Here is a 144179-nt window from a genome sequence, read left to right on the forward strand (position 1 = left end):
CTTCCTGTTTCACTTGCTATCCCCTTCATTCAGATCTGTATTTCCTACCTAGATTATAACAACCAGGCTCTTAATTTCTCCCTGGGATTTCAGTCCCTTCATTTTTCAGTCTCCTTTTCACATTGCTGGCAGAACATTCTCCAACATCTTATTACATAACTGCCCTATTGAAAAACCTTCTGTGCCTTCCACATTGCCCACAGGGTCCCTCTCAAAGTCTCAAAGGGTGGTCCCAAGACCAGCAGCATTGGTTATCTCCAGGCGACTTGTTAGATATGCAAATCCTTGGGCAAGCTAAGGGATAGGCAGAAAAGATTCTCCAGGCAGCCTTGCTAAGTATATCGATCAGACATTCAAGAAATATTGATTACATACCTGGTGTGTGCAAGACATTCAACTAGGGTATGGGCACTTTCTCAAATATGGATTTGCAAGACTCTGTATCTGTAGGTCTGGAGGTAAGACTCAGCATCCATATTTGTAAAAATCTCTCTCATGATTCCAATGTGTATTGGGTTATCCTGAGTGTCCTAATGCCTGCTATACAAAAATGAGAGACATCTCTTGCCTCCCTTGACCTGTATTGCTGGAGATATGTAAACAAATGCTAACGCTGCCATGGTAACAGGAGAAATAACACGGGCTTGCTTCTCCTCTTGTGGGTTTCCTCTGACTTTTGACTTCACTTTACAGTTTCCTTTAACTTGAAAGTATTTGCACAATAACCAAACAGCAGTCATTACTGATAAAAGGCAAAATTTTGTTTCATTTTATTTATTCACCTGATCTCTGGAGTCCAAAGTTTAATATATTGTTCACGGTCTCAGATATCCAGCAGTAACCACAAATTAGGGTTACCTGTCAAACAGTCCCTAAATCTTTCAGGATTCTCATTCCCTTGTGGCCACTTGCTCACGAGGTGTCGGTGGCTGATGACGGTTCTCTTTACTGTGTGCTCTGAGGTGGTCCTGGGACCTTACACCTGAGAGCCTCCCAGCCAGGGGCACTCCCCTCCCGGCGAGGGTGGCGCCTCGGGAGCTGTGCCCTGCGGTAAGGTCTGAGGGCGCCCGATAGAGCTTCAGTGGGGAAGTCCCTAGGGGCGGGCGCAGCTGCAGCTGGTAGCGGGAAATCGAAACTTAAGCTGTTAAAACCGCTGCCTTGCCCTTCGGAATCGCATCTCGAGACTCCCTAAGCGTCCCTTCCGCTGTGGGCGCCCGGGACCCGCGGACCCAGAGCTATGTTCACCCGCACTCGGGTGGTGGGCTCTGGGCTCGGCGCCTCTCCCGCCCCCGGCCTGACCCGGGACTTCCCTGGGCTGACCCCGGAGCCAGGCCGGCTGCAAGGTCCCAGACCCGGTTTGGAGGTGGCGCCCCAGAGCCCTGCGCGGGAAAGCCGGGGGCTCCAGAGCCAGCGGGTGTAAGTACTTAACAACCGGTTTGGGGGGCGGGAGCCCAGACCTCAAACATACAAGCACTTTCTGAATCACTGGAGTTTGAAACCACAGGGGCCCAGTAGCAGGGTTTTTGGGCGAAGGCAGCCTTATTTGCCTACACAAAAAGCACTCAGAAATTGCCTTATAAATTGAGTGTGCCAGTCTGCTGGTCTTTACTAAATATCTGAGCTCCGATTCCTTTCAAGAACTCTGCTTTTCTGATTTTTGTGGCTGGCTTACAGGATTGAAATGACGCGTGTAGAAATCGCCTGCACTTCCTACTAACTTTCCAGGTATCTCCAGAACTCAGACTCTTTAGTATGAGAATTTTTACCCCTCCTGGTTTAAAAAATCAGGGCTCTAAATGATGCCAGGGTAGGAGCAGAGAGGGAATGTGTTAGGGGATAGAGGTCCAAATGCTGCCTCTGGGAGCACTTTTGTATCTCTACAAAGTTCCCAGATAAACCACTTGGTAGGAGTGAGACTTGGTGAGGTCCAGAGTGACTGCAGGGTTTGGAGTCCTGTCCTGGGTTAGGTGCTGTATGCAAGAACCCTTAGTGTAATTACAGTGTGGAGCGGGTTGTGGGGCTTGATCCCAGGACCCTGAGACCATGACCTGAGCCGAACGCAGAGTTAACCCACTGAGCCACCCAGGCACCCCAAATCTTTTTCTTTTATTTTTTATTTTTATTTTTATTTTTTAAAGATTTATTTGAGAGAGAGAGACAGTGAGAGAGAGCATGAGCAAGGAGAAGGTCAGAGAGCGAAGCAGACTCCCCATGGAGCTGGGAGCCTGATGTGGGACTCGATCCCGGGACTCCAGGATCACGCCCTGAGCCGGAGGCAGTCGTCCAACCAACTGCGCCACCCAGGCGTCCCGAAATCTTTTTCTTTTAAAGGGAGTTTAATTTATTCATTTTTTAAAGATTTATTTATTTATTTGTCAGAGAGAGAGAGCATGAGCACAAGCAGGCAGAGTGGCAGAGGCAGAGAGCGAAGCAGGCTTCCTGCTGAGCAAGGAGCCTGATGTGGGACTCCATCCCAGAATCCTGGGATGATGACCTGAGCTGAAGGCAGGGGCTTAACCACCTGAGCCACCCAGTCTCTCGATTTATTCATTTTTTTAATTTTTGGAGAGGAATTACAGCATTTTTCTGATGGGAAGTGAAAAAGGAAGTAAAAAGTGCTTAATCTTCATTTACTCACTTTCAATATGAGTTTATTTACATGCTAAAGGATTGAGATTTAATCTTCTATTGTATGCATCCCTCCATTCATTCATTAGGAAGCACTAGTGTAGGTGTGGGAGCACCAGCTTCAGCTTCGGCTTTAAGGACCAAGGCACTTGGGTCCACATTCTTTTATTTATTTATTTATTTTTTAAAAATAAACATATAATGTATTATTAGCCCCAGGGGTACAGGTCTGTGAATTGCCAGGTTTACACACTTCACAGCACTCACCATAGCACACACCCTCACCAATGTCCATAACCCCCCCCTACCTCTCCCCCTCCTCCCACCACCCTCAGTTTGTTTTGTGACATTAAGAGTCTCTTTTGGTTTGTCTCCCTCCCGATCCCATCTTGTTTCATTTATTCTTTTCCTACCCCTCAAACCCCCCAAGTTGCATCTCCACTTCCTCATATCAGGGAGATCATATGATAGTTGTCTGTCTCTGACTGACTTATTTTGCTAAGCATAATATTGGGTCCACATTCTGATTCTGCCATTATTTTTCTTTGAACATCAACAGGGTGCTTAACTACTTTATGCCTCAGTTTCCTCATTATTTAAAATGAGATAATACCAACCTCTGAGTGTTTCTTTGTATTTTTGTGTGTGTATGAATAAAAAGTAAGGTTATGCCTGGTGGAAAGGAAATGTCCTTGGATGCTGATAGCCTTGAATTCATTTAACAAATGTTTATTGATCAACTACCATGCTGTCATCCTGAAGTGGAGTGTTTGTACCTTGAAAAAATACACTGATTTAAAACACCTACTTACATATAAATATAAATAGAGATTTTTAAGGCAATCTTTTAAAATTTTAAATGATTTATGAGAATCTCTACTAGACTCTAAGGCAAAGGCTGTGTTCTTGACTATATTTGGATTTAAGTAATTATAAGTGCTAATTCATATCGGCTCTCCTAGTTATTTTTAGTGGGTGATTTTCTCTTGGCCCTCAATATCATAAGCCATCTACACAGATTTAAAGAGAAAGAAGCTCATTTATACTTCAAATCCAAAGTAACACTTTCCCTTTCAATATTTTGCTTTTTTGGGTAAGTATCTCACAACTGACTTCTATGATATCCAGATAAATAAAAGATTAAAGCGTGGGTTTTTCTGGAAGGGGGATTTCACCTGACTTTACTCAATTCTGGGCAATAGGCTCTTGTTTGTGAGAACAACACAGGGTTCACTTCATTCAGAGGCCAGTCTATAATAATGCCTGGAAGTGGCCCTTTCGCTTGATGCTGTTTATAGGCAATAAAAAGATACTCTGAAAATGAGCCTATAATGTGGAATTCTGCTATACAGTTAAATTCACATCAGATGAACTGAATTCATATATAAATGAACATATTTGTAGCCTACTTTATACTAAGAACTGAAGAGACTTAAAGATGAGCAACAAGAATAACAAACACATGTAATGCTTAGTATTTGGAAGTGTGTTATATATATTCTCTTTCAGACCTCACAACAACCCTGTAAGAGGATCTCCAGCCCTGGATATTTAATTAAAAATTGAGGAACAAGTAACTACTCAACAGAAGATAAGCCCTAATGTAGCTTAGAGTCTAAATCGATGGGGCAGACAGTGATTAGGTAATTACGGGAGTGACTCTTCATCTGCCCTACAAGGAGAAGCCAGGGTTGGAGCTAGCCCTGGGAGCAGAAGTCTTGCCAAGAAGTGATGCTCGAGCTGCAGTCTACAGGATAGTTAGGAGCTGGGTGGGGTTTTTGCTGACGGTTACATTATTCCAACACCAACCGACTTCAGTGCAGTTCTGACACTACTCAGAGTTAGCACAGACCCTGTGGGTTAGGGCCCAGTCTCACAAGACTGCCCGTTTCAGACACCAGCCACAAATGGGGGTCCCCAGACTACCTGCGCTTCTGCCCGGCTGACTGCAGATGTGGGTGTTTCCATGACCTCTCTTCCCCTAGTTTGATAATTCACTAGAATGAATCACAGAAATCATGGAAACCGCTCTACTTATGATTACAGCTTTATTATAAAGAGTACAGCTTAGGAACAGCCAAGTGGAAGAGATGCACAGGGCAAGATACTGGGGTGGGGTGTTGCACAGAACCGCCATACCCTATCTGGGTGGGTCATCCTCTCAGCCCTTTGAGGTGCTCACCAATACTCAGTCCTTATTGAAGAATATTTATTCTAGCCCAATTATACAGGCATAATTGATTAAAGCACTGGCCACTGAGTTCTTCACTGAACTAGGTCTCTAGCTCCTGTCCCCCCTCCCCAGAGATGTTAGAAGGGCAGACCTGAAAGTTCTAACCCTTTAATCATAGGGTTGATATATGGCAAATAGCTTGGATCCTGAAACATTCTGGGGTTATCTCATTAACATATAATCAACACTCTTATCACTTGGAATCCCAAGGGTTTTTGGATTTCTGTGCCAGGAACCAGGGACAAAGACTAAGTTTTTATATTTTATTATACCACAGAAGTTTATATAGCCTCTGTGGTGCCCAGGGAAACTTGCTATCCCAGATCTCCTTCAAAAGAACTTACTGTGGAAAGCCCAGTCCTCTGACAGCCCCAGCAGTAAGCCGTTTGTCCGTTATACCCTTTGTTCTGAGAGCACACTGATTCTGCATTCTTCCAGCCAGTGTCTGAACATTCCAGGGTACTAGAGTCAGCCCATTCCTGGCCCGGGTGAAACTTCTCTATTGGGCAACTTTCACCAGAAGGCTCCACATTGAACTATCTTAGGATTTTCTCAGACCTGTACCGTGGTCTGAGGCTTTTCCCACTCAACCCCTTCCCCTCTCTGCTTTCATAGGTATCAAATCTGCTCTTGTTCTTAAGGCTTTCACAGCCTACCCCCCGCTCATTCCCCTTTGGTCCTTCACAAGCATTCTTCCCAAAAAACCTCTTACATATCTAATCCTGTCTTGATGTCTTCGTTTCGGAGGACCTAAACAACACAGCCTCTTAGATACACCATATCCCTGATTACAATAGCTTAGATACTACATCTGTTGAAGTGCGGTATAATTGTACTGGGGAAACCCACTCCTTCTTCTTATTTCCTCCTTTTGGGGCTCCAGTTTCCTCATTTCCTTACTCAAACCTCGAAACTTTTCCCAGTTTGCTGTACTCCAAGGAAGGGAATAACCCGGGTAACTGATACTTTTCTTTCCCTTCATCCTTGAAGTCTCACAGGACAGTGAAGGGAGAATAAAGGATGGCTTGGTATGACCCGTTCTTAATGGCCAATTCCTGGTTTCTCTCTTCCTCTTTAAGAGCACATGTTACATTAGTATTAAGTAGTTTGTAAATAGAAGGTGGGATATAAAGTGGAATATATGATAATACAACCATTAAGTTATAGGGATCAGTTTTCATGAACATCACTATCTAATAATTGTTGAGTATATTCTGAATCCTGAAGTAAAAATGTCTTCTGTCCAAGACAGATCATCAAAACTTCTTACGTCATTCTTGAGTCACCTCATTTCAATCTGAACTAGCCACATAAAAATAGTCTTAAATTAAGTGCAAGTTTTTACAAACTTATGAGAGCCTATAAGAACTGCTTTCACTACTTCTTCTTCACTGCAGTGCCCCAGATTTCTCTGCTGAATCCTCACATGAGTGTGAGAAAATAAGTTTTTGCCTATAGATGTTAAATGGCATGAAAGCATTAAGGTATTACGCCTCCCTGGGGATGGAGAACTAAATAATGATGAAATTCCTTTTGGTACTATGAAATAATAGTACACAGGAAGAGAAAATCTATGATTGATTCTGATGGATAATCTTGACAGCTTAATATACATGGCTATTTGTTAGATGACTATAACTCAATCTTCAGACAAGGTTCACAAGTATTCAGAAAGTTTGTTAAAACAACAGATAGTGTTTAACTCTTTAATGATAATTATATGACTTGAAAAGCTTGTCAGGTGTCTCAATGATTACTGTATTCTCCTAGCAACCTGATTGGTAGAACTCTACCTATTTGACTTATTTTTGAAATGAAAAATGTGGCAGAGCACGTGAATACTATAGTTATCTTAAAGTAAATTACGTGTGACCTACAATAGTCAAACTGCATACCCACTCCTTCTTCTTATTTCCTCCTTTTGGGGCTCCAGTTTCCTCATTTCCTTACTCAAACCTCGAAACTTTTCCCAGTTTGGGAAAAGAGAGAATAAAACCAAAGTAACAATCAATAGCTTGAACTCCTACATCTTGGACTCAACCATGCACTAGACCTCATACTACACATGTCATGTAATTCCTTTTTCTCGTCACAATAAACACTTTGCCACTTTACAGATGAAGAAACTGAGTCTTGATAGATTAAATGATTTCCTAAGGTCTCATGGCTTTCTTTTTTTTTTTTTTTTTAAATGATAGAACCAGCACTCCAACTTGAGTCTATCCAGCAAAGTCTAGATTCTGAACATGAGATGGAGTTGGAGGAGGAAGTGGTGTACGTCTGGCTAAATTCCCACCAATCATCATATTTTCACATCAAGAAAATAGAAATTCCATAGGCTAAAGGGAGTGGTACTATAGAAACAGTAATGTGACATTTACAGCTTTAAAAGTCTTTGGATAGAGAAGTCATTTATAAGAGTCCAGTTTCTGTGGGGACTCTTGTCTCTGCTGCTTTTCTTTTCTTTTTTTTTTTTTAAAAAAGATTTTATTTATTTATTTGACAGAGAGAGACACAGCAAGACAGGGAACACAAGCAGGGGGAGTGGGAGAGGGAGAAGGGGGCTTCCCGCTGAGCAAGAATCCCAATGCAGGACTCAATCCCAGGATCCTGGGATCAGGACCTGAGCCAAAGGCAGTTGCTTAATGACTGAGCCACCCAGGTGTCCCTCTGCTGCTTTTCTTAAAGGACAGTTTGGCGGGCTTGCATTCAGACAGTTCTCTCATCCCTGGTTATGAGCAACCTAAACAAATCCTGCCTTCTGGTGGTCTTTCAGACTTCTGAACGTAGGTCAGAGTAAGCAATTCATTTGATATTCATGATCTAGGACATGTGTGGGTCTATATGAGCTTATATACAGGTGAAAAAAAAATTCACAACTCTCACCCTTACTGTATGTGATGCATGCTGACATTTTCCACTCTCGTTCATTAAAAATAAACCCAAGATATTGGTTTCATGACCCATTAGTGGGTTTCCTGTGTGGAGTGAAAACATAGTTCTGTGCATGGCAGAAGAGATTGCTGAAGTGGATGGAAAGAAAAGACATTTTGGTTTGCTTAGATCCAATTTACCTTCCTGTTTATACAGGAGGATAGAAATTATGGTTCTGTTTAGAACAAATTTCCAACTTTTCTGCAGTAGAGTTCACTCCTCCATATGGAATGCATTTGCAGTCTGCCAAATCTTAGGGAGCAATCATTTTTGCTCAAATACAATATCAAAAACGAGTGGGCATTTCTCAAAAAGTCTTTGACAGCTGAAACAGTGAAACAATAAAATCAACAGGATGATGAAAGCACGAAAACTCATACCTATAATAATCAGTAGAAGCATAGCAGAAATGAGAAAAAAGAGACTTAGTTCAATTACACAGTAAGGTTATTTAATTCAAAGTCAGTAGAGTGCTATAAGGTTATACATATTGTTAAGGTTAATTGCATCTATTCAGAGTCTATTTGAATCTGAAACAAAAGCTTAACAGGAAAAAAATCATCAAAGGGAGAAGACTGCATTTGAAGGGTGTTCTGTTTCAGAGAATCAGCTAATGATGATCTTCCTTTGTTCTGTAATGTTTGCAATTCCCCCCCCAAATATGAACACTTAAAAGGCAATCCATTAAAGGCATTTAATATAGAAAAATTAAAGGCATTTATCATCATTAAAACTCAAGGGCTAGTTTGGCCCAGTGTTTGTTTTGGGGTCCCTTCCTGGCTCAGTGGGTTAAGCCTCTGCTTTCCTCTCAGGCTCAGGTCATGATCCCAGGGTCCTGGGATCAAGCCCCGCATTGGACTCTCTGGTTGGCAGGGAGCCTGCTTCCTCCTCTCTCTCTGCCTGCCTCTCTGCCTACTTGTGATCTCTCTCTGTCAAATAAATAAATAAAATCTTAAAACAAAAACAAAAAGCCTCAAGAGCTAGTATGGCCCCGTGTTTGTTTTACCGTGGCATCAGAGAATGGAAATCCGGAGCTACCTAATCTCTTCTAAGAAAATCTGAGCCCCTGCTTGAAGTCTTTATATTAAATATTTCCTCATTAAAAGAAATCTTTGGAATATTTACCCCTGATTGTAAAAGTAAAGTTATATCTGCTTGTTATAAAAACTGAAACATTACAAAAATAATATAGACAGTAAAAGTCCCCTGTGATTATAATCCTTAGAAATGACCACTTCAAATAGTTTGATATGAAGACATCTTTATATTTAAAGTGTTAAGTTGTGATCTTTGATTCTTTATGCCAAGTAGAAAGTCTTAGGGCCATTATGCTTTTTGATTTCTATTGCCAATAGAAGGTGACAAGCAGGAGAAGATATGTTCATATTATAAAGAGATTATTATAATAAACATATATAATTTATAATATATGTTATAAAACATTTAAGAATTATATAAATATATAATATATATTGTACATATTTTTATATATAAGATTACTTCATATATGTATATAAAGAAATTTATTATAAGGCTCTAAGGTATTGGGTCCCATTATTATGAAGGCTGAGAAGTCCCATCATCTCTCATCTGCAAGCTGGAGACTTAGGAAAGCCAGTGTGTAGCTCCAAATCCTAAAAGCAGGAGAGTCTATGGTGTACATTCCCTTCTAAGTGTGAAGGCCCAAGGACCACGAGTACCAAGGGCAGAAGATCGATGTTTCAGCTCAGCCAATCAGGTCAAGACTGGTTTTAACCTTCCTCTGCCTTCCTTGTTCTATTGAGGCCCTCAGTGGATTGCATGATGCCCAACCACAACAGGAAGGGCCACTTGCTTTACTCAGACCATGGATTCCAATGCTTCCCTTTTTCTGAAACATTCCCACAGATGCACCCAGAAATCACCTTTAGCTAGATACCAGGGTATCCTGTTGGAGGACTAGCTGACACAGAAAATCAACCACCATACCTGGATTCTTTAGAAATGTTAGTCACGATAGGCAGGAAAAAGTCAAGGAGATGATCCTGGATCCACTGAAGAGACGTGTCAAACAATAGGCATTGTGATCTGTGATTGGATGCAGTGGGAGGGTAGGGAAAAATATTCTGAACATTGGAACAACTTAGAAATTTGAATATAGAAATTTGAATATGTAAATAATACATTAATTGGGTGTGATAGTTTTTTTTTTTTTTCAACCTGTAAGTAGGGGAATGTTTTTGTTCTTAGGATATACATGCTGAGGTATTCAGGGTTATGTTACTGACTCTGCAGCTTACTTTCATATGATTCAGAAAAAAATAAAGACAAGGAAAGTGAAAGAAATGTGGCCAACCATGAGCAATTGGTAAATATAGGTAAATAGTATATGAGTTTTCATTTTATTAATATTTGAATTTTACTTATAGGCTTAAAATTTAAGATAAAAAATTGGGGAAAAAGTAATTTCAGATTATATTCTAAAGTTATGCCCCTCTCTTTTTTTCCTTTATTCTTTTGTAATCTGGAGAAATTAAAAGGAAGTTTGTCATGGAGCTGTGTGCTTAAGATATGTACAGTTTGTCCTAAGTATATTATAGCTCAATAAATAATTTAGGGAAAAAACCTGGGCTCAGAACCATGCTATCTTTTACAGAAGACTATTTGCTAATCTTTAATGAGCTATTTATCAACAACACTTTGTTTCGTGCAGTGGTTCTTATTACTCCTAAGACACAGATCAAAGAAAAGGATCAGGAACTAGGATACAGATGTTAGAGACAAATGTGAGAAACAGGGTTGTAAAAAGACAATTAGAAAAACTAAATCGCATACATTGTGGAAGATGGAACAAAGAAGAAATTCAGTCACAGCATGAAAAATTAGATGTACTGTGATTTAGGGTTAGGTTATATTACATATGGTGAAAGAGGGATCATATATATGTTATACATAATTCTTATATTACAATTACATATAATAGATATGTTAAGCATAGATGGCTTTGTTTCTCACCTATGAAATAGGTGTGAGGGTAGTTAGTCTAGGGTTTATAAAAATAGCAGGCAACCATAATAGAACATTTATCACCTAGCATTCTTCTAAGGACTTTATGTCTGTACTCTAAGACATACATAGCTGTCATCCCCATTTCACAGGTGAAAAAATAGAAAAACTTAGTAAGTTGCTCAAAATTGTAGTTAGAAAGTAATAGAATTAAGGTTTAAAACCAGGCAACTTGGTGGGGTGCCTCTGCCTTTGGCTCCAGTCATGATCTTGGCATCCTGAGATTGAACCTTGCATCAGGCTCTCTGCTCAGCAGGGGGCCTGCTTCCCACTCTCTCTCTGCTTGCCTCTCTGCCTACTTGTGATCTCATTCTCTGTCAAATAAATAAATAAAATCTTAAAAAAAAAAAAAAAGGCAGCGTGGTAACAGATTACCACTAATACAGTGGTTTTATAGTCACAGAGCACCAGATAGCTTTTGTCCTTCTGTTCTGCCATTTCTGATGCATGTCTTCTGCATTCAATGCCTCATTGACCAAGATAGCTGCTTCAGCACCAGCTACCACTTCAGTCTTCCAGGAAGTGGAATGCAACAGAAAAGCCCTTTCCTGTTTGTCTCCTTTTGAGGGAGATTTCCTAGAAATCCTTCTCAATAGCTTCCACTTACATTTCAATTTCCCAAACTTAATAACAGGGTCATACCTAGCTATAAAAAAGGTTGTGGATGATAGTCTTTTGATTGGGTGCATTGTCAATCTGAACAGTATAAAGGTGCCATTAGGAGGAGAAGGTGAAAATGAATGGTTGGATAGAACCAGCATCTTTCCTAATTTGAGAATTGAGGAGAGTCAAAAATAAGAGCAGACATTAATCATTCATCAAACTGTTTCTGGGATTTCAGAAATGCAAATGGGATATGGAAGGAAGAAAAATTTAAATATAGTCCACATTACTGTTCAGAGTATTGATTTAATAGGACTATTAGAGTTATCTTCTGGATAATATTGTGTGCAAACTTTACTTTTATGCTTTGTATATCCTACAGGATTATTTGTAATAGTGAACAACTGAAAACAACTGAAGTAGTTAAGTGAGAGGTTGAATTATGCTGCATCCATATTGTGAAGTATTACGTAGCCATTTAAAATTAAGCTTGTTACATGAATAGTTGGGAAAACCATTTATAACTGAAGACATAAAACTGGACTTAAGATATGATTGCAGCTGTGTAGTAATAGGTACAGAATAAGGACTGGACTGAAATTCACTCAAATAAAAGTAATTGGGGGTGGCTTAGTTGGTTAAGTATCTGCCTTCAGCTCAGGTCATGATCCCAGGGTCCTGGGATCAAGTCTGCGTCAGGACCCTGCTCTGCAGGGAGCCTGCTTCTCCCTCTCCCTCTGCCTGCTGCTCCCCCTGCTTGGCTTTTTCTCTGTCAAATAAATAAATAAAATGTTAAAACACACACACACACACCCCAAAAACAGCAATTGTGATTTCTGAGGGGTAGGATTATGAGTGACTTTTCAATATTTAAAAATATTTTTTTGTACATTTTCATCTATAAGCATGTTTCTTTCAGGATCAAATAAAATGAATTTTTTAAAATGTGCTATGCAGAAATTTAGATATAAATCCCTCATGTCTTGCATTTCTGGTTTTGTCTTTTAAGTTATAGATAATCTTGAGGAGCAATGCTTAAGACATGGGGACATAACCAGATCTTAGTCTATTAATAATAATAATAATAGAAAATGTACAACCATTTGGTAAATATGCAAACGAAAATTTCCTTATCACAAAGCCATTCTTAAAAGAGCATTTATCCTGAATATTCTCTTGTTGGAAAAGACAGCCCTGCTAGGGCCTCTTAACACCCTTATATGTCTTCAGGGGTGTGCCAAGGCACCACACCAGACCATTTTTTCATGTGGACTATTCCTCAAGGTTGCTATGTAGCTGGGAATGTTGAGAGGTGAGGTAAGCTTTCCCCAGAACGGAATCCAGTCTTGCTTACCGTCTGTTGTAAAAACGGTGGATTGCTCTGCTGTGTTCCTCACCTGCCATGCAAACACGCTGCATGTGCAGCATCTGTCATGTTGCCCCCAAAAGACTTGGAGCCACAGAGAACAGACATAAATATGCTGATGCTCAGGCTCTGTGCTGTGGCATGAGTAATAAAATCTTACTAGTCTCTGGCCCAGGAATCTCATGTCTTTTGCCAGCATCTGTGAATAGTAATACTAATAGTAATATAGTGATATATACTAATAGTAATACTAGTGAGTAATAGCTCACTAGTAGGCTAAGGTTAGCTTGTTAGGGTAAGGTTAGTTTGAAAGTAGGCTCAAAAGAAATCCCAGATGTGATATCTCTATGTTCTGAAAATAGGTATTCCTTGTGGTTATTTTTACTAAGGAAGCAACTTAATGCATTTTTGCTTGTATACCTAACAATTGGTCCCCACCCATCTCTACTACCATCATTGGTTTTTGGCCTTTTAAAGATGGTCTCCATAATACTATGTTTCATACATATTCTTTGTATCCTTAGAGTGAATCCTTCCTGCTATCCTCACAGCTTTTATCATTTATGTGTATAGATAGTGTTTTACGTGATGAAGTGTGACATCTTTAAGGTCTACCCTGTATGGTTGTGCAGGTTGGTAACCATACAAACTTGCCTGGCTAAGGGAATAATTTGGAGCTGAAATATATACCAAACTGTGTGGCCTAGTGTATGGTTACCTCCACCTGAAAGAAGGGACACATTTTTCTAATTTGCATAAGTTTACCACATCTCATTAAGTCATAAGCCTACATATGAGTGCTGGGATGGATAGATGTGTGCATGTATATATCTCTTTTGACTTTCCATGAAGTTATCCTATGAACAAAGGTGCTGATGACCTGTAATCTCTTGTTTATCTTTTCCACTGGGTGTCTGTTCAGCCGTCTGGGGATCTACTGAACTGTCCAACAGAAGCTGTGAATTAAAAACTGACCTGCTTCACATCAGCCTCTTGGATGTGTACACAATGTTTTGGGCTCTGCAGGTTCTGAGACCAAAGAATTCATGAGCCCTTCTACACCGGAATTGTGGAGTGCTGGATCAGGGTTGGTGGAACAGGTTTAGTGGTTAAGGATGATTTGCTCAGCCTGATCTTGCCTGTTTTTGTTTTTCTAGGAAATGTCGTCTATTTAAAAAAAGAACTTTTGGCAACCTGAATGACTCAAAAGTTTTGACTCATTTTCGCTAAAAACAGTAAACTTCAGATGCTCATATTAAGGTCATAAGACAAAAAAACCAGTGTGGAAAGACATAGCTAGAAAATAATTCTCTATCCAGTGCTTTTGATTAACCAAAAAAATCCTTGTTTTTTCAAGTTCACGCAAGGTTAAGATTTTCTTGAACTATGAAAATCTGAAACTAATTTTTTTTTGTAGGATGGTAGACTACATGTCTATAATTCTGCCTGGAAAGATGTGTTTGTTACTCAATCTCCTACCTCTTTCTGAATTTTTGCTCTTGACTATGTTTCTTTTTCAGTCAAACCAGTGTTGTTCCTAATTAGAAATTTAAATTACGTCTGCTGTAGTTTGTACACACCAGGGGATATATTTATGTAATACTTTTAGCCAGCCAAGATATTTTTCATAACTTCAGCATAACATTTTTTCATAGAGTGCTTATTGATGAGACATTATAAAAATTGTGCAAGAATGGACACGAGAGAAGCAGTTGTGTAGCTCAGGAGAGATCTCACAGGAAAAACATTCCTTAAATGTATTTTTCATATAAATAAATATATAAATATATATATGTATATATATAGTTTTTATATATATATATATAATGGTGCAGGAACACATTTTCCTCTTTGTCTTGTGCTATTCTTTATATGTTCTCTCTCAGTATTTCTCCTGGATGTGTGCTGTTGGGAAATGAAAATAATCTTACAAATTGTGATATTTCATTAAATTTCAATGAGGTAATTAAGGAAACTAATTTTCAAAGATATACATTTATTTCAGTGACTTGAATGTTGCTTTATCAGAAAATGCCGAGAATACTAAATATAGATAGGTTGGGCTTGTCTAGATCAGCATCTTTGAGAGTCAGATTGTTGAAAGGGAAGACATGCAGGTTAAAACAGCAGAGGGCCTTGCTGTGGGTGGAAACTAATTGGTTGAAAACATGAATAAATTATACTTGTTATTCATGTCAAGAAAAAGCAAGGAGAGAAGGGACGAATATTTGGATCTACCAGCGCGTTACATTCTGACACATGGTTAAAGAAAAAAAAAAAAAGTAGATCCTCAGATGTAGGCTCCTCCTTCTATAGCAAGTAAGAGGAATAGAATCTCCATTACTTGCCATGCTTTCTTCTGACTATTGTTTCAGATTTGGCAGGTTCAGCCAAGAAAGTGTTGCTGAGGTGGTTGCTAAGGAATTCTCTAACATGAAACACTTATTAATGGAACCTCTGTCACTGAGCCTGGGGTTATGTTAAAATGCTTTCAATTAAAAGGCTCTGAATTTAGGGTTGGGTAATTCTGTCCCTCTTCATGGTCTTGCCCTGCGTCTGGGTACTTACAGACTATGTATATTGCAATAGATTGACTGCAGTTCTCATCCTAAAACGAAAGATTCTAGTATGTTGTTATCAGACTTAAACTTATCCAGATTAGATATTGTAGAGTAAGGTCTTTTACAAATGGATTGATTTTTCTTCCCAAATCTTTCACAAAATTTGCAGGAGGCCTATGGAATTTGGAAAATTCTCTTTGAAGCAGCTGTTAGTAAAGTGCCTCTGAAGAAACACTTCTTTTGCTATTTTGGATCCTTTCTTTTAAACTTCAGCTTGCTATCCTTCTCTGAAAATTTCTACCCCTTTGGGGCCTCTGTGACTCTCCCTGACCCTGGATCTCTACTTAACATCATCCTACTTTGACACTTCTTTGGGCATGCTTGTGCTGTGCTCCTGTGGCTTCATAAATTGTTCCAAATTAAGGTCTAAGCTCTGTTAAAGTGGTTGCTGTCTGTTTTTTTGTATTTCCCCTCATTCTTCGAAAGCCCCTTAACACAAGTCCATAAATAGGTGCTCAGTTATATAGATTACTTTGGAAGTCTATCAAGAGGGTGGAGTTAAATGACAATCATTACTGTATGCTTTCTGTGTTGAGCTGAAGAGTTAGCTGCAGATGCCCAACACGTCTAAGACAAAAGTCCGGGGTTTGAGTCTAAGCATCATCACTTAATTGATCCCATGACCTTTGGTAGATGATTTAATGTCTATGTCTTTAACAGGGATTTAATCCCTAAGTTCCCTTAAATCCAAATGTTCAAGGATAACTTGATCTAGATAAATGGTTCTCATAGTGTGGTCCCTAGATCAAGAAGAACATGGACATGGACATCACCTGGGAACTGTTAATGCAAGTTCTCAAACCCCACCCCAGACCTCCTGAATCAGGAACTCTGCCCTTCAGCAAGAACTCCCAGGTGATTCTGAGGGATGCTAAAGTTTGAGAACGACTGATCTTTGTAGAGTTGAATCCCTGGAATGGCGAGAAGCTCTATACCATAATGTTAGTAGACACTGAGGACTGTGTAGTCATGTCATGGCTGACATTTAAATCCAGTATCTTGTGCTTCATCTTTAAGACTCTGTACAACGGTTCACCCCTGCATCATATTCAAGTGTGCAGCTATTACCCACAGAATTGCAGCTCCCAAGATCCTATGAAGTGCTGGCAACTGAGGAGTGAAAAATCTTTCTTAGGGTGAACAAAGAATTTGCAGTGGACAAGGGATTCATTTCCAGTAGCAGCCTCCTAATTTTGTATTCATAACGTCGTATGCATGTGAGGTTACAAATGCAATGTCTGCTGATATACATTAAATAATTGGACATCTTGCAGCCCCATTTGCATGCAAAGGTGGTTTTACACGTCCCCATTTACAAGTCTAAAATTAAAGCCCAGTTTGAAGCAGGCTAAAGTCTTGCAGCTAGGAAAATAATGAGATAAGGAAGAAATGACTTCTGTTAATCAGCACTTAGGCCTCTGCTGTTCAATCTTTGCTAATTTGTCCTTTGAAATGGTACATTCTGTGTTGAAGAGAGAGAATTCTAAGTGTCCATTTTAAAAAAACAAACAAACAAAACCCTACATTTATAAGCTGATTGTGTTTATCTGTAGCATTTCCCCTAAAACTGGATTCACACGTATGCTGCAGTCTGTTGCCACGCTGGATTTCTGCTCTGTGAAGTATTTGTGTTCTTGTGGGACCCCAGGCATCATCTCAAAGAAGAGCTCCCCCCGCCCTAACCTCCACAGAGGTACAGACTGAGTCTGTGACATCATTTCATTTTAGTTCAGCCCACATTCATCAAGCAGCTACTTTGTGCCAGGCATTGTGCCAGAGGCTGGGTGTGTACAGATCAGTCAAGTTTCTGTCCTCAAAAGCTCACAATATTTTAACAGCTTCCTGGTATCTCAGTGTTGCATATTTTTCCTTAAGTGAAGTCTTCCCCGATCCCCATCCCATGAATTAAAATGCTTCAGGGATCCTTCTCTGATTATGTTCTACCTGTGACCCCAGGAAAAGCAGGGACCTAGTGGACCCATGCCTGGAAGAGTCAAAGCTCCAAAGCACAAGACTGTGGCCAGAGAGCCAATCAGAAGGGTCATGAAGAGAAGGTGGCTGCATTACAAACGGCCTGTGTTTCCAGTTGGTCAAAAGATGTGGGAATGTTTTCTGTACCCCCAGTGTGGGTCACAGTGGCAGAGAATGCCCATCTCAACCCCTTTCAAAGGGACTTGCCCACAAGTGCCACCCTGAAGAAAACGGATCCCTACATTGACAGTTTACCAAGAGCCAGCTGTGAGGCAGTCACTTGCCTGACTTCACGGGCTGCTTTGTATTTCCGTATTTGGTAGTATGCGTTCGTTTTACTTTGACAACTAGATCCTAAGCTTCCACAGAACAGAGCTGGGCCTTAAGAAGATTATCTTCCACGGTACCTATTTGGTGGTGAGGATCATAAAAAATATATGAGCAGGAAGAATGTCTAGAGGTTTATATGCTTTAGTATTTTCTCATGGTAATCAATGTTTTTTCTCTTCGTTCCAGCCCAGGTGCATATACCATGATAGTACCAAATGAAAACCGAAGAAATCAGATAAAAAGGAGTACGTATATTTATTCAGTCAACATTCAGAATGCTTCCCGTCTTCTGAATAGAGTAGGATTGGTTTACTTAGGTTTGTAGTATTTTTATTTTCTCATTTGTATAGACACAGACTCACTAGATCTTATCAAGTTTTTTTTTCTTTTTTAACTTAACTGCTTTAATGACACCTTTTAAAATTATTCTATTATTAGTGTTTCTAAATTTGTTTCTCTATGTTAATAGCAGAACTTATAGTGCAATCATAAACCTCAGATTTCCATGGGGCTCAAACTTTCCCACATCTTTTGCCAATAAATCTATCTAGTTCCCAGGAAATTGGGCTGACTACAGATACTCTTACAGGACTATGAACACTGTGGAGCAGAGGAATTATATATAAAATGGACCATGACCTAATTTGTCCCTGTCTTTATCTGTCTTGTCCCATCCCTTCTTAATGGAATTTTTCTTTAACCACTGTGTACCCTCAGCTGTTTTTATTGGTGAACCTTAGTTTCCTTGTCTAGATTACAATCTCTTTGAGCGAAGGGGTTACACTGTACTCATTTTTGTGCTCCTTGTACCTACTGGGTGTGTAACATATTTGACTGAAGTTTTATGGTAAAATAAATGCTGTAATTAAAAGGTACAACATTATGTCTTAGAGGTAAATGGAGAGCTAAAGTTCCGCTAGTTCACAAAGAAGTTAGGAGGCTTGTTCAAGTCAAGCTGTGGGGCTAGCCTTGATGCTCTGTGTTCTCTTTCATTAGATGTTGGTAAGAAATTTAATATTGTGGCTGGGAATGGGTCTACAGGCAAAACAAGAAAGCAGGTCTCTAAATTAGAGACTTGGGTCTCCGCCAGACAGGTAGCACCCTAGGTCGTACACCTGCATCAGCGCCAAATACAATAATCACAACTATGCAGAGTAATTGTGGGTACTGCCAGCAGGTGACCAATGGATTCCTTAAAGGTTTTGGCATTTTACAAGCTTTTGATTTCAATACTTTCCAGGAATTTAAGCCTTAGTGTAGTCTGGAATTTGGGGATGTTTCAGAAGTTTTTTGTTTTTTTTTTTTTTCCTCTAATGTTTAAAAATTACTATATATAGACATTTGAGACAATCAGGTCTAAGGGGTAGAGTCAGATGTGCACTGAAGAACGGAATTAGTATCTCTGGTGCCCCCTGCTGTCACACAGCGGGTATATTTGGGGAAATAGCACCGCTCCATCAAGCGAGGCGGCTTTCTGCCTGGTGGTATCCAGCCCAAGGAACCCATAAACCCTCACTCCTCCTAGTTGTAGTAAGCATGGGGGACATTTAAAATAAAGGTAGTATGGGCATCAGATTCTCTGGAGATATGTTTACTAGGTGTGAAGAGTTCTTATCGACATAAGGAGGTTCTCATTTTGCACACATTCTCTAGAGGAAATTTAATTTGATATAGGGTTTTAAAATTGCCAGAATGGGAGGAAAAACTAAACTTTTATTTTAGTAGGAGTTCAGGGTTTTTTTTCTTTTTCAAATTTGAACCTTCAGTTTATTTTCTTGGAGAGAAAGTGCCAGCAGGGGGGTGTGAGGGGGTGTGGGGGCAGGGTGACTCCAAGGGGTGGCTTCCTTTTCTGGATATTTTGTCCTCTTGTGCTTACATGTAGTTAATTGCCCTCTGCTGTTTGTTCCCGGGGCTTTCAAGAGACCTGTTTCCTTTTCATATTCTAATAATTGATGATTTGATATTTCTCACCTGGCTTAGTTGCTGAGCAAGAGCTGGAGAGTCTTGAGAAGTGGAAGGAGCAACACAGAGCGAAGCCCGTTAACCTGGCACCACGGCGGTTGGGTAAGCCAGCAAACCAGGTGCCTGAGTTGGGTAGGAGGGGGCCACCCACGGATCCTGTTAGTGCCTTGCCTACACCTGTCTTTGGATGCACGTTACAGGTTTTGGGGTCACTATGCTGCTTGGAATGGAAATGCATTTAAAACTGAAACTCTTAGGTATACTGGTATGTTATTGTTTCTGATTTTCTGCAAGAAGCAAACGTATGATGCCACAGTTACGTGGGAATAAAGTGATGGCTTAATTGCTGAATAATTTAGAGCCTCTTAGATGATCAGCTCTGAAGAAAGCTTACCTGGGGCGCTGCATATGCCTTGTCATAGCACTAGTCAGGATGGGAGTAAAAGCTAGCACACGCATATTAATCCTGGCAGCATTGAATGCTAATGGGAAAAAAAAAAAATGAATGGCGATTCAATTCTAAAAGGAAGATGAGAATGAACTGGGGACCCGGTGGTGAGTATAAAGAGACCAGCTGTTTTTTCATTGTACAGGTAGAGAGACCTTTAGGACTCTGGAGTGTATGCCAGTGTGATGAAGTGTGTGGGCTGCCTTTGCCTGGTGTTTGAATCATTTGACAGGGATGCCACCTAAAGGGAATCGCTCATGTACTTTCTTCTCTTTTCTCTTCTGGCAGCATCTGAGAACTGAAAGGGGCTGGATACACCGCTCCCAGAGAATTAGTGAACACAAATGTCTTAAAGTCAGGGGCTACTTGTTGCAAGAGTTTTAGAAAAGAAGTTTTTCCAGGATGTAGGTTAAAATAAGCCAATTTGGAAATTGTTTAATGGGTGAATATAGTGGTATTATTACCATCATTCCACTGTATTTCATGAAATGGTTAATCTCAAGTGTCACCTTTATGCTGAGTAAGCCACATTTGAGGGGCACCACAAGAAACAACTTTATCCTTCCTAATGGGCTCCCTCAACCTGGCATGGGACTAGTTTTTCCCATGTTGTTTGGAAGAAATTAGATCTTATTGGTCTTTCTCAAATGAAAGCTGTCCAGCTAATTCTAGGCATTAAACAGTGTCATTTAGTAATTAAGGTTCAGACTTCGGTAGTAGTAAAAATTGTTACTAATGGAGATTAAAGCTTCTTCCCTGCTCCAGTTTAGAACTATTCTGGGTGGAAAACTAGCAAAGGAAACAGGACATGGCTGAATTTTCCTCTATTGACTCCTGTGCTCCCAGATTCTGACCCCTGCTGGGTCAAAGGAGGAGAGAGAGAGAGAGAGATGAGAGGTAGGATGTGTACTGTACAGATCCTGGTTTCTGAATGTCTTGGTGAATCCTTACTGGGATCCTCACCCCTGGGGTTCTTGGGGTTCTTCAGAGCCCCTTTGCCTGCCATCTATCTCTTACCTGGATTTCCCTGATAGACATGGCATACTTTCCTACTGGTGTGCTTGGCTTCACCATTGGCTCATAGTAGGGAGACTGTCTTTGTAGGGCTCCATTATTCCTCCAAGTGGCCCACGTGGGCAAGTCCTTTAAGAAGGTTTTAGATTGGTGGTCTCTTTCGTGACATCCCAGATTGGGAGCATAGGAAACACTTGGGCATCCTTTCTTCCCCCAAACTCTGGGACTGCAGATCATTTGCGATGTAGCCACCTCTTCTTGATGACCTAAGGAGCCACCTAACAGCAGCCAGGTGCATGTAGGCTTTGACTTTTCTAGGTATAGGGCCACTAGGCACTTCAATCTCTTGGAGACGCAGATTGAGTTCCCCAAGTAATTGCCATTAAACCTTTCTTGCTTGTCTTGGTGTGAATATTCCTTCTTCCCCAAATACACACACAGACAAAGTGGAACTCAGAAAAACCTCTTTCCTCTGATTTCTATCTCCCTTTGACCTATCCAACCTCTTTTATAGGCTGAAGGCTGTTGCTAGTTAAGTTTCTCCAAACGGTTTTTCAGTTACCCCCTGCAGAGAGCCAGGTCCCTCACTTTAGAATTTATAGCAGTTGGTGTCTATCATCTTGGGGCCTTAGGCAATGTGTGTCTCACTGCAGCTTTCTTTTAATGATATATCTAGGAATGATCAAGACTATATGCGTGGAAGGAGGCTGGGTTTTTAAAAAAAAGTCTAGAATGTATCAAACTTTGAGACGAGTTTTGAACAAAACCTTCAAATTCTTAGGCATCTGACTTAGGCATCAACTCCTCCCCTATTCCTTTACCGTTTAGAATATTGGAATAGTTCTGGGAGAGGCTGATGGTGGTTGTAACGTTAGATAAAAGCTTCAATAGCCCTTGCTGTTTCTTTCCCATTCCCCAGTCCCCCACAACAGAGACTGAAGGGCCCAAACCAAATAGATCTTATATATCTTTTGGGACTCAGAAGAAATGACTCTATGGTGTTTTTATCAGTTCAATTACAAAAACTACAGTGAATGCAAATTGTTTTAATGCTTCTTCTGTGTGAATGAATCTTGCAGAGAACTGACACTTTTAGTGACCAAAGCACCAGAGAATTATTTCAAAGGAATCTTTATAATACACATGCCAAGCTTGCATAAACACTAAGAAATCCCTTAGCAGCAATTCTTAGATGATTGTCAAGCTGCAAGGATTTCTGTCCCCAAATTATTTGAGGTTTAGGAGAAAACAGGCAGATAATCTAATATCTATATTTTTCTCTTGAATACCTAAAGAAACAATACTAAATAGCATGGATTGATAATCAATTACTAACTAAAATATTCCCATTATACTTTTAAAAACTGGATTATAAAGACAATGTATTTGCCTAGTGGCAAGACCCCTGAGGATTTCCTGTACTTTGCTACTAGAATATGGGGCAGTAGAGTCAGAAAAAGAAAAACAAAGCATCACTGATCATCATCCTTAGTAGGTTAAGGAATGGTCGTACTCAAGCAGGACGAATGTTCTAGAATTTCTAAGGTAGGCACTATTTCTTATTATTTAGCATGGGCCTTCAGGTGTAAGTTCAGTGTAAGTGAAGACTTGAATACATATATGACTTAAAACCTTGGTGGGAATGTCCTCTTCTTTCAGGAATTTGGCACCATAGGCTGAGCAACTCTGTTTCTCTTTTAAGAAATTACCATTCTCTAATGTCTTAGGAAGAAAACTGGTTATGTCCTTATTTCCAGGGACATGGAAATGTTAAAGAAATTCACGCTGTAGACTTATCATGTATTAATTAGTCTTTGAAGGCTGACATTTTAGCTTAATATTCGTGTTTCACCTTTGTGACTTTTTTCCCCATAGGTGGAAGCCAATCAGAGGCTGAAGTCAGACAGAAACAACAACTCCAACTGATGCAATCTAAATACCAGCAAAAGGTCAGATTCCATCTCTTTTAGTTTAATTTTGGCAAGGAATTTGAGTACCAGCACTTTTGATAACCATGGAATACAGTACCTTTATCAAAAACAAAACCTTAAAGTCGATTGCAGAAGGAAACTCTCACAATCAAAGAAATCAAGAAGTGAGAAGTGAAGAGAAAAATATCTAGAATTCTTATCCAAGCCATAGGTATCAGCCAGCAGGACACTTGATAAAGGGATTTATTGTTTATAGCTTAACTCTACCATGTTTTGAATATATTTTTTATAAGATTTTAAGATTATTTATTTATTTATTTATTTATAAAGATTTAAAGATTTATTTGAGAGACAGAGAGAGTGAGAGAGAGAGAGCATGAGAGGGAAGAGGGTCAGAGGGAGAAGCAGATTCCCTGCTGAGCAGGGAGCCCAATGCAGGACTTGATCCCAAGACTCCAGGATCATGATCTGAGCCGAAGGCAGTTGCTTAACAAACTGAGCTACCCAGGCATCCCTGTTTTTTTATGTTTTATTCCAAGGACATGGATTTGTTTACCCAATACCAGTCATGAAAGTAGCGTAGAAAGATTTAAGAGGCCAGTGACTTTTTTTTTTTAAATAATGAACTCTATGAGTTTTATAATGAGGAAATATTATCTGATCTTTCCTCCCCCCAACTTGTGTGGGGGGTCGGATGACAGACAGAGACCAAGCAAGAAACACAAGAGATTAATTTCACGGGCAGGGGATGCAGCCTGACCATTCTCTGTGATCTAAGTAGCTGGAAGCACCAGCCTATAATCATGGCGAGGTATAGTCCAAACAATACTGTAATTTGCCTTTCATCATAATTTTGTGTTCCAGAGGTTCAGACTGAAAATTAGTAACTGTTTTTTGTCTTCTGTAATTTCAATACAATTTAGCTAAAAAGAGAAGAATCTGTAAGAATCAAGAAGGAAGCAGAAGAAGCCGAAATGCAAAAGATGAAGGCAATTCAGAGAGAGAAGGTAAGATGGTAGAAAGGATGATCAGCTGCCATTTATGGAAGGCTTAATGCTTGCCAGGTTCTCTTCTCCACACTGCCCATATACAAATTCATTTAATTCTCACAATAACTTTATGACTATATGTTATTCTTATTACCTAAGTTTACAAATGAGGAAACTGGCAGAGAGGATATATAACTTGCCCAAGGGCTCATGGCCAATAAACAGAAGAAGTAGGATTCAAATCCGGCAGACTGGCCTCAGGGCTAGAGTTCTAGTATATGTGCTGCCGAAGCGAGCACAGGGCTAGAGTTCTTAGTGACCACATGCTCTCACCTTCCAAGCAAGCAATCCAGGTAGGGGCTGTGTATTTGACCAGAAGACAAAGCAGTTAATAACAAAGCAGTCAGTGCATTGCCATGTTTATATCTAAATTTGGAATTTTCTGGGGTGAGAATTCAATAGGTGAGTCTACCTCTCTTCCTGTTAAAAGAAAAAGTGTGCATTTGTATATCAGTATTACTAATAGGATCTATGCTAAACCTCAGAGTGAAAGTGATGTTTTTAGTTTTGATACTCCTTCTGGGGTTTGCGAAAAAAATCTCTTAAAAATGCTTTCCTGCTGCAGAAGAACAAGAATGTCATGTTGTTCTACCCCCACCTCTCTTCCTTTTCCCATTCCCTGCAAAGTCCTGAGCTGTAGTAGGTTTTGAGTATGGGAGGCATGGACATTGGTTCATGATACTTCCCACTGAGAGTGGCATCTGCTACAAGTTTAAGTCATGGAAACACCATTCCTATTCTTGCTGTCTGTCTGCCTGCCTGTCTGTCTGCCTATCTCTTTCTCTTTCCCTCCTTTCCTTTCTTTTTCTCTTTTAAAGATTGAGTGTTGGGGGCATCTGGGTGGCTCAGTCGTTAAGCATCTGCCTTCGGCTCAGGTCATGATCCCAGGGTCCTGGGGTCCAGTCCCATGTTGGGCTCCCTGCTCAGCAGGGAATCTGCTTCTTCCTCTTCCTCTGCCTCCTGCTCCCCCTGCCCCCTTGTTCACTCTCTCGCCCTCTCTCTGTCAAATAAATAGGTAAAATCTTTTTTAAAAAATTTAAAGACCGAGTTTTGGTCAAAATTTAAGCCTGGTTACCAAGCAATAGATGTTTTTACCAGTTGGAGTTAATGAAGCCAGAAGGTAATGGCTTATAAAACACATGCGAGTATATGAGTCTTTTCTGCTGGCCACCTTGCTGATAAGCAGACCACCTTCTTATAAGGTATTCAGTTATGTTGTATGATCTTGGGCAGCTCCCTGCCATGCCCCTAAACTAAGCCCTACCTCATCCCATTCTCTCATGGCTGGGAGCATTTGTAGAGGGAGATGTGTGCGCTGGTGCGAAGATTAGACTGGACTTCTATGGGAGGAACTCTAATGTAATGCTGGAAGTGTAAGACAAAAGAGTGTAAGAACTTCTGCTTACAAAATCTGATTTGGCAATCTGTTTCCAATTGATCAGCTACTATACCTTCCCTGAAAAGATTTTTATTACAATAATTTGTTTTTATCCTTTAATGCATTTTTATTGGTCTTTCTACTTCCCTATTCACCATCCGTTTTCATCCAATTCCCCCCTCTCGTTTCTTTTTATTCAAAGGAAGCCTCACACTTTGATCTTGTGATTATAGAAGAGGCATCCTATTTTAGGTAGTCTGTCTGCATTTTAGATGGAACTAAGAAAGTCATCCAGTCATCACCAGGAATTGAATTAAGAGGCTTGCTGATCCTGAAGAATTATTGTGTTGCAACTTCTTCTTCTAAGAGCCATGTATTATTGGTTATTTAATACCATAATTGGCTGGCTTGTGGGTTATTAATAGTTCATTTCTTCCCAGGGTCAAATAATGTACACTATTCAGAAATGTTCATGGCCGACATGGCTTTCTTTCACATTGAGTAAAAGCAACATTGTCCTCTTTCCAAGTTGTATCATAACACTAGATGTATTGTAATCATTAACTACAGAATCTTAATTGGGTTGGCTTTTCTAATGTGATAACTGTAATGATTATTGGCATAATTTTATCCAAAAGTGAAAGATGGGGAGAGAACATGGATATGTTGGTCCTTCCTGTTCAAAATGTGTTCCTTAAGCCAGCAGCATTGGCATCACTTGTCAGAAATGCAGAATTTTGAGACCCCACCTGAGACCTTTTAAACCAGAACCTGCATTTTAATAAGCTCCCCAGTTGATTCTTGTGCACAGAAAAGTTGAGGAGCATTAATATAAGCTTCCTAACAAGATAAGGAGCAGCCTACCCTGGTCCTTCCACAGACTTTATTTCTCTGGTTAATTGCCCTGTGCTGCCACCAGGACATAGTTCTTCCTGTTGAATATAAATCTGTGGCTTTTCCTACTGAGTGTGAGCCTATCTAGTAGCTTGTGTCAGATAAAAGAAAAATAGACATTAGCCATCTAGAAATGGCATCCTTCACATTGCCAGTGTGGAAATGGCCAAGGGAAGCAATAATAGCAGTACTTATGGAGCACTGATTCCTTAAAGTGCACAGCAGACACACATGTGGACAGCAGCCTGCAAAGTACCACCCTCCTCCCCAGGCAAATGGCCAAATGGCTACTGTCCAGGAACTCTGGGTCAAGTAGAAACCAAGCAGCCTACTGCCACCCGAGAGTCCCTAGCTTGGTCTGTGGTCTTAACCCCCCTTGCCCTTCAGTTTTCCTTCTCCCAGGGGGAGTCACCACGGAACACAGGTCTTTAATTAGTCACAACATGTATGTGAGTGAGGGGAGAGTAAACTGTATTCCCTGCTAGCACATGTGAGTGGTCTTTGATTTTTAATAAGAACAAGGGTGTGAAAGGCAGCAAGCTCTTTAGCATCTGGTCTCGTTGATGGGTTCAGGACAAGTCAGTCCTATAGGTCAAGGGGAAATTTGGAAAGGGCGCTTGGATACTCCATCAAACTTTTATTTCCTGTACTAGGATATGTTGACATTATTTATATGTGCTCCTGGATTTCATCTTGGTAACTTCAAACCGACCATTGTGGGAGTATTTTCACCACAGAAATCAGTAAATGCTACAAACCAACCTCCCCCCCTCTAAGTTTATCAGCACATCGCTGCTTCAATCCTAAGTGAAAGAGGGCCTCCCTCACCTTCCCCTACAACACACATTCCAAAGCCAAGCCTCTGAGGGCTAAGAGAGGCAAAGATTTCATGAAGTATCTGGTATATACTATGTCTGATGCTTATTGATTTAAATCTAGATTATAATCCATGTAGTAGGCAGAGTCATGACCCTTCCTGCCCCTCCATATTCTAATCTCTGGAAACGAGGAATATATTATGTTACCTGGCAAAGGTCGGGGAATTACACTTGCAGGTGGAATTAAGGTTGCCAATCAACTTACCTTCAACTACAGAACCCCTCGTTATCCAGGGGGCTCTACTGTAATCACAATGAAAGAGGGAGGCGAGAGATGGAGCACTGAAGAGATGGCAGCAGGAGAAAGATCCGGCCCGCCAGTGCTGACTTTAAGATGGAGGAAGGGACCACGAGCCAAGGAATGTAGGTGGCCTCTAGAAGCTAGAAAAGGCAAAAAAAGGGTTTCCCCTGGAGCCTCCAGAAGAAAAGTCATCCTCCTGACACCTTGATTTTAACCCAGAGAAACTGTCTTGCACTTCTGACTTCCAGAGCTGTAAGATGACTAGAGTAAACTTATATCATTTGAAGCCACTAAGTTGTGGTTATTTGTTACAGCAACTATAGGAAACTAATACAACTCATGCAGTTTTGTGATCACGTATTAGTTTCTCTTTCTGGAAATCTATAAAACAGAGAAAATATCTCTAAAATATTAGAACTTCAGAGTGAAAGAAAGTAGTTAAACAAAGGCAGCATACCAGGTACAAGCACTTTCTTTGCTGGCTGGATCTTGCAGGATAAGTACACAGGTTTTCACAAATCCTCACAACAAGCTTTTTATCTGGATTTTGTGCTGTGGGAGTAAACCTCCACCATGATTTCCCTCATAATCACATTGGTGGATTAGGTAATAATTCGATCTCCCTCCCTAGGCTTTCATAATACCCACACACTTGAAACCTGAAAATCTTCCGATTCCATGTTAAAGACCCTCCCTACCTCCTGGATTCCTCTTATTCTGTTTTTGATCTACTTATGCTCAAAATAATATTATACAGTGGTATATAGTTTATAAATACTTTCATTTAATACTCGGAACCTTTTGACCTCAGAAAGGGCAGGAAACCAGCCAGGGATCTTTCCTTCTTTTTTCTAGTAAACTATAAAGTCATAAAGATGATAGTTATTTGGAACACTGGAGGTCACAGTATTTTATGCAGACATTGAGAAGCACTGTTAAAGTCCTTTTTTTTTTTTTAAGATTTTATTTATTTGAGAGAGAATAGAGGGCAGAAGTAGGGGGAGTGGCAGGTAGAGGGAGAAACAGGCTCCCTGCTGAGCAAGAAGCTCCACATGGGGCTCAATCTCAGAGCCTTGGAATCATGACTTGAGCTGAAGGCAGACGCTTAACCAACTGAGCCACACAGGCGGCCCTGTTAGTTTTTATGCAATGTAGTGAAGTAGGAACTAACCAGTAGAAAAGAATGTACGCATATGCAGAGATGCATACATATACATATTTTTTAAGGAATCACATTTGTTGTGTCTAGGAAGCAAGTAGCACCCAGGGCTAACAGTTTAAGAAAGATTACAGGGTAGAACCACATTTATTGCATTATTTATTGCATTATTATTATTATTTATTGCAATATTGTTTTTATAAACTAGGAAAAATGTCCATTTCCTTATCTGTAAAAAGGGTGTAATAATAATAATATAATGGAACAGAAAGCTTACGGGATACAATATGTGCAAAGGCCTTCCTACAATGCCCAGCACGTAGTAATCACTGACTTGGGGTGTCCTAACCTAATTAATTATAGACATAGAGAAGTGCTTTAACACTATCTCATTTGACTTTATTGTATCAAGCTGGTGCGTAGAAGGCAAAGAATTATTTTACACACGAATTAGTTCAATTTCATTTTTACTACACCCTTCTGAATGAGATTGCTGGAGAAAGCAAACACATGTGCTTTTATGGGTTTTCTTTTTTTGCCCTAGCAGACTGGGGGCTTCCCTCTCAGCTGGGTCTCTAACAAACAAAGCCCTCAGTGTAGTGCTTCACTTTGTAGGCCTGGCCCACCTCTAATTACCGAGATCTTCCTCCCCTCACCTCTTACCCTCTTCTTTCATTTTTCAGGTCATGATCTCTTCTCTTACCTTCTGGGAAAAAAAGTCTGTCAGGCCACAAGAACCTTTATTTTTCTGTTTCTGTACTGTTCCTTTGCTCTTTCTACCCCCCACCCCATCTCAGGAGGAATAAGAAAGTGCTTGTGTCCATTGCTACGATGGATTCTTCTACTTGTGTTTATTATCTCTTCTTCCCTTCCATCTCCTCAGCAACCTTCTTGCTCCAACCGTTGAGCTCCCTTTTTTCTTGTTACTTTCCTGCCCCCAACCGTTCTGTCTCTTGGAATATAATCCTACTCAGTTCTCTTAAAAACAAAATGTCTCCCTCTGTTCTGGTTTGCTTTCAACCCCTCCCTGCCAAGTATCCTGGCTTAACTGCTCAAAAACCTCTCCTACCACATTTGGTTCCCAAATGTCGGTCTATGGACCAGCTGGTAGAAGTCACCTGAACCAAAGAATCTCTTGTATTTAAAAATGCCCCTTAGGTGATGCTGGGTGCAGCTGGCTTAGAGACCTGCCCAGCCTTTGAGTTCTCACCTCTATTTGTTCCTTGGTGGGCTGAGTTTGATTTCTGTCTCTAGTACTCTACAGGTACTGATTTAATTTAAAAAACCTAATGGGGGGGCACCTGGGTGGCTCAGTGGGTTAAGCCTCTGCCTTCGGCTCAGGTCATGATCTCAGGGTCCTGGGATCGAGCCCCACATCGGGCTCTCTGCTCAGCAGGGAGCCTGCTTCCTCCTCTCTCTCTGCCTGCCTCTCTGCCTACTTGTGATCTCTGTCTGTCAAATAAATAAATAAATAAAACCTTAAAAAAAACAACAACTAATGGAGACTCTAATTTCTAGCTTGCTTAAACTCTTTTGTAATATTGTAGCTGTTAAGTACACTGTTCTTTGAAGTCCACCCCTCTGGAATTCCAGATCCTCTCCCATCCCATATATGTTTCTACTATGGATATTCTATCCCAGTCCTATCTGTTGGTCTTCTCTTATTCCTGTACCTATCCAACCATAGTCTTAGGTGAAAGTCCTCACATTCCCACATTTAAGGGTTAGTTATTGCTTGTGCTGGTGATTTCTGAAATCTGTATCTCTAGCCTATATTCCTGAATCCCAGAACCATGCATTCTACTGTATGCTTGATACTTCTCTCTAGATGTACCACAAGTAGATCCCAAATCCAGTAGGTTCAAAACTAAACTTCTGTTCATTCTGTTGCTCTTAATGGCCATCCTCCTGTCCTAGTCCTCCTTGCCTCCTCACTCATCCTTCATTGATATAGTCTATCTCCTATTATCTTTTTTCCCCTCTCCTATTATTTCTGTTCCCTGCATTTTTTTGAGAGTTGGCTGATCCTTCTCTGTCCCTGTTGCCTTAATCTGGGACTCATAATTTATGGCCTGGATTACTCTGAGAACCACTCCATTGGTTTTTATATTTGTGGTCCTTCCTGCAGTTTATTCTCCACATTGCTTTTGGAGTGAGCTGCTTAGTCTCCTGCTTAGAATAACATAATGGCTCATCATGGCCTTTAATGAAGTCCAAACTCCTTTAGTTGGCATATAAATTCCTCTATAACCACCCCTTCCCATTTTCTCGACCTTATCTTCCATCATGTCACTACAAACACCTTTCAATTTATTCAATAGCTTCTTAGGGTTCCCTAAACAGCTTTATTCTCTCATGCCTTTGTTTACTGAAAATATTGCAAGTTATGGGAACATCCCTTTCCTACCCAGGGGCCCTACTTGCCCATCACTGCCGTGGTGCAAATTAGAAGTGGATTCTTCGTCCAGTCAGTTTTGTGGGTGCTCAGGTTGGTGACTGATAGTACTTTTGTGGTTCATAGAAAAAGGCCCACACTGTGCTGAAGCACCCTGTGCTGGGATTTAGGGCTTGGTGAGCTGAATGCCAGCCCTCTTTTAGCCTCTGCAACTCCTTTGCTGCACCCCCAACCCCACCCCACCGTGTAGTGAGCAACCTGTGTAATGGAGTGGAGTAGCCCTGCTCCCATCAGCTCCTCTTCCTGGAAAACTTGCTAAGATTATTCTGTCTTGAATTTCTACCTCTCATTAGTCCATGGTTCTTATCCTTCAATTTGGTCACCAGCCATTTGGTGAATCTGAAGAAAGCTGTGGATGAACCCACTCTCTGTAAAAATGAGCATACTTTTTTTTTTTTTTTAAGATTTTGTTTATTTATTTGACACAGAGAGAGAGAGAGATCACAAGTAGACAGAGTGAGAGGGGGAAGTAGCCTCCCTGCTGTGCAGAGAGGCTGACATGGGGCTCCATCCCAGGACCCTGAAATTGTGACCAGGACCCTGAGAAAAGGCTGAGGCTTAACCCACTGAGCCACCCAGGTGCCCCCAAATGAGCCTACTTTTAACATAGAGTTCACTCATGAACCCGAAGTTAGAAACCACGTTCTGAATATTAATCAACTTGGCTCCTGTGCCCAGGATGGGGTCTGCCACTTAGTGGACACTAAATTAATGTTTGTGGAAATGTTGAAAACATTTCCTGATGACCTACTTCTGTACTTTTTCTCTGTTCATATTATTTGCAAACCTCTATCCTCCAACATATTTTATATACTGCCATCATTGCTTTCTTGTCTGTGTTCCCAACTAGCCTCTGAAATTTTCCAGAGGAGGCACTGTTCTGTCCATATCTGTATTCTCAGCATTTACCACAGTCCCAAGCAGGCATTTGATAAATGTTTAACAAATGAGATTTAGTAATATTAAATGATTTGATGAAGGTTATTCAAGTGATGGTGGATCTGGAGCTGGTTACATAATTTTTACTTTTAGACCCCATGCTCTTAAATATTTTAATTAGAGCATACGTACACATATGCACCGTGGGGACAGGCAGAAGAGAGAGAGAATCTTCAGCAGGCTCCATGCCCAGCACGGAGCCCCATGTGGGGTTCAGTCTCAAGACCCTGAGATCATGCCTTGAGCCAAAACCAAGAGTTGAACACTTAACCAACTGAGCCACCCAGGTGCCCCTAGATATTTTATATTTTGCGTGTGTGTGTGTGGGGGGGTTGGATGACTCCTTAATTCTCTATTAAATGGAAAGAAAGAAACAGTATGACTAAATGTAAGTATTCAGATTAGTATAATAAATAGCTCCTACATTAATAGGTATTGAATATAATTTTTTAACTATGCTGGTTATTTTGCAAAGTACTTCTCCATCAACTTCTAACTGATAAACAAACCTTTCTGGACAGAATTTAGCTACTGAGTTGAATTCAATGATAATCTATTAGTGAAGAGATCAAAACTGGGTTTCCAATTTTTTTTTTTAAAGATTTTATTTATTCATTTGACAGAGAGAGATCACAAGTAGGCAGAGAGGCAGGCAGAGAGAGAGAGGAGGAAGCAGGCTCCCCGCTGAGCAGAGAGCCCGATTCAGGGCTCGATCCCAGGACCCTGGGATCATGACCTGAGCCGAAAGCAGAGGCTTTAACCCACTGAGCCACCCAGGCACCCCGGGTTTCCAATTTTTGACCTTGCTAAAGGAACGCGGCCCTGGTCTCCAGATGCTTGTGTGGTTTTCTCACCATTTTCAAAGTAGCATTCCTAATAGTGGTTTAATGAATCCTTCCTGCTTGCTTGCTGCATTTTATTGCCCCCTGCTTTTTTCCAGAGATGTAGGGGCTCATCACAATTGATCATTTTGGCCTCATGAATCAGGAATTTTTTTTCTAGGTTGACAGCCAGTTGATTTGGTTTTATAATTCTCTGTTAGTTTGCTTCCTAGAACTTGTTTCATTAAAAATCCAATTGCTTTGTATTATAATTGATTCTTTTTGTAGTAAATTTTCTTTGTTTTTTTTTCTGAAACGGAAACCTCCATTTTACTTTTCAAAATGGGACTAGTAAGTGGTTCTGTGTGAATGGAGAATTTTAAATGAACAACATCAACAGTTTTTCCCCTTCTTTAAAATATGGAGCCAAACTTACGTCAGGTGAAGATTTCCATTATTCCCTTTTCACAGGTCTTCCTGCTAGGCTAATCCAACTCTTTTTATTAAAACAAACCCAGCCGCTTGCTGTCTCCCTCGGAATCATTTAAAACTTCAAGTCTCCCCTGTGTTGTTTCAGCTCCACATTAAACTTGCTTTCTAGGAACTTCACTTGTTTTCCATAGGCAAGTTTTTGTTTTTGTTTTTTTTTTTTTTTTTAAATTACAGTTATGTCATAGTGAACAAAAAGCTCCAGGGTTATTTACGTTGGATTAAAATATGCCAGATCCTTGGTGACAGTAATATCAAATATGAAGTCCTTTGTTTCTAGATTCGCCAAACAATGAATTAAAAAAAATAACTCTTTCCATTCCATTTTTTATGACATTTGCTGTTCAGTCTCTCAATAGGTTTAAATATCTGATTCTAAGTCAGGAGGGAGTTGAGTTGGCTTATTGAAAATTTTTATGAATGCTTTAGTGGAATGTGTTTTTTATGAACTACTTAGCCATTTCTTATAATTTCTTATAATTTTCATTTAACATACTTGCTGTGGAAATTTCATGTTTCCCTTAAACCATCTTGAAAACACTTCTTAAAATATAAACGTTGCCATCATTTGAGCTACAGAATAAAAATGTGAATAATGATTCTGTGATTATCCAGTCAAGTTGGGAGAGGGAGCCATGGCAGGAATCTGGGGCTCCTGGCTTCCAGTAAACAGTGCCCATGGGTTGAGAGGTCACATCTTGGAAGCCCTGGTAGATACCATCTTGGACTGCTGGGGCCACTTGAACCTTAGCATTTTGGACCTTGGGTAACTTTAACACCATGATTCTGCTTAAAGCTTCCCTAACAGGTGGCATTTTGATTTTTGCAATTTCAGAGCAATAAACTAGAGGAGAAAAAAAGGCTTCAAGAAAACCTCAGAAGAGAAGCATTTAGAGAGCACCGGCAATAGTAAGTTTGTGTCTTTCAGAACTTTGTACCTTTATAGGCATAATGGTTATTCTGCTTTTAAATTCTAGCTGATTTTTAGGACCTCTGATATTGGGTTATTGGCTATTATATTATGTAATTAAACTCTGTCATTATGTGAGTGAGGTTCTGAGGTTCACAGAGTATTCTTTAGTAGTCAGTCGATTTGAAATACTACTGCTAAATTTGAGAAATTCCCCACTGTAAATTACTAGGATGGCTTATTCTTTGGTGACCCAAGGTACTTCTGATAATGCTGACTTTCAAAACACTCATATAAGGAAGATGATATTTGAGAAGAAGTACCCAAGCAGAATTGAAATTAACCAGGGGTTTATCTAATGTACTGAGGACTAGTCACACTTGTATTTTTGTAGACAAAAATTGAGGAATAATTTAGCAATTATTGGCAAAATTCCCAATTGGTGGTCATCCACCAAGGTACTTTTTCTAGTAAGACTTGTGAATATCAACAGCTACTATGTATAGGGCAAAATGTGCTATATGATGTAGGTAATCTACTCCGTTATACAGGCTTTAAAGATAAGCTCCTGTCCTAACTCTAAGTAGCTAGATGACCTGTAAGGTGTTTAAAAGAATAGAAAAAACCAAAACCCGTATTTTTTATTATAACTTTAGACTATACACATACACCCCCTAGAAATTAACATAGGTTAATTCCAAATGTGGTAGCATTAAAACCAAGCATATCTGGATTCAAGTCCTAGCTCCATTCCCCAGCTGTGACCTTGGACAGTGTATGGAACCTCATTTTTTTTTTTTAAATAGGGATGACAGTATCTCTCCCATAGACCATTTATAAGGATTAAATAAAATATTTTACATAAATGGCATACAAGTGCCTGAATTTTATGGAGACAGAAATGAAACTTTGTGCAGAAATCCTTGTTGAGTGGATCAGACAATTTCTATTTTGTAGTGACTGTTATGTAGAGACCATTCTGGTCCCACCCAGAACTGGCAGAGGGCCTCCACTTTCGGATGGATTATCTGACTGTCTCCTATTCTCTTTTCCCATTGTTGTACCTCATTTTCAGAATTTAAGATCATCCTAATGTTGCGGTGAGCATATGTGACAACCTAACGTATGTCGCATCCTCTGGTTTTCCACAGTAATTATTCTGTCTCTATCCTAAGCAGCTCTTTCTTGCTTTAAGTTTCCAAGGGAGGAGTGGGAAGAAGTTTCTCAATGCTTTACTTTGTGTCTTAGCACAAAGGTACTTGGGCCTCTGCTACACAAGCCAGAAAATGGGAGACGGAATGGGTTGGGTAGAAATGCCAATGAGTGACATTATCTTTTTTTTTTTTTTGACATTATCTTTTTTAAGTTAAAATATGCATTGCCCTTATTTGAGTCATAAAATCCATAGCTTGTTTTTCCCCACTATTCTTCTAAAACTTGTATGGGGGTGAGGGAACTGGTGGGTATCTACCCACCAGGAGAAATTGTCTTAGAGAGAGATGGCAGGAGGGAGGTAGTAGATCAAGGCTGTTAATATATTATTACCTTTCCATTCATTGGTAGAGGGTGAATGAGAGTATTTCTAGGCCAACCAGAGGAGTTGAAAGAGATAAGGGGAAGCCATGAGGGTGGCTGTAGGCTAGAGAGACAATAAAGACAAATGTATTTATCCTACATCATCCAAGTTTCACTGGAGAAGGGAAGAGCTGCTTACCAATGAGGGGGTCCTAGGTACAGGACCAGGAATTTGAACAAGCCCATTCTCTGGAGAGTTTTAAATATGGTAAGTTGATGGATGAGAGATTGTTATAATTTAAAGGAAATGGGTCATTATGTCACCCAATCACCTTTCTTTCATAGTTTCCACCTTCTTGAGTTGTGTTTTACTAAATACTAGAGATCAATCACTCTTTTTCCGAAGGAAAAAAAAAAGTTTTACCCTCAGTCACCTCCTATACCATCAGTGGAGCTGAATTCAATTACACGCACATTTCATTCATGCTCTTTCTTTTGCTTATCATGAAGCCCCAGTTAACCAGGAAAAAGGAGTTAACTAAAAGTGAGAAGTATCTCAAATTGATTTTTAAAGCCTACTGAGAAACTTAAAAAAAACAATTTGTGATTTTTTTTTAAAAGAGTATTTTGTATTGAACTATTTTTGAAATTAAAAGACTAATAGCTCATGAAATGAATGATCATTACATAGCTAGGAATATGAAAGGAACTTCTTAGAAAACATGGTTACTCTCTGTATCACAAACCTCTATCATACCTTCTTATAATCGGTTAATGGTTCAAAAATTGTCTAGGGGAGCTGTTTGAATTCTAATAACACAAAAATTTCATCAGACCCACCAGGCTATTCCCCATTCCCCAATGCCCCCTTCCACCACCAAAAGAATTAGATTCTCCTGAAGCTGTCAAACCAAGCAACACAAAATAGAAACACAGATAAGAAATTCTTTCAAACTAGTCAATATCTCATGTCCTTGCTAGTTTCAGCATGCTGTGATATGTGGTTCAAATAGCAGACCAGGAACGGTGGGTGTTTTTGTTTTTTGTGGTTTTTTTTTTCTTTTTCTTTCTTTCTTTTTTTTTTTTGTACAGAAGTGCATCCATGGACTTGAGCAGACTGTAAATCCAGGCTGCTGGGGAAAAAGCTCATGATAGAATCCTGGGGCACCACCATGAGAATCTTAATGTGCTCTTTTTTAACACCTTATTTCTGACTTCGTTCATTTGCTTCTGATTATTTTTAGTGTTGTCAATTATTTAGCTAACAGGCAGAAAACTAGGCTTTTATTGACATCCAAAGGGACTCTCCTGAGTGTAATAATGAAGGCAGTTTATTGAATGCCTGTGAGGTTGCTTTCTAATTGTACGCATTAATCTGCCCATGCAAGCTGGCTGGAAATACACAAGCAGATTGCGTGTGCAGATGGAGCACACAGGATGGCTTTTATGAAAAGACCTCTGGAATGTACTTCTGCAGTACTGTCTTTTCCTTAAAAATCGAATGACTGTGACTATTTCAATTGGCAGCTGAGAGCAGACCAGATTAATGGTGCATTAAGTCTGCTACACTGGCTGGGGACAGATTCATTTCACAATTTAGAATTAGTTCTAGGATTCTTGAGCATGAAAGCAGAGGGTAGAAATAGGCGTCTAACCCTGGTGTAGTTTTCACCATTATTTTTACTCTCTCTAATTACTTACTTATAAAAAGTCAAATGTGGCACTTTTCAGGATGGCCTTTTCTATTAATCAATATTACTGGTGGATTTGAGCATTTGAAGTAATAGTTAATAAGCCTTTGGCTGTGCTTTTAAAAAAATATCAAAGGGAGGATGTTAGGATTTAAATGATTTAAAACACTTGAGTAAAATCTCAGCATTTAGAATTTTGAATGGTAGCTTATTTTGAGGGTGGTAATCATCTTTCTAATAATGTCTTTTGGATAGATGTAGAGATAGGTTTGAATTATGAGCCTATTTAATCAGTGATAGGGGCTCACATAGGATGGGAGTAAATGAATATGTTTCTTCCCACCAAGATCTAAAATTTGCCTATAGTAGATGAAAAAAAAAAGCCAAAAAACTGAGGAAGTATGTTAGCTTCCTCTGATTTTTATCGTATATGAATGCCGTCCTCTTCCAGGTCCAACAGTGGGTTTAGTACCACAGTTAAATTTACTATAGGGTCCGTTGGCTTTCATGACCTCTCTGGGCTGTACTCTATTCCTAGATACTATTTCTAATATTTGTAGGGGAGAAGGCACTCAGTTCTTAAAACCCCAGTTGAAAAAGCTCTTGGAACCAAGTTCATTCCAAAACAGGACGTTCCTGTTCCTAAAGTGTCAAGCACCACCCTGAGCTTAGCCTGTCTGTTGCAATGTTGGGAAGTTTACTTCATTTCCACCACTAGAACCATGCATCTCTTTTATTTCCATTTGAATAATAGTATGATTAACTCCTAGGAGGCACATCTTCGTCTATTTTAGTTTCCTAGAGTGGAGGATCCAGGCAGGTCTGCTGAATATGCACACTTAGGCCCCAAGTTTGCCTTCTAATATGCTCACAAAACTTCTAATGCCCTTCATGGGAGCTTCCAAAAGACACTTAAGGGCTAAATCGATCCCGTATCCATATGGTAGGCTTAAATCCAACTTCACATTTTATAATCCAAGTAAGGTGAATCCAAAGTCATCCTATTCATAACTTTCTATCTTATGCTAATGAAGTGAACTTATAGATACAAAAAGCCCCTATCTATTTTGTTCAGAATAAGACTGAATATTTAATGGGAAATCTGATCTGAGAGGATCCCTGCCTAGTGCTGATGGTTAATACCATGTCAAAATCTCTACCCACTACTGATTCTTCCTATAGATGTCCTAGTGCACGTTAATTCATTTTCATTTCCCCTGCTACCACCTTCATATAGGTATTTATCACGTGCCACCTGCATTATGGCTTCTGTCTCCTTGTGGTCCACTGGACTACTGGAATGGCTTCATTACCGTCTTTGCCCACTGTCTTTTTCTTTTGGTTGCCTTACAAGTTTTATCAGATTTCCTTTCCTAAAACACAACTTTAATCCTGTCTCTACCCTATTCTAAAAGCCTCAATTATTTCCCCTTTCTTATTAGATGAATTACAAACTGCCTAGCCACACTGTGGGAAAAACTTTGGGCCCCATTGGTAAGAAGACACCAGACCATGCTAGGATTTGGGTCTGTATCAGGTGACAGGATGAGGCTTTGAAGAAGTAGGGCTCTGTTCTGGGTTCAGTGTTATCAGGAGGCAGGTATCTTAATCTTATCTAAAAGGAGCAAGACCTGAGCAATTAATTGTAATGGTAAGTAATAAAGAAGTGGCAGTCACACAAATTTGCTAGGAATTGGGGGTATCTGGTCACCCTAGTTTAGAGGAGGTTCTTGTGTCTGCTCAGACATATTAAGGAGTGCTCTTCTTTTGGTCAGGATCCATCACAGTTGCAGAATGACCTTTTTAGATGTTGATACTACATGAAGCTGCTTCCAAAAGGAGAATACCAAGGCCTAACTCTGAGTGCCATGCCAGCTCCTGGATGTCAGGGACAGCTTCTAGCCTTCTCAATATGTAATTAATGCTTGGTAAAAGATGAAAGTTGACTATTGTCTTATTTATAAACTAGTTTCACTAAATTATCTTGTCATTGAAAGCTGGTACTCTCAAGGTTTTCTTCTTGTGAGGGCAGATTTGGGGTGAGACTACTTGGGCTCAAACTATAACCCACCTGCTCACTAGCTTGAGCATTATTTAACTCCTTGAGCCTCTATTTCCTCAGGAAGAGCATGGGGTGGGACTAGTAAAAGTTGCTAAATCAAAAGAAGATTAATCAATATAACCATATAAGACATCTAGTATTGTGCTTGAGGGAGAAACTAGACAGAGTCTAGTGGAACTGAAATAAAGACAGCACAGGAAGAAGAGAGGGACCAGCTGATTCTGGCCTTTGTTCCCAGAATAGAGCCTAAGAACTTTTTTTTGACATAAGAGATTTACTAAGGCTGTGGGGCCCAGGAAGTGCTTCTGGAAATTATACTGTACCTGGGGGCATATGTACCCCACTTCAACCTTGGAGACAAGCTAGCTGCAGAGCCAACTTTATCACTTTCCTGTGAGTTCTAAGATCATTCCTGGAAAAAAATTACCACAAAACTAACTCCTGTCAAATAAACAATGAATCCAAGAAAAAGGAAGAGAGAAGATATCAGAATAATTGTGAACAAAGAAGATAGTGACATTTATAGTCAAGAATATGATGGATTATTATCTTTTTTAAATAAGAATCAGCATGATCAAATCAATATCAAGAGGATGTTAGTGCTAGAAAAGGCACAAGGAAGAGAGGGAGACAGGAAGTAACGTAAGTATTTTTTTTCTTTGCATGAGGAAAGGCTTATGAATTCTACATATTGATGGAAGACTAAGTAATACGTGTTTTATGTGTTTAATTAGATGTACAAATAGGATAGGATATAGGATATATAACTGGATTATGAGATATATAACAGGATATATAGGCTATATAACATAAAAACATTAGGAGAAAAAATACAACAGTGAAATACAATGAAAATTTGATCATTATGAAAGAAGGCAGAAAAGAGAGCAGAAGTTTTATAAATAAGTCAGCAATCACAGAAAAGGTATATAGGCCAAATCTCCTTGTTAAAAGAAGTGCTCTTGGATTGCATAAAAAGATGAAACTCTGGCTATATGCTACCACAAGAGATGCTGCAAAACAAGAGTTGAAAATAAAGGAATAGAAGATTTGAATAACAGTGGCTCAGTATGATTATATAGACAGTTATAAAGTGCTGTACATAGTTTATGAAAATATATATTCTTGGGGTGCCTGGGTGGCTCAGTTAGTTAAGTGTCTGACTCTTGATTTCAGCTCAGGTATTGATCTCAGAGTAATGAGTTCAAGCCCCATGTTGGGCTCCACACTGGAGCCTACTTGAAACAAAACCAAACAAAGCAAAACATATTCTTTACAAATACTGACATTTGTAACTACAATTGGCTATGACTAAGGTGTCAAAGTTTCTCAGGCCCCCCAAATACTCCCAAATCCTAGAAAGCACCATTCCTAAGAAAAATCTAATGAAGTTAGAAATTAAGCAATAAGAAGCTTTAACTTTTTTTCTTATCATTTATCTAAATGACCTACAAATTGAAACCCAAACTGAAATTATAAATTACTTAGGGATAAAGGAATACAAATTCTAAAGTATCCTGTGTTAAAACCTATAGAATGTGGCAACAAAATTATTTAGAAAATGTAGTTTTAAAAGCTCTTAGTAAAAATCGAAGTAAAAAAATCCAAAGCATTTTATTAAGATAGTATTATAACCATAAAATAAATAAATACAAAGTGATAGAAGAGATGGAAGGATAATATGGAAAAAGATTTTTAATAAGGTAGAGGAAGAATTTATCATCTGGGTTGGGTTAATTTATTAAATTAACCCAAACACTAAAGTTTTTAAAATTCTGATAAAATTTTATACAAATTTTGAACTTGTCTGATTTTAAAAGAAAAAAAAAAAAGAACTACAAGAACAAGAAAGGAAGTATAACCAAAATTCTGGAAGAGCAAAGTACTATGTCCTACTTCTAATTGTTAAATGAGGAAATCTGGGTGAAAAAAAGTCTTTCCTGGGCAAATATGTACAACTAGGCTTAAAGCCTGAATAGAATAAAAACTATAAATGGAAGGGAAAAGGTAGTTTGACTTTGACCTACAAAAGACCCTAGACCCAGTTGGGTTTTTTCCAGTGAGTTCTACTAAACCTTCAAAGAAGTTGTTAGATTTCGTTTGAAATTCTAGGAAGAAAGCCAGCTTCCCCTAGTGAAGTCTGGAACAGGATGATGAGAGTCCTTGTTTATTACTGACCTGCAACTAGAGACCTTTTCTATTTCTAACAAAGAAATAAAGAGCCTAAATGTTGGCTCTTTAGAAAGGGGTAAGTGTCTCTGATTGTCTAAAACATTCCAGACTAAAAAATTACTAGAACTGGTACAAATAGATCAACTAAAATGAATGGCTCTAAAGCCAATAGGCAAGTATTTGTCTTTTTTAAAAGATTTTATTTATTTATTTGACAGACAGAGATCACAAGTAGGCAGAGAGGCAGGCAGAGGGAGAGAGGGGGAAGCAGGCTCCCCGCTGAGGAGAGAGCCCAATGTGGGGCTCCATCCCAAGACCCCGAGATCACGACCTGAGCTGAAGGCAGCAGTTTAACCCACTGAGCCACCCAGGTGCCCCAGTATTTGTCTTCTTATACACAATCAAAAGCTCATTATAAAATATGATTGAAAGAAAAGCCCCACTTAAAATAATCATCTACACTGTAAAATAGGTAGTTATAAGTCTAATAAATAGACCCTATATAAGTGAAATACCTAAAGGAAGATGAAAATAAATATAGACCATTTATGATAAAAGGAAAAAAATCAATATTATAAAGATAATATTTCTCCTGAACAGGGCTTTTATGGAATTTGATAGACCAAGTTTAAAGAGAAAATACTAAAAAAGTAGATAGGGGCGCCTGGGTGGCTCAGTGGGTTAAGCCGCTGCCTTCGGCTCGGGTCATGATCTCAGGGTCCTGGGATCAAGTCCCGCATCCGGCTCTCTGCTCAGTGGGGAGCCTTCTTCCTCCTCTCTCTCTCTCTCTGCCTGCCTCTCTGCCTACTTGTGATCTCTCTGTGTCAAATAAATAAATAAAATCTTTAAAAAAAAAGTAGATAAACTTAAAAATGAAAAATTGAAGGGACTTGGGAGAGGCTTATTGTACCAGGTATCATATATGTAATAAAAAAGTATGGTAGTAATAAAGTGTTATTGGCATTGTAATAAATAAATCTACTCAATGAAAGAATTTACAAGTAGACCCATGAATATATGGGCATTTAGTATTTAGGACTTCAGCGATTGATAAAAGTATTCTTTCAAATCAGTGTCAAAAAGACAATTTTTGACAAATTGTACTGAACCAACAAAATTAGAATGTAATGAAGAATGTTTTTAGAAATTTTAAGTCAAGCACATAACTCAAAAGCTATAAGGAAAAGTACAGATTTAACTACAGAAAATATTTATGGTAGGAGACACAGTGAAAAACATTACAAGTGAGTCTAGGAGAAAATATTTGCCTCAAAGAGTAATGGACAAAGGATTAACTTAACAAAGAATTCCACAAAGTAATAAGAAAAGGGCAACTCTAGAAAAATTGGCAAAGCCCTATACCAGGTTACTAGGTTACTAGATTCTAGGTATGTATTATGAATAAAACAAATAAAGCCCCATGATCAAACGTGGAAATTCAGATGATAAACAAGCTCGCCAAGAAATATATAGGAAAACAGACTATAATTCCTATGACAGAACATAGTGGTGATCAAGAATTCTGGGACTGGGAGGGGAGAATCTCCTTAGCATGATCAGGAAGGCATGAATCTCTGAGAAAATGACATTTGAACCGAAGATGGAAGCATGAGAAAGAATGAGCTCTGCTGAAAACCAGGGAAGAAGGCCCAAGGCTGAGGGAAAAGCACACAGTGTATACCATAATCTGAAAGGAAGCAGGTATATTGGGGTTGAAATGGGGAACAACAGATCCTGAAGTTGCCAAGATGGCAGGAACCAGACAGATCATGCACATCATGGCATACAGTCTGGGTTTTATTTAAGCTATTGGGGTCAAACCTTCAGAAGCTTTTTTATTCTTTTTAAGAGGTGATTATCATTTGCTGTGTCCAGAATATATGCGAGGAGGCAAGAATAGAGATGGAGAAGCTAGAGACAACATTACTGCTGGAGTCCAGGCAGGAGCTGGTGTGGGCTCAGTTTAGAGTGACGTCAGTGTTTGTGAATTTCAGGTGAAGCCAATCTGTCCCACTGCTCTTCCATCCTCCTCCATGCCTACACCTGATCTGTTATTTTTCCTCAAGTTTGATTCACTTGTTCTGGTACACATGCAGAGAAAGCAGATGGTTGACTTTATTTGAGAAAGAGGAGGGAGAGAATTAAAGGCATTTGTAAAGGAAAGGGTCCTGGGATGGAGCCCCATGTCAGGCTCTCTGCTCAGCGGGGAGCTGCCTGCCTCCTCCTCTCTCTCTCTCTCTGTCAAAGATTTGACAGATCTTTATCTGTCAAGTAAATAAATAAAATCTTTAAAAAGAAATAGTTTTCAGTGAAGAGAAAGTTACAAAAATAATATAGCATTTTGAGTAAGATCTTCTACCTTCCCCTAATGTTAATATCTTATAAAACCATAGTACAATGATCAAACTAGGAAATTAACATTGATATAGCACTACAAACTACAGGCTTTATCAGAATTTCACTCTAGTGTTCTTTTTCTATTTTAGTATCTGATTCAGGATCACATAATATAATTATTGGTCATGACTTTAGTTTCCTCCAATCTGTGGCAGTGCTTCATTTTTGCCTTACATTTCAAGACATTGACACTTTCAGTCAGTATTGGTTAGATACTTTGTAGAATGTATCTCAAATTTGGGTTTATCTAATTTTTTTAATGATCAGATTGAGGTTTTAATTTTCAGAAAACTAAGAAGTGATGTCGTGTCCTTAGAGCATCATACCAGAGGGTACGTGCTGTTGATGTCCTCATTATTGGTGTTATTAACTCTCAATACTTGGTTGTGGTAATCTCCACTGTAAAGTTATTTTTTCCCTTTGTAACTGGGGGAGATTCTTTAGGACTATTCTAATATCCTGTTATCCTCAAAAATTTCCCCACTGATTTAGCTCTGAGTGCTTATATGAATACTTTTTGTTCATACCCACTTACCTGAAACTGACTCAGGCAAAACAGTATCTGTTTAGTTTATCTGATAACCCATATTACTAAGCACAAAGCAGAGACTAAAGAAATATCTGTTGCCTGCACAAATGCAGGCAATGTGAATGTAACAATGATTACTTGCTCACCTAAACCTCATGGTGGGGAAGTTCAGGTTTGTGGAAGTATTGTGAAAGATAGGAAGAATGTATTATTAGATAGTACTCCTATAGAATGGCTTCTAAGACACACTGAGGTTTTGTTTTCAAATGTGTGTTATAGCATGATTTAATCTTAAGTCAGAATCACATGGACCTAACAGAATTATGCATATTAAATATCCATCTGTAAGGCTATAGTAGTTCTCAAGATCACCAGGGGTGCTTTTTTTTTTTTTTTTTAAAGATTTTATGTATTTATTTGACAGAGAGAAATCACAAGTAGATGGAGAGGCAGGCAGAGAGAGAGGGAAGCAGGCTCCCTGCTGAGCAGAGAGCCCGATACGGGACTCGATCCCAGGACCTTGAGATCATGACCTGAGCCGAAGGCAGCGGCTTAACCCACTGAGCCACCCAGGCGCCCCACCAGGGGTGCTTTTGAGAAACAAACTCAGATCCTGCTCCAGGCATGCTGAATTAGAAAGTCCAAGTCTTGCATCCAGTAAGTTCCAAGAAGCAAGACCAGTGATTCTCACGATGCTAGTCTCACCCAGGTCTTCCTATTGGCACTTTGGAAATTATTGTTCTGAGGAACCTAGAATGGCATGTGTAGAGCTTTTCCCCAAAAAGCACCACAATGGTATGTATGCTTTTTCTCTTTTTGAGAAACATTTCAAAATCACAGAGAATAGGTACCAACCACTAAAGTCATACCTAAGATTTTGCTTACATGTGGTTCATTTTTTTCCAATTTATTTATTTTCAGAAAAACAGTATTCATTATTTTTTCACCACACCCAGTGCTCCATGCAAGCCGTGCCCTCTATAATACCCACCACCTGGTACCCCAACCTCCCACCCCCCCGCCACTTCAAACCCCTCAGATTGTTTTTCAGAGTCCATAGTCTCTCATGGTTCACCTCCCCTTCCAATTTACCCAAAAGCACATACCCTCCCCAATGTCCATAACCCTACCCCCCTTCTCCCAACCCCCTCCCCCCAGCAACCCACAGTTTGTTTCGGGAGATTAAGAGTCACTTATGGTTTGTCTCCCTCCCTATCCCGTCTTGTTTCATGGATTCTTCTCCTACCCACTTAAGCCCCCATGTTGCATCACCACTTCCTCATATCAGGGAGATCATATGAGAGTTGTCTTTCTCTGCTTGACTTATTTCGCTAAGCATGATACGCTCTAGTTCCAACCATGTTGTTGCAAATGGCAAGATTTCGTTTCTTTTGATGGCTGCATAGTATTCCATTGTGTATATATACCACATGTGGTTCATTTTTTAAAAAAGATTTTATTTATGTATTTGACAGACAGAGATCACAAGTAGGCAGACAGGCAGGCGGGGATAGGGAGGTGGGGAAGCAGGCTCCCTGCTGAGCAGAGAGCTGATGAGGGGCTCAATCCCAGGACCCTGAGACCATGACCCAAGCCAAAGGCAGAGGCTTAACCCACTGAGCTACCCAGGTGCCCCATGTAGTTCGTTTTTAAAAAGAAATTTAAATGGCATAGACACTGATGAACCCTTTCACTGTTCCCCCCATCCCTCCATCATTCTGGTAGCATTAACAGTTGTTCTGGTATGTAACATTTGTCAGTGCCCTTCAGCCAAAGACCACCAGGGATACACCTGTAGTTGAACATGCTGGGTTTATTACTTGTTGCAGATAAAGAAAAACACACACCATAAGAAATGGTGGGATATCTCAGTAAGGCTGCCAGGAATAACTGATTAGGATTTAGGTTTTGGTTGGGTAATTTTGGGAAGGGTCTAAAGAAGTAGGGGATAGAGGTGCCTGGGTGGCTCAGTCATTAAGATCTGCCTTCGGCTCAGGTCATGATCCCAGGGTCCTGGGATCGAGCCCCATATCGGGCTCCATGCTCAGTGGGAAGCATGCTTCTCCCTCTCCCACTCCTGCTGCTTGTGTTCCCTCTCTTACTGTGTCTCTGTTTGTCAAATAAATAAATCAAATCTTTAAAAAAAAAAAAAGAAGCAGGGGATTGCTCTGGGTTATGTGTTGTCAGCACGTGGGGATGATTCTATGGGTGTCTCGGTAAATCTTACCTATAGGAAGGACAGCCTAGATGAGTATAAAGCTGTAGCTGGTGAGGAAGTTGCCAATCATTTATCAAGATGGGGGATATTTGGTAATTTGTGAGATATACTTGTGTGAAATGGATGCTCTGTGGGACCGTTTTTGTCCATTAGTAGAACAACATAGTTTAGTCAGATTAGTTTGTAATAACATTGAGTGGTAGATGTGTTAGAACAGTTCCCAGATGTTTTGAGCTGCTTTTCTTTTTCTCATCATGTGTATTTTTCCAATTTTATTACATATATATGAAAACACAGAGCCCCCTCCACTCACATATTCAGAATATTGTTTTGCGTCCTTCAGATATTTTGATCACTGTATCATACTTTCACAATTCCTCCTCTCCCCCACTGGATACTGTTTTTTGGAACTGAACCATATTGATTCTTGATGTAGATCAAGTTCATTTCCCTTTTCCTATCCATTCTCATCTCTCCCACCCCATCCCACACCTGGCTCAATCTATCTTCCTTCTCTCTATCTCTGAGACTTTTACAAATGATGCTGTTCAGGTGTCTTTAAATACCTATATAAGAGTTTCTCTAGAGTAGGCATTTAGACATGACACATATACTCAACTCTACTAAGTATTGTCAAATTACTCTCTAAAGTTGGTAACACTGATTTTCCCTTCCGTTAACAATTTATAAAGGGATGAGTTTTGCAAGACACCCTCCCTAGCATCTGGAAGGTTATCATACTTTTATATACTCTGGGCCTAGGTAGTAGCTTCTAGAACTGACAAGACAAAGCTCAAGGATAAATAGATTCTTCCCCTTTCCCACCTTTTCCTCCCCCAACTAAGGTTCTGAAATACCTAAGCTGCCTAGCTGAATCCTTCAAAATCTTTTTTTACCCCTCTTTTTCCTCAGCTCTTATACTTCCAGAGTTGATCACTTGAATTAAGAAATGATTCTCTTGTATATATTTCTTTATGTTGTGTTATAAGGGTATTCTAGGGGATGTAATAGACTTTAAAATATATATAGATTGAGTAATATGGGGTTTTTTTCTTGCTCATTTAAGGCATGGGTGAACAAGTTTGAGTGGAGGTCCTCTTTACTCATATAGTCAGGCACTGAGCCAATATAGGCTTTCCTGCCTTCAACATACAATTTTCAAGTTTGTGCTGGGATTTATCTTTACTCCAGCCAGACAGAAGGAGAGACATGTGTGGAGGGGTTTGTGTAAGAAGTTTATAATTAGTTAATCCTGGAAAGGGTATGCATCACGCCCTTTCATGTTCTATTGGTCAAGACTCAACCTTGTGCCCAAAATTAACTGCAAGGGAGACCAGGAAATGTAGTCAAGTTGTGTGACTAGAAGAGGAGAACATGAGTTTGGACATTTAGCAGTCTCTACTGCTGGGTTATGTTGAAGTGCGGTTATCCTGAAGATACCTTTTAGGATAAGCCAGAGGAATCACCCTAAAAACAAGCAGAAATGACCCTTGAAGATCTTAAGTTGGACATGAGTGGACAAAATCTTCTAAGTCAAGTCTGAGTTATTGGTAATCCTTTCATCAGTTCTGTAGAGAATAAAGGAAAGGAGTGATCTATTTATGCTTGGGTTAGAGTGATAAAGCAAAAGAGGGTCATTCCCCTTGATAGGTGGCAGAGTCACACGAATGACAAAGGGCAAGAAACACCAAGGGAAATGTAACTCAGTGCTGCAGTCTGGGGTTCTTAGTCTTGTTAGACTTCCCACCAGGAGATTCTCCTACTTTTGCCTTCAAGGAGGTTGTATATTTTATTTTTATTAAATATGACCACGATTGCCTACCAGGATCCCAATTTAGTTTTGGCCAATATATAGAAATTAAATTATATATGTAGGCATGGTACTAATAGTAGAGAAATAAGTAGCTTGGAACTTGGCTTGTTTATACAGTTAATCTTTGGGAATAATCTGCATTCTGCGCAGACCCCAACTTGCATTCCTGTGACAGTCCTGTGGCCCTGTCATTATGATTTAATCCTGTGGTATAAGTGGGGCAGTCATAATTGGCAGAGAGGCCATGGCTAGTGATTGGCTCTGCAGTTAAGTACTTGGCACTAGCAGTTAAGATGCAACCATTAGTACACAATGCAGGGCAGCCGGTCAACTTGGCCTGAAGTTCCTTTGTTGTTTATCACAGTGTTTCTTTTTTACTGCTTTTCCTATGTCTGAATTCAGCTAAGGATATTCAGAAGTCTCATCCAAACTTCTGGCAACTCTCTTCTTTTAACACTTTTGACTGATGACTTCATAAAGCCCCGAGACAGTGGGGCAGCTTCCAGATTCTGCGACTTCATTAGTCTCCTTGTCTATTCTGGGCAAGATAAGCAATCCTAGACAAATGGAGAGGCTGTTTGTCTCAACTGCCGAAGCCTTATGTTCCTCAGGGTTATGTACGTCGCTTAACTTTATGCTCTTCCTTTCCTAGCTTAAGCTTCTGACCTTGTTCAAATGCCATGTTCTATCTAAGTAATTATTTGAAGTGAGGTGGGCATTTCTGTTTACTTTTGAATTCCTTGTTTTGATTTTTCCTTCCACTGGATGCCATTTATTTTTACCAGACCAGTTGTGTTTCCTTTGATGACCACATTTTAAGGGCTTGATGAACTGGATCTTAGCAGTAGGACTAAAATATTAGGGGGAAGAAGAGGGATAACTGAGAGAAGGAGGAAGGCAGATGTAATATAAATTAGGCCTCTATGAGGTATCTGGATGTGAATGTGAAATATGGTGGCAAAAATCCCATAAATTACAATAGGAAAGGACAAAGGAATAGAGATCAATGGTAGGCAGCATGGGAAAGTCACTGAAGTAAGGGCTAGGAAATAATTCTAGTGTGCTTTGCTTGACATAGGGGAGTGGAGAGATTGGGGTGATGGGTTTTTTCTTTTTTTAAAAGATTTATTTATTAAAAATATTTGTTTTATTTATTTAAAAGATTTTATTTATTTATTTGACAGACCAAGATCACAAGTAGGCAGAGAGGCAGGCAGAGAGAGAGAGTGGAGGAAGCAGGCTCCCTGCTGAGCAGAGAGCCCGATGCGGGGCTCGATCCCAGGACCCTAGGACCATGACCTGAGCCGAAGGCAGAGGCTTCAACCCACCGAGCCACCCGGCGCCCCAAGATTTATTTATTTTTTAAGAGAGAGAAAAAAAGGAGAGCAGGAGAGGGAAAAAGGGAGAGGGAGAGAGAATCTCAAGCAGACTCCCCGCTGAGTGTAGAGCCTGACCTGGGGCTCCATCTCATGAACTTGAGATCATGACCTGAGCCAAAAGCAAGAGTCAGATGCTTAACTGACTGAGCCACCCAGGTGCCTCCAATGGTTTGGGATTTGGGGGGGAAAATCAAAGAACTTCTTATTAAAACTGATGATAATATTTCTAGGCCAATCTTTGTGAGCTAAAAAGAGATATCAGAAAGGCAGGCTAGACCAGCAGCACTTCTTAAGTTCCACGGGAGGTACAAATCAATGTGAAGGGTGTGTGTGTGTGTGTGTGTGTGTGTGCGCATGCACACGCATGCACGTGTATGTGTGCGTATGGAGAGAGAGCGTTCATCCTTGCTTTCAGAATCCCAAAGGGAGGTAGTCTATGATCCATATATGGTTAAGAGTTACTGAATTGGAGGGGCGCCTGGGTGGTTCTGTGGGTTAAAGCCTCTGCCTTCGGCTCAGATCATGGTCCCAGGGTCCTGGCGTCGAGCCCCGCATTGGGCTCTCTGCTCCACAGGGAGCCTGCCTCCCCCGCTCCCACCTCTCTGCCTACTTGTGATCTCTGTCAAATAGGTAAATAAAATCTTCAAAAAAAAAAAAAGTTACTGAATTGGAGGGACTATGTGTCCTGAGAGTAGTCAAAGCCATGAGGGAAATGAGAGGAGACAGTGAATCAAGGGCCATGTAAAACCAGTGTGGAATGAGAGTCACAGGGGACCCATTGTACCACAGCTCTTTCGTGAAGTCTGAGGGTCAAGCTTTAATGCTCAGAAGGGAAATTAGAACCCCACGCTGTGGAATCTGAGAGAGCATTTATCTCCATGTCAGGGTATTTGAAGTAGAGAATATGAAATCATAGGTTCATATTCCACAAACCTAATTTTATATTTTTTTAGACTAATGTTGTTCAATAATGTGGTCTTGCAACAGCATTTTGTTTTGGTTTTCTATACTACCTTGTACTCAAACTCACCTTTTGTTCTACTCAGGAGATTTTCAGTCATCACCCAATAAAAGTCTACGCTAGTATCCAAAGGCACAATAAATAATATTTCTATTTTCATGAAAGCACTAATACCTATTTGTGTTTCTTCTAGCAAAACTGCTGAGTTCCTGAGCAGACTGGCTGCAGAGTTGCCAGACAGAAGTACCCATCAAATTGCTCTTCATGACCCACAGTCTTCAACTTGGGTAAGTGGGATGCCATGCAGGGTTGCCATCTGGTACTTTGTAAAGAGGCATTTAGTGAATGAGGACTAAGGGCATAGAGTATCCTTATATCATAGATTGTTGGGACTAAAGGCAGATGACCTGATCTGAAACTTTGACTTCAACTGTTGCTTCCTTCAAACTATAAAACAATGCCGTACTTGTTATCTACATTTTGGGCACCTTTCAGCCTCTGAAAAGCCTTTGAGCTCACCTAGTCATCCATCTATTTTTCTGTCCTTCAGATTTTTATGTTTACATAGGGTCTACCAAGTGCATACAGTCTCTGCCTGGAGGGACTTTTGTTAAGTGAAGTGAAAATCATAGTTATAAAGTGGACAGGTGAGTATAGAGCATATAACAGTTAGAAAGTTAGAGCTTAAAGGATGAGTCAGTAACATGAGGAGTCATTCCGGGTGTCAGGAAGTAGAACACAAAAGCAAGAATTAAGGCATAATGGCAAGAAAATGCACAGCTTGTGTTAGGTAATAAGAGTTGTGTAGCTCACTCTTCTAGAGAAGGCTGAAGAAGGATGCAGGAGTCATGAGGGAGTCAGGTGGCAGTTTGGGTGGGGGTAGTTCATTCTGTAGGGTGTCTTGGGTACTGCAGGATGTGTGGCATCCCCACCCCTGAGCACAAAATGCTAGTAGAATCCTCTAGACATCAAGACCATCCAGAAATGCCTCACATGGGAATCCTGTGATGCTCCCAGTGAAACCTTTGTATGATGCTTTGGAAAACTTGGATCTCATTCTTTGAGTGCTAAAGATACTAAAAATTTTCAGGGAAGGTTCAAGGTCAGATTTGTATTTCGGCAGAATCATACTGGTAACCATGTGAAGGATGGCTCTAAAGGAATAGAGAGGCAGAGAGACCTCTAAGAGGCTCTGTATTAGTCCAGGTGAGGGATAATGAAGACATGAAGTAGGTCAGTGGGTGGGAGGATGGAGATAATAGAGCATAGGTCAGAAAACCACTTATAAGGTCAAGTTGGCAGGGCCTTGGTTATTGACTAGCTAACTGGGGACACGAAAGTAAATGTAATTAAGGATGCCTCTGGGAAGAGGTTATAGTTGAAAGAAAAGATGGATTTAAGTTTTCTAGAGTGTTCACTTTTCCAGGGGTTGGATAAGTAAATAAGAGGTTAGAGAAACCTGATCTTCATCTTCTCCATCCTCCTTTAGTGATTATGTTTTAAAATGTCAAGAACACATTATGACACTTGTTGGGAAAAGTCATTATGCTCTTACAAAAGTTGAAATGTTCCTTATTTTTTTGGTCCACTTCTAATATGGTGTTCCAAGTCTAGACTTGCCACAAATCCTGTCATATCTGTCATTCCTTCCCTCACTGCAGGGCCATAGAGGAGAGACTTGAGTAGCTGTAGGTAGTAGAGTTAAATCCTGTGTAGGGGACAGTCCTTGATGTCTATCCAGATACCCTGTGGCTGTTAGGGAGGGAAGGGAAGTCAGGAACTGGATAGCTTTATCAACTAGGTGCTTGGCTGCCAGGATGGTCTTGATTTTGTTTGAGGGCTTCCCGAATCCTATGGTTTGAAACACCTGGCAAAACTGTGTGTGCCTGCTCAATTGCTTTTTGGCTTGTTTCTTCAATTTAACAAGATCATCCTGAATTTTAATATTGTTGTCCAAAACATGACTCATCTCTCCCAGAGCTGTGTTTTCTGTAGATTGATTAGTGCCTTAGTCACACGATCCTCAGAGCTATTAATAGACAATATAGGGCAGCATGGGACCCGGGATGGTTCTTTTTTTTTTTTTCTTTTTTTCAAAGATTTTATTTATCTGTTTGACAGAGAAAGATCTCAGAGAGAGAGAGAGGGAAGCAGGTCCCCGCTGAGCGAAGAGCCCGATGCGGGACTCGATCCCAGGACCCTGAGATCATGACCTGAGCTGAAGGCAGCGGCTTAACCCACTGAGCCACCCAGGTGCTCCCGGGATGGTTCTTTAAGAGGTGCATTCAATAGCTGCTCCCCTTTCAACACCAAACTATTAATAATTTGTTGGTGTTCTATATATATATATATATTTTTTTTTTTTATAGATTTTTATTTTATTTATTTGACACAGAGAGATCACAAGTAGGCAGAGAGGCAGGCAGAGAGAGAGGGGGAAGCAGGCTCCTGGCTGAGCTGAAAGCCCGATGCGGGGCTCGATCCCAGGACCGCGGGATCATGACCTGAGCCGAAAGCAGAGGCTTAACCCACTGAGCCACCCAGGCACCCCAGTGTTCAATATATTTTTAAGTGATTTTTTTTTAATATTTTTTTTTAATTTTTGGATTTTATTTATTTATTTGACAGAGAGAAATCGCAAGTAGACGGAGAGGCAGGCAGAGAGAGAGAGAGAGAGAGAGAGGGAAGCAGGCTCTCTGCTGAGCAGAGAGCCCGATGCGGGACTCGATCCCAGGACCCTGAGATCATGACCCGAGCCAAAGGCAGCGGCTTAACCCACTGAGCCACCCAGGCGCCCCTAAGTGATTTTTTTTTTAACCATATTGTACTCTTCTCATTCTGTCTAATCCATATGCATAGAATGCCTCTGAGAACGCTCTGCAGAAACTTTTCTAACACTTTAGGAAAGCTGCACGTACACAGGGCACTTTTGTGACATGGGGAGAAGACACCAGCAGTTTGCCTCACCTATGGTCAGTGTATGGAATGTGAGCATTGTGTGGTACCCATTCATGTGGGGTGTGATGAGCGGCAAGGTTTCAAGTTAAAAAAAAATTTTTTTTAACACAATGCAACTTTTCTGAGGAAATTATTCTTATCATACTTCCTTAAATGTGGATCTTCCCATGGGCAGGTGGGAATCTAATAAATACTATATAATTCCATCAAGACACAAGAAAATTCCTTTGATACACAAAAGAACTTCAGAAAACAGATGCAGTGTTTACTTACACATGGATTGATACAGTTCTCTGTACTCTGTGTGTGTGTGTGTGTTTGTGTAGTCAGAAGTCCCAGCATCAACATGCCTTCCCTAAACATTAACATTGAATGTTTCCGGTTATACAAGAAATGGTTTCCAGTCTACTTGGTTGTCTCATGCCTCCTCTCCATGGAGAATAATAATGTAAAAAGTCTCATTTTGTTTAGTCACTGCCCAGTGGCTCCCTGTATCATTAAAGATAAAGTCAAAATTCTTTAGCTTAAACACAAAGCCTTTTCTGCCCTCTGCTCCCCTCCCTCCCTGCATGATACATTTCTCTGTACGGAATCTAGGTCTCTGCTACTCCAAGTGTGGGTATGGACCAGGAGCATGGGCATTACCTGGGAGCCTATGGAGGCCTTGATGGATCTCAGGCCCCACTCCAGACCTGAATAGGAAGCTGCATTTTAACAGTCTGTGGTGGCTTGTGTACACATTAACGTTTGGGGGCACTGCTCCATAACTCGTCTTTCCAGCCATTTCCTTTCACTTCCACTCCTTGGAAGTCCTAGTGCAGTTTGGTTCAACTTTTATTCATGTGCCACATGTTTTTAAAAAGCCAACACTTAAAGAACGACATGTGTCCCTTCCACCTTTTCCATCTCATGCCCACTCCCAATATTTTAAACTCCTTGTATGTAATTCTAGTTAACAACATTGGGCTGTGTATTTGAAAGTCACTAAGAGAGTAGATCTTAAAAGTTCATGTCATAAGGAAAACACTTTGTAACTATGTATGGTGACAGATATTAACTAGACTTATTGTGATCATTTTGCAGTATACACAAACATTGAATCATTATGCTATACACCTGAAACTAATATAATGTAATGTCAGTTGTGGCTCAAAAAATTTTTTTCCCATTGCTGCTGTAATAAATGACTGCAAACGTAGTGGCTTAAGGCAGCACAGATTTATTCCATTACAGATCTGGACGTCAGAAGTCAGCAATGAGTATGAAGGGGCTAAATTAGCTTCTCCTGGAAGCTCGAGGCGGGCTCAAGGAATCCGTTCCTTGCTTCTTCTAGCTTCCCTTTGGCTACCGACACTCTGGCTGCTCAACACGTGGCTGCATCTACTCTCTGCTTTCATCTTATGTCAGTTCCCTTTGACTTTCTTGCCTTCCTCCTGTAAGGACCCTTGTGATTACACTGGGCTCACCCGGATCATCCAGGATCCTCTTCTATCTCAGAATCCTCCATTTCTGCAAAGTCCCTTTTGCTATAAGATGACATTCACAGCTTCTAGGCATTGGGATGTGAACATCTTTGGGGCGCCATTATTCATTCTATCACACTCTCCTAGCTGTTTGTTATTTGGATTCATGTATCTCGTAATGTATAGATTACTATTGCTTGACTAATTAAGTTTAGATTTTGTTAATTTATTCCTTCCCCTCCATTCTCCTAAAATTCAGTATTTCATGCTTTCTCTTACTATGGCTACATAATTCTTTTCTCACTGCCAATCCAGTTAGTATACTTTGCATTTTCTTTCTTTTACGACTTCTCAAAAATTGTGTTTTTAACATTTGCTTAGTTTCCTCTGAACATCTGACTGCCCTCCAGATTTTTTGACTGTTCCAACAAGTGTCTCTGATGCAAATTTCCACACAATTTTCCATTTTGTTCCTGTGAGATAACCTGTCAATTTCGGTTTTTTTTCCCTCCTGGAACCCGCCCTTTTGCAGCACTTCTGCCTTAACCTGGACCGGTTGTTCATTTGGCCTCCTACACAGCTGTTGTTCTGGGACTTTCCTTTCACAAAATGGTCCTCAACCTCATCTATACCTGGGAATCACCTGGGGGGCTTTAAAATTCACTGATGCCTGGGTCATAACCTCAGAGATCCTCTTGTATTATGGCCTGGGCTTCAGGGCATTTAAAGCTCTCCAGGTAATTCTAACGTGTAGCCTAGGATAAGGCTCGCTGTTTTAAGGTCATCCAGGGAATTGCTCTTATTTGTTTTCCTATGTTGGGTCCCCTGATTTCTGGGTCTCCTATCTTCTATTTTCCTGTTTTATTTCTTTGTTTTGATGGAGCATATTATTTAGTGGCCTCCCAAGAGAAGAAGCATGCTCAGGTCATTGCATTTCTGAAACTATCTTTATTCAGTCCTCACACTTAGCTTGTAATTTTCTGGTAAGTATTCCAAATTAGAAATAATTTTCCTTCAGAATTCTGAAGGCATTGCTATTTTACATTTGAGTATTGGTTCCTGAGAAATACAAGGCTATTTGAATTTCAATCCTTATATATAAGGGCTCTACCCTGCTTCTCCTGGAAATATTTTATTTTATTTTATTTTTATTTTTTATTTTTTTAAATTTATTTATTTGACAGAGAGAAATCACAAGTAGAATGAGAGGCAGGCAGAGAGAGGGAAGCAGGCTCCCTGCTGAGCAGAGAGCCCGATATGGGACTCGATCCCAGGACCCTGAGATCATGACCTGAGCCAAAGGCAGCGGCTTAACCCACTGCGCCACCCAGGCGCCCTCCTGGAAATATTTTAATATCTCCTTCCCCCCACCCCCAACTGGTACTCTGTAATTTTGTAATGATGTGTCCTAGTATGAGGGTCATTTATATTCATTTTCAGTCTGGAAACTCATTTCTAGTTCTAGGTTTTCCAGATTTTCTTGTGTCATTTCTTTGATTCATTTCCCTTCATTTTCTTCAAGGAATTCTTATTATTGAAATCCTAGGCCTCCTGGGTTTATTTTCTTCTTTGTGGAAAAAAAAAATTTTTCTCCTTTAATTTATCTTTGATTTTTTTTTTTTTTTCTCCTCCTTGGCATATTGGGTTAGACAAATCCCCAGTCCTTTCCCTCCTGAGTGTCTCCTTTCCTGTCCTATGACAGCCACACACACACATCTGACAAGAGATGTGTGGGGGCTTGCTTCATACCAACTAATTCTGTGACAACAGTCGGGGGTCCTATAGTTTAACTCAGTTCGGACACTATCTACCTGGAGGTTCCCACAGGTTAAGGGCTCAGTCCCACAACACTGCCCTCTCCTTCAGATGCCAAACTGCAAGTAGTAGGTCCTAGGTTACCCATAACTTCTGTCCAGCATGGCAACAAATTGCGGGTTCCCATGGCCCCCTTCCTGGGTTCCCTTAATTTTGTAGAATGGCTCACAGAACTAAGGGAAACACTTACATACATTTACCAGTTTATTAAAGGATATGATAAAGGATACAGATGAACAGCCAGATGAAGAGATGCAAAGAGTAAGGTCTGGGAGTGTTCTGAGCTGCAGGTGCTTTTGTCCCTTTGGGTTGGGATATGGTCACCGTCCCAGTGTGGATGTGTTCATCCACCTGGAAATTCCCAGAACCCTCATATTTTTGAGATTTTGTGAAGGCTTTGTCACATAGGCATGATCAATAATTAACCCCATATTCACCCCCTCTTCCCTCTCTGGAGGTTTGGAGGGGACAGGTCTGGAGATTCCAAGTGTCTAATCATGGCTTGGTCTTTCTAGTGATCATTTCCCATCCAGGAGTCCATCCAGCAAGCCTCACTGGAACAAAAGATACTATAATGCTCTTAACACTTAGGAATTTATATGGGTTTAGGAGCCCTGTGTAAGGGATGGAGTCAAAGAAATATGAACCCAAGAGATGCTCCTAATGCTCTTATCACTTAGGAAGTTACAAAGGTTAAAACCTTTGTTGATATCTGTGCCAGGAATGGGGGCAGAGATGTATGTGTGCATGTGTGTGTGTGTGTGTGTACACATTTATGTTTTCTGTTATCTCACACATTTTCTTAACTATCTTCTAAGTATTTTACTGGCCGCCTTTGTGGAGAGGGGAGATATTTTTATTTTCCAGGAGCTTCTCTCTTCTTTGTTACTTTTTAGAAATAGCAACCTTGGGGCGTCTGGGTGGCTCAGTGGGTTAAAGCCTCTGCCTTCGGCTCAAGTCATGATCCCGGGGTCCTTGGATCAAGCCCCACATCAGGCTCCCTGCTCGGTGGGGAGCCTGCTTCCTCTTCTCTCTGCCTGCCTCTCTGCCTACTTGTGATCTCTGTCAAATAAATAAAAATCTTTAAAAAATAATAGCAGCCTGTTCTTGTTTCATGGACAAAATATCACCTTCTGGCTCTCAGAGGACCCAGAGCAGGGAGCAGAGGATAACTTCGAAGAAGGGGGTCTGGAAGCTCACTACTCAGTATCCCGGACTTTATACAGTCCTTTCACTCTGCATCTGGGGTTTGACCACCATGAGCTTCCATGCTAGGTGTGCCTGGTTTAGTTTATCCAGAGAATACCCTTCTGATTTACTGCCAGAATTGGGAGAATTACTGGCTGAATTTCCAGGGTGGGAGCAGACAGAGGCACTTTCCTATCTTTCATCCGTCATCCTCAGCAGCTGTTGCATTCTTCTTGGGGCCTCGTGTTGCTCTGTGGAGAAAAGCGGCTTCTTGTGGGTATCCTCCATCCCAGCCAGCATGTCCTTTGTTTCGCTCTTTTCCTCTTTTTGCTTATTGTTTCTTCATCTTCCTAGATTTTTGTCTGGGAATACAGATGTATCTTGGTTTCTGAATGTAGAGTTTGACTCATCTTTTCCTCTGTTTGGGGTAATTTTTGAGAGAAGGATGGTGCAGAAACATTTTTATTCCACCATCTTGAAATGGAAAACTAATGCTTGTCATGGGTTGAACTGTGGTCTCCCTGCCCACCCCAGAATTCATTTGTTAAAGCCCTGACCCTCTGTACCTCACAATGTGACTATTTGAGATTGAGTCTTTATAGAAATAATCAAAATAAAATGAGGTCATTAGGGTGGGCTATAATCTAACAGGAGAGGTGTCCTTATAAAAGGGGAAATCTGGACACAGAGACAAATGTGTATTCCACGAAGATGATGTGATAAGACAGGGAGAAGATGGCTATCTACAAGCCAAGGAGGGAGGCCTAGATCCTTCTCTCCCAGACTTCAGAAGGAACCAACATTAAAGATACCTTAATTTTTGAACTTCCAGTCTCTAGAACTGTGAGACAATAAATTTCTGTGTATTTAAGCCACCCAAACTGTGTACTTTGTTATGGCAGCCCTAACAAACAAATACCATGCTATTTTTCATTTGTTCACACGGTAAACTTCCCCCTGCTTTGTCTGATTCCTACTCGCTATTTTTCTTTTTTAAGATTTTATTGATTTATTTCAGAGAGAGAAAGAAAGCACAAGCAGGGAGAGGGAGAAGCAGACTCCCATGCTGAGAAGGGAGCCTGAGATGGGGCTCAATCCCAGGACCCTGGGGTCATGACCTGAGCCAAAGGCAGATGCTTAACTGACTGAGCCACCCAGGTGCTCCCCTACTCACTCTTTAAAACACAACTTAATGTCAACCCATTTTGAGAAGGTGTTTGTTGTTTCCTTCTTTCTTTCTTTCTTTCTTTTTTTTTTTTTAAAGATTTTATTTATTGATTTATTTGACAGAGAAAAAGCACCAGCAGGGGGAGCAGGAGGCAGGGAGTGAAGCAGGCTCCCTGCTGAGCAGGAAGCCTTATTTGGAGCTCCATCCCAGAACCCTGGAATCATGACCTGAGCTGAAGGCAGACACTTAAGCTACTGAACCACCTAGATGCCCCAAGAAGGTGTTCTGATCCAGTTTAATTAAATGTCCTTTTAGCTTCTTCTGTCATAATACCCATCATGCTGCACTGTAATATCTTGTCTGACTTCCACACCAGGCTCTGATCACTTAAGGTCTGATATCATGTCTTATGAAGTGATTACACATAGTGGCTTACATATTATTTATTGAACATATGTATTATAAGCATAGCTTTTGGGGCAGGGTGAGTTAAAATGTATATTTTGGTTGAATAACAAAAATTTAGTATTGATATTATATTAATACTTAGTGATAGAAAAATCATGTGAATACAATGACAGAAGTTGCAGGATTTAGAACTAAGAAAAACTGTGATCAAAAGTCCCCCCCCCCCATTATTTTTGAACAGAAACTTCCTGTCCTGCCTGGGAATCACAGCTGGGTAAGCAAGAATTAGGATTCCAAGTAACTTTAAACTCTTCATAGTTGAGGAGCCATGTGATTTCCCAGTTTCTGTGGCCTTTTAAATGACACTTTGTGTCTAATCCCTGTCTTTTTTTTTCTGAGTGAAAAACTAGGACCCCTATTCTGATAAAAGACCAATAAAGTGGTTATGTTAAAAGGAAATTATACAAATAGAATTTAGGTTTCTCACTCAGCCATCATATCTGCTTTAACTAAATATTTTATTACTCCTTTTAATCTCTTGAGTAGAAGATGTGTGTCCCTGGTCCATTTTCCTCTTTCGGGTCTTATATGGAATATCTGTGATAAAGGCTAGCCTTCTCTAAGTAAAAAGAAGAGAACCACTCATTAGAGAACAACTCTCCACCTTCAATGTCTTATCACAGTTCTCTTGTGCTTAGGATTTAGATAAGAGAAAATCCTAGGATATTTTTGCTTGTCTAATGAAGCAGGGTTTGAATGTGTGAGGGCTTCCTGAACACATCTGGGGTTTCACTCCAGATGTAGTAGTACTGCTGTAGAAGGCCTCTCTCCCTTCCTGGCAAGTGCTTATTATTTGATGGAATGTAGGTTTTTATAGTGACAGAAAATGGGGGAATAAATTAAGAAGTGCTTGAAGAAAAATTATAGTAAGGCAGTGGGGGGCAGCCTTCATAAGCTTTATGGGTTATTAGTCCAAAGAACAAGGCCTGAAATACGTAGTGTGCTGCCCTGATGCTGTTGGTAGTTTTATGGGAACAATGGCATTTCCTACATATTAGCTTATCAGGCTGCCCTCTCTACCTTACAGAGGGTGGGCTACAAATCACTGTGAGCCAAGAAAGTATACGACAAATGAACAGACAATATACTTGAAATCTCATAAATTCCAGAAGGCACGGTCACTATGCCAGTGTGTGAAACCCTGTCGTGCTGGGTCAGTGGGACTAGAGGGTATCCTACTGTGTGTGATGCTTCTCCCAACACTGCCCCTTGAGGCTCTAATTCAGCCAGAAGTAATGACCCTTGTGCTTCTGAACAGCCTTTGTTTTCCTTCTCAGAAATAAAAATGAGCTTCAGGTACCGATGAAGGATGCAAAGACTTAGAAAGAAATGCATCTCTGGAATGCTATGGTATCAATCACCAGCTGACAGGCTATTTAATGGGCTACCATTAATGAGCAGTAGGTATGTCAGTGCTTCGAAAGTCACTGTCTTTATTGCTTGTCTCTGAGATTAACTGATCAGCTACTTGGAGTCTATATAATTTACAGAAGAATATAGCTTTATTTGAGAGCAATATTTTTCCTAGGCAGGACCCACTTTCCAGAATTTACATGTGTAAGGCATTAGTTGAGTTCCCTATATGTTGAATACAACAGCATTTTAGGTGAGCAGCAAAGGAGTGGGAAAGGCTGAAGGAGGGACAGTCCAGGCAAGGAGGAGAATGGCAGATTCAGGGCTTCCGAGTCTGACAAGCTGCAACTGAAACTCCACTGTGGCCTTGTGGTCCGGTCAAATTATTTCACATACCCAAGTCCATTTCCTTATTCACAAAATGAGGATAAAATCTACTTCACAGAATTTAAGGGTTAAATAAAGTACTAAAAATAAATGCCTGGTGATTTAATGCATTGGCGCTGTTGTAAATGAGGTAAAAACTATAGATTTTCCTCCTCCTTGATGGGCTTATTCTAAGTCAGTTTCATCGCCATGCTCTCTGCTTACCAGAGTCTAGTTAGAATTGATGTTAGTTGGAATATACTTGAAATAGAGGAAAGTTAAATATGTTTTTCAAATCCTTACAACTAGAAGAATAAACTATGTTGATTATCTCTGAGGGTTATTTTCTAAGCTTAATTAAACAAACATTTAGATCATCCTTTAAAATGTGCTGGATGATTATGCATATACTAGCCTTGTTTTTATATATCCCCCGGGACATCTTCAGACATATGCATAAATCACTCCATAAGCAAGTGTGTATGGAGAGCTTACTGTATGCTTGGTGTAGAGGTTGAGTTATTAGAACCAGTCCTGTGGTAGGCAGACTAGTATATTGTGGCAATGCTTTTCCCTGTGATTTTTTTTTTTTTTCCCTATACATTTACAGGCCAGAAGCCGGGCTTATAAGGATTCTTTAAAGGAAGAAGAAAACAAAAAATTGCAAAAGATGAAGGAGGAACAACATCAGAAGGTATTCATAAGACCTTTTAGTCACTGCTAATTATCTGTTTGTAGTACTAGATAATTTTGAAAGTATTTCTGAACAAAAACATTTACATACATGAAAATTATTTTTAAAAAATCATTAAAAATAAAAAGTGAGATTTGGGCATATTTTAAGAGTATGATGGGGTGTGGTCAACTCTCATGGTACTTAGCTTCCTAAGGGGGCTAGAGTGTATCTGCTACAGGTGGGCCAGTAATTCAGAAGATAACCGAACACTCATGAACTTCTGATCTCCAGAATATATCAATGTTGCTGTCATTTTTCAACCCAAAGACATAGGAAACTATAGTGTTCAGAGAATACTATAATGCATAACAAATAGCCATAAAACGTTATGAAACTAGCTTAAATATTCACCTAAAAATACCCATAAAACAAGGATACTCTATACATGTATACAAATATATGAGGTATTCCAAATGTTTTGAGAATAGAAATGAGTGAAATGAATGCAGAGCCTCCTAAGAACAGTGCTTAAAGGGCAATTCTCATTAGAATATAAAATTTCTGGCGTGAGAACTGAAAACATTCAATGTTGTGGCTTGATGGTCACACCTGCCTTTTATACATTGCTCAGATGGGGCCCGAAGCTCCTCAGCATGGGATGAGAATGAAGACCAGTGCTTAGCTCTACGGTGCCACTTCATTCCATATCTTTTAAAGAACAAAATAAATTATTTAGCTAGTTGGACACCATTATCTTCCCCATCATTCTCATTTTCTAACTTCTCTTGCCATACTGGTAGTTGATAAATCCTGTCATTTCTTCCAGAATATCTCTCAAATTTATTTCTTTATTATATAATTAACTTGAATTCTAACTCTCATTTGATTTTTTTGAGTTGATTTAAAAATTTTCCTTATGTCTTTGCTGTACAACATAACTTATTATAGCAATTATGTGTAAAATCACTTTATGAAATAGACTGTATGTACTAATTGGCACTGCTATAATTTGACCCTTTTGAGTGCTATCCTCCTTCCAGCAATGGTCAAGCCCTTACTCATTGTTCCCATCAGCTTATCTTATAGAGGACTTGTGTCACTCAACTGCTTTGTGCATAGCAGATAATAATTAAATCACTGGAAGAAATAATTTAAGTAGTACATTTAGTTATTGAGCTACTATGTAAACAATGAAGAAACCAAGAAAAATTTTTATTCCTTTATGGTTTTTTTAAAACATTTTTGTTTTGCCAAAGGCCTCATACTGAAATCCACAATTTAATAATTAATATAGTAAGATTCTAAAGTAATTAGCATGTAGAAGCTAAGCCCAATATACACTCATGTTGTATTTTTCAATAAGTCTGTGAAGTGACATGTAAATGTTAGTCTATTTTTGTGACCTTTTAACTTAATATCAAGTCCTGAGGTACTTAGATACTGAGGAGAATCTTGTGAAGTTGGTATAAGATATACTTATATAAAAATAACTTCTAGTGAATTTTAAATAGTACTTTATAAGGTTTGGTGGAATATTTACAACGTGAAAACCATTAAAAGTAGAACATTTCACAAAGAGAATGCTCAACAGATTAGAAAATCAGATCTGGGATTTAATTTTCAGGTTGAGCAGTTATTTTAAACAGTGAAAATCAAGCTTTTTATTTCTTAATCTTGTTTTTCTTCTACAGTTAGACAAATATTGATACATATTTTCTGGTTATTGATTGAGCATATTTTTTTGCATAAATTATTTCCCTTTACTTACTGTAGCTTTCAGTAAAATGAATAATTTTGGCATACACATAATCCCATCATTAGAGTTTTCAATAACAGTAGAATAGAGAAGGGTAGTTACCTTATTTTTATTTCTCTTCCTTTTTGTTCATGTTCAGTCTGTTGTTTACATGACCCTGACGGCATTTCCTGATTGGTAGAGTCTCTCATTCTATATCACTTCTAAGATTTAGCTTAAGAAAACAAGCATCAGGTTTATGCTAAGAAGATACAGAAAAAAACAAACAAACCCAGACATATACCATCACATCTATTCATGTGTTTATTTATTTCATTCATTCAACAAATACTTAGTGAATACCCACGATGAAGTGATTCATAAGCAGATAATCTAGGTGAAGTTGAGGTGATAGCACATTTATTTTGCTTTGTGTATCTCTTTCACATTCTTTCATTACTCTGATCTCTGGACACAGTAAGTTCTTCCTTAAGGTTAGCCTATATATATTTTACATTTAATTCAGTTTTCTCTTCTTACAAAAATTTATTTATAATTCCCCTTTTCTCCTATATACTCAATATGTTCTTCTCATCTGACTACATTTTTGTGGTGGCAAACAAATACACTCACTCTTGCTTTTCTAAAATCACCCCTACCTTGATTGTGCTATCCTTAGAGATACTATCTTTTCTGTTCCTACTGGAAAAAAAAGACAAAGGTAATTTTACTATAATCACATCTCTATTATTAATTTTGCCCTTTCTTCCTTATGTTCTAATTTATATTTAGAAGTGCTCGTACTGAAACCTCTCCAAAGATAAACTCCTTCTGATCATTCAATTCAGTGGTCATTTTGCAATCCCAATCTCCCTGTAACTCTGTAACAGTATTTAATATGACTTTGAAGTTTTCCTTTTCTAGCTTTTTTTTTTTTTCCTGGCGGATCTATCTCAGAGTAATCTGTCCCAGTATCCATCCATCCGTCCTATCAACAAACATGTATTGAACTCCTACTATATTTGGAGCCTTTTGCAAGATGCTAGAGGTTCAATGAAGAACAGGACGTCAGGGATCTTCCCAAAGTTTGCTTCTTAATGGAGGGACAGACAATTAAAAGGAGACAAAGAAATAAACAACTGCATTTTTAATTTATGGCAATCAATCACTTTGTAGTAATTAATGCTGCAAAGAAGGAAATTGCGCATTGTGATAACTTCAGGGTGGCTTATTGAATACTGTTGATTATCTACCTTTCTCCTAAAACACTGATTTTTTTTTTCCCTCATGTATACATTCTACTTAGCATAGCCCATGTTTCAGAGAAGGCAGGCATATCCAAGTCCCAGGGATCTAATCCCAAAGGGTCTAACTACTCATGCGCATTCCATTCTCCTCAACTGTGACTGACTTAGCTATGGACACGGGAAATTGTTCCAACCAATGAGACTTAAGGGAAGTCTGTCGTTCAGTACAGATTTTGCCATTATGAAATATACTAGTCTTCCCATTTAATGATTTTCAGCTCGATTTCTTTTTTTTTTTGCCTTTTCATTTTGTCTGTTTCTAATATTTTCTCTTAGCTTTTTTGTCTGAATTTATACAGCAATTTCCTTTTCCATCACTTAATTTTAACCTCTCTGTGTCATTTGGCTTAAATTATATTTCTAGTGACAAAAGTAGCTGTTTTTCCTTTTACCCAGTTTCACGGTTCCTTTTAATTTAATATATTCTCACTTATTGTGATGACTAGTGCATTTGTACAAATTCCCGCTGCTTAATTTGCTTTTTTTTTTTTTTAAAAAGATTTTATTTATTTGACAGAGAGACAGAGAGATCACAGGTAGGCAGAGAGGCAGGCAGAGAGGTGGGGGAAGAAGGCTCCCTGCTGAGCAGAGAGCCCGATGCCGGGCTCAATCCCAGGACCCTGGGATCATGACCTGAGCTGAAGGCAGAGGCTTTAACCCACTGAGCCACCCAGGCGCCCCCTTAATTTGCTTTTTAGCTGTATTTTCTTTCTTGTTTTCTGTTCTCTGTTTTTTTTTGACTCTCTGAATTTTTTCTGTTCAGTTTTTTTTTCCTTTCCTCCTTTTCTCTCCTGTCTTTCCCTCTCTCCTCCCCTCCCTAATGGTAAGAAATTTCAGTGTTTTGTTTTTGACCTTGTATGACCTTTGGTCTATTTAATCTCAAATGGATTTTGGAGTCTGAGAACTGTTCTTTAAATCTCTTATATTGTTTTCCTTATACTTCTATCTGTTTGGCCTTTTTCATTGCATTCTGGGAGAAATCTTTAATTAGATCACCCTGCTTACTAATTTATTTCATAAGTTTCCATTCTGCTTATTTGGCACTTGTATTGAATTTATTTACCAAGACTGCTGACTTTTTCACAGCAATATTATGCTTTATAAGCACCATATTCTTTCTGATCTCTTCATTGATGGTAATTACACAAACATTAAAGTTTTCTGTTTACCATTTTAACTATTTTTTTTTTCTTTCCATTTTAAGTTTTATCTCCTGTGTTTTTCTTTCTCGACTATATGATTGTTGGTCATCTTGTTTCTTTGGGCATGCTGCCAAATGTGGTATTTAGGAGCTTGTCATCTGGGAGTAGTAGCCTCTTTTTCTCCTCTAGTTAAGTCGGTACCTGGGACACTGTCCTGTTTCTCTGAGCCCAGATAGCCCTCCTCCATTCACTGGTTACCCAGTGGCCCATGTCTATGCTGTCTGCTGTGTAGTGCCAGTGTGGGAGGAAAAAGGGCCCATGGCCAAGCTGCTCTCAATGACTGGAGAGTCATCCTTTTTTTTTTTTTTTTAAAGATTTTATTTATTTGTCAGAGAGAGAGAGGGAGCGAGAGCGAGCACAGGCAGACAGAATGGCAGGCAGAGACAGAGGGAGAAGCAGGCTCCCTGCCGAGCAAGAAGCCCGATGTAGGACTCGATCCCAGGACGCTGGGATCATGACCGAATCCGAAGGCAGCCGCCCAACCAACTGAGCCACCCAGGCGTCCCTCCAACTCATCCTTTTAATGACTACCTCAGTATTACCTCTCAGAGTTCTTTCAGAGGCACAGCTAACTCAGCTCAGCTTATCCTGCACATTTGTTTCCCTGTGTAATTTATCCTGTCTCCTTTCTACCATTCAGAAACTTAAATAGATTTCCAATATGCCAGTTGCACTTTTTGCACATTTATTCACTTTTTATAGTCATTTGGAAAGTAAAAACAAGCCAAAAAATAAGAAAATACTGAAATAATTGGGTGACAAAGAAAATTATTATAGAATACATAAAAAAATTACGAGAGCATTTTATGGGGAATGCATGCAAAACTGTATTCTGAGACATTGTACTCAGAAAAGAAGAATCATAACTTTTAAATCCAATCAGTACTAAAAAAGAAATGAATTAAGCATCCAATCTAAGAACTTAGAACATGAACCTAAAGGATACTGAAGGCAGTAATTAAGATAAGAACAGAAATTAATAATAATTTCAAGAAACAGCTGTTATAAAAATCCAACAGCTTGTTTTTTGATAAGGTCAACAAAATGAACAAATCTATGGCAAGTCTCATCAAGAAGAGATCAGTAAAAATGAAAATACACAACATTAGAAATGAGGAGCCAGAACCATAGATTTGGAAAAGATTAAGCTTATATTATTGTAGATAGTGCTATGCTAATAAATCAAATATGGGGATTAAGTGAATGATTTTACAGGGAAATATAAAACTCTAAAATGATTCAGAGTTAAAACAAATAAAGACAAATGAAAATGCAAGTGATTTCTAAAGTTTTCTGAGAATTATTCTCCTTTAACAAGCTAAACTTGGAAAATTTTACAGAAAATTCATTGGGATTTTCAAGGAACAATATTATTTCCTATGCTTTAGGAACAACTTGCTTTAAGGTTGTTTCAGAGCAAGGAAAAGATGAAGTAACTTAGAATTAATATTGAACTGTACTCTCCAAGATGTCACTGCCTGATAAAGAGAACACACACACATAGAAACTTATAGAGGTTAAATTTGAAAGAAAATTCTAGTTAATGGTATTCTTCCCTCTTAACTAATTTACCAAGGCAAAGTAAGATTTATTCTAGGAATGTGAAGGTGACTGACTATATATTATAACTTTTTATATCTTTTCACTACAGGATAGGTCATGAAAGAAAATCCAATGGACCACTTCTTTAGCTATTAAAAAAAAAGGCATTGATAAATTTTAATCTCTGTTTCTAATTTAAAAATAACAAAAACAAATACGGTGAACTAGACATTTAAAAGGTTGTGTTAAGATACATGCAGTCTTCCAAACCAATAACCGACATTAATTCAATGGTGAAATACTACAGCAGTGAACAATATTAGGACATCTTCAACTCCTACTACCAACCAGTATCCAGACCTGGAAATTCTAACCTAGTTTGTAAAGTTATTTGATGGAAAACTTTTTTTTTTTAAACTTAAAACTCTTAATACAGTATGGAACAAGATTTGGGAATTATCTTAACCAACTCGATAAAACAAAAAAAAGAGCTTTTCTAATTACTGAAAATAAGTAAAATTATTTTTGGGTGAGAACAATTTGCCTGCACAACCTGAGGGAAAATGATTAGAACAAATGGAATTAAATTAAAAAGTTACAAAATACAGCAGGAATCAAGAACTTTCTCAAATATTAGCAAACATCAATTAAAAAATAAAATGGAATAAAAAGGCCTTATCAAAAAGATATGTAACTTGCATATGTAACTTGCAACTATGTAAACACACTGTTCAATTTTTAAAAAAGTAAATAAGCCAAAAAACTCCCAAACTCTCCTATTATCTGTAAGTGTCAGTTTGAATAATGTAGAGATGGATGTTGCTCCTGCATGGTAAAATTCGATATTGTAGTAACTGTAGTTCTATCCATATTAATTTGTGAGATGTGTGCAATTCCAATAAGATTTTCAGGGGAATGAGGTCGTTTGAAAAACTATTTCTATATTTCAACCATGAGAATAATCACAAAATTAAATAAGAAGCTTTACAAAAATATGGATAATAATTTGTGTGTTTGCTGGGGCAAGGAGAGTATACAGAATTAGCTATTTAAAAATACCTCAAACTCCCTCATTCTGCCATTTGTAAAAAGTGAACTGAAAAGGGCTCTTTGACAACATCAAATGAGAGTTTGCAAAATGTGAAAGTATTAGATATAAAAGGTCTAAGTTTGTTCTGCAGAAATAATCAGAAATCAGAAATGTACATAAGATGTACATATAACATTGTGGTTTTTTAAAAATATTACTGGAAGGTTTGAAACAGTTTGTTCAAGGATAGAGGATTGAGGATTTTAAGTTTGGAATACCATGCAGCAGCTGCTACTGTGTCTGAATGATACGGGCATATGATCACCTATATAACAATGAAAAAAATTATAAAATAGACTCCAGGCAAGTTTTGAAACATGCCCCTTCTTATTGTGCTCTGTGGAAATTACTTCATCCCTCTAAGCCTTATTGTGTATGGTAGTTATTTACCTCATGATACTGATTCTAGGACCAAATGAGAGAAAAGCTTGTGGAAAGTTTATCTTAATGCCTGGCATGTGGTAAGCCTACAAATGTGACCTGAGCTGCTGATAAGAAGTTATAATCTGTGTGTATAAAATCAAGAAATGAAGAAATTGACATGTTATTCCTGGGTAGAGAGATTTTATGTGTGATTATTATGTCTTCCTTTACTTTTTTACTTTTTAAAAAGATTTTATTTATTTGAGAGAGAGAAAATGAGAGTATGAGCAGGGGAAAGGGCAGAGAGGGAGAAGGAGATGGAGAAGCAGGGATTCTGCCTTGGGGCTCAAGCCCAAGACCCTTGGGTCATGACCTGAGCCAAAGGTAGATGCTTAACCAACTGAGCCACCCAGGTGCCTCCATGTCTTCCTTTATAGTTTCTGTACTTTTTATACTTTCCACAATGAATAAGTAACTTTTAGGAGAAATCTTTTTTAAAAGAATAAAGTTGGGGCGCCTGAGTGGCTCAGTGGGTTAATACTCTGTCTTCGGCTCAGGTCATAATCTCAGGGTCCTGGGATCAAGCCCTGCATTGGGCTCTCTGCTCGGTGGGGAGCCTGCTTCCCCCTCTTTCTCTGCCTGCCTCTCTGCCTACTTGTGATCTCTCTCTCTCTCTGTCAAATAAATAAATAGAATCTTTAAAAGATAAAAGAAAGTTGATAGGATATATTTCTGGGTTGGGAGCTAGAGAGCTGGGGATTCAATGATTATTTTAGCTGGAAGTCCATTTCTCTGTATATTAAAATGGTAGAACTAAAAATAATTAATGAAAGGAGAACACACACTAATAATGCTATTTTTTACTCTCCTACTTCACCCATTAATATTTCCTTCTTCTGATTTGGTTTTCCTCTTAATTTTTTGAAGTGGTTTCCACTTTTTTTCCTTAGTGAATCCATCTTTGTCCTTCTGGGCAAAGATATTGCTGTGAGGAGCCCCCAAATCAGGACTTCTCTCAACTGTCCCCTCCCATAAAGCTCCCCTCGTGTATTAAAAAGCATTCAAAGAAAGGGGTCCTTTAACATCTGTGGCATCAACTCTCCTTCCACTATCCTTTCCTCTTGAGTTGAGAGACCATCCTCCCCTGGGAGAAGCTTATCCTAGCCAGGCGATGACACTTTAATGTTTACATGAAGCGGTCAAGCTGAACCATGTGGGAACACCCCTCGCTGGGATTCAGACATGATTTCAAAATGACCCTCTCTTACTCTTCAATGACTGCATGACAGCCTTGCTCTGGGGCATCCCTTTCACTCTGGCCACACCAGGTTTCTCCAGTGTCCTGCTTGCACAGACCTGGCAGTCATGTGGTTGACCCTTTGGCACACTAGACCACAGAGAAGTGCCTTCTACAACCTCCGGCAGGAAATGGTGAGCTCTCTACTTGTTGCTGTTAGCTTGGGCCCCAGCGCTGATCTTTGGTACCTCCTGTAGCTCACCAGCCAAGAAGCCTGTCCCCTAGTGAGAGCAACCCCACCTGAAGGGTGAGCCAAGGCAGAGGCATGGTTTGCTGTGTTGTCTGCATTTACCGATCCCATTTTGGGCAGTATTTACAGCAGATTCTCCAGGATGTTATCTTATTTTATCCTATTACTTCAGTGCCCTCTTTGAAGGCAGCTCTGTCTGAATGGAGCGAGATGTGGAAAGCAGCGAGAAGACATGGTCTCTGTCCTCTGGGAGCCTTCACGACCCAGGCATACTGTTGCATAACAATTTGCTCCCGGGTTCTCTGCACCCTTTCCACTGTAGCCTCAGGTCCTGTTGCTTGAACTGGTGTTCAGCAGTACATTTCTTTGTGCTTCGTCTTGCAGTTGTGCCTGCGTCTGTCTCCCTCATTACACTATGGTTTCCGTCAGAGTGGAGCTGTCTATTTCCATCTGTACCTTCCGCATGAATCCAGGTGTCTAGAAAACAGTTGGTGCTTAACAAATGCGTGTTGAGTGGGACAGGCTTGATGGTTTCTCAGACACTATGCGTCCTATTCCTCCTGTTTAAAGTGTTTTGATTTCCTTAATGTCCAAAGCTCAGTCCTTGGAACCAGAACAACTTATTTGTATCTGTCCAACTAGATATTGCACTTCTGGATGAAAAACCAGTAAATGAACCAAGGATATGCTTATAAGGCATGCGGACACATCTGCAATGGCTGTCAATTCAGCAGAACAAATTAATTAGTTGAAATTATCCTTCGTGCTACCAAAGGAAAACCAGCCACTCTCTAGTAAATATGCTTTGCTAGATACAGAATAATAATCCTGAGTGCGGCATTGCCAGAGCCTCCCCTCTGCCATCTGGAGTGATGTTCCTGCATGGTGATGCCTCATCAGCTCTGTCCCGGTTTCCGACCTGCTCTGGGTTTTCTCCTCTCCCTGTCCTTGCTCTGTCATAGGATAATGTGTGTCACTCTCTCCCTGTCCTCTTCCCACTGGGAAGTTCTTGGCTTCCTAATGGAGTGTTTTGCTTTTTAACATCTTTACATATGAAAAACTATGTATTCATTAAGATTTTTAAAAAGAGGAAAATATAAAGAATGAGAAATGGTCTCCCATATGGAGAAACCTCTGTTGATGGTATGAGGAAGTAATGTGAGCACAAGGATCAAAAGTTAGAAAGCAAGAATTACATGCGGTGTTAAAGCTGCTTGCCCTGCCTATCCATCTTCCATGCTTCTTACCCCAGTGATAATTACAGTTAACATTTTGGTGTATGTTTTTTATAAAATTTATAAATTTATAAAATTATTTTAAATATGATGCACGTCTATATATAAAAGTTGAAATCAATGTGCTTTTCTATTTATATGGAATAGTCCCAAGAAAACTGCTCTGAAATTACCTTTTTTCCCCTCTATTTGTCTCAGGGGAAGTTTTTTGTGTATTTGACACAGAATGTTACATTAGTTTCAAGTGTACAACTTAGTGAATTAACAAATTTATACCCATGCTAGGTTCACCACAGGCGTGGCTACCATCTGTCCTGATACATCACTATCACAATATCATTGACTGAATTCCTTATGCTTTGTTTTTTATTCCTGTGACTTATTCATTCCATTACTGGAAGCTTTCTCCCATTTTGCCCAACCCACCACCCTCCTCCTCTCTGGTGAATGCTCAGTTTGTTCTCTGAACCTTTTATTACTTAATGTATCTTAGTGATCCCTCTACTGGTGCCTACCCTTCTCTCCCATCTGCCTTATTCTTTGTATCTCCTGCATAGTATTCCATTGTGTAAATGCTTTAACTTACTGGTACAGTTCCTTATTAATGGACACTAAGACTTACTCTTGAACTTACATTTTTCAAAAATTCAATTTGTAAGTTCAATAATGAACTTACATAATTTAATAATAATGATAATAGATCCAACTGTAACTACTCCTATATGTGTATCTCTGAACAGTTCTACAAAAGACATACATGTACATTTTACATGTTGCTGGTTGTTGCCAAAAACTAAATCAGTTTTCACTACTTTAGGTATGCCACAAAAGTGCTTGACTCTACTTGTTTTTCTCTTCATCTTTTCTAGTTTTTTTCCATTATGATTGAAAAATTTTATCTCATTGTTCTGATTTTTATTTCTTTGATTGTGTGTGAATATATCATGACCATTTTGAATTTATAAGCAATCTGTACTTTGTGAATTTTTTCTTCCTCTTCTTTAGTCCTTTCTGTTTGGTTGTTGTTTTTTTCTCACTAGTTTATATGAGGTCTTAACCACCTCCTCAGGCCTCCCCAGAATCTTCATCTAAAATAGCAACTGAGTCTCACATCAGTGTGTTTAATCCTCCGCACAGGATTACAACTGGATATATTTTTCACTTGTTTTTGCGTTTCCTCTTTTCTAGAGTAGAAACTCTTAAGGAGAAAGGTTCTCCTCTATTTTGTTCATTATTATATCCCTGTCATAGAGATCCAAGCCTGGCTCATAATAAGCAGTCAGAAGTTGTTGAATGAGTGAAATAATAATTGAATTTGTCTATATGTGTTACAAAAAGTTTTTTAAGTTTGTTTTATAATTTGTTTAAGCTATTAAGCTATTTTTCCCAATGCAAGCTTTGAATTTTCATGCAGCCAAATTTATCAATCATTTTCCTTTATGATTTCTGAACTTTTCTTGCTCTACACCTATAAATAAATACACTCATGCCTCCTTTGAAAATTCCTGTGGCTCCATCTTTTAAGTTAAAATCTTAGACCTTGGAGCACCTGGGTGGCTTAGTTGTTAAACATCTGGCTTCAGCTCATGCCATGATCTCAGGGTCTTGGGATCGAGCCCCACATGGGGCTCCCTGCTCAGTGGGAAGCCTGCTTCTCCCTCTCCCCCTGCTTGTATTCCCTCTCTTGCTGTCTCTCTTTCTGTAAAATAAATAAATAAAATCTTAGAAAAAACTCAGATTGCTATAAAATTTATTTTTATATTAAAATTTTTTAAAGATTTATTTATTTTTTAAAGATTTTATTTATTTATTTGACAGAGAGAGATCACAAGTAGACGGAGAGGCAGGCAGAGAGAGAGAGAGAGGGAAGCAGGCCCCCTGCTGAGCACAGAGCCCGATGTGGGACTCGATCCCAGGACCCTGAGATCATGACCTGAGCCGAAGGCAGCGGCTTAACCCACTGAGCCACCCAGGCGCCCAAGATTTATTTATTTTAGAGGGAGGAAGGGAGGGGGAGAGAGAGAGAGAGAGAGAGAGAGAGAGAGCGCATGAGCAGTAGTGGGAAGGGAGAGGGAGAGAGAATCTCAGGCAGACTCCACACTGAGCCTGGACTCCCAAATAGGGCTCGATTTCAGAACCCTGAGATCACAACCTGAACTAAAACCAAGAGCTGGATGCTTAACAGAGTGCACCACCCAGGAGCACCCCCCACCCCCACCCCACACACACACCAAAATTCTTTTAAAGCCATAACCCAGTAAGAGCAAAATAACAGATTGGAGACTACAGCAAAGAAAAGGAACCATCAAAATTTCAGAAGCTGCACCACAGAGCTAGGGAAAGCCCAAACTTATTTGCAAGAAGTAGTAAGGTGTGAGTTGAAGCAGTCCCAATGCAGTTCTGTAACTGGGGTACCAGCTACTTTGAGGGCTGGTGTTGAAGAGATAAGGATGACTTGGAAGTCTAAAGCCGTAGGACCCCTGGAGCCCCTCCCTTGCCACTGAACTTTGGAAAACACTGTAAGGATGAGGGCTGAGGATGGTGATATAGTGAGAAGGGAGATTGGGGTTGGGATGGGGGTTGTAATAGAGCCCCAAATCTTCCACAGTAGGAAGGCAAAAGATAGTATCTTTTTTCAAAGTTAAGAAATAGAATATACATACTATTAAGAAGGAGGTAACTGACAGATGAAACCACACACAGGAACTGAAAGTGATTTTGGTGTCAATGGGGAAGGATAGGAACTTCCTTTATTTTAGTGTAAGGTTTGGTAGTACTAATAAGTAGCTCTCTTACTTGGTAGCCTTTTAAAAACTATGTTCATATATTATAGTGACAAAAAATAAAATAAAATTATTTTATGCCATTGTAGGAAAGTGAGTCTCTAGCACAAGGCTTGGCATCTACTGCATAAATGCCCATACAATGATTGAGTGAATATTATTTATTTAGAAAACGTGCTGATTTTTTTCCTTTGGTGGTGGTGCTAGATCATAACTGGAATTAAATAATGTGCTTTAGGGATTGATGAGTAATATATTTGTAATATCACAGTATATGAAACCTGTCTCTTTGTTTTGGGGATGGTGGAATGTTAGAAGGCCTTTAAATAAAGTTAAAAAATAAAATGTCAATCTGAACTTTGAATTTATTTTATAATTTTATTTTATTTTTTAAAAATATTTTATTTATTTATTTGACAGAGAGAGAGATCCCAAGTAGGCAGAGAGGCAGGCAGAGGGAGAGGAGGAAGCAGGCTCCCTGCCAACCAGAGAGCCTGATGCAGGGCTTGATCCCAGGACCCCGAGACCATGACCTGAGCCAAAGGCAGAGGCCTAACCCACTGAGCCACCCAGGAACCCCTATTTTATACTTTTTATCAAGGACATTTTGTTCTTAAAAAAAAAAAAATACACGTGTTGGCATGTGTTTATCAGTATTTTCTCCACTGGAAAATTCTGACTCAGGCCCTAATTTATGACATGGTTCTGATAATTTTCATCCCTCTGCCTTTTACTGTCTTTGAAAAGAGGTTAAAAAATCAGTCTGCTTCAAGGAAGGCAATTGAATACTAGAGAAATGCTAGCACCTGGTTCTTTGGCATAACACCATAAACAGAGTAAGTTGAAGGTTGCGTCTTCTAGGAAGATAATCCGAATGTCAGAAGCAGAGATTTAGTTGTAGTAACATGATCTCCTAACCGAAGCAAAGTATCCCCTCCAGGGAGTCCAAAGTTCTGCTGATATTAGAAGTAACTAGTCAATAATAGGTAAGTTGATTATTCTCCAGGAGGGAGGATATTTTACTAATGGAATTTCACTACAGAATTGAGTTCAGCATTTATTTGTAAGCTGCTATAAATTTGTTGGGAAAGAAATGCTAGAGAAACACCAGGAAGTAGTATTGTGTGACATTTCTTGAAGAACTGATTTGATTTTTCTTTGGAAGACATAGGTGAGTTTGACTCATGTTGTATTTTCTTCTGTGTATGTTGTACCTATTAGTCTAATAACTTGAGCATGCACATCGGCGTTTTAATCTTACAATTTTATACTCCCAGAGCTATTGTTTGACTAAGGTACAATTATTTTTGCTACCTAATTACATAAGAACATAATTTCACATGGAAATGGTACTTAAGTAAAAGTTTCAAAAATGAAATAGTATACCAGCTCAGGTTAAATATGTAATTGATTTGGGTATCTTCTGTACAATGATGTTAATTAAAAGCCATATTTTAAAATTTTTATTGTTCTTAGAGTGAATTACTAGAATTTAAGCGACAGCAACAGGAGGAAGAAAGGACCAAAACTCACCAAGCTGAACACAGGAGGTATAAATGGCTAATAAAATAAGCATCCTTGATTAAAATAACTACCTATAAAGTTTTTGCAATGTTTTAAGAAAGTACTATAATCATATTGAATATGGTTTTGGAATCTATATTACCTTTTTAACTTTATATTATTGGGGCATGTTATGTATGTGAGGATGCCAACTGCTACATATGTATACACATACATACACATACACTAGCTGATTTTTCATACATAGACATAAAATATCCAGCTTTTCTGGGGAGGTGGCAAAAATTCATACTAGAAAACAGAATCATGCTGTCAAGCTATGCGTTTATTTAGGTGATACTTAATTTGCCTCCCATGGGACAAAGTATCTTATTACTTTGAGATGATCTTTTACTATTTGTACACAACTTTAGAATAATAACTGAACTCGTAAGAGGGTGAGATACTCATACTTGAATATGAAAGGTCAGACAAGAACTATTTTATATTGACTAACATATTAGGAAAAATATCTTAAAATAGAAACCATTAAACAATTTTTAACATTGTAAGTACTCTCTTATTCCTAATATCAGACATTAAGAGTACCCAGTAAAATATCATGTTGATGTTCGGCCGTTGCTAATAACTTCCATATCTATCATTATTCTAGGATTTTCCTGGGGGTGGGGGGGCGCTTGGTTTATCTGAGTTTATTGCAATGTGCTTGAGAATCTCGGAAGAATTTAAAGGGTTTCATGATCTAAGAGAGCAAATTCTTCTGAAACTGAGTGGTGTCACTTATACGTTTAACCTTCCCACTGTTGCTAATGTGTATTTTTTAGTTGTGGTGGCTTCATTTTTTAATTGAGAATATACAGAGTGTTAATGGAAGCTCCCAATTCTGCTGGAGCTGTGAACTATGGATGGGTACTCATATATTTTTTTTCCAATTTATTTATTTTCAGAAAAACAGTATTCATTATTTTTTCACCACACCCAGTGCTCCATGCAAGCTGTGCCCTCTATAATACCCACCACCTGGTACCCCAACCTCTCACCCCCCCGCTACTTCAAACCCCTCAGATTGTTTTTCAGAGTCCATAGTCTCTCATGGTTCATCTCCCATTTTTTTGACCTGATTATTTTACTTACATAGTCTATCAAAATAGTTTTAAAATGTCAAGTGTGAATTTAGGTGGTTTTCTCTGACTAAAAGAAAGCATCAGAATTCTGAGGCATTGGTTAGGCTATTTTTGGGGGTGAGGGGTAGCAATTATTGCTACCTATTTTTTTTTCTTATGGTTTTTCTCATTTTCTAAAAACTTTTTTTTTTTTTTAAGATTTTATTTATTTGACAGAGAGAGCACAAGCAGGGGGACAGCAGGCAGAGGGAAAGGGAGAAGCAGGCTCCTCACTGAGCAGGGAGCCCAATGTGAGACTTGATCCCAGGATCCTGGGATCATGACCTGAGCCGAAGACAGCCATTTAACCGACTGCGCCACTCAAGCGCCCCTGGTTCTTCTCATTTTCTCTTTAAAATACTTTCTACTAAAAAACCCAATAGTGCATGTCTTTAACACTGGTTGTTAGTAGTAGCCAGTTATTTCTCTGGATTTCTGAGGATTGATTAGATTGTAAAGTTTTAAGCATCTTAAAGATAGTGCGATATGTTACATTAATAGGCCCTCTTGGCTAAGAAATTCATGTTCAGTGGGCATCCAATAAAAACGCAAGTTATTTGGTAAGAGGTAGAAAGGATTAATTTCTTGTTGTGGGAAACTTGACCCTCATTCTTTATTTCCATAATACTGGATACCTAAATCTTGATGCGGTTATTTATTTTCTACACATTATTTTCTCTTTTTATTGATTCTAGTTAAATATAGATGCAAATTTAATCTAAGAGGAAATCTCTCCGGGTAATAACCTCAGTAACCAGTTTTGAGGTAACTGATCAAGTTTTTGAACACATATTTTATGTTCTCAGTCAGTTTTTGAAGAGAGCATATGTTTATATTGCCCTTTAGAGTTTATTTTTTTATTTTTTTTAAAGATTTTATGTATTTATTTGACAGAGAGAAATCACAAGTAGATGGAGAGGCAGGCAGAGAGAGAGAGGGAAGCAGGCTCCCTGCTGAGCAGAGAGCCCGATGCGGGACTCGATCCCATGACCCTGAGATCATGACCTGAGCCGAAGGCAGCGGCTTAACCCACTGAGCCACCCAGGCGCCCCGCCCTTAGAGTTTAAAGTAAGCTCTTGCATGTTAAATGAAAATACTCATTCAATAGCCTCTGAACGAATAAAATCCGTGACTATTCCTGCTGAGGGCAACAGCACTAGCTCTGTGTGTATGTGTGTGTGTGTAAGGGCCATAAGTTAGATTTTCTCCAGGGATATAATTTTATTAGAGCCAAAAAGACAACATGTATTCTACCATTTAGAAGTTGACATAGCAGAAAACTCAACTCTGAGTTTTGTAACAGAAAGTTTGTGGAATTCCTCACAAGCTTTTCAATGCATCCTATATTGATTGAGCCTGGTTGCACCTGAACCTGACCCATGGTAACTTTCTGAGTGAGAGAAGAAAGTTGAAACCTCAGAGAGAAAAGATAAAGCATGGGGGTCAAGGACTTGAAAAGATCTGAGCTATGAGTTGAAAAGTGGAGTGAACTGAACTGATTTACTGAAACTTGAATCATCCTTAAATAGTAGTTTTTATCCATATTAACTCTTAGAAGAAAAGCCGGAGCATGGATTTGACAGCAATAAAATGTATGTTCTTTCTAACACTAGTAAACAAATCTATAAGCTGGTACTTTTTTCTTGTCTTTGAATTCTCAATAGGAATTGAGAAAAAACACAATCTCTTTACCACCTATGGGCTCTTGTCGACCCACTGTGCTGTCCTTCTAGTAACTGATGGCCAAAAGTGAATTGTACCACCTGTGTCCATGATAAGACAGTGTGTGAACAAACTGAGAGCTGTGGACATTGGGCCATTTTTGCAGCCTATACTCACCACCATTGGTGGTTTCTTTTTTTTTTTTTTTTTTTTCCATTGGTGGTTTCTTGATGCAGCTGTAGTCACAGAAGCAGGCAGATAGGGGGACCACGCACCTGGATGATTCATTCATTCTCTTCTTACCTATCAGGACAAGGCTCTGTGAAGGTTTTGTTCTAGGCATTGGGAATAGGCATAAAATAGCAGAGAACATCCCTAACTGCATAGAAATTACAATCTGGAGAAGAGAAATAGAAGTCAACAAGTTAACAGCAAGAGTATTTCAGACAATGATATGTACTGTGAGGAGAGAGATTGAAGGTAGTAGTCCCCATGAAGGGGTAACATCAAAGGACAAGAGCCAGTCACATTGTAGATATCCCCTATTATTAGGTGTAGGAAAAAATGCAAAGGCCCTCAAAAGTGGGAATGAGTTTGGACTTGAGTCTCAAGTGGCTGGATTATAGATGGTGAGGAAGAGAATAAGATAAAATGAGGTTGGCAGGAGCCAGAAAATACAAGATTTTAAAAGGCAGTGTTTTGTTCTAAGACTAATGGGAAATCATAAGAGACTCTTAACTATAGGAAATAAACTGACAGTTGTTGGAGGGGAGGTGTTTGGGGGGATGGGATAACTGGGTGATGGGCATTAAGGAGGGCACTTTATAGAATGAGCACTTGTGGTTATATACAACTGATGAATCACTAAATTCTACTCTGAAATTAATAATATGCTATATGTTAATTAAAGTGAATTTAAATACAAAAGTAAAAAGACTAATGGAAGATCATAGGAGGGTTTTAAGCAAAAGGAAGGCATGATCCCTTTTATAATTTAGTAAGGTAGTTGTGTGGAGAATGAATTACAGAGGGTGGGAGTGGAAGCAAAAACAAGATGAGAGAGGATAGTGATTTGGACTAGAATGGTGGCCATGGAAAGTTTTAATTTTTTTATATTTTATAACATATAGGAAAGTCCATGAAATATTTATAATGATTAATTAGAGAGTGAACATTCAAGTAGCCAGCTCCAGAATATAACCACCACCCTACTGTTAACCCTTATTCTGACCTCTATTATAATCATTTTCTTGCCTTTCCTTAAGGTTTTACCTTCTATGTGTTCACCTTAATTTCTGAAATTGGTTACTGCAGGTATGACCAAACATTAGGGAAGGATATACCCATTCTTTCTTTTGAGAGCTTGAGTTTCCCTCTTTTAATATTTCCCATTTCTAATATGAATCTCTTCCTATTTTCCTTCTAATTTGCACTTATGGGGTTTACTTTAGCAAGACTGGCAGTGGGGTACAGGTCATTTGGGAGGGACATCTCCATTGCAACAATAGTACCACAGAGCTATTTTTAGTTCCCCTTCATGTTTCAGGTCTTTCCGAAGCTTCCATCTCTTCTCAGCCTCTAGATTTCGCACTGGCAGGTCTTGGAGGGGTATGGTTGCTGGGGAATAAGGCTCTTGCAGAACTGGTAGAAGATGAAGGAATGAAGTTCTGAGTTCAGAACTGTGTCCCCTCTTGCTGGAGTCACAACTGGCGAAGGGCTGTTAACAGCATGTCATATGGCTAATGTGAAAAGAAGTCTCTACAGATTACTTCTAAGCTGAAGGGAGGGAAGCAATCCTCACAGTTCATACAGTCTGTTAGGTTCTCAAAAATCTCTCAACCCTGTAGCAAGCTTTCCACTTACACATATTTTTCATTGTTTAAAGGGTAAATAATGTTTTCCTGGACCGGCTCCAAGGCAAAAGTCAACCAGGTGGCTTTGAGCACTTTGGAGGCCATTGGAATACGAATAGTGGTAACAGCTGGGTGAGTTTTTTTCTTTTCTCTTAAAAAAAAAAGTCTTTCAAAGTTGAACAGTAAAATCAATGAGAATTTTAAAAATATGTTGTGGCTTTCTCCCAAGATACTATTTTTTTGTTGTGCTGTTCAACTGTATGATGGGCAGTCAGCCAGGATGATTACTGTAAATTCCACAATAGTTTCTAGAGAGAGGGAAAAAGTCCTGGTTTCAGTGCTGGCCAATCACAATAAAAAATGACACCTGCCCTTTGTTCTCAATATGATTGCCTGGACTGTAAAGATTTTTTATCACCCCTTGCCCAGAACTACAACAAAAACAAATGAAAAAATTTTTTTCAAGGGGATTTTAAGTGCAATATGGTTATAAAAATAGTAAGTATTCTCTAGTAATATATTCTTTCAGTGAAACTAGCACATCAAAGAAACCGTATTTAATTTTTCACTACAAAATGATTTTTAAAAAACCCTACAGCAAAAGGCACTTTTTGGAAATGAAATGTCCTTATGGATTTCTGTGAAGAAAACCTTGCAACTGTGTTGTAATATGTGTTTAATGTGTTTTGTGTGCACAATAGATCATTGAACCAGCACTGAATCTTTGGAATGTATATAATTGGAGGCTTTGCAATGTGTACAGAATCAAAACTACACTGGGTTTCATAATTTAATTGAGACCCAAGTGCATACGTACCTACTAAAAAAATGGGGCAGATAGAAATCTTTAAACTGGTAAAATACAACAAAATAATCAAGTGCTTGCTGGAAACTCTAGAGATCACCCTTTAATAAATACTTCATGGGCAAAAGATAATTTTTGAGAAAGTCTGTTGGAAATCTTATGCATGTTTTCTTGAAAGGCATTTAGTAGTTAAAATTGATGAATAGATCTCACAAATGTATATATACTGAAGATAATTGAATGTAGGCAAGTTTGCAAGGAATTTTACTGGATATGTATCCATAATGTATGCTCTTGTGTATCACTATGGCATTCAGAATAGGGACAACATGGAAGAGAGAGAAAAGAATAAAAACACAGGATTTTTGTATCAGGAGTTACAATTTATAAATTATTGATTTATTCATAAGAATATATGAGTAGGAGTCCTGTGGAAAATGGGGCATTGTGACTTGAAGACATTCACATTCATGGAATTTATAAGTTGTGAGACATGATTGAAACTTGGATTTGGGGCAGGACTTGGAAACTGCGCATTTTCTCCTCTACTTACCAACTCTCAAAATTTAGAGAGTACTTAGAAAAATAACCTGGGATTGAGGGGAAGATGATGGGAGAGAGTAAATGAATACCACATGGGCTGCTGTTAAGGGAATGAGGGTTTGGAAATCTGGTTCACCCCTGACTATTGATAGGCCTTATGGGAGTGAGCTGTAATCTCTGCTTAGATTCTTCATGGATAAAAAGAAAGGAGTATCATTTTCTTGTGATATGAGTGAAGGTTGCTAAAGCTTCCTTAGTAGGACAGTCTTGGCCAAAGTGGTTATCAGCTCTTCCCTTACTTGAAAGAAGCAGTGACATAAAGGTCCTCAGGCCCCCACCTCTACATCCCTATGGACATCCTTACTTCTATGTCTGCTTCTCCTTGGGGACCAGATTCTCTCTTATCTACCTAGTGGGGGACTTTGTTCTAATGATATTCTTCTCTCTCCTGAATTCACCTGAACTAGAAAATTCCCATCAGTATAATATATAAATATAAATCATATTGATACCCCTTCCCTCTTGCTACTGTCCTGTTTTTGTTCCTCTTTCAAGCAAAACTTAAGAGGTTTCTATCCTTTAGTTGTCTGTAATTTCTTTCTTCCCATTTCTCTTAAACTCATTTAAATCGTGATCTAGATTTTATCAGTCCAACCATAATGCTCTTATCATGGTCACTAATGATGTCCATATTACAAAGTCCAGTGGTTATCCATCAGCATCATTTGTCATGGTGAATCACTTCCTCCTCTCTGAAACTACTTACTTGGCTTCTGGGGCATTATTCTTTCTTGGGTTTCCACCAATCCCAATGGCTACTCCTTTTCATTCTCCTTTGCTGAATCCCCTGCATCTTGCTGTCCTCTCAACATTGGAGCACCTCAGAGATCCACCTTGGATCACCTTCTGAACTTTATGTTCACTTAACACCTTGGTGGCCTCATTTATTCTCATGAATTTAAATTCCACTTACATGTTTATTACTCATACATTTCTAATTCCAGCCTTGACCTCTTCCTTGACTCTAGACTTGCATATCCATTTATCCACTCAACATCTCTACTTGCATGTCTAATGGACATCTCAACCTTAACATGTCTAAAAGTTGACCTTTGATTCCTTCTACCTGAGTGCTCCATCTGCACTTTATCCTTTTATATATTGGTACAGCCCATCTCATATCACTCACAATCGATTCATCAGCAAATCTTCTTTTTTAAAATTTATTTATCTATTTATTTATTTGAGAGAGAGGGAGACAGCATGGGGGGGGTGGTCAGAGGGAGAAGCAGGCTCCCTGCTAAGCAGGGAGCCTAATGTGGGACTCGATCCTGGGACTCCAGGATCATGACCTGAGCTGAAGGCAGTCGCTTAACCAACTGAGCCACCCAGGCACCCATCCATCAGCAAATCTTCTTGACTTCTCCTCCAAATATGTACAAACTAGAAGCTTCTCACTACCTCCACCACTATTATTCTACTTCCAATCTCTGTTAGTGCTCATCTAGATTCTTGAAATAGTCTTCTAGATGGTTTCCTTGCTTCTACACTTACCCACCTACAACCTATTCTCAATATGAATGATCCCTTTGAAACAGAAGCCAGATCCTGTCACTTCCTTGCTTAAAGTCTTCCAGTGGCTCCCGTGACTCTCAGATCACATGGAGTAAAAACCCAAGTCCATACTGTAGCCTACCAGGTGCTTCCTTGATCTAGACCCCACTTAATCCCTTTGGTGTTCTCTTACCACACTGCCCGCCCTTCTTCCTCATTCCTCCCAGCCACATCAGCTGTCTTGCTGCTCTTTGAAAACTTAAGGAACTGGCTACTTTCACCTTATGGCCTTTGCACTGGTTGCTCCCTTTATACTTCTCCATATGATTTTTTTCTAGAAGATTTTTCTTGAATCTCACCTCAGTGAGGTTTCCCTGGCCATCTATTTAATGCTGCCACTTGTGCCCTTATCCCTGGCTCTAGCCATCCTTTTTCTGGGCTTCACTTCTTTTTCTGTGGCACTCCACAACTTCTAACATACCTTTCTAACATTATTTGCTTGTATATATTATTTTCTGTTTACTCTTAATCTCTCTCTAAGGTGTAATACACATTCCATATTGCATCAGTCAGGGCCCTTTGATTGTTTTATTCATTGATCTATCCCAAGCATACGACAGTGGCTGGAACTTAGCACAGGCACAAGGAAACAGGTGGCTGTGACTGAGGGATGGCAAAACAACAAAGATTTAGAACCAAATGATTTGATATACTGAAATGCTTTGATACTAAATTTAAAATAGCTATGTATAAAACATATGATGTAATAAATTTTGGATTTGAAACAATGAGCAAAAACAAGTGACAAAGACAACCAAGAAGATTTGAAAAAACAAAAACCAAAATAGAACTTCAAGGAAGAAAAAAACATGATCTCTGGAAAAAAGCTCACTAAATATTTGAAAAACAGATTATTCTAGAAGTCTAGAAAGTTTTCCAGATAAATGAAAAAAGAGAAAATAATCTCCAAAGAATTAAACAAGTAACTATAACCTGAATCATGATTACACACAGAAAAAAAATTTATGAATATAGGCTCATTCATACAGACTTAAAAAAAACACAAAATTTTGACAGATTCAATAATAAATTTCTTTAAAAAGCATAATATATCCTTGTCAAATTGCACTTATCTCAGATGGAAGCTTGATTTATCACAAATGAATAAACAAAACAAGACCAAAAAACTGAGATGATTTACCTCCTAAATTATAGGAGAAACACCATATGATCATCTCAGTAGATACAGAGAAAACATTTGAAAAATTTCAGTACTCATTTGTGATAAGAGCTCCTTGGAAAGGAGAAATAGAAAGGACATTTCTTTAGCTAATAAAGGGAGCAAAATTTATAATAGAAATATATTAAAGGCATTTCCTTTAAATCATATGTGAAGGCTGAAAGGAAAAGAAACATTTATAAATCACAGATGATACAATTACCTACTTAGAAAATCAAAAAGAATTGATATTTATCAGAATAAATAAGAAGACTACAAATTTGGTAAATTTAGGATCAATATATAAAAAGTTCTATAAATTGCAAATAAACAAAAAATCAATAAAAAGATAAAATAAAAAATGCCATGACCTTTAAAAAATATATAAAGTTTTATAGAAAGATCTTAAGGAATAAATGAATGAAGTTATACCTTATTAATGGATGGGAATAGGAATGAGCTCTCAAATAATCTACAGATTTCATTAAATTATGATCAAAGAACCAAGAATAACCAATTCACTACTAAAAATAAAGAAGTATGTATAGAGACTTGTTTAAACATTTAATACAGTCTGGAACTGGCACAAGCAGACCCAACCATTTTTTGAATTCTGACATATGACAGAAGGCAAAGCATATCAGTGAGGAAAGTATACTCTTCAACAAATATTACTGGGACAGTTGAATACCCACATGAAATCATAACCAATCAACTCTAGGTGGATTAAGCCTTATAAGTAGAAAAGAAGACTTTTCAAATTTTAGAAGAAAACAGACTGTTTATAAAATTGAGCTAGGGCAGATTTTGTAAGATTCAAAGTATAAACCAAAAGGAAATGATAAATATACATTAAAATGAAATATCTATTCAATGAAGGACACCATACAAAAGAAAGAAGCCACATATGAAGATTTTTACCCTGGACATGTTTTGTAAAGAACAAGTGGACAAAAGTTTAATACACAGAATGTATTTAGACTGTGTCATTTATTTAGAAGTTGACAGATGACACCTGAGCTCCCCCAGGAACGAGAGAGTTCACAAAGGGGGCTTGGAGAACTACTGGAATCAGTAAAAAGCTGAGGAAGCAGAAAAGGAGGCAGGCAAAAAATACAACAATGATGAAAGACAAAGAGAAAAAAAACCTTGTTTCTTGGAACATCATATGAACACTTAAATAGGTCTTTGATAAGTGTATTTGGGTAGACAGACTGATCTTCATCTTTCAATCTTTTAAAAATTAAATCACATTAATTGCATATTCCTTTATATATAATTAAAAATTATTTTTACATTAAAATTTTTTTGGTTTTCTAGCCTCCTCTGCTACTCTTTATGATATAACTAGGGTAGGACTTTGAAAGAATCACTTCAAGTTCTGTTTTCTCTGATACCAATAGGTGAGACTCCTTAAATGCTGTGGAAACTCTAAATCCTGTGTCTTCAAGGGCATTTGCACTTTCAACATGACCTATGAGGCCACCTGAGATTTTAGTTTCCTAGAATGTTAGAGCAGCAATAGTCTGAATCCCAAGTGTAATGTTGCACAGCATTCTGGGATGTTTGATGGAGACTTCTTGACCCTTTGCACGGGGTGGAGGGGACTCATTTAGTCTAGTTCCCTTCCTGGAGGTCCCCTTAGAAGTCACCTTTCTGCTGCATAATACAATGCCATTCTACGCCATGCATTTCCATTTAGATTGCTCTGCTTCACACTGTGTTGTCCTGTCCTTGCTGTAACTATGGAGGTAGGTGACAGTATTAGTGAATACTATTGTTTGTGACCTATGTTAACCTCTCTCTAAGAACACAGCTGATGAGCTGTCACTCAACAGGCCATTACATTGTTGACTGAGACTATTTTGTGAATCAAATGCAATCGGACTTAAAAATTAAAACATGTCACTGGGACAAATCATTAAATACAAAATAGACATTTAAGCCCAGTATAGTAAAGGGTGTTCTCTGAGGGAAATTCATTTTGTACTTATAGAGGCTCTGAATTTGTTTTGCTGCTTATACTCATTTTTGTTCTTTTTTTTTTTTTCCAGGATGTATGAGAAATATTTACTTCATCTGTCCTTTGTCACCTGACCTTGAAGGACCTCACTTGATGATTTTCCTTAAAACTCCTTTATTTATCTTCACTGTTTTTACCTTGACTTCAGTTTCCCATCCACTCAGCTGAACAAATATTGGGGATGACCAGTTTTCCCCTGTTATTATTGATGCATGTTTGTAGAATCTGATTGCTGAGCTCAGATGTAATTTCTACTGCCACTGAAATGTTACACTATTTCTCTCACGGTTTCACATCTTATTGGAAGCCTAATTACAGCAATGTTAGTAAGATAAAAAAGGAGGGAATAATTCGATACTTTTGGGTTTGCAAGAGTTATGGGTGCTACATGCTTATCTCTCAAAGCAGCTAATTCTTATGTAATTCTCAGATAACGCTGGGGGAAGCTTTGGCATTTTTTATATTAAGCTCTACTTAATCCAGGGTACAAACTTGAACAAAAGAAAAAAAATCTTTTATACTCTTTTAAACACATTCATAAATACATTTTGAAATACTTCTGTATAAATGGTTTTTATTTTTAATGAAAAGCTCTTGAGTTGTTCTCTTTTGATGGGTCTCATTTTTATATTCTTTATAGTCTATGTAGATCAAATGTAGGACTGCAATCACTATTGGATCTGCCTTTGGTATTGATTTACTTACTAATACTATTCCTCTGGTTTTTCATAGTGGGCCAGTTAATCGCCTGAAAGGACATGGTTTGTATAAAAATCAACTAAATAGAAATATAGATACAGTGTGTTTTTTAGGTGTTTTGGAAACTTGTCTTTTCTCTATGCACCCTATGTCCTATAGCTAATTCAGCAGGCTTTCCTGTTCTACTTTTATGCCCTTACCTGGTTATAGACCTGAGAGTGCAAGAGGTTGGTTTTCCATGCTTTATGTTCTAGTCCCAACTCCATGTTATATAGAAGAGCATTATATTTAGTCTTAGAATGAAGGCTGGAAGAGCAAATAGTTTTGCAGCTAAGAAACTTAATACTATTATTTAAAATGGCATTTAACTGACATGCAATGTTATATTAGTTTCAGGTGTATACCACATTTGTATACATTGCAAACAGATCACAATGTAAGCCTAGTTACCATCTATCACCTTGCAAGTTAAAATAATAGTATTTGGTATATTCCCCATGCTGTGCATTATATCCCCATAACTTATTTTATAATTGAAAGTTTGTGTTTCTTCATCCCCTTCACCCAGTCCCCTACTTCTCTAAAACCTCTCTGGCAACTCTTATTCTGTTTTCTGTATCTGTGTGCTTGGGTTTTGTTTGTTTTTAGATTCCACATATAAGTGAAACCATGCAGTATTTGTCTTCCTCTGTCTTTATTTCTCTTAGAATACTACCATCAAGTTCCATTCATGTTTTCACAAATGGCAAGTTTTCATTCTTTTTATGGCTGAGTAGTATTCCACCATACATATCTACCACATTGTCTTTAGCCATTCATTCACTGATGGATATTTAGGCATTGTTTTCATATCTTGGCAATGGTGAATAACACTGCAATGAACAGAGAGGTACCTATATCTTTCCAAATTAGTGTTTTTGTTTTCTTCAGTTAGATACCCAGTAGTGGAATTGATCATATGGTGGTTTTATTTTTAAAATTTTGGGGAAACTCCACATTGTCTTCCATAGTGGATGAGCTAATTTACATCACTACTACCAACGAAGGTCTCTTTTCCTCACATCCTTGCCAACACAAATTTCTGGTCTTTTGGTAATGGCCTGACAGGTGTAATGTGATTATCTCCTGCTGTTTTGATTAGCATGTCCCTGATGATTAGTGATATTGAGCCTCTTTTCATATGCCTGTCAGCCATCTGTATGTCTTCATTGAAAAAATGTCTCTTTAGATCTTTTGCCCACTTTTTCCTTTTTTTTCTGTTAAAGTATTTATTTATTTGAAAGAGAGAAAGTGTGCAAGACAGCATGAGAGGCGAGAGGGGCAGAGGGAGAAACAGATTCCTGGCTGAGCTGGGAACCCAATGAGGGACTTGATCCTGGGACTCTGGGATCATGATCTGAGCTGAAGCAGTTGCTTACCCAACTGAGCCACTAAGGTGCCCCCTTTTGCTAGTTTCTTAACTTGACTGGTTTTTTTGGCTTGTAGTTCTTTACATATATATTGGTATTAACCCCTTATTGGATACATGATTTGCAAATATCTTCTCCTATTCACTAGATTTCATTTTTATTCTGTTAGTTTCCTTTACTGTTCAGAAGATTTTTAGTGTGATGCAGTCCCATTTATTTTTGCTTTTGTTTCCCTTATCTTTGGAGTCAGATTTAAAAAAAAAATCTCTAAGACTGATGTTAAGGAGTTTACTGTAAAGAAGTTTCTTCTCAGAGTTCTGTGGTTTCAGGTTTTATATTCAAGTCTTTAATTGATTTTGTGTTAATTTTTGTGTATGCTATAAGATAGTGGGGTTTTTTTTTTTTGCACGTAGCTCCCCAGTTTTCCCAGAACCATTTATTGAACAGACAGTCCTTTACCCATTGTGTATTCTTACCTCCTCTGTCATAAATTAATTGGTCATATATATGTGGGTTTATTTTTGGGTTCTCTATTCTGTTCCATTGATGTGTCTGTTTTTAATGCTGATACCATACTGTTTTGATTAGTATAGCTTTGTAATATAAATTGAAATCAGGGAGCATGATATTCTTGGCTTGTTCTTTCTCAAGATTGTTTCAACTATTTGGAGTCTTTTGTGGCTCCATATAAATTTTAGAATTATTTGTTTTCTGTGAAAAATGCCATTGGGATTTTTACAGGGATTGCATTGAATCTGTAGATTGCTCGGGTAGTATGACATCTTAATAATATTAATTCTTCTCAGCTGAGAGCACAGAGTATCTTTCTGATTATTTGTATCACCTTCAATTTCTTTCATCAGTATCTTATAGTTTTCGATGTATAGGTCTTTCACCTCCTTGGTTAAATTTATTTCTAGGCATTTTATTCTTTTTGATGTGATTGTAAACAGAATTGCTTTTTTGATATCTCTTATAGTTCATCATTAGTGTACAGAAATGCAACATATTTTTATGCATTAATTTTGTATCCTGCAACTTTACTGAATTCATTAGAATAGTTTTTTTGGTAACATCTTTAGGGTTTTCCATTTATAGTATTAAATCATCTGCAAATAGTAACAGTTTTACTTTTTCCTTTGCAATTTGGATGCCTTTTCTTTCTTTTTCTTGCCTAGTGCTCTGGACAGGACTTTAGTTACTATTTTAGTACTATAAGTGGGGAGAGTGCACATCCTTTTCCTGTCTTGGGTCTTAGAGGAAAAGCTCTAAGTATTTCCCCATTGAGTTTGATATTAGCTATGGTTATATATATTCCCTCTGTCCCCACTTTCATCAGTTTTTATCATGAATGGATGTTGAATTACACCAAATGTTTTTTCTGCATCTCTTGAAACGGTCATATTTTAATCTTATATTAATGTGGTATATTGCAATTTATTTGTGGATGTTGTGCCATCCTTGAATGCTGCAATAATTCCCAGTTAATCATGATGTATGATCCTTTTAATGTATCATTGGATTTGGTTTGTTAATACTTTGTTGGTAAGTTTTGCATCTGTGTTTATCAGGGATGTTGGTCTGTAATTTTGCTTTTTTTGTGGTGTCCTTGTCTGGTTTGGGTATCAGGGTAATACTGACCTCATAAAATGAGTTTGGAAGTATTCTCTCAAATTATTTTGGAAGCCTGTCCCTTAGGCTGAAGCTCCAGGTTAAGTAAATAAACCTTTTCACTGGAAGACTACAGTCGTGTTTTAGTCTTCTGTCCATACAGTGCCCTGGGCTTCGGTGGCCTTCCAAGAACTGTCTTTCTGATTGTTACATTCCTGTGAAGCTCACAAACACTAGCCTCCTTGGACACCAGGGCCAGGTGATTAAGGGGCATTCTGGGGTGCCCCATTGGCTTTAGCTAGGTAGAAAATATAGGGGGTGAGGCATACTCTCTGGCTTCAGTAAAGCAGCAGGAAAATATCTTAACTGGAAGTGCCCAGGAGCTTCAGAAATGCAGCAACGGAGTGTACCAGCTTTATTTTGGGAGATGGAGAATGCCATGACTGCTACACTTGCTAGCCCTAGCCAGGGAATGGGGAAAGTGTTGCAACTTTCCACACTTCACAGGCTTAAGCAGGAAAGTGCTGCCACTGTTCAAGTTTGCCTGCCTCATTCAGGGAGTAGGGGAATGCTACAGCCACCTATGCTGCTGGCTTCAGCAAGGCAGGAAGATAGTGCTGCTACCCTGGCCCCTGACTGTCATAGCAAAGTGGTGGGAGGGCTCTGTGTCCAGGCTCACCCACCTCTGCTAGCAGGGTAGATGAAGTGTGCAAAAATGGCATCTGGTAGTACCTCCATCTCCAGGGGTAGTTTCAGCTATCCCTTACCCCTGTAGTGGATGCTTCTAGATTAGTAAATGAATGTCCTTTACATATAGTTTAGGTGCTTATCAAACTGCTGCTTTTCTGCTGGGTCTTGGGACAGATGAGACTCTATCAAGTCCTTTGAAAGGAGAGTCTCAGGTTCCTACAGCACTTTGGGTCCCTTGGATGTCAGCCCAGTTGACTTTCTAAGTCAGATGTTGGCCGGGGCAGGGGGTGGGGGTGGGGAGCTCATCACTCTGGTGCAGGTCCCAGGGGTTGGGGTGACTGACATGAGCACCAACCTCTTTTTCCAGCAGAAGTGCCAGACTGATGAGATCCATGTTGTGTTTCAGGCTGGGGGTGGAGTTTTCAGTGAGATTGTGCCTCTACTTCTACCCATCTCAGTGTTGGTCTTCTAATCTCTTGTTGTAGCGAGGCAGTTCATCTAGTTCTCATCTTTTTCTGAGAAAAGCAATCCATATATAGCTGTATATTTGGTGGGTCCTTGGGAGGAAGTGGGCTCAGGATCTTGCTATGCCACCATCTTGTGGAACTTTCCTCCAAACTCAATACTTTGCAGCATTAAGAGATCTGTGTTACCAGTCATTGTTGAAGTGAACTTTCCAAATGTGTATTCAGGGAAGCCTTGGGACTTTAGGTACTGGGGCCAAGACTGAGGGGGCTCACAGAAGCAAGACAAAGGTGTAGGACAGATAGGGCTGCATTGGGTGGGGGTGAGTGGCTGAGAACAGATGGCACTCAGCTAGCTTCTCTGGAGTAAATAAAATGCAGATACGCTTGGTTTTCCTCTCTCCTGCCAGCTGAAGCTGTGTTAGTGCTGTTGACACTAATATGTTTGGTCCATTTGAAATCTTTGTTGTTGAAATCTTCGTTCCAAACCCTCAGCCTGGATTGGAAGCATCACCAAAATGATCATAAATGTGTGAATGTTGTGGGCATTTTACTGCTGTGGCACGCAGCCATTTCAGCCTTACACCTGCCAGCCTGGCTACCTCAGAGGCCACAGTCATGTTCTGTTTTTTTGTGTGTAGGCCCAGCATTCCTCACTTGCTGCTATTTCCCAGTGTGTAATCAGGAGCTGATACAGGGTAAAGGGATGTCTTTTTACATTGGTGGATCTCAGGACAACTGGCATTAATTTCCCTTCCACTGCATACCGTATCCTGCTTCCCCCCAAGAAAGATTTTTTTAAAAGAGTTACTTATTACACACACACACACACACACAGAGATCACAAGTAGGAAGAGAGGCAAGCAGAGAGAGAGGGGGAAGCAGGCTCCCTGCTGAGCAGAGAGCCTGATGTGGGACTTGATACCAGGACCCTGAGATCATGAGCTGAGCCGAAGGCAGAGGCTTTAACCCACTGAGCCACCCACGTGCCCTCAAAGATTTTGTTTAGGTATCTGGTCTCTTTAAAAAAGGAAAAAATCACTGTACAGGTATGGAAAATTGTGACTATGGCCAAAATTATCTAGAATATGTATGGTGTTGTAAACATCTTTCTTGAACAATTCTCTATGTAGGTGAAAGGATGCAGAAAAGAAGCAAGAGTTGCTGTGTAAGGGAGCCTACTGTTTGCTTTTCACATTTAATCTGTCCTGTTGAATCAACTGGAATAAAATTTTGACTTGTAGATAACTTTGGATAGGAATCTCAAAGTTTCCATCATAATGTCTATGCTTTTGAAGTGCTTTCTTCTGAAAAAGAGAATATACATGAGACAAATTCTTACAAAATAGGTGTTATAGAAACTTTAGACATACAGATGAGTAATAAAAAGGCAAAACCAGCGATTTTTCAGGTGTTATTTATAGACAACCACAGTTATTATTTTGGTATGCACCCTTCCAGATTTTTTTTTTAAAGATTTTATTTATTTATTTGACAGAGATCACAAGTAGGCAGAGGCAGGCAGAGAGAGAGAGGAGAAAGCAGGCTCCCCACTGAGCAGAGAGCCCTACGTGGGGCTCGATCCCAGGACCCTGGGACCATGACCCGAGTCGAAGGCAGAGGCTTTAACCCACTGAGCCACCCAGGCATCCATTCTAGATATTTTTCTATCTGTATGTATATCAAAATCCCTGCAATAAAAATCCTTATAATTACTTGTCTAATGATTGGATAAGGACAAACACCTTGAATTAGAATTTATAGAGGTTTTAATATATATGTAGTTGAATTACTTTCCCAAAAGGTGGCACAAATATTTATTACCACCAAAAGCATTCCCTATACTTAATACTGTCCATGCTTTGTAAATCATTGCTTATATGCTAAGTGAAAAATGTCATTTGAGAGATTAATCCTTCTTTTTTTAATAGATTTATTGGTCATTCTTTATCTTCTTGTGTGTGTGTGTGTGTGTGTGTGTGTACAGTTGATTTGTAAAAGGTCTATGTAAAGATATTATGTTGTAAATACTCTAATTTTTATATACCTTTTAATACAGCATTATTTAACTTAGTATTGAGTTTTAAATATTTATGTATTTGGATCTAACAATCTTTGTCCTTTGTAGTTTCCTTTTGGTATTAATGTTGACAGATTTTTTAATTTTTAAAAATGTAATTTAAGTTACTTACTCAGTTTCCTTACTGGAGGCCTACATCTCCTTCTCCCCTTCATCCATTTGCCCAACTCCATACCCCTATCCTTTGGCAAGCATCAGTTCTCTATATTTATAGTTCTGATTCTGATTTTTGTTTATTCACTTTTTAAACAAGATTTATTTATTTATTGAGTAAGAAAGAGAGAGAGTGAGAAGGGGAAGGGGCAGAGGCAGAGGGAGAGAAGCAGACTCCCCACTGAGCATGAAGCCAGACATGGAGTCTGATCCCATGATCAGACTGATCTGGGGTCTGATCCCATGACACCGAGGTCATGAACTGAGCTGAAATCAAGAGCCATTCAGCCAACCAACCAAGCCACCTAGGCACCCCCTTCACTTTTTTTTTTTTTTTTTTTAAGATTCCATTTATCAGTAGAATTGTATGGTATTTGTCTTTCTCAGTCTGACTTCGTTCACTCAACATAATACCCTCTAGGTCTATCATTGCTCTCAAATGGCATAATCTCATCCTTTTTTATAGCTGTGTAATATCCCACAGTATGTGTACGTGTGTGTTGTATAGCATATGTATGTATATGTACATATATGTGTATTCCATAGTGTGTGTATACATATAGACATCACATTTTCCTCATCCATTTGTCTATTGATGGACACTTAGCTAGCTTCCATGTCTTGGCTATTGTAAATAATGCTGCAGTGAACATAGACATACATATATCTTTCAAAGCTAGTGTTTCTGTTTTTCCTGGGTAAATACCCAATAATGGAATTATTGGATTATATGGTATTTCTATTTTTAATTTTTTAAGAAACTTGGTACTGTTTTCCACAGTGACTGCTGCATTTACATTCTCACCAACACTGCTTGAGGATTTCTTTCTCTCTACATCCTCACCAACACTTGTTGTTTCTTGTATTTTTATTTTTTTATTTTTTTTTCCCCAATTTATTTATTTTCAGAAAAACAGTATTCATTATTTTTTCACCACACCCAGTGCTCCATGCAAGCTGTGCCCTCTATAATACCCACCACCTGGTACCCCCAACCTCCCACCCCCCCCCGCCACTTCAAACCCCTCAGACTGTTTTTCAGAGTCCATAGTCTCTCATGGTTCACCTCCCCTTCCAATTTACCCAAATTCCCTACTACTCTCTAACGCCCCTTGTCCTCCATGCTATTGGTTATGCTCCACAAATGAGTGAAACCATATGATAATTGACTCTCTCTGCTTGACTGATTTCACTCAGCATAATCTCTTCCAGTCCCGTCCATGTTGCTACAAAAGTTGGATATTCGTCCTTTCTGATGGAGGCATAATACTCCATAGTGTATATGGACCACATCTTCCTTATCCATTCATCCGTTGAAGGGCATCTTGGTTCTTTCCATAGTTTGGCGACTGTGGCCATTGCTGCTATAAACATTGGGGTACAGATGGCCCTTCTTTTCACGACATCTGTATCTTTGGGGTAAATACCCAGGAGTGCAATTGCAGGGTCGTAGGGAAGCTCTATTTTTAATTTCTTGAGGAATCTCCACACTGTTCTCCAAAGAGGCTGCACCAACTTGCATTCCCACCAACAGTGTAAGAGGGTTCCCCTTTCTCCACATCCTCTCCAACACATGTTGTTTCCTGTTTTGTTAATTTTGGCCATTCTAACTGGTGTAAGGTGATATCTCAATGTGGTTTTAATTTGAATCTCCCTGAGGGCTAATGATGATGAGCATTTTTTCATGTGTCTGATAGCCATTTGTATTTCTTGATTGGAGAAGTGTCTGTTCATATCTTCTGCCCATTTTTTGATGTGTTTGTCTGTTTCGTGTGGGTTGAGTTTGAGGAGTTCATTATAGATCCTGGATATCAACCTTTTGTCTGTACTGTCATTTGCAAATATCTTCTCCCATTCCGTGGGTTGCCTCTTTGTTTTTTTGACTGTTTCCTTTGCTGTGCAGAAGCTTTTGATTTTGATGAAGTCCCAGAAGTCTATTTTCGCTTTTGTTTCCTTTGCCTTTGGAGACGTATCTTGAAAGAAGTTGCTGTGGCTGATATCGAAGAGATTACTGCCTATGTTCTCCTCTAAGATTCTGATAGATTCCTGTCTCACGTTGAGGTCTTTTATCCATTTTGAGTTGATCTTTGTGTACGGTGTAAGAGAATGGTCGAGTTTCATTCTTCTACATATAGCTGTCCAGCTTTCCCAGCACCATTTATTGAAGAGACTGTCTTTTTTCCACTGTATATTTTTTCCTGTTTTGTCGAAGATTAATTGACCATAGAGTTGAGGGTCCATATCAGGGCTCTCTACTCTGTTCCACTGGTCTATGTGTCTGTTTTTATGCCAGTACCATGCTGTCTTGGTGATCACAGCTTTGTAATAAAGCTTGAAATCAGGTAAGGTGATGCCGCCAGCTTTATTTTTGTTTTTCAACGTTTCCTTAGCGATTCGGGGTCTCTTCTGATTCCATACAAATTTTTGGATTATTTGCTCCAGCTCTTTGAAGAATGCCGGTGGAATTTTGATCGGAATGGCATTAAAAGTATAGATTGCTCTAGGCAGTATAGACATTTTAACGATGTTTATTCTTCCGATCCAAGAGCATGGAATGGTCTTCCATCTTTTTGTGTCTTCTTCAATTTCTTTCATGAGTGTTCTATAGTTCCTCAAGTATAGATCCTTTACCTCTTTAGTTAGGTTTATTCCCAGGTATCTTATGGTTCTTGGTGCTATAGTAAATGGAATCGATTCTCTAATTTCCCTTTCTGTATTTTCCTTGTTAGTGTATAAGAAAGCCACTGATTTCTGCACATTGACTTTGTATCCTGCCACGCTGCTGAATTGCTGTATGAGTTCTAGTAGTTTGGGGGTGGAGTCTTTTGGGTTTTCCATATAAAGAATCATGTCATCTGCGAAGAGAGAGAGTTTGACTTCTTCATTACCAATTTGGATACCTTTTATTTCTCTCTGTTGTCTGATTGCTGTTGCTAGGACTTCTAATACTATGTTGAACAAGAGTGGTGAAAGTGGGCATCCTTGTCTTGTTCCTGATCTCAACGGGAAGGCTGCAAGCTTTTTCCCATTGAGGATGATATTTGCTGTGGGTCTTTCATAGATAGATTTGATGAGGTTCAGGAATGTTCCCTCTATCCCTATACTTTGAAGCGTTTTAATCAGGAACGGATGTTGGATTTTGTCAAATGCTTTTTCTGCATCAATTGAGAGGACCATGTGGTTCTTCTCTCTTCTCCTATTAATTTGTTGTATCACATTGATTGATTTACGAATGTTGAACCATCCTTGTAGCCCAGGGATGAATCCCACCTGATCATGGTGGATAATCTTTTTAATGTGTTGTTGGATCCTGTTGGCTAGGATCTTGTTGAGAATCTTAGCATCCATATTCATCAGTGATATTGGTCTGAAATTCTCCTTTTTGGTATGGTCCTTGCCTGGTTTGGGGATCAGGGTAATGCTGGCTTCATAGAAAGAGTCTGGAAGTTTTCCTTCTGCTTCAATTTTTTGAAACAGCTTCAGGAGAATAGGTGTTATTTCTTCTTGGAAGGTTTGGTAGAATTCCCCAGGGAATCCGTCAGGTCCTGGGCTCTTGTTTTTTGGGAGATTTTTGATCACTGCTTCAATCTCGTTATTAGATATCGGTCTATTCAGGTTGTCGATTTCTTCCTGGTTCAATTTTGGTAGTTTATATTTTTCCAGGAATGCATCCATTTCATCTAGGTTGCTAAGCTTATTGGCATATAACTGTTCGTAGTAACTTCTGATGATTGTTTCTACTTCCTTGGTGTTAGTTGTGATCTCTCCCCTTTCATTCATAATTTTATGAATTTGGGATTTCTCTCTTTTCTTTTGGATTAGTGTAGCCAGTGGCTTATCGATCTTATTGATTCTTTCAAAAAACCAGCTTCTAGTTTCATTGATACGTTCTACTGTATCTCTGGTTTCTCCCTCATTGATCTCAGCTCTAATCTTGATGATTTCCCTTCTTATGTGTGGAGTTGGTTTGATTTGTTGTTGATCCTCCAGTTCTTTAAGGTGTAGAGACAGCTGGTGTGTTCTGGATTTTTCAATTTTTTTGAGCAAGGCTTGGATGGCTATATATTTTCCCCTTAGGACCGCCTTTGCTGTATCCCATAGGTTTTGGACCGAAGTGTCTTCATTCTCATTGGTTTCCATGAATTGTTTCAGTTCTTCTTTGATCTCCTGGTTGATCCAAGCATTCTTAAGCAAGGTGGTCTTTAGCTTCCAGGTGTTTGAGTTCCTTCGGAACTTTTCCTTGTGATTGAGCTCCAGTTTCAAAGCATTGTGATCTGAGAATATGCAGGGAATAATCTCAGTCTTTTGGTATCGGCTGAGTCCTGATTTGTGACCCAGTATGTGGTCTATTCTGGAGAAGGTTCCGTGTGCACTTGAGAAGAATGAGTATTCTGCTGTTTTAGGGTGGAATGTTCTGTATATATCTATGAGGTCCATCTGGTCCAATGTGTCGTTCAATGCTCTTGTTTCTTTATTGATTTTCTGCTTCGATGATCTGTCTAATTCTGAAAGAGGCGTGTTAAGATCACCTACGATTAGTGTATTCATATCAATATGACTCTTTATCTTGATTAACAGTTTTCTTAAGTAATTGGCTGCTCCCATATTGGGAGCATAGATATTTACAATTGTTAGATCATCTTGGTGGATAGTCCCTTTAAGGATTATGTAGTGTCCTTCTGTATCTCTGACTACAGTCTTTAGTTTGAAGTCTAATTTATCTGATATGAGAATCGCTACCCCAGCCTTCTTTTGAGTCCCATTGGCATGAAAGATGCTTCTCCACCCCTTCACTTTCAGTCTGCGTGTATCTTTAGGTTCAAAATGGGTCTCTTGTAGACAGCATATGGATGGGTCCTGTCGTTTTATCCAATCTGCAACCCTGTGCCGTTTTATGGGTGCATTTAGGCCATTCACATTGAGAGTGATTATTGATAGATACGTTTTTATTGACATCGAGTTACCTTTGAAGTCTTTCTTTCTGTAGACTGTCTCTATATTTCTGTTCAATGCTATTCTTGGGATTTTTCCTCTTTTATAGAACCCCCCTTAATATTTCCTGCAGTATCGGCTTGGTGGTTGCATAGTCTTTTAAGTCTTGCCGGTCTTGGAAACTCTTTATCTCTCCATCCATTTTGAATGTCAGTCTTGCTGGATAAAGTATTCTTGGCTGCATGTTCTTCTCATTTAGTGCCCTGAATATATCTTGCCAGCCTCTTCTGGCTTGCCAGGTCTCTGTGGACAGGTCTGACGTTATTCTGATGGGCTTCCCTCTGTAAGTAAGGAGCCTCTTTGCCCTGGCAGCTTTCAAGAGATTATACCTACAATTATAATTTCTCAATTTGACTATCAGGTGTCGTGATGTTTTTTTGGAGTGTATAATCTTGGGTGGAGACCGTTCAGCCTCTAGTACATGAACGCTGGTTTCATTCGCGAGATTCGGAAAGTTTTCATGAAGGACTTGTTCCACGACATCTTCTAGACTTCTTTCTTTCTCCTCCCCTTCAGGAATTCCAATAATTCTGACGTTGGAACGCTTCATGGCATCACTTATTTCCCTAATTCTGCTTTCGTGGGATCTAAGCTGTTTGTTCCAGGCTTCCTCCTGATCCTTTCTCTCTATCTGTTTGTCTTCCAGATCACTAATTCTATCTTCTGTCTCAGTTACCCTAGCTTTGAGAGAGTTTAGATTGGATTGGAACTCATTGAGAGCATTGTGGACCTCCTCCCTGGTAGCTTTAAGCTCCGCCCTAACATTGTGAACATCCTGTCTGGTCGCTTTCAGTTCGGCTCTAATCAATTCTGTTTGGTCATCCATGGCTTTCTCCAACCTAGCTATTGCCTGGATAATTGTTAGCCTGAATTCTCTTTCCGACATATTGTCTATGTTGATAGCCGTTAGCTCTGTTGCGGAAGGTCCATCCTCTGTATTTTTCTTCTGTTGGGCATTCCTCCTCCTAGTCATTTTGGTGGGAGAAGACTGAACAGATGTAGCTGGATGTATCAACTCTGGTGCAGTCAAGGTGCACCCTGGAACACTTCCTGATCTCCGTCTCAGAAGCCTCAGTCTGGGTGCAGAAGCTGAATAAATTCCCCCTTGGACGCTGGCAGTGCAGGTTCCAAGTTAAAGACCCTGGGGGCGCAGGATCTTTTGCTCGTCCCCAAAGCCAAGGCAGTGGCGGCTGTCTGGGAGCTCCTGACCACCAGAGAGGTTCCAAGCAGCGATCGCACACTGAGATTTTGCCGCTGGCCGGGGCTGGGAGTGCCCGGCCTGCGCGTACCTCTTTTCAGAGGCGGCTGTGGGTCGGGCGCGCGTCTGGGGCACTGAGAACGGGGCGCTGGTCCGTAAGCCGCAGGCTGGGCTTTTGCGCGCCTCTGTCCGGGGAAGAGTTTCGCGGGCGCGCGGCTTAGACTTTGAAACAATGGCCCGGGTCAAGAAGCGCCCCAGGGCCTTAGAAACCCAGGAGAGCTGGAGCGATGTGCACGCGCATCTCAAGCTTTGTGGTAGGGCTAGTGCGCGTTCTGCAGACCGGCTCCCATCCCCTCACAGGAGCCGGAACCCGGCGCTCTGGGGCGCGCTGGCGGCTTAGGGACCAGGAGCCGGTTTCTCCGCCGCACTCTCTCTGCCTCCGCGCCGGGGAGGCCGTCTGGGACCGGGGACTCAAGCCCCTGTCCCTAGCCGCCCCGATTCCCACAATTTGCCCCCGCGATCCTTTGCTCTTTTGGAGTGCTTTCAACCAGTCTCCGAGTTAATGCTGGTCCCCAGACGCAGGGCACTCTCGCTCCTATCGGGGTATTACTTTTGCACCGGTCCCCTCTGGTGGCTCCCTCCCCCTTTTGTTTATCTTCCGATATCAGTCCCCCCGTTCCCATTCCGCTTTACCTGCTCACTGGCGTCTTCTGCCCCTGTAGAGACCCAGACGTGTATAATTCTGATCTCAGGCTGATTTCATGGGTGATCAGAGTTCTTTGGTAGGTAATCAGCTCACTTTGGGGTACCAGCTGAAAAGACGCCTCTTCCTAGTACCCCGCCATCTTGTCCCCCCCCTATTTTATTTTTTTTAAGAATTTATGGGGGCACCTGGGTGGCTCAGTTGGTTAAGCCTCTGCCTTCAGCCCGGGTCATGATCTCAGGGTCCTGGGATCGAGCCCCCATCAGGCTCCCTGCTCAGTGAGGAGCCTGCTTCCCCCCCTCTCCCTACCTGTGATCTGTCAAACAAATAAACAAAATCTTAAAAAAAAATTTATGTATGTATGTATGTGACAGAGACTGAGAGAGCACGAGAGGGAGAAGCAGGCTTCCCCCTGAGCAGGGAGCCTGATGCAGGGCTCGATCTCAGGGCCCCGGGATCATGACCTGAGCTGAAGGCAGATGCTTAACTGACTGAGCCACCCAGGTGCCCCATGTTTTGATTTTAGCCACTCTAACAAGTGTGAGGTGGTATCTGACTAATTTTTGATTTGCATTTCCTGGATAATGAATAATGCTTAGCATCTTTTCATGTATCTGTTGACCATCTATATATCTGCTTTGCAAAAGTATCTCCTCAGCCCATTTCTTAAATTGGATTGCTTGGTTTTGTTTTGGTCTGGTTTTGCTTTTTTGGTGTTGAATTGTATAAGCTCATTATATGTTTTGGATACTAACCTCTTAGTAGATATGTCATCTGTAAATATCTTCTCTCATTCAGTAAGGTGTCTTTTTGTTTTGCTGGTAATTTCCTTACCATGCAAAAGCTTTTTATTTTGATGTAGTTCCAATAGTTTATTTTCGCTTTTGTTTCCCTTGCCTTGGGAGATAGATCTAGAAAAATGTTGCTGTGGCAATTGTCAGAGAAATTATTGCCTGTGTTTTCTTCTAGAATTCTTATGGTTTCAGGTCTCATGTTTAGGTCTTTAATCCATTTTGAGTGTATTTTTTTGTATGGTATTAGAAGGTAGTCCAGTTTCATTCTTCTACATGTAGCTGTCCAGTTTTTGCAGCATCATTTATTAAAAAGACTGTCTCTTCCCCATTATGCATTCTTGCTTCCTTTGTCAGAGATTAATTGGCCATATAAATGTGGGTTTATTTTTGGGCTCTCCATTCTGTTCTATTAGTCCATATGTTTATTTTTGTGCCAGTATCATGCTGTTTTGATTACTATAACTTTGTAGTATATCTTGAAATGTGGAATTATGATACCTCCAGCTTTGTTCTTGTTTTGCAAAATTGTTTTGGCTATTCAAGGTCTTCTGTCGTTCCATATAAATTTTAGTATTATTTGTTCTAGTTTTGTGAAGAAATTCTATTGGTATTTGATAGGGATTGCACTGAGTCTATAGGTTGATTTGGGTAATATGGACATTTTGATAACATTAATTCTAGTCTGAGCATGGAATATGTTCCCACTTTTGCCACCTTCAATTTCTTTCATCAGTGTTTTACAGTTTTCAGAGAATAGCTCTTTCACCTCTTTGGTTAAGTTTATTCCTAAGTATTTTATTCTTTTTGGTGTAATTTTAAGTAGTTTTTTAAAAAAATTTCTCTTTCTGCAACTTTGTTGTTAATGTATAGACATACTATGAATTCGAGTTATTAATTTTGTATCATGTCATTCTATGGATTTATTACTCTGGTAGTTTTTTGGTGGAATCTTTAGGATACTATGTATAGTATTATGTTGTTTGCAAATGTTAAGAGTTTAACTTCTTTAGCAATATGGGTGCCTCTTCTTTTTCTTGTCTGATTGCTGTGGTTAGGACTTCTAGTACTGTGTTGAATAAAAGTGGGAAGAGTGTACATTTTTGCCTTGTTCCTGACCTTAGAGGGAAAGCTCTCAGTTTTTCATCATTTAGAATGACATTAGGTGCGTTTTTCTTTTTTTAAGATTTTTTTTAGTTATTCATTTGGCAGAGATCACAAGTAGGCAGAGAGGCAGGCAGAGATAGAGGAAGGGAAGCAGGTTCCCTGCTGAGCAGAGAGCCCAATGCGGGTCTTGATCCCAGGACCCTGAGATCATGACCTAAGCCGAAGGCAGAGGCTTTAACCCACTGAACCACCCAGGCATCCCGAGTCGTGGTTTTTATATATGGCCTTCACTAGGTTGAGGTATGTTCCCACTAACCCCATTTTGTTGACAGTTTTTTTTTTATCATGAATGGATGTTGAATCTTGTCAAATGCTTTTTCTGCATCTATTGAGATGATCATATAATTTTTATCACTTGTTTTGTTAATGTGATATATCATGTTGATATGTGAACATGGAACCATCCTTACACCCTAGGAATAAATCCCACCTGATCATGGTCAATGATCTTTTTAGTGTATTGTTGTATGAGGTTTACTAATATTGTTGAGGATTTTTGCATCTATGTTCATAAAGGATATTAGTCTGTGGTTTTTGTTTGTGTATGTGGTGTCTTAGATTTTGGTATCAGTGTAAAGCTAGCCTCACACAATGTATTTGGAAGAATTCCTTTTACTTTTTAGAATAGTCCAGGAAGAACAGGTATTAATTTTTGTTTAAATGCCTGGTAGAATTCACTTGTAAATCCCTCTACTCCTGGACTTTTGTTTTTTGGTAATTAATTACCAGTTCAATTTTGTTACATGTAATCAGTCTGTTCAGATTTTATATTTCTTCTTGGTTCAGTTTTGGAAGAAGATGGTATGCTTCTAGGAATTTACTCATTCCTTCTAGGTTGTCCAGTTGGTTGGCATATAATTTTTCATAGTATTATCATAAGCCTTTGTATTTCTGTGGTAGCAGTTGTTACTTCTACTCTCTCATTTCAGATTTTATTTAATTGGATCCTTTCTCTTTTTTTCTTGATTTGTCTGGCTCAGGCTTTGTCAGTTTTATCTTTTCAAAAAACCAGTTCTTGGTTTCATTGATTTTTTTTTCCTATTGTGTTTTTAGTCTCTACGTCATTTATATCTGCTCTGATTTTTATTATTTCTTCTACTTATCTTGGGGTTTGTTCTTCTTTTTGTAGTTCCTTTAGGAGTAAGATTAGATTAAGTTTTTCTTGTTTCTTGGGGGAGGTCTGTATTACTATATACCTCCCTCTTAGGATGGCTTTTGCTCTATTCCTGAGATTCTGAACCATTGTATTTTCATTCTCATTTGTCTCCATGTATTTTTTTCCTTCTTTGATTGTTTCAATGACCCACTGGTTGTTTAGTATCATATTGTTTTGTCTCCACATGTCTGTTTTTTCTAGTTTTTTTCCTTTGTGATTTATTTCTATTTTCATACTGTTGTTTTTGGAAAAGATGCATGGTATGATCTCAGTCTCAATTTACTGAGGTGTGTTTTATGGCATAATATGTGATCTATTCTGGAAAATGGTTCATGTGCACTTGAATCTATATCTGGTCATTTTTGGATGGAAAGTTCTATATATATCTGTTATGTCCATCTGGGCTATTGTGTCAAAGACATTGTTTCCTTACTGATTTTCTGTCTGGATGATCTATTTATTGATGTAAGAGGAGTGTTAAAGTTCCCTATCATTATTGTATTATCATCAATTTCTCTCTTTATGTCTGTTAATATTTGCTTTATGTGCTTTATATTTAGTTTCTCCAGAATTTCTTGTTGGATTGATCCCTTTATCATTGTAATCCCTTTGACTTTTATTACAGCCTTTGTTTTAAAGTCTATTTTGTCTAACATAAGTATTGCTATCCTGCCTTTTTTCCCCTCACATCCGCTTACATGGTAAATGTTTTTCTATCCTTTCACTTTCAGGATATATGCATTTTTAGGTCTGAGGTAAGTCTCTCGTAGGCACCATTTAGATGGGTCTTTTTTTTTTTTTTTTTTTTTTTTTTTAACCAATTCTGCCACTCTGTGTCTTTTGATTGGTGCTTTTAGTCCATATACATTTAAAGTAATTACTGATAGGTATATACTTATTGCCATTTAAAAAATTTGTTTTCTATGATTCTTCTTTATCGCTTTCTTATTCTCTTTCTTTGTGACAGATGAGTATCTACAGTGTTTTGTTTCACTTTCTTATATGTATGTGTGTGTGTGTGTGTGTGTATCTATCTATCACAGGTTTTGGGTTTGTGGTTACCATGAAATTTAGATATAACATCCTAAGCAAATAGCAGTCCATATTAGTTTGATGGTCATTTAAATTCAAACACATTAAAAAAAGAAAATAAAAAAAAAAAAGAAAAGAAAGTTAAAAAATTTTTTTCCTTTCTCTTCTCTTTTTACTCCCTTCTCCACATTTTATGCATATGTTATCATATTTTATATCCCCTTTTCTTATAATTATGGCCAATTCTTTTTCCACTTAAAGAAGTCCCTTTAACGTTTCTTGTAAGTGGTGATAAACCCCTATAACTTTTGTTTGTCTGGGAAACTCTTCTCTCCTTCCAATTAGAATGATAATCTTGCCAGGTATTCTTGGTTGTAGGTTTTTTTCCTTTAGCACTTTGAATATATGGTGTGATATCACACCACTGTGTTCTGGTTTGCAAAGTTTCTGCTGAAAAAACAGCTAATAGTCTTATAAGTGTTTCCTAGTAGGTAACTTTTTCTTTTTCTCTTGCTGCTTTTGAGATTTTTCTTTTTATCTTTAACCTTTGACATTTTAATTATGATGTGCCATGTGCAGACTTCCTTGGGTTCATCTTGTTTGGAACTGTGTGATTTTTGGACTTGGGTGTCTGTTTCCTTCCCCAGGTTGGGAAGTTTTCAGCTATTATTTCTTCAGATGACTTTTCTATACCATTCTCTCTTCTTTTTCTGGGACCCCTGTAATGTGAATGTTTGTTCACTTCATGGTGTCCAAGAGATTTTTTAATCAGTCCTCAATTTTTAGTGTTCCTCTTTTTCCTCCTTCCTCTTTTTACTGTTCAGCTTGTGTGCTTTACAATTCTCTATCTTCTAGATCACTGACACATTCTGCATTCTCTAATCTACTGCTGGTTCTTTCTAGTGGTTTTTTGTTTGTTTCTTAATTTGTTATTCAATTCTGATTGGTTCTTTTAAATATTTTTTACCTCTTTACTGAAGGTCTCACGGAGTTCTTCCACTCTTTTCTCCAGCCCAAGGAGTATCTTTATGATTATCATTTTAAATTGTTTATCAGGCATATTGCTTATTTGTTTCATCTAGTTACTTTTCTGAGGTTATTCCCCCCCTTATTCTTCCATTTGGAGCATATTACCCTGCCTCTTATTTTGCTCCACTTTCTGTATTTGGCTCTATGGACTAGGCAAAATGGCTACTTCTTTTTTTTTTTTTTTTTTTTTTTGGCTACTTCTTTTACAGGTGAAGAAGTGGTGTTGTGTATGATGTCCCCCCTGTAGACTGTGCATGCTTTGTGATTTTTGCTGCCTGGCTGCACCTGTGACTGTATACGCTACTTACTCCTTTAAACTGTGGCTTTTTAACAGAAAGAATAAAGAAAAAATAGTAACAGAAAAAAAAAAAAAAGAAGAAAAAGAGAACCAGAACACATCCCCCCAAATACCCAAACAATAAAAGACAAACTTTAAAAAGTAAAATAAAATAAGGTAAAAATTACCCCCCCCCCGACAAAATCACTGCTTGCTTTTTTGTGCCCTAGCATCACAGGGAAGCTGGTGTGGGCTTGTGGGCCCTGGGCACACTGAGGTCCCAAGCTCACAATGAGCTGAATCCTGCCCGGTTCTGGGCCTCTAAGTCGGAAGGGGAGAGAATATTTTCACAGTTCTTCAGCCCTTTTAAACTGTGGCCTTTTTTCCCAAGCTCCAGTGCAATGGAGCTGGTATGGGCTTGAGGGCTCTGAACTTGCTGAAGTTGCCAAGGTCCCTGGGACTACTAGACCCTCTAATAATGGCCCACCCTTTATGGTGGTCACACCCAGCTCCAGTCTGAGTTCTTCCGGTGGGGAAAGGGGAGCACTGCCATACTTCCTTGGCCCTTTTAAACACCGGCCTTTTTTCTGTGCCACAGCGCAACCGGGGCAGGTGTGGGCCCGCACACCCTGGGCTTGCGGAAGGCTGCAAGCTTTTTTAGAGATCTGACCCGCTAGTTATGGCACGGGGACCCACTAATTATGGCGCCCGAGGGCACCCCTTGCAGCACCCAGATGCTGCTTGGGTCCGGGCTTTTAAAGTAGAGGGCGAGGGAGCTTTCCAACAGCTCCTGAGCCCTTTAAAACCCCGCCTTCTTCATCTGTACGCGGAACGACCAGGCGGGGGTGGGCTTCCGACCCTGGGGACAGGGAAGTCCGACCGGCTGCTCGTTGTGTCCCCGACCTGCTCCGGCCTGGGCTTGTAAGGTAGGTTGGCAACGTAAATGGTGTTCTTCTCCGGTCCCTCTGAGCTGGAGCAGCTTTCCTATTGCTCCTCCACCGCTTGGCAGAGATGTAGCTTTTCTCTTTTCTCTGCTAGTTCTTTTAAACCCCAGCTTTTTCTTTTCCTGATTCTCTGCGCACCGCCCCCCTCCACTTTCCCTCCCCAGTGCCGCTGGCAGAGTGGAATGGAGGTTCCCTTCCTTACCATGTCTCCATCTCTCGGGCTGTTCTCTCTGCGGTTGTTCCATAGCGTTCCGTGTGCTCTCAGTTCCACTTCAGGACCGGTGGTTCTCTGCACGGGTGTAGTGTGGTGTGTTCCGCGGAGCAGGCGAGGGCCGACTCTTTCTCGCCGCCATCTTGAACCGGAACCGAGAAGCAGGTTCTGTGAGGATGGATTTGAAAACGCGCAAAGCTGCAGCCCACCCGGTGACTCATCCTAAGAAAATGGAAAACTGCTGGGAATGGTTACTGATGATATGGGGCAGGTGATTTATTCCATTCTTAGCATAGACCTGAACACTCACATTTGTTTTATGGACTTTACCAGTAGCGAGAATTTTCCTATGTTCCTGAACATATTAAGTAGAAAACCTAGCAACATTTTTTCTTCACATTGATTTTGTTAGATGTTACAAAATTCGGTCAGCTTATTTTTATTTTTATTTTTTTTCGGTCAGCTTATTTTTAACTTGAAGGCTTGGTTGTTTTTCAGAAAACATCTTGGGGGAAATTACATTGTATGTATAATGTGGACATACATTCCTCCAAAATAAAATTCTTGGCATTTATAAGACAACGAAGACCTTAAGTTAAAATTCAAAGTTTTGGGAACTAACTGAAAATTTGTATTGATTTTAGTTTAACCCATAATCATATTGATAGTGCCTAGAGGCTTAATTTTAACTTTCAGGATACTAAACAGATGATTAGCTGGACCTACGGAAGAGGTTGCCAAAGGCGGTAGCAGGCATTGTGTTAGAACCGTAGCAGGTAGAAGGAAATCTTAAAGAGGTTATGGATTTTTTGTTTTTAACCCTGTGAACTAGTGCATATAGAAGCTAGCTTTGTACAGATGTGCATGAAATAAGATTGGGATGCTGTCTGGTACATTTACAAGAGGAAGAAAAATTATGTCTTTTCAAGTTACCACAAGGATTACAGGGAGAATAAGTACATGTTAGGCATTTTTTTCAGGAGGAAGCTCTGTGTTGGAATCCTTTCCTTTTTGAATAGTCCACCCTTTAACAGTGGAGCTTAAAAGGGATTAAAAAAAAGGTATTTTTTTCCTCACAGAATTACATGCTCCACAGTGAGGCTTTTTAAAGGCGAATAAGGGCAAATGGAGGACCATTTTCATTACATTGATTGCCAAGTCATTGTGCCAATTTCTGGAGCAGAGGATACAGAGGTACTGGTGCTGCAACACTCACATCCTCCAGCAAGCTGCTTACCACCCCTTTGCTTTGCCACTTAGAATTGTGTGCATGTGCTCAGGACCGCCCTTCTTTTGTTCCCCAAAGAACACTGCTACAGCCAACCTGTAGGAATTTTTCAGTCAGTCCTCAGAGGGAGGACTGTTTTGTTCTCTACAAAATGCTACAAAATGGTCAACACTGTATTAGGAACTGGTTAGACATTTTAATTTTTATATTTTAGAAACCATAATGGTGCCAAAATGGAGCAGAAATTGTGCTTTAGTATTGAGATGACAAAGACAGAGAAGAGGAATATTTGAAATTGGACATTATGAATTGGGAAAAATCAGAAATCAATTTAGACACAGTATTTATATTCTAGTCTGTTGAGACATAGAGATAAGTGGTATAGTTTCTGTCCTCGGGGGATGGAGCAGTCAGGATAGACCAGGTAAACTTGCTGCTGGCTCAAACCAAACGGCTGGCAAATGATGTCAAACCTGTCTTTTAATGCCTGCTGATCACCAGCAATGCCTTCAGCTGTAGCATCTTGTAAAGGAAGGAGAACCACTAGGTTACTGGGCTCTACCATTCACTAAAACAGTTGGAATGCTTTCTTAGCTCTTGGTCTTCTTTCCTTGAAAATGTTGACTCTTCCTCCTCCCTACTTAATCACCGTTTTATAGAACACCTCTGACTATAGAATACCATTAACTCTTGTATGACTCAATAGTCTTTGCTCATCCTCACAGAACTTACTGGTAGGACTTGTCACATTTTCAGTTTACCGCAATCCACTTTATTTACTGCCATCTACTTTGGTCCCTTGGTATATTGTAAAGAGACCATTGTTAGATAGAAGTACCTGGTTTTCTGGCCCTCTGTACCTCCCTCCCGTGGTAGCATGAAAGTGATGGGACTCTTGTGAGGAAGTAACTGTCATTTTAGGATTTCTGCTAGCCAAGCAGAAAGAAGGCTTGGAATGCTAAGAAACTACTCAGCTCTTAGAGAAAGCAGATTTCAATGAATTCAGGAAAAGATGATTATAATTCTATTGAAGGGGGGGATTCAAAGGGGTGAGTGAGCTGTCAGAATTATAGTCTATCCTTGCAATTACACATGTTGTTCATATTGAGGATGAAAAGTGAAGGCGTCTAGAGCTAACATGGCAGCACTCTCTTCTGAGAAACTCACATTTGGAAAGGGCATGCATGAAAAAAATGGAAAGAGAGGCCTGTTGCCAAAGATTATGTGAAAGAAAGGCAAGAGCCAGTAACAGAGAACAGAAGGAACAAAGGCCAGAGTATTCTGAGGCCTTTGAGGAAAAAAAAGGAAAGGGCAGATAATGGAGGGCTTTTAACTTTGGAGTAAGAACAAGAAGGAAGAGGCTGGTTGCTTCAGCCCAATAGTGTGATGTTGATGGATAATGTGAAGAAAGCAGAACTCCTTTCCTCCCATTTCTCTTGTCTTCTCTGTTAAGGAGAGCTGTCTTTGGACTAAACAGGGTGAATGAGCAGTGTTAAGAGAAGAATTAAAACCCAAGGAGCATAGCAAAGAGCATGGAGGACAAGGGGAGATGGAGAGGAGAAGGGAGTTGAGGGAAATTGGAAGGGGAGGTGAACCATGGGAGACTATGGACTCTGAAAAACAATCTGAGGGTTTTGAAGGGGCGGGGGGCGGGAGGTTGGGGGAACCAGGTGGTGGGTATTAGAGAGGGCACGGATTGCATGCAAAAACAATGAATACTGTTACGCTGAAAAAAATAAATACATTTAAAAAAAAAACAACCCAAAATGGATGAAGAGATTCTGCAAAAGCATGCATTGGCTGTAAATGAGCCCAGGTTTCTGGCTCTGAATGAATTATAGTGCAGGGCTTGGAGAAAACATGCTAGTGAGTTTACCCACCTAAGGAGGGGGAGCTTTGAGGGTGGATAAAGGGAGAAAAGCAAGCTGGCTGGAGATAGGTTAATTCTAACACCTGGGAACTATGGAATCCAGATTTAGAAAGGGCCTAGATACCTAGTTTAATCCATATCCAATGCTTTATTACATGTATAAGTAGGTATTTTATGAACATTCAAGGATGCCTTTGATAGACCCAGCTTATCTCTCTGGTATGTGATCCCTTTCTTTAGCACTATAAGTCCTTAATGTTCTCATTATTTTACAGTTGTCAAATAATCTATTCTTTTTTTCCTTTCTTTTCTCTTTCCATAAAAATTTGTTTAGTGCATACTATGTTATATTATCTAGGGAGATAAATGTGACATAGTTCTTGCCCTATAGTTCTTATAGGTAGAGGGAAAAACATGAATTTAGTGCTTTGTTTATTCAACAAATATTAAGTGGTCCGATGTCTGCTTGGAACTCTTTCAGGTACTGGCGATAGGGTTTTAAATAAATCCAAAGCCATGCCCTCATGAAGCTTATAGTAGAGTACAGACAGATGACTAGCAATGAACATAATATCTAAGTTATATAGCATACTCGAAGGTATACATGCCATAAGAGATGTGTCAACAGATGGAAAAGGTGACTTGTAAGGCTCTTTGGGGACAGTGGATGCACAGAGGGAGGAGGAGTAAATTCTCCTTGGGTGCTTGAGGACCTAATCCATGAGCTGAATTTTGAAAGATGAATGGTTTTGAAAATAGTTGCTTTGGGGGAGGAATACAGCTCATATTCCAGGAAGTGGGAGATATTTGATCAAAGAAGTATAAATAGAAACTGGAATGTGTTAGGGGAATGTCTGAGTAATCAGCATCGTTTCATTTGATACCAACAGCTAGAGGGAGGGATTTTTTTTTTCCTTTTCCTCTTTTTCCTTCTCCTTCTTCCACCCTATTTATCTTCCTGCTCTTTCTTCTTCTTGTAATGATTAATACAGTGGCCTCCTGTTGAGTTTACCATTAGCTAAAATATTTGTTTCCACTCACTTTATTTTTGAGCCATTTCACCCTTATCTTTATTAGTTGGAATAGCTTGTATTCTCAATAACATTATATGAATTTATGTTGTGTGGGTTTTATGTTTTGAAGAAGAGTTGAAATAACTAAAGTAATTAGGTTGGAGAAGAGGTATGTCCAGAAATGAATGACAGTTGTCTCCCCATATCTGAAGGTCCATCACAAGGAAGAGAGCTCCATTTTCCTTCTTTGTGGCTGTTCTTACTAGTGGTGGGGGGGACTTCAGAGATGTAGATTTCAACTCCAAGCCAAGAAAAGCTTCTAGAAGTTGATTTGAGAATTGGCCAGGTACATTTTTCGAAGTGTGGTTTGGATCTCCAGGAATCTGTTGGGGAGATGAGGAGGTCTTGGGTAAAATACAGGAGGACTTGGGTAAAATACTCCTGGGCTCCATCCTGGACTTTGTGAGCAGGGGCAGGCATCTGCTTTGTAATAGGTTTCCAAAGAAATCCTTATGTACATTGAAAACGTTAGGGAAGAGAGTTAATATTTTCTTTGAGAGGACTTCACATCTTGGGAACCTTTGATCTTAGAAGAAGACCTTAGAAGGGGGAGTCAGAGAACACTCATTTTCTTTGAAGTGTGAAGAGCCTGATATCTTTGTAATTAAGGTGACAGTAGAACTTACCATTCAAACCAGAACACTCTCTTGAGAGTGAAAGGAGGTACTAAAAATAACTACATATTTTTGAAATGTTTATTTAATGACTGATAAAGTGGTTTCATTATGTTGATGGAACCATAAAAGTTACATTCAAGAACTACTTAAACATAATTTTTCCTGAAATATATAACCTCTTTGTGTGTACATTAGAATAAACTTTAAAATTGCTTTATATTGAAAAGTTAACATAAAAAAATCAGAATCATTATTCACCTCTTTAAATTAGTTCCTTAAAACACATTTATCTCACATACCATGGCACTGTATTTTTCTGAAGATGTGGGCTTTTTTCCTCCCATGTGATCTTGCTATTTAAACTACAAAAAAAAATTACCTGAATTTTTCTTTAAATTTGCATTTTATGGCTAACAAATTTGAGGTGAACTTTCAATTAACCTTTCTGTAGACTGTATTATGTTGGAGACTATACTTTCTGTAGCATACTTAATAAGATCAGAATAAATTTTAAGTGGGTGATATTCTCAATTCTATTGTAGTTTCAAGGGTACTTTTGCTTTCATTAAGAGAACCTTTCTTCAAAAAGTATTTTTGTAAGGCAGAGCTTGTCAAGTTAGCTGTCGCTATTTTGCCAAGTTTATATTTTGCAAAAATTTAATTCTTGATTTTATCCTAGTCTGGTACAATGAAAGATAGGAACTTAATAAAAAAATTCTTTCTACAAATTAGGATATTCCAGATGTAATTACAGAATTTAATAATTGAATCTTACACATCATTTGAGTTGTCATTATTTAATTTGTTCACTCTTTTCTTGCTTTTGTGGGAACTAATTTTAGTGTCTTGCTGTTATTAAACCTTGTTACCAATAATGCCAGTTTGCTGAGATTCTGAGAAACTGAAGTTCGATCTTCCATTCACTGAAAATGTTGATAACAAATTTTCCAAAACTGATTTGGAGAAATATGACCCAAATTTAGAAGGCTCGTTTATAAAGCGTTCAACACCATCATCAGTTATGAGAGTTACAAGAGTTCAACACCATCATCAGATACACGAAGGCTCAAATTTTTCAAAAATCCAACTATGGCAGCCAGCAAAAAAAAGAAAATACATACTGCTTTGTATTCAGAAGCAGACTTTTCACAAAAAAATGTATAGTTAAGTTATTCTAAGTAGACACACACACTAATATTTATAGACTCTTGTAGCCAGTGCTACTCTTTTGAAATGAATGCAAGTGTAGATTACATTGTATTACACCCAATTCTGAGCACATTTCCACTCCATAAGTTTTTTTGTTGTTGTTGTTGTTTTAGAGAAAATGTAGTTTTACCATGGTACTGTGTTCCATCAGAATTTGTACTTGGGGTGCCTGGGTGGCTCATTTGGTTAAGCATCGGGCTCTTGGTTTAGGCTCAGGTCATGATCTCATGGGATGTGGGGTCCAGCCCCATGATGGGCTCCATACTCTGCAAGAGGGAGTCTGCTTTAGCATTCTCTCTCTCTCTCTCTCTCCTTCTGCTCCTACCCCTGTGTATGCATGTGTGTATGTTCTCTCTTAAAAGAAAAAATGTGCTTGAATTATTATGCAAGGGGAGCTTATCTTTAGTTTGGACTAAGAACTGAATTTACAGCAGCAGGGATTCATTTAACTGAGTTTATTTTACTTATATTAAAGATTTTATTTGAGAGAGAGAGAACATGAGCAGGGGGAGGTACAGAGGGAGAAGCAGGCTCCCTCTAAGTGGGGTGCCTGACGTGGGGCTTGATACCAGGATTCTGGAGTCATGATGTGAGCCGAAGTTGGACACTTAACCAACTGACCCACCCAGACACCCCATTTAACTGAATTTTTAATTGCATCTCACTTCTAGTAATGTCAGATGTTTACCTTTAATAGAATAAAATCCCAAGTGCTTTACTTTGGTACCATGAATTAAAATGTGAAAAAAGGAATCATTATTGAAAATAACTGTTTTTCAGTTGGTAGCATCTGATTACATTTATATTAAAATGGCATCATTTAATTACTTAAAATGATTTTCTGCCAGTGGAGCCAGCACATTAATATCTGTCTATACTTTTTGGGTGTGCACAAGAAAAATAGAATGAAATTAATTTATTAAATTGATTAATAAATAGAGTAAATAGAAATCAATAAATTAATGAGAGTAATTAATAGAATAAAGTTGATTTAGAACAGCAGTTATTTGACCTAAATGAAAATCTCTCTTTCCCGCTTATTTTCCACAACTGCACCGTGTTCCAGCATAGTCTTGGGAGCTAATACAGATACTTCAGCAGATTTTCATCTTCTGGTTTTTGTGGGATCAGTGATATATGGGCCCCATAGTAGATGAAAAGTGTCAGTCAGCATTTGGAATTGATAGGTTTGTCATCAACTTTCTCACAAATAGAGTATTTAATTTTCCATTATACAATCCCTTTGATTTTTTGAGCAAATTAATGCCAAAATATTTGTTGCCATTTTTTAAGGTGTTACCAAATAATAACAAAATTTAATATTGTAGATGCATACAACATACCATTAATGTTAAAACCACTGTAGCAAGAGCATTTAGATTTGTTTCCATACACTATGTGATAGGACTGCTCTGTGTCTGTTACCCGTATTTCATGTACATCTAGACTAAAATTTCCCTGGTTTTCCACTGACTTCCCTGAAATGATGGACTGCTGACTTTAGGCATCTCTCAAATTAAGACAAGGGTCACCCTACAACTGGCTGGTGTATCAAGAGGCCAGCAGAGGCAGCAGCACCAAATCTTTTCTCATCATCTTCCCAGATGGATAAGAGCTCTTCCCAGCTGGTCGTGTTCTGGTACTTTCTTTGTCAAGTGAGCACCTCACAAGCTGTCCTCAAAAGGGAGGTGTTATGTGGTACTGCAGGTTGAATTATCCAGAAGAAGACACTGAGAAGAAGTTTGGGGTCTGTGATGGTTTTTTGGGGGATCAAGAGGAATAGAAGGGGCAAGAGCAGGACTGGGAAGAAGAAGATGCCCAACTGTGATTCAGGTTTGACAAAACCTTGGCTAACCTGGCTGGGAGTTCGGGAGCAAGGGTGGCCCCTCAGAGGTGTCTTGTGTTGGGCCAAGTAGCTGGGCTTTCACACCCACTTCTTACTCAGTGTGGGCTGTCCTGGAAGGTGCATGACCTTCAGTGGGGGCCGTTCTCTACAGCTGAGCAGACCCTGAAGGAGCTGACAGGTAGAGGCTGGCTGTTCTTTGTAGGCCCACATCTGGGCAGCAAGTCCTTCCTCAAAGAGGCATCGGGGCATCACAGAATCTGGCACACATGGTGTCTAGATGAGACTGGGCGAAGCCAGTTAGATTACCTCTGGGCACCCTCTGATCTAACCAGAGTAAGAACTTCATTCACTACCTGTGTGTCTCATGGATCACCAGATGTATTAATGTCAAAAGTGAAAGCACCAAATGGCACTGGTTGGAGGCCATGAGCTGCTCGGAAAGCCACGTCTGAGGTGGAGATTGATGTGCAAGACTTTGTAGGGAGTGCTCTTGAGACCACGAGCTCTGGGAGAGGAAGGAGGGGAGGCAGCAGGGTGGAAGGAGAAGGCAGCCTTGATGCAGACCAACCCCATGGGGAGCTCTGAAGCTGGCCCAGGCCTTTCTGCTTCTCCACAAAAACAAGTCACTGGACGTGGGGCCCTGGGAAGAGGATGTGGTCATGTTGAGATGCCACTTTTCATCTGAAGCAATTCTGATTTGGGCTGACAGCTGGGGCAGCTGCAGGGATAGTCCTGCAGTCCTGACAGGGCCTCTGAGGGGTACCCCCCTCTGTGGGTCATCCCCCTGGAAGTGTACCGAGCCCGTTCTGGCTAGCTTATGCCACCACGATTCTTGCTGTTGCTACCAGCACTACCACTCACTCGCAAGATCCTGCACGAATGCGGCAAGAGGGAGCATCCCAGACCGCAGCTCTAAATGAAGGCTGTCCCTCAGCCCGTGGGGAGTCACCTACCCTGGCTCTAGTGGAGCTCAAGGCATGGTTGCCAGGAGAAAGGAGGACTTCCTTTTCACAGCCTTGGAGGGGGAGCTGCCCGATCAGAAATCTTTTAAGCTGATTTGCTTGAATTTTCATTCAGGTTTCCCTTAAATGCAGAAGGGTTTACATAGATTATTTCTGCCTTTTGTCGAGGGTGGAGGGTGGCAGGGCTTCTTTATTTTGCAGTGTTTCCTTCCATTTTCTGCCACCCCCTGTGTGATCTTTGTGTCTGCTGCCCTGCCAGCGTCCATGGCTGCCTGGCAGCAGGGTCCAGCACGCCCAGGTGCCTGCACTGTTTGGTCCCCACTTTGCACACAGTCTTACTTCCCCTTAGGCTGTGAGCAGAGGATTTTTCACAACAATCATAAAACACAGACACTCATCCCCACCAATCCTTTCAAAGAGTCCAGGGACCCCCAAGCCATTCCAAATGAGAAGCTCCTGCCAAAAGAATGCAGTGAGCGCAGCCCTCCCTACCGGAGGGAGGCTGGTGTATTTCGTTTCATTAGGAACTCAAACCAGGGTCGAGAGGAGGTTAAAATACCTTTATTTAGCTCTCAATCATTGTCATGGCTGGCACACAGTGCTGCAGAAATATGAGGGAGCAAGAAAGAGCAGAAGGAGCTCTGAACTAGACATCAGGAGGCGTGGGTGCCAGCCTTCTCAGGCGCTGACATTCTGATTCTCTACAGATCAGGTCTTACTCACTCTATTCCCACTGCCTAGGAAAGCATCACGGTCACAGTGGGTGCTCCTATGTGTGTGCTTTTAGTTTTAGAGCTCCCCAACCCTGCATATTGCTTATATAAAGAAAGATAGGTGTGGAAAAAAGCTAAGGAGTTAATAAAAGGTTGGGATCCTTTGCTGCACATTCTTCTACCCCCACCCAAGTCATACAGTACCTGCTCCTGACATTGTATCTTGCAGCCCACTGAAAAGATGTCTCCCAACCTCATCTATCTACCCTATCAATATTTGGAATTGTCAGTGTGTGCTTACCCTTGGAGCACACTTTATGTCCAGGAGAACAGAATTCTGTGATTAGTCAGATCGAAATACTGCTTTTTCACCATTCTCTCTTGTTATTTTACTAGATATATATCCAGCTTTTCCTCAAGTTCTATGTTTCTTAATCCCTCCTGCATTTTATATTCCTATGTGTTTGTGCTTCTGTTTGTGTCATTTCCTCAATATTTGGGGTTTCCTAATTTTCTCTTGAGCTGGTTCTCATCTGCTATAATCTGTTCATAGAGTTTTTTAATTGTAACAAATAATTTTTTTGAAATACAACAGCTTTTTTAAATGTAAACTTGCCTCTGATACCTTTTATTGTGGTTAAAAAACATGTAACATGAAATCTACCCTCCTGGCAAAATTTTAAGTGCCTAGCTCTGTATTGTCTCTTATGGGCACAGTGTTGTATGGAAAACGTCCAAGAACTTTGTCATCTTGCATGATTGAAACGCTATAACCACTGAATGGTAACTCCCCATTCCTCCCTCCCCCAGCCACTGGCAACCACCATACTCCTCTCTGCTTCTGTGAGTTTGACTGTTTTAGGTACTTCCTAGAAGTAGAATTACGCTGTATTTGTCCTTCTATGCCTGACTTAACTCACTCAGCATTTTGTCCTCAGAGTTCATCCGTTTGAAGCATACCTTTTATTTCTCTTTGTTGTCTGATTGCTGTTGCTAGGACTTCTAATACTATGTTGAACAAGAGTGGTGAAAGTGGGCATCCTTGTCTTGTTCCTGATCTCAACGGGAAGGCTGCAAGCTTTTTCCCATTGAGGATGATATTTGCTGTGGGTCTTTCATAGATAGATTTGATGAGGTTCAGGAATGTTCCCTCTATCCCTATACTTTGAAGCTTTTTAATCAGGAACGGATGCTGGATTTTGTCAAATGCTTTTTCTGCATCAATTGAGAGGAGCATGTGGTTCTTCTCTCTCCTCATATTAATTTGTTGTATCACATTGATTGATTTGCGAATGTTGAGCCATCCTTGTAGCCCAGGAATTAATCCCACCTGGTCATGGTGGATAATCTTTTTAATGTGCTGTTGGATCCTGTTTGCTAGGATCTTGTTGAGAATCTTAGTATCCATATTCATCAGTGATACTGGTCTGAAATTCTCCTTTTTGGTAGGGTCTTTGCCTGGTTTGGGGATCAGGGTAATGCTGGTTTCATAGAAAGAGTCTGGAAGTTTTCCTTCTGCTTCAATTTTTTGAAACAGCGTCAGGAGAATAGGTGCTATTTCTTCTTTGAAAGTTTGGTAGAATTCCCCAGGGAACCCGTCAGGTCCTGGGCTCTTGTTTTTTGGGAGGTTTTTAATCACTGCTTCAGTCTCGTTATTAGATATCGGTCTATTCAGGTTGTCGATTTCTTCCTGGTTCAATTTTGGGAGTTTATAATTTTCCAGGAATGCATCCATTTCATCTAGGTTGCTAAGCTTATTGGCATATAACTGTTGATAATAACTTCTGATGATTGTTTCTACTTACTTGGTGCATATAACAGGATTTCTTTCTCTTGAAAAGCTGAATAGTTCTCCATTTTTTTTTTTTTTTGTATATACCACATTTTCTTTATCCATTCGTCTGTTCTCAGCCACTAGGATGTTTCCACCTCTTGTATGTCATAAATAATGTTGCTATGAACATGGGAGTGCAGATAATCTCTTTGAGATCCTGATTTCAATTCTTTGGATAAATACCCTGGAATAGGATTGCTGGGTCATATAGTAGGTCTGTCTTTAGTGTTTGGGGGACCCTCCATACTGTTTTCTACAGCAGCTGTACTGTTTTACATTTCTTCTAATAGCACACAGAAATTCCAATTTCTCCATAACCTCACCAATGCTTGTTATTTTTTGTTATTCTGTTTTGATTTTTGAGACTGGCCATCTTAACAGATGTGAGGTACTCTCATTGTGATTTTTGAATGCATTTTCCTGATGGTTAGTGATGTTGAGAATCTTTTCATATACCTGTTGGCCATCTTTGAAAAATGCTTATTCAGGTCCTTCATCCATTTTTATAATCGGGTTAATGTCTTTTTTGCTAGAGTTGTAGGAGTCCCTTATATATTTTTAATATTAGCCCCTTATATATGTGGCTTACACATATTTTCTTCCATTCTGTGGGCTGAAGCCTTTTTACTTTGTTGGTGATTTCCTTTGTGTATTCCCACTTGTTTATTTGTTCTTTTGTTGTCATATCCAAAAAATCATCGGCAAGACCAATGTTACAAAGCTTTCCCCTATATTTTATTCTAGGAGTTTTATTTATAGTTTCAGGCCCTTACATGTAAATCTTTAATCCATTTTGAGTTGATTATTGTGTATGGTATAGGATAAGAATCCAATTTTATTCTTTTGCTTGTAGATATCCAGTTTTCCTAGCACCATTTGTTGAAGAGACTGTCCGTTCCCCATTGTATAGTGATGGTACCCTTGTCAAAGATCAGTTAGCATTTTGTATGTGTGGGTTTGTTTAGGGGCCGTTCTGTTTCATTGGTCTGTATGTCATCTCTATGCCACTACCACACTATTTCAGTTATTGGCTTTGTAATACGTTTTGAAGTCAGGAAGTCTGAGGCCTCTAGCATTGTTTTGTGGATTGTTTGGGGAAAGCTATTTTTTTTTTTTTAAGTTAAAGGTAATATGTGTTTTGTTTGTTTTTGACTCGTCTCTTTTTTCCTAGTTCTCAGCTCTTCCAGTTTAGTTTTGGTTCTTATGATCTCTTTCAGAGTATTTTGTCAGCTACTGTAGAACATGTGGTGTTAAATCTACTAATGGTTATGTCTGCTGTTCTCCTTCAAGTAATTTCATTTCTTGGGGGGTTTTGTAAATTTTTACTGCAAGCTCCTTTTAAACTGGGATTGCTTTTCCCATGTAAGTCACGTACTCCCTTGTGGCTCAATTTTGCATTTACTTTTGCTTGGGCTTCAGGGGATCCCTAGTACTAGAGAGGTTTTGATAATATTCTCCTTTTTGAATTTATTATATTCCTTGGGCATTATAACTTCTAATACCATATCTGGGTTTCAATTTCATGGAAGATTTTGTTTGTTTTCCACCCAGATTCCCAGCAATTTGTAAGCTTTTTTTCCCCTTTACTGAGCTGATGGGTAGAATTTTTCTAGTCCTCTCTCTCCAGAGAAGGAAGTCCTTCCTAGGACTTTGCTTTATGCAGAATTCTTATTTTCTTTAGCTTCCTGCCTCTTCCTGCCCTAGGACATTATCTCCTTTTCCCGATGTAAGGTAAAGCCTCTACCCATAGCTTCTTGGCAGGCTCTGCAGACCCAGCCTCCTGTGGGCTCTTTTCTAATCAGTGGTCACAATTACTACTCTGATTTTGGGTTTTCTTTTCATCCTGCTTTCTTAAGGTTTTCCTCTTGTCTTTGCTCTCTTCCTTCCTTCTTTCCATCAAGTCACCTTCCAAGTTAAAGCCTGCTGATGACTTGATACTGGATTTAGATAACTCCAGACTTCTGATTTTGGCTTAAAATACCTATATAAATTGATTCCCATCTCCCTTTGCAGTACTTTCCCCATGTCCCCGTAGCCAAACCAGCCTTCCTTCTTGCCTTAGTATCATTCTTCTTTCTGCTGGAATGGCTGGTTCTGAGATCTTTCCATGCACATCTGCAACCAGAAATCCAGATGGTGGAATTGTCACCTTCCTTAAACGGTATTCCTTGCTGCCTATCAAAAGTAGGACCTCACTCCTTCCGCTCATATCAGTCTATTTCTTAGTCTTTCATGACACTTACCACTTGGTTAATTCACATTGATTTAGGTTTTGCTTGTTTACTATTTATTTTGGAGAGACCAGCTATCAGGGATTGCTGATGGAGAAAGAAAGGCATAATCAAGGATGAATCCTAAATGCAAGTGAGCAGACTTCTGTAAGAGAAACAAGTGTAAGATGGAAATCAAGAGTGCTGTTTTTATGTTTGTGATTCCTTATGTTTGCAATTCCTGGTCTTCATCCTAATGGAGACATCAAATGGGAAATTTGATATAAAAGTCTGGAACTGAAGCAGAAGTCAGGGATGGAGAGAGATATGCATTTGGGCATCATCAGCATATAGATATTATTTAAAGCCCTGTGTCTAAATGGTGGTACCAAGGGGAGACCTGAAGTGTCACTAGAAGAGAGAAGGTAATACTTCTTTTGAAATGATCCCCAATGTGGCATGGCCAGAGCTTCAAGGTAATACTGTTGAACAAATATATGCAAAATGCAGGAGTGCCTTTTCATAAGGAAATTAAGCGGAATGATCAAAATGTTATCTAATTAGCTTAGCTCAGAAGTTTGATACTGGAACCACCAGGGAATAGCCACTGTGGATTTTCAGAGGAGGAGAAATAAACTTTTGGGACTCTCCCTCCAACGTGACTTGACCTCCCCAAGCACATATGCTTGAAGATTTCATGAATGTGTTCTTTTATCCTTTTCCATAAGGATTGGTGTGGGGCAGGGTGGGTGGTGTCTGACAGAGATGACAGGTAGATATTATCCAAAATAAACAGTCATGTAAGAAATCTCTGGGGAGCTTCATCTTGGCTATCTCATCGAAGGCTATCGAGAATGGGCCAGAAGAGCATTTTCTTCCCTCCTTATTTTGGGGAGACTAAGTTATGCATTTGAGCAACTTATTTGTCCTTCAAAGGAGCAGAGTGATGTTGCTAAATTTCTTTAAGCAATTTAGTCCAGGGTGGGAATTATGCTCTGAGGTTTTGAGATATGTGATAAGGTTGAAAAATTGTCAACCATGGTCCTGGTAATAGAACGAACAGGCTCTCTGTCTGCTCCGACTTCCTTGAGCCACAGATCACCATCTCGCTTTTAAATCTAACTTACTTACTGCTCTCATTGTCTTCTAGACTTATTTAGGCTATAAAAGGTTTGCCTAGAGATATGGCTTGTTTATGCAGATGGTGTGGCTTCAGCTCTGCAATATATTCCTGCCTTTGCTTTATGATTTCAGTCAAAACAAAATTAAAGGCTCATAATCACCCTTGTTCAGGAAGCAATGAGGAATATTTTAAAGTTCACACTTTCATTGATCTTTCATCAAGAGTAGGACCGAAGTTCCAAATGAGATGCATTTTGTATAATGCATGCGGGGGCTCTGTCCTGAAATCACTATTGTTTGTGTCATTCTGATTTGCTGGGCAGACGGTTGGATATTAAACAATAAAAAATAAGTTTTTGTACATGGCATTTCACTTTTGGATAACCAGCAGCCCAAATTCCCAGGCATTAAGATTAGTACATTCATCTCCATACGTGTCCAGAAATGAAATGAAATGTCACCTAAAGCAGTAGACACACTTCATTGCTATTATACCCCAAACTTCCTCCAGTAAAATATTTTATTAAAATTAAATGAAAAACCAAAATCCACACGGCAGTTATTCAAGCAGCTTTAATGGGCTTTGGGACGGAGCACACCCCCAACCATTCTGTGGTGGGTATTTTATTATGCACAAGAATATTATACTGTTCTTTCCTCATCTTTTTGGCTGTGCGTTGAATCAATTAAATTGCAACTTATAAATTTCTGCTTAAAATCTCTGAGAAAATAGCTTTTGTTTCTATTTATAGGTGCAGTATGTACTTCCTGGAAGTGTTTTCCCTCGCACTGACTCATTCTTTCTTTTCTCATCCTTTAGTTGTTCATTTAGCAAATTTTTATTTATGGCTGAGTTACCATCTTTGTTCTTAGGGTGACAATTGAGAGCAAGATAATTAAGGTCCCTAGGCCCTTATGAAGTTTCTAATTCAGCTGAGTAGACAGGCAACAATAAAAAATAACAGTAACAATGACAGCTTCTCATGTTTTCTCAGGGTTGACTATTTGCCAGATACTTTTCTAGGTGAGGTCATGTATTTTATCACAGAATCATGACAACACAATGAGGGAAGGTCCTCTGAGCTCGCTTCCATTATTATCCCACGGAAAAGGAAACAGATGCACAAGGAAGCTTTAAGTCACTTGCCCAAGGCCACACAGCTAGAAGTGGCACTAACCATACAATGTGACAGAGTCATGATGTGGGAATTTCAGAATATTGCAAAAGGCTCATTTAGAGAACCCTGACCTGGTGTCTTAGACTTCTTGGGCTGTTGTAACAAAATGGCACAGCCTGTGTGGCTTAAACAACAGACCCCTATTTTCTCAGAGTTCTGGAGGCTGGCAAGTCCAAGATCAAGGTGTTTGGGTTCCCATTCCCCGTGAGGGCTTTCTTTCTGGCTTGCAAATGGCTGCCTTCTCATTGTGTTCTCACATAGCAGAGAGTTAAAGAGCAAGCTCCCTGGGCTGTCTTCTTATGGGGACACTAGTCCTCATGAGGGCCCCCTCCTCATGACCTCATCTGAACCTAGTTACCTCCCAAAGGCTCTATCTCCAGATACCATCATGTTGTAGGTTAGGGCTTCAACATAGGAATTTTAGGGGTGGACATAATTTTGTCCACAGCAGCTGGGTTTAGAAGTTTTTCAGGTCAAGGATTACAGACCCCTTTTCAGATCAGAAATAATATTTAATAACTATGAAAGAGACTACTTAAAAAGTATGATTATCTCGTGTTAGATCCCAATAGCATTATAATTGGTTACTATATGACCTTTAGCTTTTTGAGGCCTTTAAGCCATGGCCTTCCCATCTGTAAGTGGGGAGGAACATTTTGTTGCTGTCACACACATATATATATATACACAGCATTTATATATGTCAGTTGTGTATATTTATGGGAATGTATGTATGAATGGTGAAGTGTGTACATATGTGTGTGGGGGTGCAAGCAATCTTTTTGGCACTTCCAAATGTACAGCCCTTTTTAAAGTAAACTAGATGCATATTCTGTCATCTGATCATCACAGGTGAGGTGTTCTTTTTATTCTTATTTTTACATGTGTAGAAATTGAGGCCAATAAGTCAAGTTTCTTTTCCAAGGTCACGTAGTTGGTATGCGTATGAGGCAAGATGAAGTGTAAACAATGGGCCCCTGATTCCTAGGGCAGTGCTTTCCCTCTGCCCTAATACTACCTCATGCTAGTGCCCATTCTGCCTGACACTTGGGCTCTGAAAAAGATATTCCTTTTCTCTTGTATGCTCAACTGACATTTCATTTTGTTTCCTTGCCATCCATGACTACACCACAGTGGTGAGTGTTTTGGTGTATTTTTGAAGTATTGATTTCCAGTCAGCCCCCGTCCCAAGCACCCTACCACACACCCATTTCTATTTGCTTCTCTTCAGCTCACTGCACATCGCTGTGAGAGCTCATGGTTTGTTCTCTCCTAGTTTACGCGCAGACTTGCAGAGTTTCACTAGAGCCACTAGGCTCCAGTGCCAGAACTGAGTTCCAGAAATGTGAGCAGATTTTGGTATTTTTTTAAGTTAAAAACAACTTTCTTTGTACATGTAGAAGTACATTCATTTATATTATTTCATACAAATCGATGCACTGAGTCATAGCATAATGTCTTTTTTAAATTTAAATTCAGTTAGCCAACATATAGGACATTGTTAGTTTCAGCTGTAGAGTTCAGTTAATCATCAGTTGCATAAAACACCCAGTGCTCATTATATCACATGCCCTCCTTAATGCCCATCACCCAGTTACCCCAGCCCCCCACACCCCTCCCCTCCAGAAGCCCTCAGTTTGTTTCCTGTAGTTAAGAGTCTTTCATGGTTTGTCTCCCTCTCTGATTTCTTCCCATTCTGTTTTCCCTCCCTTCCCCTATGATCCCTGTGCTGTTTCTCATATTCCACATATGAGTGAAACCATGTGATAATTGTCTTTCTCTGATTATTTCGCTCAGTATAATGCCCTCCAGTTCCATCCACATTGTTGTAAATGGTAAGATTTCATCCTTTTTAATGGTTGAGAAGTACTTCATTGTGTTTTTATACATATACACACAGAGATGCACACACAGACACACACACACAAACAACATCTGTTGTTCCCTGACTTGTTCATTTTAGCCATTCTGACTGGTGTGAGGTTATATCTTATTGTGGTTTTGATTTGTAGTTCCTTGATGCCAAGTGATGTGGAGCATTCTTTTCAAGTATCTATTGGCCATTTGTATGTGTTCTTTGGAGAAAAGTCTTTTCCTTTCTTCTCTCCAGTTCTTGACTGGATTATTTATTTTTCAGGTGTTGAGTTTGATATGTTCTTTTTAGATCTTGGATACTAGCCCTTTATCTTATAAGCCCATTTGCAAATATCTTCTCCTATTCTGCAGGTTGTCTTTTAGTTTTGTTGACTGTTTACTTTGCTCTGCAGAAGCTTTTTATATTGAAGTCTTTTTTTGCTAGCCTTTGGATACGTATCTAGCCAGAAGTTGCTGCAGCTGAAGTCGAAGACATTGTTGCCTGTGTTCTCCTCTAGGATTTTGATGGATTCCTGTTTCATATTTAAGTCTTTCATCCATTTGAGTTTATCTTTGTGTATATGTAAGAAAATGGTTCAGTTTCATTCTTCTGCATGTGGCTGTCCAGTTTTCCCAGCACCATTTGTTGAAGAGACTGTCTTTTTTCCACCGGTCCAAGCTTTGTCCAAGATGAGTTGACCATAGAATTGGGCATCCATTTCTGGGTTCTCTGTTCTGTTCCAGTGACCCACGTGTCTGTTTTTGTGTCAGTACCATACTGTCTTGATGATTACAGCTTTGTAATAGAGCTTGAAGTCCAGAACTGTCATGCCACCTGCTATGATTTTCTTTTTTCAACATTCCTCAGGGTCTTTTCTGGTTCCATACACATTTTAGGCTGATGTGTTCCAGCTCTGTAAAAAATGTCAGTGATATTTTGATGGGGATTGCTTTGAATGTGTAGATTGCTCTGGGTAGCATAGACATTTTAACAGTATTTTTTCTTCCAATCCATGAGCATGGACTGTTTTTCCATTTCTTTGTGTCTTCCTCAATTTCTTTCATAAGTGTTTTGTAGCTTTCAGAGCATAGATCCTTTACCTCCTTGGTTAGGTTTATTCTTAGGTGTCTTAAGGTTTTTGGTGCAATTATAAATGGGGTCAATTCTTTGAATTCTCTTTCCTCTGTCTCATTGTTAGTGTAGAGAAATGCAACTGACTTCTGTGCATTGATTTTATATCCTGCCACATTGCTGAATTCCTATATGAGTTCTAGCAATATAGGGGTGGAATCCTTTGGGTTTTGCACATAGAGTATCATGTCATCTGTGAAAAGCCAGAGCTGACTTCTTCTTTACCAGTTTGGATGCCTTTATTTCTTTTTGCTATCTGATTGCTGAGGGTAGGACTTCTAGTACTATGTTGAACAAACAGCAGTGAGAGTGGACATCCCTGTTATGCTCCTGACCTTAGGGGAAAAGCTCTCAGTTTTTCCCCGTGGGGAATGATATTCACTATGGGCTTTTCATAGATGACTTTAATGATATTGAGATATATGCCCTCTCTCCCTACACGATACAGAGTTTTAATCAAGAAAGGATGTTATATTTTATCAAATGGTTTTCTGCATCAATTGAGAGGATCATATGGTTCTTGTCCTTTCTTTTATGAATGTCATGTGTGTCATGTTGATTGATCTGCAGATATTGAACCACCCTTGAAGCCCAGGAATAAATACCAGCTGGTTGTGGTGAATAATCCCTTTGAATTACTGTTGGATCCTATTGGCTAGTATCTTGGTGAGAATTTTTGCGTCCATGTTCATCAGGGATATGGGTCTATAATTCTCCTTTTGGGTGGGGTCTTTGTCTGGTTTGGGGACCAAGGTAATGCTGCATAATGACTTTTTTTTAAGATTTTATTTATTTGTGATAGAGATAACGAGAGTGGGAACACAAGCATGAGGGAGCTATAGAGGGAGAAACAAGCTCCCTGCTCAGTCCCAGGGCTCAGTCCCAGGATGCTGGAATCATGACCTGAGCTGAAGGCAGACATGTAATGACTGAGCCACCCAGGTGCCCCCATAATACCTTTTTTTTAAAAGTGAAGTATTTTTCTTCATCTAGCTTTCTCTACTCTTTCCCAACCCATAACAGCATCTACCCCCAGCTACTCCATGTTTATAATTTAGCTTGTGCCCTTGCAAATAATTCACAGTGCTCATCTTATAAAGTCACATGTAAACATACATATATGTGTCTATATATACATATATGTTTATATATACATATGTATTTATGTGTGTATTTATATAACATTTATGTAAAATATGTATGTGTATATATTACAAAACAGGTCATCATTTTCCAGAAATGGGTTGTTTATTATATTGCTATATGCAGTTTACTTCCTCTTGCTCTTTTCACTCAATAAGAAATCATGAAAATTGCTCCAGGCCAATTGTCAGAACTCTAATTTATTCCTTTATTATTTTTAAAATTAAAAATGGGAAATTTAAGATATACACAAAGATGGAGAAAATAATATAATGAATCTCCACTCCCATCACCTGGCTTCAACAATTATTGCCAATTTATTTTATTTCATATATTCTGCCTGACTTTAAAGTAGTTTCATTTATTTTTTGCTGAAATATTAAAAAAAATTTTATTTGACAGAGATCACAAGTGGGCAGAGAGAGAGAGAGGAGAAAGCAGGCTCCCCACTGAGCAGAGAGCCCAATGTGGAGCTCGATCCCAGGACCCTGGGATCATGACCTGAGCCAAAGGCAGAGGCTTTAACCCACTGAGTCACCCAGGTGCCCCTTGCTGGAATATTTTTAAGGAAAGCTACACTTTGTGTTATTTTTATCAGATAAACACTTTAGTGTGAGTCACTAATAGAGATGTTTAAAAAACATAAACATTATAATCATTATCACTTAAAATAAAATTTATAATAGTTCATTAAATTTACCTTATATTCAGCTTATGGTCAATCCCCCTGATTTCCTCAAAGATGTCTTTTTTATGGTTGGCTTGTTTGATTGAGGATTCAAATGCCAAGCTTTACATTTTCCTGATATGGCTTATAAATCTCTTTTAAATTTGCAAGTTTCCCCTTCCCCTTTAATGTCTCTATTTATTGAGAAAACCAGGTTAATTTCCTTGTAGAATTTCCCATCTTCTAGATTTGGCTTACGGTATCTTTATAATGTCATTTAACACCCTTTTTCTACCCTGTGTTTCCTTCAGATGCTTGAATATAAAGAATTGACTAGATTCAGGTTCATTTCTTGGAGTAAGAATACCAAACAGCTGGTGGTGGGCTGCTTCTTGCTGCATCACATTAGGAAGAATAGAACATTGGTAAGCCTACTTTAAGTTATGCTGAAATTGATCAGTAACTTAAGGTGTGGGCAACATTGCTTCCCCTAAATAAACTTCCAAGAACCCAGTAGTTCTTGGACATTCAGTGAGGACTAAGGAAAAATAATACTTCTTCAAGCAGATAGACAATTTCTCCTTTGCTTCCTGGAGCTGATCTTTAGCCAGATGAGAAGCTGATACCCTTCCTCCCTCCTCTCCTCTCTTGGTTGGAGAAGAGTTTTCCTTCCTTCTTTTGGGAATCTTAGTGAAAGCATGTTTTCTGTTTGCTTTTTCTAACTGTGCTTCTGGCAAAAGGATGTACACTAGCTTTCCAAGTCGTATAGCAGCTTGGACCTCTCATCAGCACCGTACAACTTTGGATGGAGGTGCAGCTGTGTGCCATATTGGCAATAGATTTTATTCTCACAGAGGGCATTCTGGCCTCCTTGATTCTATATTTTATTTCTTTGCCAATCATCAGACAGTGTGCAATGGAGGAAACAAAATTTATTGAGAGCTTTCAGCTCTGTGACTAGCAATAACCATTCCTGGCTGGTTACAAAGTTCCCCAGATGCACTGTGCTATATAACCCTGATATTCTAGTTCATTGTAAATTCACAACACTATCCTAACTCTGCCAACTGGCCTCTTTTCAGTATCTACATAAAAAAGAAAGCTCCTGGTAACACTCTCAAAGCTTTTGATAATACTTATTGACTTTACAGAGGAACTTTTATTATAGTATAATATACATTGCAGAAAAGTACATATAAATATATAGCTTGATGAATTTCTACAAACTGAACACACTTGATGTCACCAGCATTTGGATCAATGAATAGTACATGCTAAGCACCCAGAAGTCTCTTTATGCTTCTTTCAGTATCTCCCTTTCTACCACTAAGGACAACTATTATCCTAATTCCTAAAAGCATGGATTAATTTTGCCTGACTTTGTACTTATTAAATGGAATTGTATAGTATTTATACTTTTGCATCTGGCTTATTTCTCAACATTTGTGACATTCAGTTATATGAATATATGTAATTGTAAATTGTTCATTCACTTGTCATTAGGGATTCTTATGTGTCTTATGTGTGTCTCTACCATAATTTTTTTCATCCACTCTCTGTTGAGCACTGGAATAGTTTCCAGTTTGGGGCTATTACAAATACTGTTGCTGTCAACATACCAGTACATATCTTTGCTGAACATATATATGCATTTCTATTGGGTATAGACCTAGAAGGGGGATTTATGGCCATAATGTATACAGTAGGTTCTTTATGAGAAAATGCAAAACAATTTTCCAAAGCAGTAGAACCAAATCATACAGCCATCAGCAGGTAGATGAGACCTCATCACAACTTGGTATTTTCCATCTTTTTCATTTATATGTATATGCTTTCAGTTGAAAGAAGATTCCCAGTGTAGAGAAGACTTTCTTTCTTTTTTTTTTTTTAAAGAATTTATATATTTATTTTACAGAGAGACACACAGTGAGAGAGAGAACACAAATGGGAGGAATGGGAGAGGGAGAAGCAGGCCTCCCGCCGAGCAGGGAGCCCAACATGGGGCTTGACGTAGGGCTCGATCCCAGGACCCTGGGATCATGATCTGAGCTGAAGGCAGATGCTTAAGGACTGAGCCACCCAGGTGCCCCTAGAGAGGACTTTCTAACACAAGCCTCCCGGTTCTGTCTGAGTGTAGCAATACATATGAGGTAGATTAGACTGGGCCTCTGACAATATCCTGCTTTATTTCACTGATGATAGAGAATGGGTCAGATGGATACACCCAGCTTTGCATATCAGCAAGGAGAAGAAGCTTATAGGTTTAGTGATTTAAGAGCAGCCAACTGTTTCCTCCTGATGTTTATTATTATACAAGTTTTATGACAAAAATAAAGACTGTAAAAAATTATTCACAATTATATAACTATAACACATTAATAATTTAAGTTCCCTCATCCACAAACATATATGAATTTTACATGGTTATAATAATAATCCAGACATAATTTTATATTATGCTTTTTTGAATAGATGTTATATTTGAAACACTCTCTCATGTTTTTTCAATATTTCCTTATTATATGTTTAGATCATTGCTGAGTTTTACTGTTCTAGAAAGGTCTGAATAACTTATCTTCATCAGCTTACCTTTTCTTTTTCTCTCTTTTTTAAATAGATTCTTTAGCCTAAGTTCTTTAATAATCCTAAGTAGGATTATTAAAGTGAAAATTAGCTTTTTTTGGCTCTTAATTTATCATGCTCTTCATTTACAAAAGGCTTACCAGTCCATACCAGTGGAAAACCCAAGCTTCTTGGAAACCACAAAGGTTTAGTTTTACTTAGAACAACAAATATTTTGCTAGACCCATAATAAATAAAATTCATAGCATATTGTAAAAAAAAAATTTTCCTGCATTTCAGAGATTTGAAAGTTCTTTTCTTAGCTTTATTTGTAATAGTCAAATCAAGAAGCAACCCAGATTTTTATTAGTAGGTCAACAGACAAATAAATTGTGGTACATCCAACAATGAAATACCATTTAGCACTTAAAAGGAAGGAACCACTGATACATGTGGCAACATGGACAAATAACAAAATAATTATGCTGAGTGAAAGAAGCCAGATAAAAAAAAGTGCATACTCATGGAAACAAATGATAATGAAAACACAAGGGTTCAAAATCTGTGGGACACAACAAAGGCAGCCCTGAGAGGAAAATATATAGCGGTACAAGCCTTTCTCAAGAAACAAGAAAGGTCTCAGGTACACAACCTAACCTTACACCCAAAGGAGCTGGAGAAAGAACAAGAAAGAAACCCTAAACCCAGCAGGAGAAGAGAAATCATAAGGATCAGAGCAGAAATCAATGAAATAGAAACCAAAAAAACAATAGAACAAATCAAGGAAACTAGGAGCTGGTTCTTTGAAAGAATTAATAAAAGTGATAAACCCCTGGCCAGACTTATCAAAAAGAAAAGAGAAAGGACCCAAATAAATAAAATCATGAATGAAAGAGGAGAGATCACAACTAACACCAAAGAAATACAAACAATTATAAGAACATACTATGAGCAACTCTACGCCAACAAATTTGACAATCTGGAAGAAATGGATGCATTCCTAGAAATATATAAACTACCACAACTGAACCAGGAAGAAATAGAAAGCCTGAACAGACCCATAACCAGTAAGGAGATTGAAACAGTCATTAAAAATCTCCAAACAAACAAAAGCCCAGGTCCAGACGGCTTCCTGGGGGAATTCTATCAAACATTTAAAGAAGACTAATTCCTATTCTCCTGAAACTGTTCCAAAAATAGAAATGGAAGGAAAACTTCCAAACTCATTTTATGAGGCCAGCATCACCTTGATCCCAAAACCAGACAAGGATCCCATCAAAAAAGAGAGCTCTAGACCAATATCCTTGATGAACACAGATGCGAAAATTTTCACCAAAATACTAGCCAATAGGATTCAGCAGTACATTAAAAGGATTATTCACCATGACCAAGTGGGATTTATTCCAGGGCTGTAGGGTTGGTTCAACATCCGCAAATCAATCAATGTGATATAACACATCAATAAAAGAAAGAACAAGAACTATATGATACTCTCAATAGATGCTGAAAAAGCATTTGACAAAGTACAGCATCCCTTCCTGATCAAAACTCTTCAAAGTGTAGAGATAGAGGGCACATACCTCAATATTATCAAAGCCATTTATGAAAAACCCACTGCAAATATCATCCTCAATGGAGAAAAACTTAGCTTTTCCGCTAAGGTCAGGAACACAGCAGGGATGTCCATTATCACCACTGCTATTCAACATAGTACTAGAAGTCCTAGCCTCAGCAATCAGACAACAAAAGGAAATTAAAGGCATCCAAATCGGCAAAGAAGAAGTCAAACTATCACTTTTCACAGATGATATGATACTATATGTGGAAAACCCAAAAAACTCCACTCCAAAATTGCTAGAACTTGTACAGGAATTCAGTAAAGTGTCAGGATATAAAATCAATGCACAGAAATCAGTTGCATTTCTCTACACCAACAACAAGACAGAAGAAAGAGAAATTAAGGAGTCAATCCCATTTACAATTGCGCCCCAAACCATAAGATACCTAGGAATAAACCTAACCAAAGAGGCTAAGAATCTATACTCAGAAAACTATAAAGTACTCATGAAAGAAATTGAGGAAGACACAAAGAAATGGAAAAATGTTCCATGCTCCTGGATTGGAAGAATAAGTATTGTGAAAATGTCTATGCTACCGAAAGCAATCTACACATTTAATGCAATTCCTATCAAAGTACCATCCATCTTTTTCAAAGAAATGGAACAAATAATTTTAAAATTTATATGGAACCAGAAAAGACCTCGAATAGCCAAAGGGATATTGAAAAACAAAGCCAAAGTTGGTGGCATCACAATTCCGGACTTCAAGCTCTATTACAAAGCTGTCATCATCAAGACAGCATGGTACTGGCACAAAAACAGACACATAGATCAATGGAACAGAATAGAGAGCCCAGAAATAGACCCTCAACTCTGTGGTCAACTAATCTTCAACAAAGCAGGAAAGAATGTCCAATGGAAAAAAGACAGCCTCTTCAATAAATGGTGTTGGGAAAATTGGACAGCCACATGCAGAAAAATGAAATTGGACCATTTCCTTACACCACACATGAAAATAGACTCAAAATGGTGAAGGACCTCAATGTGAGAAAAGAATCCATCAAAATCCTTGAGGAGAACACAGGCAGCAACCTCTTCGAAGTCAGCCGCAGCAACATCTTCCTAGGAACATCGCCAAAGGCAAGGGAAGCAAGGGCAAAAATGAACTATTGGGATTTCATCAAGATCAAAAGCTTTTGCACAGCAAAGGAAACAGTTAACAAAATCAAAAGACAACTGACAGAATGGGAGAAGATATTTGCAAACGACATATCAGATAAAGGACTAGTGTCCAAAATCTATAAAGAACTTAGCAAACTCAACACCCAAAGAACAAATAATCCAATCAAGAAATGGGCAGAGGACATGAACAGACATTTCTGCAAAGAAGACATCCAGATGGCCAACAGACACATGAAAAAGTGCTCCATATCACTCGGCATCAGGGAAATACAAATCAAAACCACAATAATTATCACCTCACACCAGTCAGAATGGCTAAAATGAACAAGTCAGGAAATGATAGATGCTGGCGAGGATGTGGAGAAAGAGGAACCCTCCTACACGGTTGGTGGGAATGCATGCTGGTGCAACCACTCTGGAAAACAGCATGGGGGGTTCCTCAAAATGTTGAAAATAGAACTGCCCTATGACCCAGCAATTGTACTACTGGGTATTTCCTAAAGATACAAACGAAGTGATCCGAAGGGGCACGTGCACCCGAATGTTTATAGCAGCAATGTCCACAATAGCCAAACTATGGAAAGAACCTAGATATCTATCAACAGATGAATGGATAAAGAAGATGTGGTATATATACACAATGGAATACTATGCAGCCATCCAAAGAAATGAAATCTTGCCATTTGCGACAACGTGGATGGAACTAGAGCGTATCATGCTTAGCAAAATAAGTCAAGGGGAGAAAGACAACTATTATATGATCTCCCTGATATGAGGAAGTGGTGATGCAACATGGGAGCTTAAGGGGGTAGGAGAAGAATAAATGAAACAAGATGGGATTGGGAGGGAGACAAACCATAAGTGACTCTTAATCTCACAAAACAAACTGAGGGTTGCTGGGGGGAGGGAGTTTGGGGGAGGGGAGTGGGGTTATGGACATTGGGGAGGGTATGTGCTTTGGTGAGTGCTGTGAAGTGTGTAAACCTGGTGATTCACAGACCTGTACCCCTGGGGATAAAAATATATGTTTATAAAAAATAAAAAAATATAAAAAACCAAAAAACCCACAAACAAACAAAAAAAGAGTACATACTTCATGTTTCTGTTACATACTCTACAAATGCAAAGTAGCAATAGTGACAAAAAGTGGATCAGTTATTGCCTGGGAACATGAGGTAGGGGTGGGCAGGGATAAGAAGGAAGAATTACAGAGGAGCACATAGGAACTTTTGAGGGTGAGGATATGTATACTATCTTGACTGGTTATAGTTTCCTGGGGATATACATTTGTCAAAACTTACTAAATTTATACACTGTAAAATGTGGTTTATTGCATATCAGTTATACCTCAATTAAATGGTTTCAAAAGGTAAAATTTCTTGCCCAATATATTTTTTAAAAATTTTTATTTATTTACCTGACAGGCAGAGATCACAAGCAGAGAGAGAAAGGGGGAAGCAGGCTCGCTGCCGAGCAGAGAGCCCAAAGCGGGACTCAATCCCAGGACCCTGAGATCATAACCTGAGCCAAAGGCAGAGGCTTTAACCCACTGAGCCACCCAGGTGCCCTGTTGCCCAATATTTTTGTTTGAAGATCAAAAGCAAATGAGAAGCATTAATTGCTGTTAATTCATTATTATTATGCAGTGTAGTGGGTATAAGGGATACAAACGTATTATACCACATAGAGATAATAAATTAATAGCAATTCACACATCTCATTTTGCCCCCCCAAATATATTCAGTCCTAACCCCCCAGTACCTGTGAATGTGATGTTTTTTGGAAATAGGGACTTTGCAGATGTGACTGAATTCAGATGAGGCCCTACTGGATTAGGATAGGTCTTAAATATAATGATTGTGTTTTTATAAGAAAGGATGCACAGACCAATACACAGAAGAGAATGCCATGTGTAGATGGAGGCAGAGCTTAGAGTGATAAAGTTACAAGAGTGATATAGTTACCACCAAGGATTTGGGGGAGCTACCAGAAGCTAGAAAGAGGCAAGGAAGGATTCTTCCTGCGAGCTTTCAGAGGGTATAAGGTCTTGCTGTCACCTTGACTTCAGAGGTCTGATCTGTAGAACTGTTAGAGAATAAAAGTCTGTTGTTTTGAAATACCAGTAGTGTTCTTTGTTACATCAGCCCTTGGAAACTGACATATAGTAATATGTTTTTGTTATCTAGTATACTCTAATTTTTTAAAAAGTTGTTAACAAGGGAAAAACACAGGTATTTATATTATAGAACCAGATGTCTGAATGCTAGGGCCTGGAATGAAACTTTGTGTTTTAAAAAATGGATCCCTACCCTTTTGTTCTCTCCTTGTTTCTCTCTGCTTTGTCCTGAAACCAAGTATGCTGTTGTCATGTCTTTATATTAATATGTGACCACAGTGGACATCGAAGTATTATCCATGTATGCTTGGTAATCTGGAGACACTCCCAGGGGATCTGTGAGATCAGACCACTTTCAGTTTTGCTTCTTTCACTGTGTTGACATTTGCAGCGATACTACAGAAGCAGTGGTGGTTGTTGAAACTGCAGACAATTTAGGGTGGATTAAGGGGGTACCATCAGCTGCACTAGGACAAATTGTATTCTTTATCCACATGCACTGGCAGGGAAAAAAATTTTTCATTTAAGAATGACCTTGGTGAACTGAACTATTGCTCAACATAGTACTAGAAGTCCTAACCTCAACAATCAGACAACAAAAAGAAATAAAAGGCATCCAGATTGGCAAAGAAGATGTCAAACTTTCACTCTTCACAGATGACATGATACTCTATGTGGAAAACTTAAAAGTTTCCACTCCCAAGGGCATCTGGGTGGCTCACTTAGTTGAGCATCTGCCTTCAGTTTGGTTTGTGATCCCACGGTTCTGGAGTTGAATCCTGCATTGGGCTCCCTGCTCAGCGGAGAGCCTGCTTCTCTGTCTCCTTCTGCCTGCTGCTCTGCCTACTTGTGCTCTCTGTCTGTCTAATGAATAAATAAAATCTTAAAAAATATTCTACTCCCAAATTGCTAGTACTTGTATAGGAATTCAGCAATGTGTCAGGATATAAAATCAATGCACAGAAGTCCGTTGCATTTTTATACACTAACAATGAGACAGAGGAAAGAGATTTCAAGGAATTGACCCCATTTACAATTGCACCAAAAACGATAAGACACCTAAGAATAAACCTAACAAAGGAGGTAAAGGAGCTATGCTCTGAACACTACAAAACACCTATGAAAGAAATTGATGGAAAGAAATCCATGTTCATGAATTGGAAGAACAAATATTGTTAAAATGTCTATGCTACTCAGAGCAATCTACACATTCAAAGCAATCCCCATCAAAATATCACTGACATTTTTTACAGAGCTGGAACGCATCATCCTAAAATGTGTATGGAACCAGAAAAGACCCTGAGGAATGTTGAAAAAAAGAAAATCACAGCAGGTGGCATGACAGTTCTGGACTTCAAGCTCTATTACAAAGCTGTAATCATCAAGACAGTATGGTACTGGCACAAAAACAGACATGTGGGTCACTGGAACAGAACAGAGAACCCAGAAATGGACACCCAACTCTATGGTCAACTCATCTTGGACAAAGCAGGAAAGACTATCCGGTGGAAAAAAGATAGTCTCTTCAACAAATGTGCTGGGAAAACTGGACAGCTACATGTAGAAGAATGAAACTGGACCATTTTCTTACACATACACAAAGATAAACTCAAATGGATGAAAGACCTAAATGTGAGTCAGGAATCTGCCTCCAAAGGCAAGTGAAACAAAAGCAAAAACAAACTATAGGGACTTCACCGAGATAAAAAGTTTCAGCACAGCAAAGGAAACAGTCAACAAAACTAAGACAACCTACAGAATGGAAGAAGATATTTTCAAATGGGCTTATTAGATAAAGAACTGGTATCCAAGATCTTTAAGAACTTATTAAACTCAATACCCCCCAAATAAGTAATTTAGTCAAGAAATGGGCAGAAGATAGAAACAGATATTTCTCCAAAGAAGCTCTACAAATGGCCAAGAAACATAAAAAAATCTTCACATCGGGGCGCCTGGGTGGCTCAGTGGGTTAAGCCGCTGCCTTCGGCTCAGGTCATGATCTCAGGGTCCTGGGATCGAGTCCTGCATCGGGCTCTCTGCTCAGCAGGGAGCCTGCTTCCTCCTCTCTCTCTCTCTGCCTGCCTCTCTGCCTACTTGTGATCTCTCTCTGTCAAATAAAATAAAATCTTAAAAAAAAAAATTAAAAAAAAAATCTTCACATCACTTGGCATCAAGGAAATACAAATCAAAACCACAATGAGATACTACCTCAAACCAGTCAAAATGGCCAAAATTATAAGTCAGGAAAGAACAGATTTTGGCAAGGATGTGGAGAAAGAGGAATCCTTTTACACTGTTGTTAAGCTCGTGTAGCATTCCGGAAAATAGTTTGGAGGTTTCTTAAGAAGTTTAAAATAGAGTTACCCTATGACCCAGCAAATGCACTACTAGGTATTTACTCAAAAGATAAAAATTTAGTGATCTGAAGGGGCACCTACACCCCAATGTTTATGGCAGCAATGTCCACAATAGCCAAACCAGGGAAAGAGCCCAGATGTCCATCCACAGATGAATGCATAAAGATGTGGTGTGTGTGGGTATATGTGTGTGTGTGTATGTGTTTAAATATAAATAATGGAATATTACTCAGCCATCAAAAATATGAAATCTTGCTATTTGCAATGATGTGAATGGAACTAGAGGGTATTATGCTATGTGAGGTAAGTCAGTCAGAGAAAGACTCATCATGGAATTTAAGGAACAAAACAGATGAACATAGGAGAAGGGAGGGAAAAATAAAATAAGATAAATTCAGAGAGGGAGACAGACTGTAAGAAGCTCATAACTATGGGGAAACAAATTGACGGTTGCTGGAGGGGAGTTGGATGGGGGGATGGGGTAAGTGGATGATGGGCATTAAGAAGGGCACTTGATGGTATTACATGCAACTAATGAATCACTAAACTGTACCTATAATATGCTATATGCTAATTAATTGATTTTTTAGGAAAAGAATGACCTTTGGTGAAGAAGCCAACTTATTTATTTTGTTAAATCTTAATTCTTGACAACATGTCTTGTTTTAGCATTTTCTGTGATGACATGGGAGTACAAATAAATCCTTCTGTCACATACAAAAATGCCAAAACAAAACCCTACTTGTGTGGTTGAGTTCTGAGCTGAACTAGCAGCATTTCCCAAGAACACCATTTTTATTTGGCAGACTCGTGGTCATTCATTTTATTCAGACTTGGGTATTCGGCAGACATGTCCAGGGATTCTCCTTCAGAGACAGCAATTGCAGAGATAATCTTCTTTTTAATTGAGAATGACATTTTCTGTAAAATCCTAAACACAGGTAAGGTTCAGGGAGTCATACAGCAATTTACTTAAGGACACATAGCATAAAATAGCAGGTGTGGGCTTAGAAATCAGCCCCCTAAACTTCCCACCCTCTACCCTTCCCATTCAGCTAAATGAGACAGGTGGCTTTCTATATTTCATGCATCCTCTCTGTGAGACAGGGTTAATGCTCCAAAAGAAAGAAATGCCAGGTGGAAAAACTGACAAGTCAGACATTACACAGCCACTTAATTTTTATTTTGTAATCTTCACAATCTGAGCAACCAAGTAGAATACATAAAGAAGACACTAAAACGTGGCATAATAAAATTCGTTTGACCAGGAATATGGGCTTCCATATTTTTGTCTCCAGCTCAGTACTTTTTTTCTTTTCATTTTTAATGTCAACTGTTTTTTTGGGTCCAGTGCTCACTTTGGCAAAAGCACATTTAGTTACAAATTGAGACATGGTGTGTAGCTGCCATGATTAAGGATTTCGGAATCTTTATCCAGTATTAGGCCTTGAGGGTAGAAAGAAATGCTGGGGGAAAAACACATTTCAACCTTGCTGTGTACAGATGAATGCCTGAAATAAATATTAACTGTTATTTCTGCAAACTTTCCCACTGTTTTATATACTTCATTTCCCCCATTTGTGAGTCTACAACGTATTCTGGCAACATTGTGGGTTTCTCCTCATGATGAGTCTTCTCAGCGTGGGCTGGGTCAGTGTTTGTAGCTCAGCTGGCTGGTGCCAGAGTGGAGAGCTTGTCTGATTTGATTCCACCCCAGGCACTGAAGGATTTTCAAGATTTTCCTCTTAATATTTGGCTTTACTTGATAAACCTAGGGCATGCTGGGAGATCTCAGCAAGAGGAAAAATTTAGTAACCACGGGGAGCTGTTTGGAGGGTTGTGGGTAAGTATGAAAGCTTATGAGTGTGACTACTAATGACTTTTGAATGTTCTGCTTTTCACAAGATTTTCCTTCAACAAAAAGTGTGTAGGCTTATGAAGACAGAGGGCTTGTAGAAAACTCAGCCATCCCCAGAAAGACAAATGTATGCTTGAGTCATTTCCCCAGAGAAGCCACTAGTATGTAGAACCATATGGTTCAGCATGCAATTTAGAATTTCAAAAGCAAGAATTGGCAAAAGGTTGCATAGGGTTTTAGCCTCTCGTTTTTATCATCATTTTTCTTATTTGTTGAGTATTGACATTGCCCTTGGCATATGCAGGATATAAGGCATGCTATCTGCCTCTGATCAGCATTGGAGAAAGTGCTCAATTCAGAAATAGGTTCTGTACAGCTGAGAAGGTGACCAAATCCCAAAGGCTTAAAGGGGTGTGTGTGGGGGGGTGTGGGTGTGTGAGAGAGATAGAGAGAGAGAGAGAGAGAGAGAGAAACCAGTTTCTCATGTATTTTTTTCTAGATTCTGTTTTTTCCCTTTTTTTGTTGTGTTTTGTTTTTTATCTAGCCCCGAAGGCTTTTTGTCTTGGAAAATATTTAATAGCGTAGAATCTCATTTTGCCTGGATGTTCCAGATGTCAGCTGGCCCAGTGGAGAAAGTGGTAGGGATGGTGGCTTTGCACTCAGCCTTTGAAGGAGGGAGTATCACTGAGTGGATGACAAGACTGTAAAGGTGTGTGTATTTAAAACTAGCTTTTCTGAATATTCAGCAGTTGTGTGAAGCATCTGATAGTGGCTGATCTTGACATCGAGTGAATGTAACCAGAGGTGGTATGTGTGCAGCATGTCCCATAGAAGTATAAGCAGCCTTGCCTCATGACCCTGTATAGGAATAACAAGGAGAACATAACATGCCAACTAGGATGATTCTATGGTCCTCTATCTGCTGAGAATAGCTTCACCTTAGCTTAATTGAGTTCAGTTCACTTTACTAGTTCAATGCAAGAGACTTGAACATAATTAATTCTTATGATTTAGGTACATTTGTCCTCATTTTAAATAGTAAGAAGCCGAGGATTAGAGAAAATAAGTGTCTTATCCAAGTTCATACTACTGGTTCATCTCATTACATATCTTCATTCTGATGAGAGAGACAGCTTTCCTTTCTATGACAAAAATTCAGTCTCTTGTCCTGATTGGAGAGTTTGTGACTTCTTTTTCTTTTTAAAGACTTAGTTTTTTCAGAACACTTTCAAGTTCACAGCAGAACTGGGAGGAAAGTACAGAGATTTCCCATGCATACCCCCACTCACATGCGTGGTCTCCTCCGCTCTTAACACCCACCTCCAGAATGGTACATTTGTTACAGTCAGTGAAGTTACACTGATACATAATCATTCAAAGTTCTGAGTTTACTTCAGAGTTCACTCTTGGTGGTATACATTCTGTGGGTTTGGACAAATGTATGATGATATTTGTCCATTGTTATGGTATCAGATAGATACCATACCATCTATCTGATAGATACCATCAGATAGATAGAGTATATTTCACACAGAATATTGCCTTAAAAGTCCTCTAAGCTCTGCCTGTTCATCTCTGTCTCCTGCCATCCCTGGCACCACTGTTCTTTTTACTGTCTCTGTGGAAGAGTTTTCCAGAATGTCATATAGTTGAAATTGCATAGTATGTAGCCTCTTCATACTGGCTACATTTGCTTAGTAATATGCGTTTAAGACTCCTCCATGTCTTCTTTTTTTGGGGGGTGGCAATGAGCAAATATATTTATTGATTAAAAATTAATGTAATATCAGAAAAAAAAGAGAATAAAGCAAACCTTAAGAGACCTTTTTTCCCAATTTATTTATTTTCAGAAAAACATTATTCATTATTTTTTCACCACACCCAGTGCTCCATGCAAGCCGTGCCCTCGATAATACCCATCACCTGGTACCCCAACCTCCCACCCCCCACCACTTCAAACCCCTCAGATTGTTTTTCAGAGTCCATAGTCTCTCATGGTTCACCTCCCCTTCCAATTTACCCAAATGCCCTTCTCCTCTCTAACGCCCCTTGTCCTCCATGCTATTTGTTATGCTCCACAAATAAGTGAAACCATATGATAATTGACTCTCTCTGCTTGACTTATTTCACTCAGCATAATCTCTTCCAGTCCTGTCCATGTTGCTACAAAAGTTGGGTATTCATCCTTTCTGATGGAGGCATAATACTCCATAGTGTATATGGACCACATCTTCCTTATCCATTCATCCGTTGAAGGGCATCTTGGTTCTTTCCACAGTTTGGCGGCCATGGCCATTGCTGCTATAAACACTGGGGTACAGATGGCCCTTCTTTTCACTACATCTGTATCTTTGGGGTAAATACCCAGGAGTGCAATTGCAGGGTCATAAGGAAGCTCTATTTTTAATTTCTTGAGGGATCTCCGCACTGTTCTCCAAAGAGGCTGCACCAACCTGCATTCCCACCAACAGTGTAAGAGGGTTCCCCTTTCTCCACATCCTCTCCAACACATGTTGTTTCCTGTTTTGTTAATTTTGGCCATTCTAACTGGTGTAAGGTGATATATCAGTGTGGTTTTAATTTGAATCTCCCTGAGGGCTAATGATGATGAACATTTTTTCATGTGTCTGATAGCCACTTGTATGTCTTCATTGGAGAAGTGTCTGTTCATATCTTCTTCCCATGTTTTGATACGTTTGCCTGTTTCGTGTGTGTTGAGTTTGAGGAGTTCATTATAGATCCTGGATATCAACCTTTTGTCTGTACTGTCATTTGCAAATATCTTCTTTCATTCCGTGGGTTGCCTCTTTGTTTTTTTGACTGTTTCCTTTGCTGTGCAGAAGCTTTTGATTTTGATGAACTCCCAAAAAACAAGAGCCCAGGACCTGACGGGTTCCCTGGGGAATTCTACCAAACCTTCAAAGAAGAAATAACACCTATTCTCCTGAAGCTGTTTCAAAAAATTGAAGCAGAAGGAAAACTTCCAGACTCTTTTTATGAAGCCAGCATTACCCTGATCCCCAAACCAGGCAAGGACCCAACCAAAAAGGAGAATTTTAGACCAATATCACTGATGAATATGGATGCTAAGATTCTCAACAAGATTCTAGCCAACAGGATCCAACAGCACATTAAAAAGATTATCCACCATGATCAGGTGGGATTCATCCCTGGGCTTCACGGATGGTTCAACATTCGCAAATCAATCAATGTGATACAACAAATTAATATGAGAAGAGAGAAGAACCACATGCTCCTCTCAACTGATGCAGAAAAAGCATTTGACAAAATCCAGCATCCGTTCCTGATTAAAACGCTTCAAAGTATAGGGATAGAGGGAACATTCCTGAACCTCATCAAATCTATCTATGAAAGACCCACAGCAAATATCATCCTCAATGGGAAAAAGCTTGCAGCTTTCCCATTGAGATCAGGAACAAGACAAAGATGCCCACTTTCACCACTCTTGTTCAACATAGTATTAGAAGTCCTAGCAACAGCAATCAGACAACAGAGAGAAATAAAAGGTATCCAAATTGGTAATGAAGAAGTCAAACTCTCTCTCTTCGCAGATGACATGTTCTTTATATGGAAAACCCAAAAGACTCCACCCCCAAACTACTAGAACTCATACAGCAATTCAGCAACGTGGCAGAATACAAAGTCAATGTGCAGAAATCAGTGGCTTTCTTATACACTA

General features: G+C 39.2%; 1 protein-coding gene across 3 annotated transcripts; it reads left to right on the plus strand.

Moving 5' to 3' along the window:
- Positions 1-1222: 1222 nt before the first annotated feature.
- On the plus strand, positions 1223-88137 carry EPSTI1 (epithelial stromal interaction 1). Of its 3 annotated transcripts, XM_044249800.1 has the most exons (11): positions 1223-1416; positions 17918-18048; positions 19712-19795; positions 23031-23104; positions 24010-24093; positions 34225-34298; positions 51230-51323; positions 62426-62509; positions 76712-76785; positions 81470-81569; positions 87613-88137. In XM_044249800.1, the coding sequence occupies exons 1-11, from the start codon at positions 1238-1240 to the stop codon at positions 87619-87621; spliced, it is 987 nt and encodes a 328-aa protein (XP_044105735.1). In that variant the 5' UTR covers positions 1223-1237; the 3' UTR covers positions 87622-88137. The 3 variants fall into 3 exon arrangements, with proteins under 3 accessions (XP_044105735.1, XP_044105734.1, XP_044105736.1); XM_044249799.1 differs by lacking the exon at positions 87613-88137 and having other exon boundaries at positions 81470-81593; XM_044249801.1 differs by lacking the exon at positions 87613-88137 and having other exon boundaries at positions 1312-1416; positions 17918-17976; positions 81470-81593.
- Positions 88138-144179: the final 56042 nt, after the last annotated feature.

Source organism: Neovison vison, chromosome 5 (assembly GCF_020171115.1).
Source record: "Neovison vison isolate M4711 chromosome 5, ASM_NN_V1, whole genome shotgun sequence".
Classification (NCBI taxonomy): Eukaryota; Metazoa; Chordata; class Mammalia; order Carnivora; family Mustelidae; genus Neogale; species Neogale vison.

Excerpts from the sequence above, each read along its gene's own strand:
- EPSTI1 (XM_044249799.1), top strand. The coding sequence starts at position 1,238 with ATGTTCACCCGCACTCGGGTGGTGGGCTCTGGGCTCGGCGCCTCTCCC. Across the intron at positions 51,324-62,425 it reads ACCCACAGTCTTCAACTTGG|GCCAGAAGCCGGGCTTATAA; the intron begins GTAAGTGGGATG and ends ATACATTTACAG. Across the intron at positions 76,786-81,469 it reads CACCAAGCTGAACACAGGAG|GGTAAATAATGTTTTCCTGG; the intron begins GTATAAATGGCT and ends CATTGTTTAAAG.